General features: G+C 41.9%; 3 protein-coding genes and 1 non-coding gene across 4 annotated transcripts; 3 read left to right on the top strand and 1 right to left on the bottom strand.

Annotated features, from left to right (window-relative positions):
- Nucleotides 1-9,960: 9,960 nt before the first annotated feature.
- LOC139310224 (CCN family member 1-like) lies at nt 9,961-20,811 on the bottom strand. Its single transcript, XM_070934385.1, has 5 exons — nt 20,578-20,811; nt 19,321-19,534; nt 15,882-16,208; nt 12,676-12,881; nt 9,961-11,730 (listed from the first exon to the last, which is right to left on the bottom strand). The coding sequence occupies exons 1-5, from the start codon at nt 20,626-20,628 to the stop codon at nt 11,422-11,424; spliced, it is 1,107 nt and encodes a 368-aa protein (XP_070790486.1). The 5' UTR covers nt 20,629-20,811; the 3' UTR covers nt 9,961-11,421.
- Nucleotides 20,812-42,935: 22,124 nt separating this feature from the next.
- On the top strand, nt 42,936-54,249 carry LOC139310223 (volume-regulated anion channel subunit LRRC8E-like). The gene is made up of 4 exons (XM_070934384.1): nt 42,936-43,138; nt 43,691-43,697; nt 50,234-50,377; nt 52,003-54,249. Exons 1-4 carry the CDS (start codon nt 42,936-42,938, stop codon nt 54,247-54,249), a joined length of 2,601 nt encoding a protein of 866 aa, XP_070790485.1.
- A 16,946-nt stretch (nt 54,250-71,195) lies between these two features.
- MAP2K7 (mitogen-activated protein kinase kinase 7) lies at nt 71,196-116,487 on the top strand. The gene is made up of 12 exons (XM_070937404.1): nt 71,196-71,319; nt 77,786-77,833; nt 107,027-107,174; nt 110,557-110,623; nt 111,082-111,195; nt 111,515-111,634; nt 111,734-111,841; nt 112,580-112,759; nt 113,160-113,240; nt 113,834-113,976; nt 114,806-114,851; nt 115,519-116,487. The coding sequence occupies exons 1-12, from the start codon at nt 71,196-71,198 to the stop codon at nt 115,654-115,656; spliced, it is 1,317 nt and encodes a 438-aa protein (XP_070793505.1). The 3' UTR covers nt 115,657-116,487.
- LOC139313534 (U6 spliceosomal RNA) lies at nt 94,776-94,883 on the top strand. The gene has a single exon (XR_011600136.1). It is a non-coding gene; the product is annotated as a U6 spliceosomal RNA (small nuclear RNA).
- Nucleotides 116,488-120,458: the final 3,971 nt, after the last annotated feature.

Here is a 120,458-nt window from a genome sequence, read left to right as displayed (position 1 = left end):
AAAACTGGCCATCTTCAAAGTCCATTCTTCAATAGTGGGCATAGCTTCACTTTTCCAATATTGACCTATCAATAATCTCGCTGCTGTCACCGTATACAATATCAGCTTTGTTTCACCCAATGTAAAACCCTTAGCTATACCCAATAAAAACAGTTGTAGAGAAAACTGAAGTTTTATCTTCAAAACATTTTGCATAACCCACCAAATTTTTATCCAAAAAGCCTTCACTTTCTTACAAGTCCACCACATATGATAATATGTGGCATCTAAGCAATCACATCTCCAGCATTTTGGTTGAACATTAGGATACATACACGATAATTTCTTAGGATCTAAATGCCACCTATAAAACATTTTATAAAAATTTTCCCTCAGATTCTGCGACTGTGTAAATTTTAACATTCTGGACCCATATTTTTTCCCATGTTTCCAACATCTAGTCTCTGTGTTAATTGGCTTTGCAAACTAACACAGCTACTCAATGCCATGAAGGACCAAGGGCAACAGAGCCTGCATTTGCTTTTCTTCAGCTGCCTCTACTAAAAGGAGTCAGCTGAATCATCTCATCCATTTGTTTGGTTCTTGCAGTGGAAACAACTCCCAAGCATTAGCTCTTGTCTTTTTTGGGGGGTGGGGAGGGGGAGCTGCTGCAAAACAGAGCCAGTAAAAGGATTGTTCAGTGCGAACAGAGTGCATTTAATAGATCTCTTTCTCTGCAGCACCATTTCCTTACACTTAAGTCACAATCCATTGCAATATCTGTGTTTCTTCACATGACCTTCTTGAACTAAGTTTTATAACCTTTCCCATCATCTGCTGTCAATAGTTCCAGTTGGAAACCATTTTCTCTTTCCTACCACTATCTAAAATCAATTGTTTGAACACTGCCTCTTTTCCATTGCCCACCATTCTTGGCCTCATCAATGCTTTTTTAAATCCTTCAATCTGTTTCTTTGGCAACAAAGTTAGGGCACCTTTTCCCAACCCAGTGCCCTCTAGAAGTGCCAGCTGGAAAATATGAGGTTAAAGAAGCATCCATTTATTTTAACCATCCAAGTGTTTTTTTTCTTCTTCAGAACAGCTCACATCATTTTAAGAACTGCTAATTCATTAAGAGCCCCATTTTGCTTCAATTCTACTCAGCATGTCATTATCATTACTATAGTTTAGCTACTATAGCCCTTACTCCAACTCAGAAGAGCAGGGACTCTTCTTTTTAATACAAAATGTTCACATATCCCCAGTTTAAGGGCAATTTTAAGACTAGAAGAGTCTTTATATATTTCTCTCCCAGAAGAGCACAACTCCTTTGTTTCACGGAAGCTGCAAGAGCCTGTGTGAAGATTTTTTTTTTTTTTAAATCAATTGGATGCTGGTGAATGAGCAAATAACAATTTCGCTCAGCTTGTTTTTTTTAACTATGGGAATACATACTCATTTTTTTTTTAAAAAAAAGAGATTTACTCAAAAAGGAGGGGAACAAAAAATAACTATTCTTTCCAACAAAGCAGCATAGGGCGAGGCTGCCGCCCATTACCACCGTAGACCCCTCCCTTAACAAAGAAAACGGACCGGCGACCGCGCCTCTGACCGACAACCCCCCCCCCCCATACTCTCAATGGAGATTTCGAGGGATGGGGACTGTTCCGGCGGCCCATTTTTTTATTTTTTTTTTATTTCTCCGCCAAGAGTCTTCTCCCCGACCCCCATCCCCTTTTTCAGCACTTATCGTCTGAATTCCGTTTCTCAAAATTACCCTGGATCAATCCATCCAACAAACCAGCCACAAACCCAGATGCCAAACAGACAACCATCCTTTTGTTTTTTGTTTTTTTAAGTTTAGCAGGGCAGCAACCAAGGCAGGCAAAGGCGCGATGGAAGCTGACGGGGTTAAAAAAAACGCGAATCTTCCCACCCACCCCCAACGGGGTAGCCATAAAGGCAAGCGGGGTTCGTGGCCAGAAATGACTCCGGATCCATTGCAAGACTTTCCTTTCGGCCGGAAGGCAAAGAAGCCGTGCAAAAACTGCCCAGTTTAACAAAGCCAACAGTCCCAGCCCAGCCCAGCCCACCCACCCAAAACAAGGCGCGGCTCGGTCTCTCGCTGCACCTGCAGGCGAGCTGCCTCTAGACGCGCGGCGGCCGCCGCCTAGTTCTCTCCGCCACGCCACGCCACCCGCCCGTCCCCCGCTTCCCACAAGCCAAGCCAGGGGGAAGACACAGAGAGTCATCCAGCGTCCCTCCGTTCCCCCCTCCTCCTCCTGCTTGCAGTTACTCCGGCCCCGGCCGGGAACCGCCTCGCCAGCCCCGGAGCTTCGGCTTCGGCATCCTCCCCCACCCCCACCCCCAGCCCAGTGCATGTGGACGGCTGTTTACCTCGCTTTGCCTTGCGGCGGGAAGCAACGCTAACCGTTCGTGCAGCGTCGATGTGAGAGAACTCTAATAATAGAGGCCGGTCGGTGCCGCTTGCTGGTGCCGGCGGCCACTCGCACTGGGCGTGTGTAGAAGACGAGCAACAGCGCCGCCGCCGCCGCAAAGTAGGCACTGGGCGGGGGGAAAAGCAGAAATGCCCAGCTCGGTTACCTGGCCAGCCAATAGCAGTGCCGGTTGGTATTTGGAAAGGGATGATGTCACTCCCGCGAAGAGGCCGGGGCTGAGCTGATCGATTGTCTCCGGCTGCAAGAAGCAGCTATTGTACCCCCTTTGCCCCACCCCCCCACCCCACCCCAGCTAATGTGGCAGCTGGTTAATAGATCAATTCAGCCGGAGGGGGGAAAAAGGGGGAAGGGGAGAAGCGAGGGAGTGCATTAACCCTTCCGCTGCCGCAGTTCGAGGAGGCGACCTCTCAAGACCTCTTAACCTACTCGCGTAGAAAATAGGTCTGGTTCACGCACCCGGGAACAGCGCGGCGGTCTGTGGCTGGGAGTGCGAACAGGATTCCTTGCAAAGGAACGGAGGAGGCGAGGGGGGTTTTCGCAAATCCCAAGAATAAACTGGCCTTCAGTGGTTAAACTGGATCCCCACCTCCCTGCAGGGGCAGAGCTCCGTGAGGAGGCTCTACTTGTCCGGAGAAGGGAGTTGAGGCTCGGCCAAAGAGCTCATCTGATAGGCCAGACGGGATCCTAGGTGAATCAGTATCCACGCCCTCAGGATATTGCGGGCGCCTTCACGCGTAAACTTTGCTCTCTTTTTTTTTCCCCTTAATATATATTCATCTAAATTAATTCTCTAATTTAAAATTCCGCAATAAGGAAAATGACGTGTCCAAAATAACTCCCGCCCCAAAGGCATTCCATGTAAACTGCAAATGATTTTAGATACACCTTTATGGGCTTTACTACAATCCTGTTGTGCATGTATAATTCTGGGAAAAAGTAGTGACTTGCGTGGTTACTCTTTGATTGGTTATTTGCCATCAAGTCGTTGTTGACTCTTAGCAACCACAGAGATATTGTCTGGGAGGATTTGTCTCTAACCTGGTCTTTTAAGTCTTCCAACAGTAGTGAGTATGAAATATTGCAGAAATTTAATTGGTAAAACACAAAGCATTCCCTCCAGCTGAAAGGCAGCTTTAGCTTTCAACAGCTTTTAGTCTTTGATAGTTCTATGAAAGAATCTGGGAAGAACAGCTGTACTTGATTATTTTCATAAGTCAATAGCTTCCTGTACAAAGACTAAACTAAACCACTGTCATTTAGAAAGAGAGGTGTGCTGTCTTCCATTTCCCTCCTCCTGTATTTCTTTTTTTTATTATTATTATTCACACGTTACAAACCCATGATGAAGCAAATGTAATCACTTAAAATTAACCATTTTTAATTAGCGTAGAAGTTTTGTCTGTTTTTGTTGTAACTAAAAAGTCTCCTTTGACTGAAACTCAAATCTTGGTGACTTTGTGAACATGAATGACCATATTGTGTTCTTGGCAACAGGAGACAGAAATGGTTTAGCAGTACCTTCTTCCGAATATTTTATTCTCAGCTTCCAAGTCTAGTCTCTGACCAAGATTCCTGATAGCCTCTCGTTGAAGAACTAGCCCTGCTATTCCGAGCTAGTCAAATTTGGCTAAGGGCTGCCACCTGTTGTTACCTTTTTAAAGGCAAAGGTAAACTGGTAAATAACTTGCTACTGCTATTCTAAAATGTCAAGTCTACATTTACTTACTCACATATAGAATTTTTCACTTCTGAACTGGCTCATGTTCTCTGTGAGCTTTCCAGGGCATTTTCACTGATTTCAGGTGTGCTTTCAAAGCAGAACTTGAATTTTATCAGATTTAATACTATTTCTCAAGAATTACACATAAGGTTTAATTATATCAACAATGCCAAAGGAACTGAGATTCAACTGTTTTGCAAATGTTCCAAGTTTATTTTTACTTACATTACGTATGTTTCATTTTTCACAGATCTTTTTAATGTAGTTTTCCCCCCACTGCAAATATTTACATAAGAGAGAATATGAATGAGCAGAAAAAGAGGCAGACATGAAACCAGAAGATAACAGAAAACATGTTAACTATTGACAGTATATGAGCGAAATTAGGCATCTTTGTAACCCAGAAGCTAAAATGTTAGCAGAAAGGAAGACATGCTAAACCAGGGTGTCAAACTCACATCATGGCAGCGTGATGCAGCATGACTTTTTCCCCCTTTGCTAAACCAGGCATGGGCGTGGCCAGTGTGTGACACATCTAGCCCGTGGGCCGGGAATTTGACAGTCCTGTGCTAAACTGAACTTTTCCCCATCACTGTTTCCTCCAGCCCAGCCTAAACATTACAATAGCCGCCCAATTGCTTATTTATCTTAGAAAATATCCTGATCTTCTTTTATAAATAATATATATTTATATATATCAATATTTAATAATATTTATTAATATTTATATGTAATATATAAATAGTAAAAAATAAATACATTTATTTTTTGTTGACATGGCAAAATAGAAGAGTTAATGAAAATAGTTTTCAAAATTGCTTCTTAAAATTATCTCATTGTTTGGAAGAAGGTCCAAAGCATGATATTCATTATATATGTTATTATACATATAATGTTATATATCAATATAACATTATTATATCTGACTGTCCTTCAACCTTACCTAAAAATCTGTCAACTCTTGCTGCCTATTGGAAGAAGAAAATGATTTGAGATATTTATTATTTATTTATTTATTTATTTATTTATTTATTTATTTATTTATTATTCAAATTTCTATACTGCCCTTCTCCTTTCGGACTCAGGGCGGTGAACAGCCAAAATAAAACATTTATACATAAAGTACGATTAAAAATAGATTTAAAATAATTAAATTTGGCCCATAGTTTAAAATTTATCAATTTAAAATCCATATCAAAATTTAAAATCAACCATAAAATCATAAAATCAAGAGAGACCGGCTAACTGAAAGAGATGAGTTTTTAGGGCCCGACGAAAAGTCCGGAGGTCGGAGATCACTCGTATCTCTGGGGGTAGATTGTTCCAAAGGGTAGGTGCCACCACAGAGAAGGCTCTCCTCCTGGGGGTCGTCAGCCGGCATTGTCTAGCCGACGGCACCCTGAGGAGGCCCTCTCTGTGGGAGCGAACTGGCCGGTGGGAGGCTATTGGTGGCAGAAGGCAGTCCCGTAAGTACCCTGGCCCTAAGCCATGGAGCGCTTTAAAGGTGATCACCAACACCTTGAAGCGCACCCGGAAGTCCACCGGAAGCCAATGCAGCTCACGCAGGAGAGGAGTCACATGGGAGCGCCCCGTCGCTCCCATAATCCCCCGCGCAGCCGCATTCTGCACCAGCTGGAGCCTCCGGGTGTACCCCAAGGGGAGCCCCATGTAGAGAGCGTTACAATAGTCCACACGAGAGGTGATGAGGTAACGAGTGCCTGAGTGACTCTGCGTAGGGAGTCCCGATCCAGAAAGGGGCGCAACTGTATTGCCTCTACAAGGACAGGGAGCAATATCGCAGGAAGTGAAGCCCCAGGATATGTATTACTGTAACAGGGTATAATAAATACTATAATTACTATAATATAACAGATATGTTTTATGCTATAATTCCTGTTATAATTGGAGAAGGGAGGACAGTTATGAGAAGAAACTAAATGGTCTACATGCAAAGTCAGTACAAAGAAAGTTGGGGCCTCTGTGTTATGATAGGTGAAGCTGCCTACTAAAACACAGGCAAAACTTTGCTGAAAGCCTTTCATTTGTTTTATTCCCTCTTTATGATTCTTGAGATAGTTTTGATAGCAAAGAATAGTTTTCACAAGTTCTATTAGCACTCTTAACCAGATCTCAGTCCTAGAGTGAATACTTAAAAGTTGTCTTTCCTGATTGATCATGGAGATCAACACACAATATCATAAATATAGTGTCAGGCCTGGAAGCCATCTTTTCCGTTGGATCTTCAGGCCTGCCACTTTTACAACTGTGGGAAACTGGGAGGGGGGATTGTATGGAGCAGGGGTGATATATAGTCATAATAACATTCCTTTCTCAGAAAGTCAAGGATATCTTGCCCTGCATCTGGAAGCTGGAAGTGGGAGGCATCTCCAGTTGGCACGGTGTTTGGATTGGGCCCTGTGACGGACATGTGGGTGTTGGGCAGGAACTTGAACTTTCCTTTGGGTGGGGAAAACCTGGAAACTTTCGGATTCGGGTTTTCCCATATGTGCCAATATGACATCTCTAATAAAATGGAACTTTGAGGAAACTCAAGCCTCAGAGTGTTCTTTCTTTAGGGGTGTTACTTGGAACCCTGACGTATAGTTTAAGTAAAGAACTCAGCAAAGAACAGTATTTGGGTACCTGGATCATAGACTGAAAATCCTTGGTAATCTGCTGTTCAATTGAAACCAGAACTTTTCGTATTGGAACTAATGGATAGATAATTAGAATTTTTTTTAAAAAAAGTTGCTTTTACATACAATCAGTGGTGGGTTGCCCCTGGTTCGGACCGGTTCTATAGAACTGGTACTAAAACTGGCGGGAGGCTCTGCCCACCAACCCTGACATCATCAGAACGCTTCTATACATGCACAGAAGTTTCTGCGCATACGCAGAAGAGCACATGGCCCCGTTGCGAACCGGTAGTAAAGGTAAGTAGAACCCACCCCTGCATACAATCACTGCTAGAAGATGATTATATGCACAAAAATGGAAAGACTCTGAAATATGCACAATTCAGGAATGGCTGGTGAGGATAACAGACTTATGAGATCAAGAAATTTAGTTGCCTGACTAGGGAAAGGACAATAACTATATTGATTTGTGACTGGAAACCACTTATGGACTTTTTGCTGCTTTATGGATTTGATGATTGGAAAAGATAGAAGCAAATTCTGCTGTAATCATAGAGAGAGGGTATAAAGGTATTTGCAATGGCTGTTAAAATCAGAAATATCTTCTTTATAACTTTCCTTTATCTTCTCTCTTTCTTTCTTTCTTTCTTTGCACATTTTCAGTTATTATTTTTCCTTACTTTCCTTACTTTTTTCTCTCAAAATTTATATTGTTTTTATTATTTTAAAATTCCTTTACTAAAAATTATATATATTATATAATATAATCATTTATGCCATCTTTCCCAATCTCTTCCTAACCCAAGAAGAAAGTAAAAGAAAAATTTAAAATTAAAATTACAATTCATAAATGATCTATCCATGTAAACATTATCTATTTACACATTGGTTTCTATGCTGCATTTAGTACGTAGGATTGCTCTGAAATTATCTTCATAACATCTCTTTGAGGTGAAGATAATGTTATTCACCCAACTTCTATCTTCATCCAACAGTTTAATCATTATACTAAATGAACAAAGAGGGACAAAAGAAACATTGATCTCTGTAGATTTTAGCACAAAATAATCCTGCTGTGATTTTTTTAAAAAAATAGATGTCGGGTTATAACCTCAACTCATTCCTATGTTTTTATCATGTTGACTAGAATTGACAGGATCTTGATTCAACAACATTTGGTGGACGACATCTTCCCCAGCCTAGTATTTTCCAATTATTTTTCCACAATTGAAAAAAGATTAAAGAATTCTGGTAATTGTAACACAGTAGGGACTGTATACAGGTGGTATTAATAGTGTTGGTTGGGGGGGGGTACTCCATTACTATTGATCCTTCTAATCTCTGGCTAACTATGTCAGGACATACTGGTAACTATGTTTCCTTAGAAATAGGGTCTGTGGGCCTAATTTAGTAGCACATGCGTATATGTGCAAGTCTGCATTCTGCTAAGTACACAGCGGAACCTACCTACAGAAATGCAGCACAATGAGTCCCACAAATTGAGGGCTGATCTAAAAAAAAACTGTTGAACCTGCGTCTCTGATGCAAACACATTTAAATCTGACTTCCAAAACTCCACACAGGGTTTGGCTGAATAGTATGCAAAATTGCCTTTGAATATTCCAACTCATGAGGACTGCTTTACTTGGCAATACTCATCAGCAGGTTGGGTGGTTTGTCTTTCCAAACGGGCATTGTTTCAACAATTATGCCTCTGCCTTCTGCTGCTGTGCTCCCAAATGCTGAGGGATTGCTCAGTTAATTAGTCAATACCTGTTGATGTTTTCTGCAAAATGAGGAGTGTTTGAGAGGTTTATCTGGAAGGAATCAGGAATTCCTTGCTCTGCTCCAGATATTCAGAAGTATTTTACTTCTCTCAATTTTCTTCTTTAAGGGGTTGTATATCTTCCACCAAAGGGCAGGGAGAGGGACATGACAATGGATGGGCTCCAGCAGGAGTCCGAAAGCTTGGAAAACTAACACTCTGGTCCTGGTGACCGACTCAGATTGGATCTTACAACAATATCCTGGGACACTTAGATTTGCCTTCATTCGTGGACATGACAATGTACAGAATTATAGCCATATTATCTTCATTGAAACAAAGAATCAGCATAGCTTTGAATAAAATATATTTTAAAATAGCAGAAGCATTCCAAATAAGGCCAGGTCCCGCCTGTTCCCTTACAGATTTGGGGGAAAAGTCCAAAGTACAATTCCAATGCAAGTAGCATAGCAATGCTCAAATCTCCACAGCCCAAGAATAGTCAGCTACTTGTACTATAACCATCTCTAAAGTCCTTTTGAGAGAGTTGCAGATTCAGAGTTGATGGTTCCAAGAATCAAAAACATGCTGGTGCCTTCCAAGTGACTCTCATTTTTTCCTTAATTTGAAGCCCTACAATGGAAGGTTTTTTTGAGGACTGCCACACAAGCCACAGATCAGCCATGTAGTGCCTGCACTCACCATGGTATGTGACCCCTGCTCCAAACATACATGGTACATGGGATCCCTAAACCAAATAAAAATTAGTTTTAATCTTAAAATAAAAAGCCAAAATAAAGAATGTCAAAATCTCATGTGGTTGTCAGCAGTAACACCCTTTCACAAGGTTTTGTAATCTCACTAGATTTGGGCTGTGTGTATATGTTCATGTGTATACCTTACAACCCATCCTGGAGGACCTTTGTCCTCCACAGATTGGGAACCATTGGTGGTTCCACAATCCTTTGCCACCATTCATTTTGACTTCGGTTGATGTTAATTATGGCAGAATAGATTTAGTGGGCATCAAATGCCTACAAATGATAAAGTCAAATCAACGTCCATTAGATATATCTATTCCATCGTCTATCTCTGGCATAAGATTGTTTTGGAAGCATTACATCAAGCCCATTTGGAATATCATTTTGAAAGGGCAGTATCCTGTTTTTCTGCTACAGAGCCTTCTATCAAGCAGGAAGGGTCATAAAACAGAGACTAAAATGATAAACATTGATCTATCACTGTAGCAACCCTAAGATTAAATAGGAATAAAAGCTTTGCATACAAAAGGTAATGCACAGAAGGCTTCATTATGAAGCTAAATAGCCATCACTCCAATCTATTGTTGAAGTTTTTTCTTTATGCAAAACAAACAAAATAAAAAAAAATCCATAAAATAATCTTCAGAGCAGAAAGAACTTTGCTGCCCGTATAAATATAGGTTTTCCTAACTGCCCCAAAATGTCTCAAGTCCCTTCTAATACTGTGCCCTGAATTTTTTTTCAGCCTTACTGTACTTTTGCTGTTCACCAGGAACAGAATTGGAATAGGATGTTTGTTTTTTAAAAAGTGCTTTTGTAAAGGGTGCTTTTCGGTTTAATCGTTGATTGGAGAATGGACAGTATCTCAAATGCTGCTTTTTATATGTCTCTGCTGCTGCAGCCCAACACATAATTCTTTGTGCAACTATCATCTTTGTACAAACTTTTTAAAGCAGAGATTAAAGTGGCTGCACATATGGAACAAACCTCTTTCAACTCTACTTTAACTCATTTTAAAACGTGCCCATAAAGTAATTTCATTTTTCCTCTCTTTGAGATTCATGAATGTGAAGCTTAAAATCTAGACTGGCAGCAGCAGTCTGGTAGCCTAACAGAGTGCAAACTAGAGAAGATTGAAAGTAGACCATGGATGAGAGCAGCGGATTTATACGGATTTCCCTTCCTGCTGGGTCATTGAATGTGACTCCTTCCTGAAAACATCTTGCCATTAGGGGGCACTGTGGGCAGTTGGGAGGGCAGCCTTTGGATGTAAAGATGGGCAAACTAGCAAGCAAATTTCAAACTGAAGGACGAGGAGGAAGCAAACTAAGGAGCAGAAGTAAACAATGGTGAGATAAGGGAGAGGAAGACTCGATCAGCTTCTCTTTCTGGCCAGTTGGTCAGAAAAATCACAGGAGCCTGGGGGGAGGGGGAGGGCAGGGAATACATACTTTGTTATCTGAGTTTTGTTTCACATCTCCTTTTCATTCCTCATCCATTAGGTTGCTTTAAGGTTTTATTGCCAGATCCCAAACTCATCAGAATTATGGCTCTTTTGAAAGACAGCTTATTCAACCATAGCTGACTCTTATTTAACTTAAAATGTAGTATTTTCCTCCAAATTCTGGGATCTTGAAACTGTCAAAACTGCCCAGTTTGGGATTTAGCAACCTGAACCACACACCCCTCCCCCAGCTAACAATACTGCATAATACTGTGCTTCCTCAACCTTTCCAGCACGAGGGCCATGAAATTTAAAAAATAATAATAATCAGAAGTCTTTGATCTTCTACTACCATAGTAGCATGAGACTCAGTTCCAGCCTGAGCCTGGCTGGACTGAATAGAGAGACTGAAATCAGTGCCATTCGATCCGTTCCCAGTCACTGGAAAGCCATACTTCCAACATGGCTCAATGCATTTTCCAAATACCGAAGGGTTAGGCCATTTCCAAATGCCATTTTGTCTTCCGGATTTAGCATTCAGGGAAGCAGAGCAACTACAGCATGTTTTAGCTTCATGGATCAAGCAGGGGGCCTGGACGATCCAAAGTAATTTGGGAACTCCGTCAGAGCCACCAGCAAAGAGGTCGGCATGCCCCATCATTCCAGGAATTTGTGAATGTCCCCATTCAGCTGATACTGGGGGCCCATGGCAGCTTCACTCAGCAGCGGGCAGTGAGCTGCCCCACACTGGCAAGTATGGATCATCATGACCTTCTTGGTAAAAGTGCTCCCATCAGGACAATGGAAGGGTACATTTAGCGTACGAGTGCGCAGGGGTACACAGCAGCGGCCATCCAGGCAGGCCCCACAGAAACTTGGCTGGTAACGACGTGGGCTCTTGCAACCGGCATGACTTAATCTCACTGGCTCTTGAACTTTGTGCGTCCTCAGACATTTCTTGCCTTTCTAAAAAAAAGGGGGGGGAAGAGAAAGCATTTAATGCTACCCATCTAGTCCTGTCTCGGGCCCAGACTGCTATGAATTAGTACATCTTTCCTTAGGGTAGTGCACTGCAGCAACCCATCCAAAACTCCCTACAAACATGGCCAGTAAAACTCTGGAGATATTCTCCCAAATATCCCTGGAGAAAATCAAACATTTAATTAGGGTGCCTGAAGTGAGAACCACAAATCAGCATTGGTTAGGGAATGCTGACTTCTATTATTAGATATCCCATTCCAGGGGTGAAATGCTACCAGTTTAGGCCGATTCACCCGAACCGGTAGTAAAAAAATGCTTTAAAAAGTAAAAAAAAAAAAAAGGTTCCCACAATCAGCTGTGACAATTAGGTGTGTTGCGCGATCGTGGGAACTTTTTTTTTTACTTTTTAAAACATTTTTTTTACTACCTATTGCCCGAACCAGTATTTTTGTGTAAAGTGTGATAGTTTGTTTTTGAACTCTCTGTGAGGTTCCTGCTTGTTGCAGGGGCCATTTTGTGTGAAGTCCAGCTGCTTTTTCATTGTGTGTGAGTCAGTTGTGTAGCTTTTGGGTTATTTTTGTGTAAAGTGTGATAGTTGGTTTCCCCGGTCACATGACCACCACACCACGCCCACCAAGCCACGCCCATAAAACCAGTGGGGAAAATTTATGAATTTCACCACTGCCCCATTCCTTACCCAGAACCTCTTCAATACCTGGCTTCAGGAAACTCATATTTTAAAATTTATACTTAATATATTAATATATACATTCTGATTTCCAGAAACTGGATTATAATTTTAAGGTTTCTTCCCCATTTGGACTGCAACTCTTGTCAACTCCACACAGATGTGATATATGGCTAAGATCAATAGGGAAGGCTGCTGTAACCAACACTAGCCCTCCTTTTCTTTTGGTTCTGCCATCTCACCTTTAGCTTTGAAAAATCAGGCTGCTCACAGGGCCTGACCTGACACAATCGGGTTTCTTTGATCAGCTTGCATTGGGGATTATTGCTGTTGATGCGAGTAGAGATGCCAAAACCACAACTTTTAGAGCACGGCGACCAGTGTGTGGTCTGAGCCAAGCATTTGCGCTCTTGCTTGGTATTCTGATCCTGGAAGAATGGTCTCCATGCTGAGGAGAGAGATAAAAAATCTCATTACTTCACCATCATAGGGATCCCAAGGGAGCAAAACAACATCTCAGCAACTGGAATGACTACAAACAACAAGATGCTGTTGATGGACCAGTAGTGGGCAGCCATTAGTGCACTGATAGTGAGTAGCTCAGGGCTAGCACTTTCGGAAACTGAGCAATTAATCATTTAGATGTTCAGATTTGTCCAGTGAAAATCTTCTTATGCCAAGAAGAGCTTCTGTGGCAGTTCTGCTACTCCACTGGGCATTTCATGAAAAGGTCAAAGCAAACCATGCATCAGATGGTTATAGCATAGAAAACAGAAGAAAGAAGACGAAAGAAACTGAATTTGAGTTCTAGGGTTCAGGTACCAACTTTTCTGTGTTTAAAACTTTGGGGCCCACCTCATATCTGCCTTCCTCTTCCACACTCCTATAATGTTAAGACTGTCTGGGAACATTTCTTATTTCTATTTTGCATGGAAAATTAAGCAAGAGTCAGGGCTGACTCTTAACAGCCATGTTTTTTTTTTCCTGCTCCCGTCTTCTGGGAAGAAGTTATATTGAGATAAATTGTGTTGCTCCCACCAATTATGGTATCTTCACCATGACTCAGCAACATGAATGGAGAGTGATGCTCCCTTATGCAACTTTCAACACAAAGTAGTTTCAGGACAGTGACTGGTGGATTTCTTGCTAGTTTTTCCAGAAGAAGAATCAGCCACCTATCACTCTCCTGAACATGTGCAGAGTGCACTTATAAATCAGCATCTAATTTTTATCTTTTACTACATGCTTCTGACAAACATCAAATTCCCAGGAAATCCACAATCCTCTATAAAGCCTGCAATGATCCAATTAACCACTATATGGCAGCATCTATGAAAGCATTATAGAGTGGTAATTAAAAATACATTCTAGCCTACATCAAAGAATTTGTGCCTCCCCACCCAAAAAGTCTGTCTGAGAGATCAGAAGAGCTCATTGGAAATGCAGAAATATCTGAACCAGAAATAACTCAATGTTATTGTGCCTTTACACCATTTGCCTCTAGATTTTTTTTATTTTCCCTCTCTGAAGCCAATTTCCTCTGCAAATCATTTTTGATCTTTTCTTCCTCCCATTCCCCTTTCCCTGAGGGTATGTGTGCCTCTTAGGCTTTTTCTAATTTATATATTTATTTACAATCTTCTCAACACACACACATATCCACACTGTACACTCATACCAGATAGCAAGATTCCTGGTTGAAGATCTATCGGTGTCCTGGGAGTCCGATATTGTAAAGATAAAAAGACCAGGTTGCAGCCAAAACCAAAATACTCAGGGAGGCCCAGTGCCCAACAATTGATGGGGAGAGGTGTTCCTATAGCTGACCTGAGCCAATTGGATTTGAGCAGACAATGTCCCTAACCATGCCACTCCAAGACATGCCTGCATATTACATAAGAAGTTTTCCACTGGGAAAGAAAAAAATTCTTCCAACTAAGAATGGGTCTGGGTTGCCTCAGTTATGGGCTGGAGATGAGAAGGAAGTAATGCCGTTAGGATATGCCCCACCAAAACAATTAGCCATCTTTGTGCTGCAGCAAGCAGGATGTGAGAATGAACCCACAGAATTATCTTTCAATCCACTGAGATCTTGAGAAAGTTATGCTCTGGACATCACGTGGAAAAAAAAACCTCATATGGATGCAGTGCTTTCTGACCCCACCCTCACCAGTTATGTTTAATACAAATAGCAGCTGGAAACCAAAGCAAAATGCAAATAAAGTATCACATTTCATGACCCTGAGGAGCATCAGATTTAGATCCCAAAAGGGCAACAAGCTACTGCCATTCTTACCCCTATTTTTGTTTAATGTTCCCATCCTACTTAGGATCACCTCCCAACACAAGGTTAGCTTTTTAATCTCTTGTTGTTGAAACAAAACTATTTTTAAGGTCAGCTCGTTATATCCTATGCACATCTTTTGCTTGTATCTACACGGAGAGCTTCTGTACCCGAGGCAAATTTGTTGTGTGTCCAATCACACTTGGCCAATAAAGAATTCTATTCTATGCTATCGTCTCAAAGCACGAACTTTCGAGAGTGCAAACAAATTTAGGAGCCTGCCTTGGTTATTGACTTCATATCTGGTCACATTTAGATTATATTGCTGCGGTTTTCCATGTACTGCCCGTTAACCTAATCTGAATAATACCTACTGTAGGCCTACAAAGTCTTATTTCCATTATATAATCGTAAAAGAAAGTATTCCTACAAACTACTTCAAAAACAATAAATTTGTCCTGAAACAGTAGCACCGTGCAGAGAGCCTAGTGTTGTGGCCCGCCCGCAGCCAGCGGAGCTGGCAGCAGAGTTGGACCATGAGGAGGTTGGGGAGGAATTTGGGCCAGTCCTGGGGGCTGGGGAAAGCTCAGATAAGGGCTCTGCATCGGAGGCAGAGAGGGGGCCAAGGCCATCTGATAGTTATGTGCAGCCTCCGAAGTCTGACAGCAGCGAGGCAGAAGAATAGCGGGAGTCTGTTCCCAGTGGGCACATGCGCAGAGCTGCCAGACGACAAGAACAATTAAGGAAACAGGGTCGACTTGGGAGTAAGGCTTAGAGATGATTGGCCCCTCCCATAAAACATAAAAGAAGAGTGATTGGGACGTGAGCTTTTGCAGGAAGCAATTAGTTCATCTGGCCAATTCAAGATTGGAAAAGTCTGTTTATGACTCTGTGCCAAATTTGGCCTTGCCCTGCGTCTGGAAATTAGCTCTCTGGCAGCGTTCCACGTGAGATAGGTGGGTATTAGTCTTAGGTGGTTTGTGCTCTTATAGTTACCCCATCTAGATCTTTGAAGCAATTATAAATTGCAAAATCCTCTTTCCCTATGATTTCTTCTCAATTTTACCAATATAAATATTAAAGCTCCTAACTGAACATACCCACTAACCCTGGTAGGGCTTGAGTAACTCAATTTTGCTGAGTTTCTGTCTTCTGCCCACTCACCTGGCAGGTTTTTCCAGTGTCCACCTTTGCCCACATAGATGATTTCATTGCTTCTGGCCTCTCCATTTGAGTTGTACTCAAAGGTAACACCTTTGTACTTCTTGGGTCCTTTGCTGCACACAAATTTCTTGCAGCATTGACCAGGTACTTTAAGGAGCCGGGGACTGGGACAGCCTAGTGAAGCCAGAGGTAATTCCAATGGGCAAAGAGGCTGGCAACCCACCGCTCCATCAATGCAAGTGCATTGATGTTTGCAACTAGGCTGGAAGTTCTCTCCATTTTGGTAGATACGGCCGTTGTATTCACAGGTCCGACCTTCTTGCTTTGCTGAGGAAGGGAAGAAAAAAGACATTCCCATTTAGTAATTGTGTGTTTAAAGGTGTAATCATATATGACGTACACATTTATAAGAGAGGGTCCTGTTAGAAGTTGCAAATTGGATGAACTACCAAGGTATTGTGTTGGAGCAAGTTATCACTAATCATCCTTTTTCCTCCCCCAGGCCAGGTAATTTCTTATTAATCTGTTTTCAAACATACATACATGTGACCCTTTGAAATAGCTGCAGAAAGAAGTCTTAAATCATCCTGAACTTCAGCACAAAGATTTCCCAAGCTATATTTAATTAGGATTTCACCTTCATAGTCACCAGGGAGCACTGTTCACACAAACAGACCAGAAAAATAACCAAGAGGTACTGTGAAGACTTCAAGGTCACATCCCATTGGTCTGCACTAACATACAACCTCAGTTGAAGCTGGGAGTGGTACCCGAAACCTCAAGAGTTAGATGATGCAGAAGTGAAAAACACAGCAAGTCCCTGGCTATCACCATTAGAAGTCAGAGGAAAATATTTATCTGCAGAACTGGGTTTTTAGGGGCCACGTCAACAAGAGGCGAGTGTTCTGAGCTTTAAATAGACATGTGAAAACAGGATGTGAAAAGCACACACAGCCTGGGATCAGGTTGCAGTGGCTTGGGAGAGGGCTGGAGGCCTTCTGCTGGAGGGTCTGCTGAGAAGAATTCTAGCCTAAAAGGATGTGGTCTTCATCTCCTTGTTCTGCAACATTGTCTTCTTTTTTTCACTTGTTCTATATGCGCTTATAGGGTTTCTTTTATTTCCTGCATATTTTTCCACTGGGTGTATGCAGCTATGGCTAGATCAGGAGTATCAAACTCAAGGCCTGCAGGCCGGATCTGGCCCATGGGGTGTTTAGATCTGGCCCGCGGCCCACTCTAGAAACAGCAAAGGACCGACCCGTGGTGCTTCTGCCAGCTAAAAGGAGCTTGGGAGGGCTGCATGTGGCCCTCCCAAGCTCCGTTTTCAGTCACAATGGCCTCCTGCAACCCTGTGTCAGCGAAAACGAAGCCCAGGCAGGCCACACATAGCCTCCTTGAGCTCTGTTTTGACTGGCAGAGAGCTGCAGGAGGCCATCGCGACCGAAAACGGAGCCCTGGCCAGCTGTTGCGGCCAAAAACAGAGCCTCGATGAGTGACGTTGAGCTGGCCATGCCCACCCTGGCCATGCCCCCCCCCAAGGTGAAACACAACCCTATGCGGCTCTCAATGAAATTGAGTTTGACACCTCTGAGCTAGATCATCTGGAAGTCACAGTTTTTAAAGCAAGTCTGCAAGTCCAGCAAGTATGTAGATCCTGGAAGTCTTACCTATGGAAATAAAAATTTTCATCGGCTCTGCTTGCTAAGAATCAAACCTGGCAATCTGGTTTTCTATGTGCATTTTTTCTACTTTCACTTCTGCATAGTTATTAAAAATATCTCTTTTCTCAAATTTCTGGATTTTTATCACTGCCCTGATCTCTTACTCTCCTATTGAGCACAGAAGTTACTAAGTGCTACATAGTGATCTTATTTGCCAGTAATCTAGAGGAAGCTGGGATAAGACACACAGTATTTTGGAAACTTACTGTAAGGTCCAAGCCCAGAGACAAGACACTGAGACCCAATCAAGTCCAATGTTTTATTTGCTTGCACCTAATGGACAGACTCTTGCCAAACTAAAGCTGTAACTTTCTAACCTAACAGATGTATCCTGAGAGATGCTAGGGTGTGATTATCCTGAACCACTTTCCCCTTTCTGCATCCAGCTCAGGACTTACAGTCTCTTAATCTGGGCCTCTTTCTGGAAAAGCTCTTTGTTGCCAAAACTCTCCCACTACTCCTCCAGGTGCACATTCCATCACACTTAGACAAGTTATCTTCATTAGCTATGAATGATCTCCCTATTTCCAATAACTCACTTAACATCTCTCAAAAAATATCACTGGGCATGGAGATCAATCCAGCTCAGATTTATATGCTAAATAGCCTGAACAAACAGACTTGCCTTTTGTTAAACCATTGGTCCATCTAGCCAAATCTGTCTACACACATTGATGAGCAGTGGTGCTATAAGCCTTCCACCTGTCATCTAGCATATTGTGACCTTTGGCTTGCAAAGATTGTGCTCTATCAAATCAACCACAAAGCAATGAATGAAGGCATCTTTCTAAGACAGATGGATTTTGGACCCATTCCCTGCTACCCAAATAAAATGCTGCATCTTGTGAAACTGAGGGTAACTAATCTGTTTTTCACTAGGTCAAGCATTTTACAGTGCTTAATCACTTACAAACGTCACTGAGGTGAACACTATATTATGAGCCAGAATCATTTAAAACTTCACTGCAAATTCTTAATTATTAACATAGGACCATGATGGCGAACCTATGGCACACGTGCCACAGGTAGCACATGGAGCCATATCTGTGGGCATGCGAGCGTTGCCCTAGCTCAATTCCAGCATGCATGCACAGGCCGGCCAGCTGGTTTCCAGGCCTTCTGGGCCCATTGGAAGTTGGGAAACAGCCTCCGTGGGGGTGGGGAAGACTGTTTTCACCCTCCCCAAGCTCCTAGAAAGCATCTGGAGCCTGGGGAGGGCGAAAAATAGGCCTACCGGGACCACCGTGCCATCGTGTGCCAAAAGCGCGGGGAGCACAGGGGATGGGGCGCAATTAATTATGGGTGTGGGCACGCACGCGTGTGAGCCCCCCCGCGCTCCCCCTGGCTTTTGGCATGTGACGGCAAAAAGGTTAGCCATCACTGACATAGGATATTCTAATAGGAAAAACATGCAGAAATCCCAGTATAAAAGCTTACACAATTGTTTTATAGGACTTTTTTAAAAAAAATTGCTAAAAATAACCCACTGATACTTCTCTCCCAACAGTAGATTTTTAGACATACAACTCCAGTCTGGAGCTCCAACCTTCTGTCATTCAGAGGGCCTCTTCCAGACCCCTCTTCCAGCACGGCACCGTCCATGATCGCTGGGAAGGGAGGAAGCGGTCACCCACACACCTCATCTAGAAGCACCAAATTTTGAACGGCTCCTCCAGCTTCAGGTCACATGCGTGCTAAGGCTATAACGCGCCTCTTACCCCAACAGATGCCCCGCTTCGCTAAGGGGTCGGCCCCAAAATTGCACTCCAGGCCTTTATGAGGATCGCAGGGCGACAGCTTATCGCAGTCCTCCTTGAGCTGGCGGGCGCACACTTGGCAGCAGCCACAGTCGTCGAAAACCGAGCTGACCCCCGGAGGGCAGCGAAGGGGACGCGGTGCGCAGCGGCATGGGACAGGGCAGCGGCCCGCGACCTGCAAAAAGAGCGAGAGCGGCCGGGAAAGGCAGTTCTTTCGGCAGCCCTGAGAGGAAAACCGTCCAGCTAATCAACTCCCAACGGCCTCCAAATTCAGAAGAAACCCACGAAGCCCCTTCCTGCGTTTTGGCTCTTCGGGAGCGAAGGCTTTCGCTTTTTCACCCGTGGCTTCCCACCCCCACCCAACCCCCCTTTTTAAAGGCGACACCGAAGTCGTTTCCTAGAGGGCGCTACGTGCCGCGCAGTCCCGGCATTCTCTCCTCCCCACCCTCCATCAAGCGCGCCGAGGTCTCCCTTCCGTCAACCTCGCGGGGATCCAGTTCTGGAAACAAATCAAAGCGTGAGGCAGCGGAGGCCGTGCGACCTGCAGCTCTGGGAATCGACGGAGGAGGAAAACGTAACCGCTGCGCACCCCCGACGGGTTGCTGCTATTCCCCATCTCGACCGGCGTGGAGCTGCCGGCTTTAGGCAGGCGGTGAAGTTTGGCCCCGGATCCCCTCCTGGGGTATTACGGAACACCTCTAGCAAGTGCTCGGACGTCAAATGATATATAGAGCTTCCTGACCGAGCAGGGGGTTGGACTAGACGACCTCCAAAGTGCCTTCTGTCATTCTGTTACTCTTTTGTCAAGCCGAATTCGGTGGCCAGATGAAGCCGGAACACGAATGGAAGTACACCCAATCCGTCACCTGGTATGATCCGATTCAGCCAAATTCCCCCGCAGAGAAGCCTTGGGGGCTAAGCAAGCTAGAATCTGCTACTGGGGATTTAATGAGAATTTCCATCCTTTCGAGGTCGGTAAAATGAGGACCCAGATTGTTTGGCGGGGGGGGCGGGGGGGATATGCTGACTCTGTAAACCCTCCGTACACAGGGCTGTAAAGCACTGTGAAGCGGTATGTAAGTCTAAGTGCTATTGCTATTTGATCCAACCCCATTATGATTTCAGCTGTTTTGACAGCATTGTTTACTGTCATATTGACAATAATGTTGCACCCCCAGTTCAGTTTATCGAAGGGCTAGTCTAGCTAAGACTACTCACCGGAGAGAAACACAGCAGGAAAGCCACGAGGGTCAGGGCAGCCACTCTCATTCCTGTTCGATGAGAAAAGACGGCCAGGAAGAGGGCGACTATTGCTGAAGGAGAGAAGCAAACGCACCAGGGAAGCAACCTCCTGAAGGATGAAGGATCGGGATGAGACAGAATTGAGAGCTGATGCAAAATAGTCTCCCAGATCCCTTGCCTCTATAAGGTCTCAGGACCCTGGCACACACCCCCTTTTATGCTACTTTCAGTACCTACAGTGCTATTCCGTTCTTTCTGTATTTATATTTTCCCCAGGCCCTCCCACCTACCGGGCTGAGGGCCAATAGGAACCTCCTGTCAGCCAATAGCAACGGTGGCGCACTTCCAAACATTCCAGGGGTGGGACTTGGGAAAGGTAGGAGGGGCCGCATGAATAGAGTCATTCATAAAATTAGAAAGCCAGTGCATTCCGAGGCGATGTGCGTTTAGTCATGCGCGGGCCAAGATGTTCCGCTAAGCAGAGAGGCACTTTTTATGCAAACTGTTGAATTAAGGTTCTTACTCCCATGGGGCACATCGCCGCATAGGCAATCCAGTGTGAGGAGTAGCCACAAACATTCCTGACCTGCCAAAAAACAAATTAGGCAGAAGGAAAACATCATGGAAGAAGAAAAAATAAACGGAAGGAGGCCAACGCTGCAGCGAATCTCTGATCTGACTCTAAGGTAGATTCAAAGGCTATAGGAACCAGGAACATCAGATGCCTGAAATTACTATGGATAATCTGAATGCAATTATGCCTGTGAGGTGTTCTGTGCAGTTTTGGGGAGTATGCACAAGTGTCAGGTCAGGCTGAATTTATACCAATGAATCTGGTTTAATCTTAAGTGGACATAGACAACACCAGAAAAAATGAGGGCTAGTACTGCAAAACACAATTATGAAGAGGAGAAGACCGGCATCTGTTCTGCTCTCAACTCCTCGGAGGGAGAAATACAATTCCTAGAGTTATCTGCACACTGTGGTTTAATTTATCAACTTTCATTTTTTATTAAGCCATATGACAATCTTTGCGGCCCTGTTTCATGCAAATGCACCTCATATGCTGAGGGATGAAGGGCCTTTCAATAGTTTCCCTCTCTCTGCCCACCTTTGAAATTATGAAATATGGTCTGTTGTTCTTTGCTGTTTTAACCACAAGCAGGATGGCTTTGTTCTTCATTATATTGGAGTGTGTGTGTGTGTGTGTGTGTGTGTGTGTGTGTGTGTGTGTGTGTGTATATATATATATATATAATATATCTTTTATTGCCTAGCATGTTTGATTGTAAGATGACTAATAAATCTCTAAACTAAGGAAATAAAATCATAAACTAATTTAAAAACAACCTTTGCCACTTCCATAAAATGTAGAATGATTTCACGACAACAATTTCTCAGAAGAAAATAAAACACAGGATATTCCGTTATCTGCAAATGTTTAAAAAACTTTAAGAAAACAAACTTAGATTTTATTGGCTATACAGAGTAGTTGCCTGGGTGAACAATTGGCACAGTCCTGGGGGTTATTCCTAGCTTCGATCATCTCAAAATACAATTTTCCCCATGCATCCACGCATGTTGACCTATTTTTCCACATACCCAGAAATGGGTATCCATTAATATCTTTGTAAAGGGCAGACTAGAATTAGAATGACAAAAGTGCCTGCCCTCAGGACCTCAACTGAGCCCAGTAGAGGCCTGGGTGGAGTGGATGTTAATTTGTTCTTTTGTGAGCTAGGTTTAGTCTTTTCTCAACCAAAGACTCATCTGGCTTCCAATAATCATGACAGCACAAGGACTGTGCCAGCTCTTAGCTTCTATGTTAACCGAATGTTAGACAGGGGGTGCATATGATAGCATTCTTTGAATATCTGAAATAGTGTCACACAGAAGGTCAAGACCTCTGATCCATCATTCCATAACATAAGACATGGAATAACGGCTTTAAGTTAAGTTACAGGAAGAGAGAATTCAACTGGATGTTAGAAAAAGCTTCCTAATTTAAGAGCAGTTTAACAGGGGAGGCAATTAGCCAGAGAAGTAAAAGAAATCTTCTTCCTCCCACCACCACAAGTAGGGGCTGCACAGCCATTGAGTGGCTTTAATTTAGATCCTTGCTTTGAGCAAGGGACTTGCTCGATGACCCGTTCCAACTGATGTACCCTTCCCATTCTATGATTCTGTGAAGTGAGTCCAATCTGTCACTTTTTACTGAAGCTTTGGGACAGGTTTAAACATGGATTTAGAATTACTTAACACTTGAGGACTCGATGTTTGCTGATGCATAAGGCAATGTATTAGTTTACTTACACTAAGGGGCATATTTTTGTCAACTTGTAATCAGTGTTTGGTGACTTATGAGTATTGTGTCCTTCTCTTATAATCTTACTTCTTATAATCTATGCTCAGCTCAGCCGCTGTTGCCTAGTCTTCTGAAACATGCCAAATCAACATCTCACAACACTTGCAAGTTGCTTGCACAACACTGCAAACAAAATGTTACACAATGTTAGAATCTTTCAGCTTGGCTCATACTGCTTTATAGCTTTCAAAGGAAAACAAGAGGCTGTTATAACATGCACCTGAGAAGATAAGAAGAGCCCATCAGAAATCCAGCACCGACTAGTTTGGACAGCTCCTCCCAGCTGCCATGCCTGGGTACTGAGAGTTAATGGAAGTGGATAGACTCTGGGCTTGTACCATGTCTATGGCAACAAAATGGTTTCTAAATTCTGAAGAGATTCTGTTTAATAATCTCCCCCCCCCCCCACTGCAAAAGGCATTTCAAGCTAAAATAAACGTATACCTTCCTTTTTTGTCTATAGTTCTAAGCAGTGGTGAATTTCAAATGTTTTTTACTACCGGTTCTGTGGGCATGGCTTGGTGGGCGTGGTGTAGCTTGGTGGGCATGGCTTGGTGTGTGTGGCAGGGGAAGGATACTACAAAATCCCCATTCCCTCCCCACTCCGGGGGGAAGGATATTGCAAAATCTCCATTCCTACCCCACTCTGGGACCAGCCAGAGGAGGTATTTGCTGGTTCTCCAAACTACTCAAAATTTCCACTACCAGTTCTCCAGAACCTGTCAGAATCTGCTGGATTTCACCCCTGGTTCTAAGGGTTATACCATTTTTTGTTTTCAGATATTTCTTTTTGGCTATTCTGATTTCATGGAATTACTCCACATCCACTCAAAGAGCATCCTCCAAAGCAATTCTCTGAAGCACATGCCTAGGCATAGCCAGAGATCCAGGGAGGCATTCCTGAGCTTTCACAAGTAGTACTCTTTTGCCTCCAATTTATCCTATCAAATACTCTTCCTTTCCCAACAACTTTGATTTCACCCCAGAATACTCTGGTTTGTTTCTGCTTTTCTCAAATCTCCCAGCCTTTGAAGATTGGACCTTCTTTTATCAAACATATGCCTTCTTCCTACATTTCTGGAATAAAAAAGATCTATATTTTAAACTTTTTAATTTTATAATATGTCTCTAAGAGATAAAAGAGTCTTCTGCTAATATAATTGTAATTCTATTGCATCTTAGCTCTCAATTCTATACATTAGCCTACACTCTGAGTTTAGTAAGAGTGGGGGTGAAAAGGAAGGTTCCATGTCTAAAACTTTGTATTTGTTAAAACTCATCTGAGAGACATAGAGTTGATGTTCATTTCTAAGAATATTTGATCTGTATGGGAAACTGGCCAAAAGGTGTGGACAGTTGCTAAGAACTTCTTGCTTGAAGTTTTTTAGATTTGTCTTCAGCTTTCTTAGATTTGTCTTAAGCTTTCCAGTTTAAAAAGCATCTCCTGAATTTAGTAGTGGAAAGAAAGTTAAACAGTAATACCAAATGGATATTTCTGAAGGACTTTAAAAAATAAGTTTCAGAAAAAAATTAATAAAATTTCCTGTGGCGTCATGAAAAATGAAGACTCCTGGGCAGATTATATTGTAAGGCTTTCATAATTCACTCCCATACAGTATCTACATTTGCTTTTCCATCTGCACATACATACATACATACATACATACATATGTACGTATGTACGTGCGTGCATGTATATTTAATGTTTCACTAGATGGTCCAATATTGCTCTGGGAGAAAGAAAAATGTCTACCCCCTATTGCACTTTGTTAAAATGACTTCTCCAGTATTTTGATTGGAAAAGAATTACATTTATAAAACATAACATGCAGTACCTTTGGAACATAGCAATAGCACTTAAACTTATAAATTGCTTCACATTGCTTTATAGCCCTCTCTAAGTTTACAGAGTCAGCATATTGACCCCAACAATATGAGTCCACATTTAACCCACCTTGGAAGGATGGAAGGCTGAATCAACCTTGAGCCTGGTGAGATTCAAACTGCTGAACTGCAGACAGTCAGCAGTCAGCAGAAGTAGCCTGCAGTACTGCATTCTAATCACTGTGCTCCAACAGCTCATTAGAGAAAATAATAATTTAAGGAACAGGTGAGAAGGCATGTTATAGCCAGATGATGCATTCTTCAGCTGAATAGAATAGAATAGAATAGAACAGAACAGAACAGAACAGAACAGAACAGAACAGAACAGAACAGAATAGAATAACAGGGTTGGAAGGGACCCTGGAGGTCTTTTAGTCCAACCCCCTGCTTAGGCAGGAAACCCTACACCACTTCAGACAAATGGTTATCTAACCTCTTCTTTAAAACTTCCAGTGTTGGAGCATTTACAACTTCTGGAGGCAAGTTGTTCCACTGATTAATTGTGCTAACTGTCAGGAAATTTCTCCTTAGTTCTAAGTTGCTTCTGTCCTTGATTAGTTTCCACCCATTACTTCTTGTCCTACTCTCAGGTGCTTTGGAGAATAGCTTGACTCCCTCTTCTTTGTGGCAGCCCCTGAGATATTGGAACACTGCTATCATGTCACCCCATGTCCTTCTTTTCATTAAACTAGACATATCCAGTTCCAGCAACCATTTTTTATATTTTTAGTAAACTTTGAAGTAATGATCTGGAGACCTTTATCAAAACCAGAAGTCAGAATCTTTACAAGGGGAACTCTTCCTCCACTTTCGATGCCCTACCAGGGAATGCCATTCCCATTGCTACTTACCAAACAAAAGTGCTTTTAAAAATTAGGCATTTTGATTCATTTTTACAGGTCAGAATATTTTGAATTCTCTGTATTTAATTACTTTTTTATCTGATTATTGATTCTTGAATATTAATTATTTCATGAATACAATAGATGCTCATCTATGACTGATTTTTAATATACTAGGAAATATTCACAATGGCACTTAGCTCAGATTTGCGATTACACTTTTGATTAATATTTATCTTTAAGAAGGTAAACATTTGTAGCTTATTTGAACACAGCAATACCTAAAAATACCAAAATGGTAATCTATTCCATTTTTATTTAACATAGACTTAGACTTCCAATATGACTGACTGTAATTCTAAAGATTATCTACATTGTGCAAGTGATCTACAAAGCTTTGGGGTAAAGTTTCTGAAAACATTAAGGAAAGAAAATAAATAATACCAATATGTAATTCAGGCACATAAGAAAGCTAAAGGACAAGAAAAGTACTATTTTTTCAACATATGCAAACCTTAAGCCTAGGGCAGGGTTGAGCATCTTGAACCTCTTCAACTATAGGTGGGAATCTGTTCTTTTCTCTTTTCTTGATGCTGAAAGCTGCAAGTATAAATTTTCTTCAGTCTCAGACAGTGGTGAAATCTAAAATTTGTTACTACTGGTTCTGTGGACATGGCTTGGTGGGGGAGTAATGTGACTGGGTGGGCATGGCCAACTTTTTTTTTTTTACTTTTAAAACCATTTTAAAAGGCTCTGACGATTAGACAACTCAGCTGGGATCGTCAGAGGCTTTTAAAAGCATTTTTTACAACCACTTCGGCTGAAGAGGTTGTAAAAAATGCTTTTAAAAGCCTCTGATGGTCCTAGCTGAGTTGCCTGATCGGCAGAGGCTTTTTTTCTTTTAAAAGCCTCTGACAATCTCCCAGCTGAGTTGCCTGATAGGCAGAGGCTTTTAAAAGAAAAAAAGCCTCTGCCGATCAGGCAACTCAGCTAGGATTGTCAGAGGCTTTGAAAGGCATTTTTTTTTTCAAACAATCTCTTTGGCCAAAGTGGTTGTAGAAAAAATGCTTTTAAAAGCCTCTGACGATCCCAGATGAGCCCTGCGAACGTCAGAGGATTTTTTTTTACTTTTAAAAGCATTTTTTCAGCCGAAGAGATTGTAGAAAAAATGCTTTTTTTAAAAAAAAAAGCCTCTGATGATCGTGCAGTTCAGCTGGGCATGGGGGGAGGGCAGGGATTTTTGCTACCGGTTCTCCGAACCACCTGCCTCCATCGCTACCGGATCAGATGATCCGGTCCGAACCGGGAGCATTTCACCCCTGGTCTCAGATGAGAAATGCATTCAATAATGGGAGCCTCCAAATAAGTCTTCACACCAATTTTTTTAAAGCAAAAAATCCCAAATTCCTTCCCAGCCCAAGAACAAAACAATATCTCATCCCATTCAAGTTATGATCTGCCTTTTCCTACTTTCTCATTGCCATTCCAAACACATTGGACTTTCACAGACCATTCCAAACGTCAGTTTTCCTTCTTATACAGCACAATATTTGCCTTGGAATTGGGCACACACCAGTCGGTTATGATGAAATATTCCATCCCCGAGCATAGAACTTCCTGGATATGCCCAAAACATTATACTACAAATATATCTTGTGATTTACCTGTGTACAGTTCCTTAACTTCTTTAAGATCTTACTCTACCCATGATCACCCAAACTCAAAGAATGTATGCTCTGCAACTTGACATTCACACATTTTAAAGTTGCAAAGGTTCAAAAAGCACTGGGCTAGACAATTCTTCTGTTTACTGTTTCCAGTAGGATGTTGGCTGTTGCTATGGTATGCTGAACTTTAGGGAACAAGGAAATGTTGGGTGATCTATCTCTACAAAGTGAGCAAGTCAAAAAATATTGTAGGGGGCGGAGCAGGGAGAGACTGGGAAATGGGGAGAGAGGTTTGGAACTCTGAGAGAATCCTGCTTACTGCTGAGAGCAGATGAAGCCAGAATTGTCTTGCCAATGTATACCTATGTGCAAATAGAAGCTCTCAGGGAAACGCCCCTGACCCACAAGTCCCTCCACCCCACTGTGGGTTTCAAAAATTTTTACTACCGGTTCTGTAGGCGTGGCTTGATGGGCGTGGCATGGCATGGCTTGCTGGGCATAGCAGGGGAAGGATACTATAAAATCTCCATTCCTACCTCACTCCAGGGGAAGGATACTGTAAAATCTCCATTCCCTCCTGATCAGCTGGGACTTGGGAGGTAGAGAATAGATGCGGGCGGGGCCAGTCAGAATTTTCACTACCGGTTCTCTGAACTACTCAAAATTTCCGCTACCGGTTCTCCAGAACTGGTCAGAACCTGCTGAACCCACTTCTGCTCCACCCCCATGCCAAAGAGTTCTACATCTAGGCTGCATGTTTCTAACCTGGAGAACAGACACCTATACCTAACCTGGAGTATCTGAATTCTGTGGAGTAGTGTGATCCTTTTTGCTGCCTGTCTGAAAGATGACCATATATACACTAGGAGGCCACCCCAAGCTTCCTTCTTGCTGCTCACCTATCCATATATCCATCAGCTTGTGTGCGCTGTAGATTCCTGGGATGCTTGTGGAACCTTCAGGCAGTTTCCTTTTGGCAAACCTCCTTGTAGGACAAAGGAGCCTGTGTGCAAGCAGCTCTCTTTGCATCAGCCCTGCAGTTCCTTCACACACACACACACACACACACACACACACACACACACACACAGCACTGTGGAGGAGTCTAGGTGCATGTACCATGCATGTGCACATCCAAATTCTGAAGAATGGAAAGGTTGTGTGTCGCCACTCAGAGTGCTGGATTGTCACTCAGGAAACCATAGCAAAAGCAGTGGATGTTAGCTTTGGGGGAGTGCAAAGCAGCATAGATACCTAAGAGACAAATTGTGTATTCCTAGATGCAGATCTTGGACTGGTGGTTTGTGTACCGCAACAGGAGGCTGCAACAGGGCAAGAGCTATTACACAGCCAGAGCTAGAAACTCTATGAAATGGGATGGCACTATTTTTCCCTTTCCAGTTCTCCATCTTTTAGTCTGAGCTCTCATTCCAGCTACCGAAACAGTTTAAGGACCAGGAACTGGGTGAGGTTTGGAGCTGTGGATCAGTCATAGGCAACAATCCAGAAATATGGCAATCATACAGATGGCTGTTCTAAAAGAAGATCCGCTTAGGTCAGGGGGCTTGCTTCAGATAAATAGGAATAGGATTGCTCCCTTAGCGACATTCTTAACAGAGCTTGTAAACATGGCCCTTTGCCAACTTCTATTTTTCCCTCCTCTGACTTGGGTTTCAATAACTATTGTAAACAAAGGGTTTGTGTGTGTGGAGGTTTCCTACAAACAGGATAAAAATGGAGCATATGGAAAGTTTAGGCTAATGCTCCCATTACAAGCCCCTTGGGATTAAGTGGCCCATCGGCAGAGCCAGGTCACCAGATCCCTATACCTGCGAAAGCGACTCTGATAAACACGCTGCCTATTAATAACAGCATGGCAAACACTTTTAATAGTGTTGGTCCCCAACACTTTACTCTCTTTTTTTGATTTTTTTTTTTAATTTTTAAACAAAACATAAAACATCCATCATCCATTACAATTGCAAGCAGTGTCGGTTGGTTACAAATCTTTTGTGCTTCATCCCATGTTCATAATTTACTAATTTTCTAATTTCTCATATTATCAATCTAATATATATCTTTATATTAATATTCTCATTTGTCATTTATTTATCAGTGGCATTTTCATCCCATAAAAATTATTTTCATATATTATATTATTACATTCATTTCATATTTCATATTTCATTTCCATGTTTTATTATCGAGCCATTGATAAAATAAATCCCATATCTTATAATATTGTTTGTCTTCCTGTTCTCTAATTTCAAATGTCAATTTACTCACTTTTCTCTTATCGAAATCCTGTATCACAATCCATCTGATTTTCAATCTTTATTATTTTGTTATCTGTTCAGATTTGGGGATCTGTCTCTCCATCAGGGACTTGCAAGAGACATCGCTCTTCTGTAAAAAAAAAAAAAATGGGACACTGTAATCAGCCACTGTGATTTGCAGCCACTGTGATTGTGTGCTATCTATGCAGCCTTTGGTGAGGAAGAGGATTCACTTCTCTACATGCTAAGTAGGATCAGAAAAAGCTAAGAATATTTTTTTTAGCCTGGGGGAAAGAACTTCCCTAAACACACACAAACACACACACACAAGAGAGAGTGGGGGGAGAGAGGTGTGTGGGGGAAGCACTCAGCTGGATCACGTCTCCTGGTCTCCACCTTGTGGCTATTTTTATTTAGCAATAAAAATGCAACTGAAGGCAAAATAGAAGCCAAAAAAAAAAAAAAGGTTAAAAGAAAGATGACATTTGCTGTTTAAAAGTTCTACTAGGAGAAGATTCTAGAGCATAGTATAGGCCTTTAGTGCAAATATTCATGGGATTAACTTCTATTTAGAAGCTATTATTTCTGTATTTATAAATAAATAAATATAAACTGGTCTGTTAGACGTTACAGGAGTTTTAATTCAACACACGAGACAACCAACTTGGGAAAGTTACTAGGCATACTTACTCAAAATTAAATCAATTTAATTTAATTAATAGACTTCACTTATGAATTCTCTGACAGATGTGCACACTGCACTGTATGAAATAAAATTTGAATGCAGAATTACATCTGATGGTAAGTATTATAGATTCTCAGGATTGATCAGACCATCATAGCACACAAGGTCTTCCTTGTGAATCCTTATGTGTAGCATATCAGGGATAGAAAGACACTGGTTTCTCTACGATTCTGCCAGCCACATAATTGAATGCAGGTGGATTCAGTTAAACCATACCAGACATCAGCTCCCTCTCCCTCTTTTGGCATCTGCTTTCCAAGGAGAATGGAATGCAGTGAATTACTTAATGGCTTAATTGCTCTACTACTTCAAGGTTAACTATCTCCCTGCTTGCGTCTGCCAATATGGCAGTGTGCCTATCCTAAGCTGTAGCTAAAATATATGGATATTACTAAATTCTCCAGTCAAATATTTTGGCCATCTAATGAGAAGGAAGGACTCACTGGAGAAGAGCCTAATGTTGGGAGAGATTGAGGGCAAAAGAAGAAGGGGACGACAAAGAACAACGTGGCTGGATGGGGCCACTGAAGCAGTAGGTGTGAGTTTAAATGGACTCCGGAGGATGGTAGGAAGGCCTGGAGGAATGTTGTCCATGGGGTCGCGTTGGGTGGGACACAACTTCGCAACTAACAACATAAATCTCCAGAAAATCAGTCAGGGGTTTTCAATTAAACTTAAATCCTCTATCACATCTATGACACATTGATCTTTTTTTTTTCTCATGCCTTTGGATTCTTGCCTCTCTCTGGGTATCAGTGCTAGGTAGACAGAACCCCTGCTGATTCCTTCTCTCTCTAACATAGGAGTTCCACTTCAGTGGTCTTGAATCATCCTGGACCCTGCATCTTTTGGCAATCCGAGATTGCCTAATTCAGTGTATGCCTACTAGCTGTTCTCCCTCTTCTGCATTGTCCCGTTTCAAGATTAATAACTTCCTTTCAGTTTCTTGGCCCATTACAACCTCCCCTCCTTATTGAAGACCTTGGGTGCAAATCCCTTCTCTGAGTCTTTTCCAGCCTCAGGTTATTACCACAGGTACAGTTTCTCTCCCTGTGGGATTATCTGCAGGTTAGCAGACAGTGTTTGTCATCTCCATTCTGTAACAGAAGGCATAGCTAGCCTGCAATAATAGGATATTTTTAAATCCAGGCATCCTACACATTTGAAAGAGGCGGTGGTGAGGCCCCTCCTTAAGAAGCCTTCTCTGGACCTGGCTGTTCTGGCAAATTACCGTCCTGTCTCCAACCTTCGCTTTATTGCGAAGGTTGTTGAGAGTGTGGTTGCGCGACAGCTCCCGCAGTACCTGATGAAACCGTCTATCTAGATCCGTGCCAGTCCGGCTTCAGGCCTGGGTACAGCACGGAGACGGCATTGGTCGCATTGGTGGATGATCTCTGGAGGGCTCAGGACAGAGGTTGCTCCTCTGTCCTGGTCCTGTTCGATCTCTCAGCAGCTTTTGATACCATCGACCATGGTATCATGCTGCGTCGGTTGGAGGGCTTGGGGGTGGGAGGCACCATGCTGCGGTGGTTCTCCTCCTATCTCTCCGACCGGTCACAGTCTGTGTTGGCAGGGGGACAGAGGTTGACCTCGAGGCGCCTCGTTTGCGGGGTGCCGCAAGGGTCATTCCTCTCGCCACTCCTGTTCAACATTTATGTGAAGCCGCTGGGTGAGATCATCTGTGGTTTTGGGGTGCGTTGCCAACTGTACGCTGATGATACTCAGCTGTACATCTCCACCCCTGACCACCCCAATGATGCCTCAAAGTAATGTCCCAGTGCCTTGAAGCCATGCAGGTCTGGATGGGGAGGAACAGGCTTCGATTCAACCCTTCCAAGACCGAGTGGCTGTGGATGCCGGCGTCCTGGTATAGCCAGCTGGTGCCATCACTAGCTATTGGGGGTGAGTTGCTGGCCCCCACAGAGGGGGCTCACAACTTGGGTGTCCTCTTGGATTCACGGCTATCTTTGGAAGGGCATATGTCGGCCGTGGCCAGGGGGGCCTTCTATCAGGTCCACCTGATGCGCCAGTTGCGCCCTTTTCTGGATCGGGACTCCTTATGCACAGTCACCCATGCCCTCGTCATGTCTCGCCTGGACTATTGTAATGCTCTCTACATGGGGCTCCCCTTGAGGTGCACCCGGAGGCTCCAACTGGTCCAGAATGCAGCCGCGCGGGTGATTATGGGAGCCACAGGGCGCTCCCACGTAACACCTCTCTTGTGCGAGCTGCACTGGCTCCCAGTGGTCTTCCGGGTGCGCTTCAAGGTGTTGGTTCTCACCTTTAAAGCGCTCCATGGCATAGGGCTGGGATACCTGCGAGACCGCCTGCTGCTACCGATAACCTCCCACTGGCCAGTACGCTCGCACAGAGAGGGCCTCCTCAGGGTGGCGTCGGCCAAGCAATGTCGGCTCGCGGCCCCCAGGGGAGAGCCTTCTCTGTGGGGGCACCCAACCTGTGGAATGAGCTACCTCCTGGAATACGACTGATCCCGGACCTCTGCGCTTTCCGAAAGGCCCTGAAGACTTATTTATTCCAACAAGCTGGCCTAGCTTAAATGGTTTTAATGGGGTTTTTAAATTTTCGATTTTATTGATTCTGGGTTTTAAATTGGGAACTTTTCGATTTTGCAGACTTGGGATTTTAAATTGGAAATGCTGATGATTTAATTTATTTTAGTTTTTTCTTAACTTTTGTACTATATGTGTTTTAAGTTTGGCTGTCCACCGCCCTGAGTCCCCCTGGGGAGAAGGGCGGTATATAAGTTGAATTAAATAAATAAATAAACTTACTTGACAAGAGTAAATCTTCTTGAACTCAGGCATCCTTCTGGACCGACATGTATTCTTTATAGATTGTGGTACACTTTACAGATAGTCCTTGATTTGCGACCACAATTAACTGAGACATTTATTAAGTGAGTTTTGCTCCATTTTATGACCTTTCTTGCCAAAGTTGTTAAGTGAATCACTACAATGGATAACTTAGTAACCCAGTTGTTAAGTGAATTTGGCTTCCCCATTGACTTTGTTTGCCAGAAGGTCGCAAAAGGTGATCGCATGACCTTGGGATACAGCAATGGTTATAAATATGAACCAGTTGCCAAGCATCTGAACTTTGTTCAGACAATCATGGGGATGCTGCAAAGGTTGTAACTGTGAAAAATGGTCATAAGACACATTTTTCAGGGAGCCTTCGTTGACAAAACCATGTTCCTTTGTCTCTCTATACTAGTAGAAGGACAGGAATGGCAACAGAGAAGTGGCCAGATTGACAGATTCATCCCTGGGTTTCCTGTGAGAGAATGTGCGTTTCTTGTAAAAATGCAGCTTCGGGTTTTAAATGACTTAGTTTACTAAAAATGTGTTTACTCTTGGAAAGACACCCATGGCTTTTAGTAGTCCAGGAAACCACTAAAAATGACATAATATAAAACTGAGTCAAGACTGAAGTAAAAAAGTAATGTTTATATGACTGAGGCCACATTAGACATGAACACCTATACCCACGCAATTAAAACTCCCAAATAGAATAAAAAGAAAAAACAGAGTTTTAGAAAGTATTTTAGAGCAAATTTGAAAAATATATTTTTAAAAAATAACCAGAAAAAAAGGAAAACAATAAAAATAAGAGAGGAGAAAGTAAAGCAACTAGAAAAACATAGATTTCCAGAATGGAAATGCCAAAATTACAGTATAACCCTCCCCACCCCCATTTCCAACAAAAACAAATACAAAAATAGTAAATACTAGACAGCTCATGCCCCATTGAATCATCGTTTCAGAAATATTTTTCTGTCTAAACAAAGAAACAGAAAGACCAAGAGCAAACAAAAAACAGTGGGAGCAGGAACAACTTCTGACTTCCTGCCAGTTTCCCCATTGAGTTTCCTTGTGAGAATTTGGCAGGGTGTATTGGAACTTTCCTTTCCTTCTTTCCTTTCCTTTCCTTTCCTTTCCTTTCCTTTCCTTTCCTTTCCTTTCCTTTCCTTTCCTTTCCTTTCCTTTCCCTTCCCTTCCCTTCCCTTCCCTTCCCTTCCCTTCCCAACAGGCAGGTAAGCAGCTGCTGATGGTTGGGAGAGGGAGCAAGGGATTGCAAGACTGGCTGGGAAACTGTCACACAACATTGAAAATGAAGATCATGTGACTGCAGCAGCAGCTCAGCACAACCAATAGGTGAGGTGGCCAAAAGTTCCCCAAATTTCATTTCCTAAGGAGTTGTGTCCCAGATTTTGGCCATATTCTGTAAGTTAGCCCAATGTAAGTTAGTACCTTGGTTCAAAAATTGTTGCTGTGTTGCCTAGTTAAAACTTAAAAGGTATTGACAGCAAGAGTTTTAGAAATATATAATGGAAAAAACCTTCAAAACAAATCATTTTTTTTCTTTTTCTCTTTTCATCTGAACTAAACAAATCTGTCTGAAGTTTCCATTCAAACAATTTCCTCTTTCAAAATCCCAGACCAAGAAAATTAGATATTTAAAAGGGAGAAAAAAATCATCCTCTTTTATCTTGCAGCTAAATGGGCTCCATTAGAGTTGGAGAACATGCCTCACAATATAAGTATAATGTAAAGAAACATCCCATATTTCAAAGAAGAAAAGATGTAGGTTGCTTTCAGAACAAACTGTCATAATAATTAGGAAAACATGGAGGATGGAAGACTTTAAGTAACAAAAGTATGTATGTATGTATGTAAGAACTTTGTATGAATGCAAACTTCTTATATTAAGCAAAAAGAGACAAGGATAAATATCTTAGTCAATAATGTCAACAATATTCTAGAAAAATATAAAAAGGAAGGAGAAAAGGGAAACTTTTTAAGACCAAAGAAATTACAGAGAAACTTACAAGTTCTATTTATTTGTATCCCTCCTTTATTATTTTTACAAACAAGCCAAGGTGCCAAACATATCCAACACATCTTCCTCCTATTTCCCCCACAATAAAAAAAATCCATGAGTTGAGCTGAGAAGGACTGGCCCAAGGTCTCCCAGCTGGCTTTCATGGCTAAGGTGGGACCTGAATTCCACCTTCACCACTAGATCAAATGAGCAAATGAACAAATTAACATTTTCACAGAAAATATCTGAAATAGGTAAATGAATATTAAGGAATTTACCTGCATAGTGGATCAGCTGTCAAATAAAAAAGCACCAGAGACCAATTAAATGCTCATTAAATAGGATAAAGCTGCAGGAGAAGTGCTAGCACGGGGTTCCCAATTTTGCAACTTTAAGACGCATGGACTTCAACAAATAAATAACATCTGGAATAATTAATTTCCATATATGTTTCTATGTATATTAGCCATACATTTTCATAAAAACCTGGCACCATCAAACTTCCAATGTACAATTATCTAATCTTGTCCCAGCATTTGAGGGAAAAGTCAGGTCTTAAAAGCTTTATGGAAGGCTGGGAGAGTACAGGGCTGGGGGCAGAGTGTTCCATAGGGAAGAGGCTGCCACAGAAAAAGCACACTTTATTTTATTTTATTTTTTATTTTATTTTGAATTTGTATACCGCCCTTCTCCCTGAGGACTCAGGGCGGTGAACAGCCAAGTAAAAACATCAAGTACAAATATTAAAATACAGTTAAAATATACATATATAAATTTGGCCCCATTAATTAAAAACAATAAACAAAACACTTAAAAACACTTAAAAAATTAGGCCAGCCCGGCTTGCTGAAAAAGGAAGGTTTTAAGGGCACGGCGGAAGGCACCGAGGTCTTGGATTCTCCTTATCTCTGGAGGCAATTGATTCCAGAGGGTAGGTGCCCCCACAGAGAAGGCCCTCCCCCTGGGGGTCACCAGCCTGCACTGTTTGGCTGATGGCACCCCGAGGAGGCCCTCTCTGTGGGAGCGCACGGGTCGATGGGAGATTGTCGGTGGCAGCAGGCGGTCTCGAAGATAGCTAGGCCCTATGCCATGGAGCGCTTTAAAGGTGATAACCAACACCTTGAAGCGCACCCGGAAGACCACCGGGAGCCAGTGCAGCTCGCGCAGGAGCGGTGTTACATGGGAGCGCCAGGCTGCTCCCGTCACTACCCGCGCTGCTGCATTCTGGACCAGTTGGAGCCTCCGGGTGCTCCTCAAGGGGAGCCCCATGTAGAGAGCGTTGCAGTAGTCAAGGCGAGAGGTGACGAGGGCATGAGTGACTGTGCACAGGGAATCCCGATCAAGAAAGGGCCGCAACTGGCGGATCAGGCGAACCTGACAAAAGGTCCCCCTGGTTACAGCCGTCAGATGTTCCTCCAAGGACAGCTGCCTATCCAGGAGGACTCCCAGATTGCGAGCCCTCTCTGTGGGGGCCAACGACTCGCCCCCAATAGTCAGTGATGGAGTCAACTGACTATATCGGGATGCCGGGAGCCACAGCCACTCAGTCTTGGAAGGGTTGAGCCTGAGCCTGTTCCTCCCTGATGGGAGCTTAGAAGTTCCTTCCACTTCTAAGCTCCCATCAGATGGCAAGAGGGGAAGGGACTTGGACTGCACCCATCCTATCTGATTTTGTAGGATCAATAGATGTCCTTAGGGAAAGGGAGTCCCTATCTAGCTCTGTGCCATAATGGGCTTTTCTGAGCAGAAAAATGGAGGACACAGGTCCATTAAAATTTGCTGTAGCTTTCATGAATTTCATTAAAATTCATGTAGCTTTCCACACAGTTTAGTTGTATAATCATTATCTTCCCATATGCTCAGAGATAGAAGAACATAAGAGCATGGGTAGTGACCTGCTAGATCAGACCTCTGGCCCATCTGGTCCAGCACTATGTTCTCACGGTGACCAACTAACTGCCCAAGGAAGTCTACTAGTCTCACAACAGATGGACTTTCCTTTGCCCATAAGATCCAAGGAAGAGACATTAGTATATAACAGCCCTAGTTTCTACCCAGAATATTAGCCTATATTTAGCTTAGTATTACTGACGACCGCAACTGGTTAAGACAGGGGTGTGGTCTTTCTCCACCAAAATCCTAAAACCTTTTGTATGTATGGAAAGTGCTTTACCACTGTGTTTTATTATGGCTCATCCATAGATTGAAAACAAGGGATAGTGAGAGGTGATGATGGACTCTCAAAGTGTCCAGTATCTCTCTTAGGGGACTACAGATTGGGTCTTCTGTCTCCTAAAAATATTTTGATTGCTTTTCTCTAATCTTCAAAAGAACACTGACAACATCCCCCCCCTCTCTCTGTTTGCCCTTCTCTATGCCTTCTTTCTTTTTCTTCTCGCTTTGCTATTCCATATTTATGTAACTTTTTTTTGTTATCTGTTATTACCTTATTATTTTCAAGAAAATAAGATGTAGTAATTATGGCCAACAGTGAAAATCCACACATAATTAGGTACATAAACCTAGCAGATTACTTTGCTCTTCTACCAGCTCTAACAAAATAATTACTGGTGATATATCTTGCCAAGTTCTTGTTCTTCTGGTTCAAGAATGTACTCCAAAACATCACATCTGGGTAACGATGTGCCTGCTTGATGCACCTATCCTTTTTCATCAATATTGTTTTGGCAGTATGGCAACAAGGTTGGTTGCTATTAAACCTTCATTAGTTATGTGACTAATTATGATGCTGTTAACACTTATAACTTCTCTCATTGGTTTCCATGACACTCACAATGCACTTGAGGAGTGTGAAAGTATAAAGTAAAAACGCCTTGGCTTTAGGCCATGGCAAGAGGGGAGGAGGGCAATCAAAAAAGGAGGAATAAACATCAGAAGGATGAAACATGACAATTGAAAACAGAGGTGGGGAAATGCACCTGGCTGGAGGGAATGGGTAGTGCCAGGAGATGGGAAACACCTTCCATGAAGACTCTCCCTGAGAGCCCACCTTCTGACGTCAACCTTTCTTTAGGAAATTGCTCTCCAGCTCTTGGAGTACGTTCAACACCCTCCCTAATAACACACGAGAAAGTAATGATTCCAGGATATCCTTGATTGAGTCTCCCAGGAGCAGGCTGCATCCACCTCTTAGGGAAAGTGGGAAGCAGGCAAATGCTGCTGCTGCTTCAAGATCCTCCCAAAAGCACTCCTTTTAGGGGTTTCCTTCTCTTTCATCTTTCCTTTCAGAATGGTGGAGGAAATGGACCTCCGTAGAAGAAGAGGAGGAAGAGGAGCAGATATAAAACCTGATGGTCCAGATATAACTTGCAAGCTGAAATTACTTTTCTCTGCTTTAAATGTCTGTGGAGATTCTCAGTCATACACAGAACTGAAGAAGCTTCTTGGATGAGAAGCGAAGCGTCTTCAAGCAAAAACAAAGGAAGTCCAGTTGCCTTTTGAAAAAGCACCTTGGCGACAGCTCTGCTTTGAATCTTAATCCTGGTCAGAAGGGGGCCTCCAAGGCTGCCCTTTAAACCCTGCCCTGTATAGAGAGGATGTTTTCAGCTGTACTTGGATTTTACCCTGGAATAGGATGGGGCAGCAGTGGGGACAATTGCCCTAGAAACTTTATGTGGAGATGCCACCATTGCTCATTATTCAATGTGACTAGGTGGAGCAATACTTTTCATTCAGGGCAGCTAAAACATAGCTTCAGGAGTTATTTCAATATTCTGCATTTGCAATCTTTGCATTTGCAATCTTTAGTACTTCTGTTTGCACTAACTTCAATTGATTTTTAAAAAATGGCAACAGAAGTATGTTGACAGTCTGAAGAAACTTGGGCGGGTCTCAGATTAACATTCTGCCCCAGGCCTCTTAGGAGGGCTGGTCTGAGGAATACCACTGTTTTCTACCTGTTACATTTTCTGTTGAAGGAATGCCAGTTTCACTTGAAATTAAGGCAAAGGCTCCAAATCAAAATCTACTTTCTAAACGAAGAAACATCACTGAACACACCGATTATATGTATTTTTGAGTAAGTTGCTACTATGAACCAGGAAGAATGTTTGAGATGCACCTTGGAGAAGAAAAGCTTACATGCAACCAGTTTGTCAATATTGGGGCGGGGGGGGGGGTGTTTCTCATCAACCAAATTGAAATACAGGGGCAACTTATGCTTGCACAGAACTGCATTCTTAAACCTCTAATCTGGTTTCCTTCATTTGCTGTTGATTGAGTGGATGATAAACAAACATTGAGTTCAGGCTGCAATACTATGAACATTTACACAGGAGTAAACTCCACTTAAACTAATGAGACCTACTTCTGAGTAAATGTGCAGGGACAGAATCGGCACTTGAATTTAAATAAACATAGGAGTATCAGGTTGTGTATTTCAGCTCCACAGTATAAATTTATATCAGTCAATTTGCCAAATGCTGGATAGTTTCCCTTGGGAAAATTGTCAGCATGAAACGCCAGGTAAAGTAATACTTAAGCCACACAATGGTTATAAAAGAAACAAAGAATCGGTAGTAACTTTTCACATTTATCAACCATCTAGAGTTTGGATATCAGGTCAGCTTATTTTCATTCCTTGGTTGCTTCCAGATTCTGGGTCATGGGCCCCAACACACAGCTGTACTGTTTCAATCCTTGGGGGGGGGTGGAGAAAATTGGCAACATCACCAAGCCCTGGTCCCAGGCCCACACACATATTGCTGACAAGAAGAAATGGTCTGTTTCGACCGGAAAACTGCAAAAAACACCATGGACAACCTGAGCATGTTTGTTTAGAGAAGTAAGTCTGGGTCGGTTGAATTTCACCAAGTCAATGAAAGGCTTTGAGTCCATTCAGAGAACTAACGATCAGTTTTCCTGAGAACATAATAAGGGCTTTTTATAGGTCACTTGCCTTCAGTCACCCAGTGCAGAGTTTAGCCCAGGATTCGCCTATGCAAGCATGCAACAAACATTTTGTATAATGGCTGTAGAAGGGATCATTTTAACTTGCCTTTGCCCCAAGTCTGCAAGGAGGTTGCGCAATACCTCATCCCAGAGGCACCTGCGTTTCAGCAGCACTAAATGGTATCTGGGTAGCCAGAGCCACAAGCAGCCTCAAAAAGTAGTCTCAGTTCTGATGAATGCTGTTTAGTGCCTTTGTACAGTGACACTGAAAGACTGTGAGCCTAGAACACAGCTGGTCATGGGGGGAAATGGGATTTGTCTTGAAACAGAAATGTCTGTAAGACCTCCAGCTGGAAATCAAAACTCTAGAAGCATTTCAGGAGGTTGGCTTTAAAAGGCGAACAATCTTGACAAGCTTACAGATGTGGCACCAGTGATGGCTGTCTGTTCTATGTACTGAAAAATGTACCACACTCCAACAGAAATGGCCCTTGATCTCCTGCTCCCAAGTCTTAGTTGCATGCCAGCAACCTGCGAATCGCCCGGGAGAAGGAGCTGAGAGCCTGTTTGGTTACACCCAAATCACTGAGATAAGCAAAGCTTGTCTTAGCCTGGCACCAGAATGCACAGCAGCACTTTTGCTGGATAATGTCCACATCTGCATGGTAAAGGTGTTCTCTGTAGCATAATCTCCTAATTAAAAAAAAGTCTTTGTGTCACACTCATGATGCATATCACCTAATCTGAAAGCATGCGTGCTTCCGTAACATTCTGGTTGGCAAGTTATAAAAGCAGTAACAACTTTGCATTTGGGTTTTTTTTTCTTATAGAAACATAGAAAACTGACAGCAGAAAAAGACCTAATGGTCCATTGAGTTTGCCCTTTGTGTTTATTTGTTTTTTGTTTTCTTTTAATTTATTGTTTTTAGTTATTATTTTTATATTTTATTTTGATGTAAAATGTATCTGTGCACGAAGGAAAGATCATATATTTATTCATCTACCAGCTTGTTGCATTTATAACAGACTTAATATGGAAACTGCCAGAAGTGCCTCATTCGGCACAGTTGATCTTTATTCCTGTGACAGATCCATATTAAAATTTGTGAAAGCTTAATGAAGGTAGGACATATATAAACACATATTATTTATTAACTTTTTTCTGCCCATCACGCCATAAGGAGACACATGCACAATGCAAACATTACTATAGATATTTTATCCATCATCCCTATGGTGCTTAAGTTTGGGGACTATCCTGGATGACAGGGACTATAAAGGGATTTCCCTGCCATGAATATTTCAGCTAACTGGGCTTTATCAGCTCTGAGTAATGTGAGTCCAATCATACATATTTGAAAGGGAAAACCTTTGAGTCAATGGGCTTAACTTCCAATTTAAACAGGTTTATTTCTCAAAAGCACTCATGTTAATATTTCACATTAAGCACTACATGAAATGAAACATGTTAGAAAAAGTCCAGTAAATTCTGTTTTTTTTAAAAAAAATCATTATTGCAGGTTACATAAGTTAGTGATTGTAGCTGGTAAAGCTAAGTATGCACCTATTTAATTTTCTACTGCCAACGCAGGAGACCAAGGCTGCATTTAAGAAAGGGAGGAGGTTGAGGGTGCAAAAAGGAGCCAATTAGAAATGCAAACATGACTAAGTATGAGCTAGTTTCTTTTTCTTTTTAGCGATGATAAGTTTTCCTGTGTTTCCCAGCTGAAAGGGAGTTTTGAGAGCTGCATAAGAACCTCAACCTCCTGTTTGATTGGATTCAGCCCATATAAAGACACTGCTAGAAAATTATAAATCTAGTTCCAATAGTCAGAGAAGAATCCAGGGGAAGTTTATTGTCTGGTATCTAAGCACCAAGTCATGGATCACCTCTATACAATATGTCCAATCATTTCCCACAGGCCAAATGTCAAGAGAGGCAAGTTTAAAATAATTCCAGACATAATACTTTTTGTGGCAATTGTAAACTTGCACTTTACATAACCCAGAACTAGTGACCCAGTAACACCTTACATGCTTGTGTGAGCAGAGGAATTCTGCATATTTACTTCACTGTGTTACTACATTTGGAAAAGCCTAACACAGTGTGCGCTTGGGTTTACAGCTTTCAGGTGATTTTGTACCGACCACAAAGGTGTCCCGAGAACAATGCACAGGAACCAACTGCAGAGATTCCAGCTAACTCACCCCACCTTCTTAGGATGCTACTGAGGTTTTAAGAAGCGGCATGCAATGTTTTGACACCTGTGCATCATTAGTGCCCCCAAAAAATCCTGAGGAGAGTGGCAGCCTTGTTTCTGATGACTATAAATGTATACACCTTTTCACCAGCTATGACTATTAGATGGATTCAACTATCTTAATTTATTAGTCGGAAAAGATGGTGCTACCAGACTCCTTAGGATCTGGGGCCACCATAGGCAAACAGGGCTCTGCTCCTACAACAGCCTGGTCCCATGGGTGGGGATGCTGCTTCTGTTTAGATGGTAAAAGAGATGGAAGGCTACTACCTCATGTTCAGATTTACTGGGGCGGCTTGGTGCACAAGGGGGAGGACGCCACTACCCTCCTTCAGCTGCTCCTCTGCCACCAAGTGCCCAAGAAAAGAGTTCCAGACTGGGCCGGGCTGGAGAGGCCCTTCCCTAGGGTGGTTCCCGGCTGGCAACCCGTCTCAGGTTGTTCCTCGTTACTTGCGTGGGTTGTCGGGCGGCTTCCTCCCAGTTGCTCCTCGGCGGCAGCGCCCTACAGGAGGTCGCCTCCCTCCCTAAAGTCACTTGAGCAATGGGGAGAGAGGCGGGATCGCCAAGCGCCTGGGGAGGAAGAGGCGCTCGACTGGAGGCGGGCGTAGAGGCGGCGGCTTGCACAGGGCGACTCTGCAGCCGGGGAAAGCAGCGAAGGGTGGCGGGGCAGGGCCGCCCAGAGCAGGTGGCCATAGCGGGAGAGCCGGATCAGGATTCCCCGTCCTACCAGGACCAGAGACCACCGCACCGACCTCAGGCAAGTGGCTGGGATACCGCGTGCCATAATCCCCCCAGCAGGGTGCCCTCTACCCAGCTCTCACGTCTGTGGCCGCGCCGGCTGGGAGCGATGTTAAGTGTTAGCCCCACGCGGCCGAAGGGCAGCAGCGACTAAGAGAAGGCAGGCTGGCGTCGAGGGAGGGAGAGAATACAAGGGATGGCACGAATATGGAAAAAGGCATCGGGGAGGAATAGAGGCGCTGAGAGGGGGGAAAAAAAGCGTAACCCGGCGCGTCCGTTTCCCTCGTCTGAGTGAGTGAGGCGGGAAAAGGGAGGGTTGACCCAGGAGAGTTGGCTAAGTTGGACCAAAGTCGTCCCGCGCCAAGTTGGCTTCCTGCTTCTTTGCCAGTTCGGTCCCCCCTCAAACAAACATCCCACCGCCGCGGTGGGAAGAATGAACGAAGCAGGAAGGTATTTTTTTCCCCCTTTCCAAAGCGGGATGGATTTATTTCAGCCTTGGAGACTCCTGAAGTGTCCTTGAATCCCCAGGGTCAGAGACCACCTCTCCCCACAGCAGAGCACGTCTGTCTTGTCGGAGGAGGGCTGGAGGGGAACGCGGGAAACGAAACCGCTGCAGACGTCTCCTGTGCTCCCTTTCCGTAAAGCAAAAACAGGAGCCGCTCCTGATCAGTTTCGGGCACCTCGGGGTTTGGAGGCAGTGGCCCCGCCCCGGTGAGGGCGAGTGAGGCCAACAAGAGCTTTCAGTCTTCCCACAGTATGAAAAGTTCTTTGGGGGCCCAAAACTCCCGAGTTCTGCTGGGAGGGCTCTCAACATGCTCGTGCTTGGAAAGGTATGGTAAGGAGTTGCGCTGACCTCTGGCTATGGATAAAATAGGCCTAGTGGACTTTAGTAGAGAAATGGTGCCAAAACCGACCCAGGCCAAGCGATCCTGTTCAATTAAGTTGGGGGGGGGGGGGGCAGGCGGAGGAAGGCAGAGAATCCAATTAAAGGGAACTTGAGACTGCTGATTTCAATCAGTTGTAAACCAGGTGGCTGAGTTGCTATCCCAGTATTTATTTATTTAATTATTTATTTAATTATTTATTTATTTAATTAATTAATTAATTAATTTATATGCTGCCCCTCTCCGAAGACCCATAATATGTCTTCTCTTCAGTTTAATCAGGCTGGAATTGGTGTACCCTAAGCCAGTGTTTTTCAATGATGGTAACTTTTAAGTTGTATGGACTTCATCTCCCAGAATTCCCTGGCCAACATGTACTTCTGCTACTCTCTGTCCATCCAGGAAGTTTCAGAACTATTACAACCCCTGAGATTCTCCAATCAGGAGAAAAGGGAATTTATTTAGCTATGCTGGAGCTACAACAGCTACCAGTTATCTGGAAAGTATCTCTTAGGCCAGTGTTTCTCAAGGTGGATAACTTTAAAATGTGTGGATTTCAATTTGCAAATTCCCCAGCCACCATGCTGACTGAGGAATTCTGAGACTTGAAGGCCACACAACTTAAAAGTTGCCAATGTTGAGAAACACTGTTTTAGGAATATGCTAATTCCAGCCTGAGTAAACTAAAGAGAATAGGATTGACCGGCATAGGGACACTTGCCCATAGTGGGCATCTAGACGCATAGAGGAAATTCATAAGTCTGGACTGAAGAGTAATAGAGCTCTTCTGTTGGTGTATCTCAGCAGCCAATATTTAAGAGCTGCTGCCTATGATTCAGGGGGTGGTAAAAACTAGAAGTTATTGTTAGCTTGATTCTCCATAAACCTGTCAAGTCCTTTTGAAAACCACCCAAGTTGGCTGCCATGACCACACCTGTTAGCTGCAAATTCCACAGATTTCTTAAGCCAGGTGAAGAAATTTCCTTCTATTGACCCTGAACTGCACTGCAAAATAACAAAGTTTTTTTTAAAATAGAAGTTGAAGACTACAAAGCAGAATATCTAGGGATCTGATTTGCTGGCCTGTTTGGGTAAGTTAGGCAGGTCTTTGTCAGTTTACTTGGGATTAGTTCCATTTTTAGGCAGAATGGGCCTTTCAGGGGGGGCAACCTGAGCTGAGAAAGTCCATTGTTTAAAGGAGGTGGAATGTTGATGTAATCAGACTGATTGAGGGTGGAAGACTGGGGTTTGTCTCTGTTGCAATTTCCTTGTAAAGGCTGCCCTTGGGCCAATCTGGTTTTGATAGGATTAGGGCCAGACAAAGAAAGGAACTTAGTTTGACCCTGATTCCATCTAAAAGACAGAGAGAAAAAGGGTGCAATGTCCATTTTGTTTGTTAGGTTTATTTCCTCTACTACAGTATCTTTCCTTTGTAAGGAGCCGGACTGCTATAGTGTTTCTTGAAAGGATGCTGTTCCAGACTTTGAACCATGTTAGTAGCTCTTTTCTGCATTCTCTGTAGCTCTCTAATATCCTTTTTTAAGATGTGAGCAGAACTGTGCACAATATTCCAAGTACAGTCTTGCAATGGGTTATATAAAGACATTGTTCTATTGCTCTTTCTGATGACTCCGAATAGGGAATAGGCTTTTTATTGAACCTGCACCCTTAATTATCTTTGTTTATATAAAGTCCCATGCCTGGTTAGTCATTTGCCCATTGAAATCCCATTAAAATACAGATAGCGTTTGGGCTTTTTTAAAAAAATATTTATGCATCGTTTTACACTGAACTGCAGTTGCATTTCCCTTTATGAACTGTGTTTCCCATTTTCAAACCTATTCGCTCAATATTGACAATCTTCCCAATTTTTGTTTGATTTTAACACCTTGTTTGGCATCAATAATTCATGGCTCACTTCTAAGTCCAGGGTCACTGTGCAAAACCAACTTTTGTGTTACTTTATGGCTATGTAGTTACTCTCACCTCACCATGCCTGCAGATTGCTGTAAAATGTCTTTAGCAGGTTGTTGTATAATCTCTAGTTAGGTAATGATGCATTCTTAAATGTAAGGTAAAATTGTAGAACCTGTCCCCATGGAACATAATTAGCCATGTGCTACAGGATGTCACACCTTAGAAACAATGATTTTTTAGGGCGTTTTATTTTTAAATACATTGTTTTCCTTCAGGAACAATTCTCTGATTTTAATATCTCTCCAAGGACCATTGCTGTTCAAGCTTTTTCCACATGCCAGGAGGGTGCTGAATAAAATGCAAAATGTTTTTAGGTTCCAACTTCAAAATATACTTTCTACCAGAGAATCTATGGGACTTTGCATGACCTGGTCTCTTATTAAGGTTTTACCTGAATTGTGGTAGAATCTTTGTACTTTTGCAGACCTACCCATTCTGCCAAAAATGGAGATTTAGGAAAAGAGGGCAGGGCTTTCCTCTTTTCTTTTTTCTTTTTACCTTTCATAAATAAGAAACTGAGCTTGCTTATTCGACCTAGGTTATCAGCAGTTGAATGCACCAGAAGTCCAGTTCTGTTTGATATAAGAAACTTGACTTTCAGGTATCAACAGGAACCTCTCTACAGAAAGGAGAAACTGGAGGTCACAACACTTTTGATTTATAAAGCTGCTTTATAAATCATTTATGGCTTGTGTTTTCAAGAGTCAACTGGAGCAAGAGATCTCTCCCCCACACCCTCCACCCCATCCCCTCTTCCACCCCCACCCCCCAAACCTCACTAAATTCTTCTGAATCTCAGAATACACGTTTGGCTTTAATGGGCAAAACCTGCTTGGGAGAAAATTTTGTGGTAGCTAATGATTTATTTTTTAATACATTTATTATATTTCTAATCAGTCCAATACTGTTGTAATCCACCTAGAGTCACTATGAGCAAGTAAGTGGCCATATAAATTTCCTAAATAAATAAATACATACATACATACATACTGTACAGTAATTGAAGTTCTCTGGGCAAATTACAGTGCAGCAAACACTATTAAGTGTTTCTTTAAAAATAATCCACCCACTGTTCAAAAGAACAAAAACAATGTGCTTTAGTGAAGAAGGAACAGAAAGATGCCATTTTGTTTGCTTATATTTTCATTTATCGTCTTGTTACCTCCCAAAGTCAGATGTGCTTTTATATCAAAGAGGTTACAATAAAAAAAAGTGAAAAGGAAATAAAGCCTTTCTGGGTACTAACTGGATGTCATTCAGAAGTATGAAATGGGAGATAGGATTCTTGGTTTCCATATCTTTAAGGGAAAGCAAAGCAAATTAGAATAGAAAAATCTTTATATTCATTTACGAATTTATTTGCTCACTTGCAATAGAATGGAATGGAATGGAAAAACAGAGTTGGAAGGGACCTTGGAGGTCTTCTAGTCCAACTCCCTGCTTAGGCAGGAAACTCTGCATTACTTCAGACAAGGTGTTGAAGCATTTACAGCTTATGGAGGCAAGTTGTTCCACTGATTAATTGTTCTAACTATCAGGAAATTTCTCCTTTGTTCTAAGTTGCTTCTCTCTTAGGTTGCTCCAGTAAGAAGATTCTGATAGTGTTAATATTTTAAATTTCTTTCTCTGTGTATTAGGAGATCTAGAGGAGAAAAATTGACAGCTAAACTTTCTGGAAGTCTTCTGAAATGGAAAGGTGCCATTTCAACACAATGGAAAGGAAATTTTCCAGGCGAATAATACAAGTAATCTACACTCTCTATAGTGGGCAATACATTTAGGTAACCCTCACTTACTGTAGCTAGTAACTAACCAAGAAGCAAATTCTATGATTCTTGAAAAACAGAAGAGGCTAATGGAAAAACCTATATAATAAGAGAAAAGGCTAAAGGGATTTTAAAGAATCTATCACAATCAATCTATTTTTGTGTGTTTTTCCATCACTTTTGATCAGACTAAGCCCCTCTTTGTCATAAGTAAAAAAAAATACTAGTCCATAGGATGAAGCCACAGCGTTTGAGTTTATATCAGTATCACTCTTCTCTCTTACACATTGGAATGTGCTTTTCTATTTGGTCCTATCTCATCTGTGTGGGAATTGTCTCAGTACTTCAGCATTTTGGGTGTCAGCTAATGCACATGAGCATGACCCCATGATGATATTAAGTCTCATATTCCTGGGTAATCTGTTGCATACTTATTGTTTGGGACATCTCTTACCAGGCCAGTGTAATGGGAACATAGTTACTATAGCAACCGGAATCTGAAAAAAACACCCCATTCTATATTGACAGAAGATACCCTATAGCTATGATGGCGAACCTATGGCACACGTGCCCGAGGTGGCATGCAGAGCCATCTTTCTGGGCACGCGAGCTGTTGCCCAACTCACCTGCAGCTGCGCACGTATGCGTGCCCCAGCTGGTATTGGGGCGTCTGGTGCACATGCGCACAATTCAGGGGACCCAGCTGGTCTTCAGAGCTCTCCTGTGCATGTGTTCCTGTTTGCGCATGTGTGCGACAGTACTTGTGTGCAGCGTTCACCCACGTGCATTGTGCATGTGAAAACCGTGAGCATGTGCAGATGGTGCGATTGGGTGTGCAGCGCATGGGGGAGCCACACGAAAGCCACGTGCATGCACAGATGGTGTGGTTGCATGAGCAGTGCATGGGGCCACTCACGAAAGCCCTGCGCATGCACAGATGGTGCAGTTGTGTGCACAGCACACGGAGGAGCCACGCATTAGTGAGGATAGCATGCAAGCGTGCAAAGCACACAAAGCGCATACCTGTTTGGTACTCGGTGAGTAAAAGGTTCGCCACCACTGCCCTATAGGCAAGAATGTAGCTGAAAGGTTACAAGTATAATTCTTTTGGGCTGTTGTTGTCCAGATATCCCTATAACTTGGTCTTATTGCCTTTCCATTTTAAGCTAAAGAGAAAGACGATGACAGAATTTGCCATAGGTTATAAGAAACAAAATCATTTCTGCAATAATCTATCCAAGCACTAGATTTTCAGCTGATGACTAGAAATTGACTCCATTTTCACAATGACTACTATCATAATTGGGTGAGTAGAGAGACAGGTTCAAATCCTTCCTTAATTGTGGAAAACTCCTTGGGTGATTGTGGGGAAAAGGAAGAGGAGGAGGAAACACTATACTACCTCAAGCTCCTGAGTAAAAAGTAGGGTATTAAACAGAACAACAACAGTAGTATCTTCTAAGGTTTGTACTTCATGGGTTGACAATTCCACCCCTGAGATGTGATCCTGGATGTACAGACATATCCTCAAACCCGACAAAACATTTGAACATTGCCTGGCAAAGAGAATTTTCTGAAATGTAATTACCATTCTGAGATTTTTAGGGTTGACAGGAAATGCTGAATTTTTAAAAATGATGTATTTATATCTTGCCTTTTTTCCACTATGGAACTCGAGGCTATGTATACAAGGTCCCAAAGCAGCTCACCAAGGTATTAACCAAACCTAGATGTGATTAGCTGTAGCATCACTCAAGGAGTTTTTTCATTTAGTGTTAACTTCAGAATTAGGAATAAAAATAAGTAATATTTGGTTTCTTGTATTTGATCATTCAACGTATTTTAAAAAGTTAAAATATAATGCATTTTAAAACATTAAAATATACCGGGAAAAAAAATTAAAATTTATTATATAAAATACATTGAAATATGTTAAAATATAAAATCAATTAAAACTGGCAAATATCTATAAGGAACTGCGCTCTAATGGTAGTTGAAAGCTAGGGCTTTCCTGCTCTTCTGAAGCTTTGGATCATATTCTGCCACTATCTTCAAACATGGCTTCCAAAAGTGCTGAACTTCAGCTCAGTCAGAATGGCCTAACAGAGCAGATTGGTGAAGGCTGTACTACTCATTCCTAGATGTGAGGATCATGTGTATTGAAACTTTTATTAGGGCTTTTAATAAAATAAATGCTTGTAGGAATAACGGGTGTCAAATGAGAGACCAAAAACATTGGCTTGTTTTTATATCCAGATTAACAGATAGGAAAAAGATTTAGAGCAGCTTCCTTTTTGTGTAGGCTTGAGTAACAACTTTAAATCCGCAGATAATTTATATGTTCCAGACATGCCTCGGGTGTACAAGAAGAGATGATTACAGCTCCTGCATCGAGCCTTGAATTAACTTCGGATTCAACTAAACATTCCTGAAATGGAATGTTAGAATAAACTTCTTGTCTTTTTTTATGGCAGGGCAATATGATTCCGGTGGCTGAATTCAAGCATTTCACAGACCAGCAGCCTGCTTTCAAAGTTCTCAAGCCTTGGTGGGATGTGTTAGCTGAGTACATCACCATAGTCATGCTGATGATAGGCGTTTTCAGCTGCACTCTGCAAGTGAGTGAGTATGGAACAGTGATGGGATTCAAAAAAATTTACTGCTGGTTCTGTTGGCATGGCTTGGTGAGTGTGGCTTGGTGGGTGTGGCAGGGGAAGGATACTGTAAAATCTCCATTCCCTCCCCACTCCAGGGAAAGGATACTGCAAAATCCCCATTCCCTCCCGATCAGCTGGGACTCGGGAGGCAGAGAATAGATGGGGGCGGGGTCAGTCAGGTGGTTTTTACCAGTTCTTTGAACTACTCAAAATTTCTGCTACCAGTTCTCCAGAACTGGCCAGAACCTGCTGAATACCACCTCCGGTATGGAAGCAGACTATACAATTCCAGAACAAGATTATGGAGTCACTGACTGAAATTGCAGAACAGGATACTTATGACAGAAAGGGCTTTGGAAGTTGATTACATATACTGGGATGGGTTTATAATTTGATCCTGAGAAAGGGTGATTTTTTTTCAGCCTAGGGTGATTAGAAATCATATAGAAACGTGTTGGGCAATCTTTTCTTCCCCAGTGACTTCTTATATTGCAACAGGATTAGAAGCCTACATGCATAGGCATACACACTCTCATGAATTATTTACATATAACAAATGAGTCAAAGATATCTGATTCCTCTCCCTTCCCCTCATGATCTTGATCAAAACAAACAAATAGCTTAAAGAACAAATGAATCCAAAGTTCTCACTCAAAACTTAAAACATCCAGGCTGAAATTATAGTTTTGGGCACATTATGAAAAGACTTAATTCTCTTTGAGAAGTCTTTACAATAATGGTGAGGAAGGCAAAAGAAAAGAGAAAAAGTACCACTGGCAGTAACAGGAATGGATTCAGTTACAGTGGCATTTGGGTACATTGTGGAGCTGGTCTATCAATATGGTTAAGAGTTAACCCCAATGTTAACCCAAAGAGTTAATGGCACGCAATCAGTCAATACCTTACTGACAAATGTGTCACATGTATGAAAATCAGATATGGTGTAAGTTGGATATACTGAACTAATTCAGCACTATAGAAAACGTGAGAGCTGGTATAGTAAAAAGGCAGATAGAAAAACAGTATTGTATATTGGGTGATGCAACAGACACAGTGAAGGGACTTCTGTATGCCTCTATCACATATCTATTCAACTTGCATAGTTGACATTCTACTAAGAAGTCCATTGGAAAGAAGCCCCATAAAGGATTAAGGCGTCTAGTAGTTTGTTTCTAGAATTCATCACAATTGGTTATTAAAACACTGCTAGCATAAATTAACAAATGCTGACCAAAGAGTTATGGATGCTCATTTGCTGCACAGGGAATTCCAGTCCCAGATTACTGCAGGATTCATCCTATCCCGGGAGATAAAAAAATAGAAAATCTGAGAATACATTTGGGCTACATGTCCAGAAGGATAGAATAATTACTGTTGACAGTGTTTCAGAGCAAATAACATTTGGGGAAATGCCCATCATTAAAGATCTAGGCTAGCTTATTCTCTGTTGTGATATTTTTCTCTTTGTTATATATTTATATAACTCCTCTGGGAATCTACCAGATCATTATTATGTGATGTAAACTGTTGTATTATATGGACTCTGATATATCATGTTTCTTTTCCTCACTTATATGTTGTGGCAGGTGATACATGACAAAATCATCTGCCTTCCCAATCATGTTCCCAGTGGTACAGCTTTTACTGATTTAACTTGTGAAGATTTCACCAAGAAGACAATCAATAACTCTGAACCAATCAAGTCTTCTGTCCGCCAGGAAATGAATGGATTACGGAACAACCTAGATCTTCAACAGTACAGCTACATCAATCAGATGTGCTATGAGACAGCCCTTCATTGGTATGCTAAGTACTTTCCTTATCTTGTTATTATCCATACACTGATGTTCATGGTGTGTGCCTCTTTCTGGTTCAAATTTCCTGGTACCAGTTCCAAGATTGAACATTTTATCTCCATTATGAGCAAATGTTTTGACTCACCTTGGACTACTCGAACCATCTCAGAAGTTTCTGAAGAGGAGAATACAAGCTCAGGAAAGGTGAATCGGATCAGAAAAAGTAATGTTCCCAGTGAACTGATTGAACTTTCTCCTACAGGAGGCTCTGTTACAGGAAAGAAAGTTGCAGAGTCCCCTTCCAGTAGCATGTTGGGCAAAAAGGAAGGCGAGGAAGCCAAGGCTTTGTTTGAAAAGGTGAAAAAATTCCGACTCCATGTCGAAAAAGGAGACATTCTTTACACAATGTACATCCGCCAAACTGTTCTCAAAGTTTGCAAATTTCTAGTTATTATTGTCTACAATGCAGTCCTGGTTCACAATATTAAATTCATAGTGCCCTGTAGTGTTAAAATGGAGGATATGACAGGTTATGACCATTTCTGTTGCAATCATACCAAAGCCTGTCTCTTCTTTAAGCTGGCTATGTGCTACCTCTGTTTCCTTGGTGTGTATGGTATGACATGCCTCTATACTCTTTATTGGCTTTTTCACCGGCCACTTAAAGAGTACTCATTTCGCTTTGCTCGTGAGGATACCGGCATTAAGGACATCCCTGATGTGAAAAATGATTTTGCTTTCATGCTCCATCTCATAGACCAGTATGATTCCCTTTACTCCAAGCGCTTTGCTGTATTCCTCTCTGAGGACAGTGAGTTCAAACTTAAGCAGCTCAACCTCAATCATGAGTGGACACATGATAAATTGCAGCAGAAACTGCAGACAAACCCTAGTGGGCGCCTAGAACTCCATCTCTTCATGTTGCCTGGGTTGCCTGACACTACTTTTGAGATGATTGAGTTGGAAGCTCTAAAACTGGAATTGCTCCAAGATGTCACTTTCCCGGTCTCAGTAACTCAACTGATTAATCTCCAAGAGCTAGTGCTGATCAACTGTCCTGCTAAGCTGTCCTTTACCTCCCTTAAGTTCTTCCGTGAACAGCTGAAGGTGATGATGGTAAATTTTGATGACATAAAAGATATACCTGTGTGGATCTACAACTTGAGAGGTTTGGAAGAGTTGTACATCTCAGGATTTTTCAACCAGGAGATGGGCCGGACAGGAACTCTAGAAAGCTTACGTGAGCTAAAGAACCTAAAGGTTTTGACACTGCACAGCAACATCTCAAAACTGCCACCCAGTGTGGCTGATCTGGCCACTCACCTGCAAAAACTCAGGATACATAATGATGGGACTAAGTTGGTAGCCCTCAACAATCTCAAGAAGCTCTTCTCGGTGCAGGAGCTAAAACTAATAAACTGTAACCTGGAACGGATCCCCCATGCTATCTTTAGCCTTGTGAACTTGCAAGAGTTGGACTTGAAGAATAATAAGTTGATTTCCATTGAAGAAGTCATTAGTTTCCAGCATTGCCGAAAGTTGATATGTCTCAAACTTTGGCACAACCAGATTTTTACCATCCCTGAACATATCCGCAAACTCAAGACCTTGGAGCAACTTGACCTTAGCCATAATTATATTGAAGCTCTCCCTTCACAACTCTTCATGTGCACTAGACTACATTATTTGGATCTTTCCTACAATAAAATTCAGATCATCCCTTCTGGGATGGGAGTTTTACAAAGCCTTCAATATTTCGCTGTTTCGCACAATTGCTTGGAGACGTTGCCTAATGAAATTTACTTCTGCAAGAAACTCAAAGTTCTCAAAGCAGAACACAACAAACTCCGGCGCATCTCAGATCGCATAAGCTGGCTTCCTTTGCTGTCCAGGATAGAGCTGAAAGGGAACCAGCTTGAATCCCTACCCTTGGAGATTGGTCAGTGCAAATTCCTCAAGCGTAGCGGTCTGGTGGTGGAGAGCAATCTTTATGAGACATTGCCTTTAGAAGTAAGGGTAAAAATGGAGGACGAATGACCGATGTGAACAGTAGTAAGGACAGAGTAATTTCTCAAGTGCCGACTGTGTAGGGATAGAACCAGAACACGTAAGAGTTTGGCTCTATTCATCCCAGATGCTCTCTCAGTAAGTCCCAACTTTTTTCCATGTCACCATGGAATGGATGTGATAAGACTTAGTCTAGCAAATCTGTATCTCAGGATGAAATCAGGAAGGAACTGACTGCTTCGGCCCTACAAAGAGGGGAAGAAAAAAGAAAGTGACATTTTGTTTTTGTTTTGTTTTTGTTTTTCTGAAAAACACCAATTTTCAGAACAGTTAAATAGGATAAATAATTTATAAGGAAAAAGGCTGTACCAGACCAAAGAATCATTGTATTTAATTTTTTGTGTCTATTTATGTACATATTTTTGAACTGCTCTGAAGCTTTGCTAGATACTCTTCTTCAAGTGGATTCGTTTGTCCACTCTTAAGCTGAAGCTTCTTGTTACCATGTTTGGAGACATGGCCTAATTTTATCGAAAGTGATTCTGGGTGATGTTTTGCCTATTTATTGCAATAGGTGAGAATTAGTCAGGGACTAGGAATCTTGCATAATTATCAAAATAACCTAGTTCTCTTTATTCTGTTCTTTGTTAGAAGAAGAATTGTGTTCTGAAATGTTGAAGAGCCAAACCACAAAGCATTTGCTTTGATCAATAAGGATTCATCATATGATGTAACTTCTAATTTTTGTATGTCAGATTGGCCTAAATCCTATCCAGCATTCTGCCAATGTGAGCATCTCTGCAGTGCAGTTTCTGTCATGGAGGTTGTCCATGTACTTGGCAGAGTGGAAGTATCTCCCATGCATAGCAAGTGCTGGGAAATATTGGGGCGATTCTCCTAATTTTTTCCTCCTTATCAGATGACAAATATAGGAAATATACAGTGTAACTCTTACATCTTATTAATGTGATTGACTGCCAATTCCAGGAGTCTTAAAGGACAATTTAATTTTTAATCTACTATCTTCTGCCTATAGAATGGAAATCATAATTGTTGTCATGCAGTTTTAAAGACTTTTGACAAAGGCCTTCAAAGAAGACTTGAACAAGTTGCTGCAGTCATAAGATAAAAAACAAGTTATCTAGTAATTAGTAAGTAATAAATCAGTAAGGGAACATGAAGTATTAATATATCCCATTCAAATAGAAAACGTATGTTGATATAAACTATCACTTCTTGAAATGCAAAGTTTTCAGGAATCTACAATTGAAAGTTTTCTGTTGATTTATTTGAAGAAAGCATTAGATCCTTGCCTTAAGTTCCTGCCCTGATGGTACAAGCTGACAAGCTGTCCGGGAAGTGCTTTGCTTCTAATCGGAGCAAATGGCATTCCATTGAAGTAGCATCAAGCAAATGCTTTGGTGGGAATATCAGGTTATGGCTGGGAAGGCTTCAAAAGACTCTTACACGAGGAAACAATCCAGTTTTTCTAGGTCATGGATATCAGTGCCACTCATCTCCGATGGGATTTTCATTATTTTGTAATAATGTGTTAAAACAGTGCCAAAACAGTTAAAGACAACAGTGCAAAAGGAGAAACGTACAGCTTTAAAGAGATTTCAAAAATAACTATAAAAGAGCTGTGAAGACCCAATCATTATTATTTATTTATCTTCATTTAGTATGAATGATCAACATTTACCAGTAGTTTAACTGGTTAGTTGATTGATAAGGCGATTTATTTAATGGTAAACCACTAGCATTCTATACATGGTGTATCAGGTTCACCTCCAGTTTAAAGAATAAATAGCTGGTGATAGAAGCTATTTGGTGTAAAGGTCTAATTCCTGAGGGACTCTAAGCCTAATGTTGTCTTGTATTTTTGGATTTGACACCAGCCCTACGTACCAACACTGTGTATGTATGTATGTATGTATGTTGTTTGCAATTACAACCAGTGTCAAGAGTTATATTTTTGCCAATAAAATAGAGTCAAGAGGCATTTAGAAACATTCATAAACTAGTACCCTGAATTATTATGTACTTCCATGAAGGAAAGATTGAAAACCATAAATATATAGTTATGTCATTTACGGTAGCTATCCTCTAAATAATCATTGTTAATGACCCAGACCTGTAGGACAAACAATGGAAGAATTAAATTTACTTGGTAATTGCCCAAAGAAACCTTATTCAAGTGTCAGTGAAATATTATATCACACTGAGCAACTTTTCTCAATCTTTTAACCTTGGAGAAACTGTGAAATAATGTTCAGGTCTTGTCTAAAAATGGCAAAAAATACAGACACATCATAAAACAATCCACTCAGCAAGAGGTTGACTGACTCATGTCGTATAAGCCCAAAATTAAGCAAATCATACTATGATTTAGTACAGTATACAAAACTATCCAAATTAAGGTCATTCACTGAATAATGTGGCTGAATGGAAATTTAATCCTAGCTCTTCTTAATCTAATTCCAAGTCAGATCCACACAGCTGCATTTTCGTGCTCCCTTCCTGCCACACCACCCTAAATCTGGCTACCCAGATTATAGATCCAGTCTGTGCTTCATACAGCTGTCCATACAGCTTTAATGTACAGCATTCAAAGAGCCATGACTTTTAGTCCCTGGACTGAATTTCCAGCCCCATCCAATGTCATTTAGCAGATTAAGGGGCTCCTGCATAAATGCACACATGATGGCTTGGTTACTCCGTGCTTTTCTTTTTCTTTCTTTCTTGTCTATGGAGATTCTCAGTCATCCAGGTCATGGTTGTCCCAAAGGTGCTTTTTTCAAGAGGCAACTGGACTATCAGAAACTGGACTTTCTGAAAGTCCAGTTGCCTCTTGAAAAATGCACCTTTGGGACATTCTTTCTTTCTTGTTGTACTGATGGTCATTTTTCTAAAATCCTGTTGTGGTCTGCCAGCAGCCTGCGGAGCTGGCAGCAGAGTTGGGCAGTGAGGAGGCTGGGGAGGAACATGGGCCAGTCCTGGAGTCTGGGGAAGGCTCGGACGAGGACTCTGCATCGGAGGCAGAGATGGAGCCAGGGCCATTTGGGAGTTATGTGCAGACTCCGGACCTCCAGAGTCAGACATCAGAGAGGCAGAGGAACAGGAGGAGCCTGTTCCTAGTGTGTGCATGCGCAGAGCTGCCAGAAGGCAAGAACAGTTAAAACAAAAGGGACGACTCAGGAGTAAGGCCTGGAGATGATTGGCCCCTCCCATAAGACTTAAAAGAGAAGCAAAGGCATGTGGGCCCTTTGCTGGAAAGCAATGTTGTTAATTCTGTTCCCAGTCAACATCTCTCTTTGATTCTGGACTCCGTGTGGCTTTGCCAAGTATGTCTTTGGCAGCGTGTCAAGGGAGATAAAGGTTGGTGATTATCTCGAAGGACTTCTCCCGAAGGACTTTTTGCAACTAATTGGGACTCAGCTGTGAATGGGACTCAGCTGTGAATGAATATAATTCATGGCTGTTGCAATAAAAGAGGGTTTTGGGACTACTCGTGTGTTTTAATGACTCAGAAAGCCTAGATCACAACAAATCCTTGAAACTGCAGGTTGACCAATTTACTTTACAACCACCAGGTGGCTGCAACGGGTTAGCTTTTGTAAGTCTTAGCTGCCACCTACTGATTGTCTGAACATGTACAATTGAAATATAGCCAGTGAATAACTGGACAGCTGGAAGTTGAGAGAGGATTGAGAATTGACATTGTAAACTACCCTAAGAAGGTAGCATGAGAAAAAACAAGAAAACAGAATTTCTCTGGGAGCAATACAGGTGGTCCTCAATAGTGACTGGCAACTCCATTACTAAGCCATAAAGTTGTTATGTCATTTGATTACACCAACTTATGAGATCAATTCACGTTGCAGTCATTAAGCAAATCACTATGAGTCTTTAAGCATGATGTCATGTGACTTTAATTTGCAAATTCTTGCCAGCTTCCCCATTGATTTTGCTTCTTGGGATCTGGCTATGAAGGTAGCAAATGATGATCACATCATCTTGGGACATTGTGACAGCTGCATGTTTGTGACTATTGTCTCATTTTTCAGCACCCTCATAACTCTGAACAGTTGCTGAACAAGTGGTCAGTAAGGAAGGTCTATCTTGGCTGTTGGGAAGAGAATTCCCAATCAGACAGGCTGAAGAATTACAAGAGTAGAGGCCTTTCAGTTACATTTTGAATTACATGTGTTAAGTCAGGAAGGGCTATTCAATTTTAAGGGTTCACATTCTAGGTGAGTTTGCCAACCACTTTAAGGCATAAAAAGTGGCTGTGGTAGCTGGAATTCTGATCTCCCTGGTAGCCGTACAAGGATTTGAAGGGAGGTAAAGAGTACAGGAACCAGACTTGAAGGGAGTGGTCTCGCAGGAAACTGGACAGATCTAATTGAAATGATAAGGCTTCCAAAAGAAAGCATGTCCTTTCAGGTTGCTTCCTCGATGTACATCAGTGATCCCTACATTGACTATACACGATGTCTTGGGATTGGACATGATGTCTTCGAGGCAGGATATTAAGAGAAATACCAACCGCTTTCAGAATGCAGCCCTTGGACTGTCTCAGTTGTATCTTAGCTGAATACAGAGGAGGCATCTGGATAAGTGGATTGATATGGGCCATCCATAAGTTGTGGTGAAGGAGGCTGGGCGGAACCCCAAAACTAATCATGACATTACCTTGACTTTCAGAGGAAAAGTAGAATGAGGCAGTGGCAAAACACTTCCTTATCACAGCAGGAAAATTGCCTAGACCAGATGATGAAAATCACCGGGAGCCAAACTTGATTCAAAAGCATTTTACCATACATTTCTTACAGATTTCAAGAATCAGATGTCATTATAGATTGGAAACACCATGAAAGACCTGCATATGCTTTTACCTTCTATCAGAGCCACTTAATCCACTTTTTCTCTTCCTAAAAGATCTCTAACGTTTCATCATTACTAATTATGTTTTCTGTTACATCTTGTTGCCACCTAGCGGTTGATGTTAATTAAGAAACGCCAGGGGGAAAAAAACCTAATTTGCCTCCTTTATCTAAGATAAAATGTGAAGGTTCATAATATCCTAACCATGATTTTTTTAAAGGTAAGGCAGATAACTAATTAGTTAGACCTCACTGGAAATTATGCACAGATGAAGCTTAATTCTGCTCACAATTTGTTGTGAGCTATCTTTGGAAAAGAAATGCAGCATATTATATCTTGAAAACCCAGTCAAGAAACAGACTGCCTTTGTATGAAAAGTCAACCTTCCCGGAATTTTTTTCATAGCTTTCCAATGACAAGCAACCTCGTCTATTGGTATGTGCTAGGTGCATAGAGCTGTGTGTTTGAAGTGATTTGTTCTTGTATTGCATAGAGAAAAAAAAGGTAAAGGTTCCCCTCACACATATGGGCTAGTCGTTCCCGACTCTAAAATGGACTCATCTCCATTTTAAAGCCGGAGAGCCAACGCTGTCTGAAGACGTCTCCATGGTCATGTGGCCAGCATAACTAAATGCCAAAGGTGCACGGAACGCTTACCTTCCCACCAAACGTGGTCCCTATTTTTCTACTTGTATTTTTAATGTATTAATTGTATGCTAAGCAAATCAATAAATGAGGTTTTCTCTTAATATGGTTGCAGGTCTGAAAGAATAGACGGATGTGGTGATGTGAATTGTCAGAGCTAGAAAAGTTGAAAAAAATTCCAAAAAGCGAATAGCATGCCATTTCTGTATTGTTGCCAAGAAAGGTCCATATATGTGTCCCTGAAGTCATCAGAAATTGAGCTTTATTGTAAGAAATCTTTATCTTTTAAGATGCTGTCAATCAGCACATCAGCACATTGGAACAGAAATTGAAGGCCTCACTTAGCAGAATGAACAGGAGACTTTTAGCCTGTTGTACTCTTATGACAAAACAAGGAAAATGTGCATATTTCCATGAACTAAATCTCCCTCTTACGAATATTAAAACAGAGTACAAAATATCTCAAATAAATTCATTACACTACATTTAAGCATGCTGTTCATTCGAGTGTTGTGGAAGAATGAGATGGAGTTGTTATTAATGGTAGCCTAGATGGAGATTATAGCCACTCATTTTCAACAGAACCTAATTGAGAGGAGAGGCTCTTTGCTGCTATCTAGTAGACATCAGGAGTACTAGCAAGACCCTAACTCAAACTCAACCTGTCTTCCTGGAATTATACTATAGGTATCATCTACTACAGCTGCACAATGTTAGGAACGGACACATCTGTTTTGGAGAAATTGCATAATTGCTAAATGGGAGTTTATAAACAAAGACTACCTGTATGTGTAACTTATGCTTTCTTCCCCAACATTTTTTTGCCTTTGAAGCCAAAATGTTACAGAGTCCTAGTGTTAAATAATTTAGAATGGGTTTTTGGTAAGCCTGCAGAAAGCCTAAAAATGTAAAGTACATTTATCTCATCTTTTTAGGACAAAGTGAAATTAAGTCAGCAGACAAAATTGGGAACTAGTCTATACACCCACCCCTAGCTACAAGCCTGGGAGTAAAATATTTGAGCTGTGGCTGCCCATGTTTTTTTAAGAGCATGTTATAGGCTTTGTCATAAAATGGCCTCCTTGGGAAGGTGTTGCCTGTTTGCAAACAGATGCCAGAACGAGCCATAAAACATGCACTAAGAGACAAGGTGATAAAATGGTTCCCCAAATCTTCATTCCCTCTAATTATTTCTATTATTATCAACTTTATCTTTTGAGTGATTGTTTTTCCTAATTAGTTGGGCACATTTCTAACAAAAGCACAGGGCTCTAAGCACTCATCACTTTAAAACTGGCTAGGAGGCAATTGCTTTATAGACAGCCTTCTGTGCTGCACAAATCAAAAGAATAGAGGATGTGCAAGCAAACCAAGATGGTTGTGGGTATTGCACGTTTTTTATGGATAGCCATCTAGTTTTTCCAGACAGATTACCCAGGGAGATGTGCAACACAGGAGAAAAAGCATTAGTTGCTACCTTTTCTTGCTTGCATTCCAGATTGCTTGCATTATATATATTAAACAGAAGAGACACTCTTCTTTAAAGCTCCTTGGGCAATTTCCAGATATTTTTAGCAGCCTCCCAGATCGTTCCCCACTATCCTGTCATAGCTGAAGAAGCTTCTTAGATGAGAAGCAAAATGTCTTCAAAAGAAAAAAAAAACAAGAAAGTCCAGTTGCCTCCTGAAAAAGCACCTTTGGGACAACCATAACCTGGATGACTGAAAATCTCTACAGACCTCCCAGATCAAGCTAATTATTGCCCCTGCAGGTGGCAGCAGTGAGCTGCCCTTGGAGCTCTGACTCTAAGACCCCTTAGCTAATATTTAGATGGGAAACCTGAAACTTCCAGGGCAAATGGCTAGAGTCTAGACCAGCAACCAAGAACACTTTGTGGATGCTTCCTTCAAAACCTAAGCACAATTCCAGTATGTTTCTACCCAACATTGTCATGAGAATCAAAATATGGAAGAGCGACCTATGCTTCCTTAAATTTCTGAGTAGGCACCAGCTTAAGGCACTGAGGGAAGAGGACACCATAGAGTCCTCCCCACACATACACACCTATCATTTTATCTCTTTCACTGCCATACAGGGTGTCTTCGACTTATAAATGTTTGTTTAGTCACCGAAGTTACAACAGCACTGAAAAAAGGGACTTATGACCATTTTTCACACTTAGGACTGTTGCAGCACCGCCCCTCCCCCATGGTCACGTGATTTACATTCGGCTGCTTGACAGCTGACTCACATTTATGATGGTTGCAGTGTCCCGGACTCATGCGATTTCCTTTTGCAACCTTCTGATAAGCAAAGTCAGTGGGGAAACCAGATTCACTTTAACAACTGTTAGTAATTTAACAACCGCAGCAATTCGCTTAACAAATGCGGCAAAAAAAGACGTAAAATGAGGCAAAATTCACTTAATAAATTTCTCACTTAACATAAATTTTGGGCTCAATTGTGGTTGTAAGTTGAGGACTACCTGTATTCAACTTTAGTCCATGTTTTTCCCTTTGGCAATTGTCCTTATCCACTTTAATCCGCATTGTTAAAAACAAGTTTTCTTTGGCAGGGTGAAGTTTAAAAGTTTGGATTAAAGATGTCAGATATCCCGCTTGTTTCCATCTCCTGGTGTGAGAGTTTTGCCTCTGTAATTTTAATAGTGGGACACCACTATTAAACTGTGTGTAGGCGCCAGCTGGCCTTATTAGGCGTTGTTGGAAGAATACATATTTTTTTAAAAAAAAAAATAAGTTCTCTTAATAGTTCTGTGATTTAATATGTTTAGTGATTTCTGCTAGCTTTTTTTCTTTTCTTCCTTCGTGTTTTGCTGTTTGCATTTCAAGAGAGGGCAATCATGCTGAAAGCGAATGAGTCCTCCTGGCTAGGTCACACTAGCTTTGTTCTTCCCCCTCTTCCAGTCCTTTCCTCCTGCATTCAGCTGCCATGGAGATGAAATAAAGCCTCTTGTGCTGCTGAGGGTTGCCCTGAGAATTCGTAGGCAATCACAGATAAAGGAGAGAAGATTTGGGAACGGGTACCCTTCTGGATAGAAAAAAAGGAAGAGAAGATTGCCTGCAGAAAGGATCGGCTTCCTGCAGGTGAGGAGCTGATGCTAGACACAGGAAGCGAAAGAATAAGAGAGGGAAGGAAGAGTCAATGGGCTTGTGGTCCGTGGTAGATAATGTGGGCAAACAGTAAGGTGGGAGGTATTTGTTTTGCCACATGGCACACTGAACTATAAACTATGGTTTACAAATCACATCAATCAGGCTTTGTGGTTGTTGTTAGTTGCGAAGTCGTGTCCAACCCATCGCGACCCCATGGACAACGTTCCTCCAGGCCTTCCTATCCTCTACCATCCTCTGGAGTCCATTTAAGCTCACGCCGACTGCTTCAGTGACTCCATCCAGCCACCTCATTCCAGGTCGTCCCCTTTTTCTTTTGCCCTCAATCTTTCCCAGCATTAGGCTCTTCTCCAGTGAATCAGGCTGTATAACACTCTAAAACAAAGACCAACTCAGCTAGTGAATTACACACTTTGTCTAAATAGACTAGCAGCTGTCATTGGTCTTAAGGCTATTTATAAAACATAACGGTAATAAAATGACCCAAACTGTAAGAAACTTCCCACTTGAGTTAATACTGTAAGGTTTTTTCCCCCAAGGCTTACTTGGGAAAAACAGCAAACAGTGTCATCTGCTCAGGAGACCTGCAACAGTATTTTTATTGTATTTATTTATTTATTAATACTTTACATTCAGTAAAAGACAAGCATTTGAAATATATTTGATCTTTTGCTTCTCTGCTAATATAGGTTGATTATTGTACTACAGGTATTTCTCAATTTACAATTAGCCATTTAACTGCCATTCAGAGTTACAGAAGCCTTGGAAAGGATGCTTTACAGCCCATAAAACATTTCTGGTTGTTGTAAAATTTCATGTTGCTCACCTTCCCCATGGTAACATGACAGTATTTCGGATGTTTGGCAAACAGTTCACATTTATGACTGGCCACAGTGTCCTGCAGTCCTGTGACTGTGATTTGAAATGTTTTTTTGCTGGTTTCAAGCAAAAAAACCCCATTCAATTAGGCTTTAGGAGAATGGGTTCACCCTTATGACCATTTGATTTGTTCAGTGATTTGTGATTCAGAGTTATGATCATACGATTTGCTTCATGACTGCCATAAAATTAAGTCTGAGCATGTGGGTGCCTCAATTTACAACTGTTACGACTTATGACCAAAATTATGATCCTAATTGTAGTCGTAAGTGGAGGATTACCTATAATTCTCTCTACAGCAGATGGGACAATGTATTTCAATTAAATTTTTTTGTAGCCTAATTTGCATTTCTACTAAACCATTAGTAGAAGTTCAACCATTTTTCAGTAAATAAACCACATCTGCACAATGTAATTGGCAAAAGTCAAAATACCATAGTGGGCATAATGTGTAAGCTCAGTCAGTGAGACTTATTCCTAGGGAGATAGATGGATGGATGGATGGATGGATGGATGGATGGATGGATGGATGGATGGATGAATAGGTGGGTGGGGGGTGGATGGATGGATGGATGGATAGATAGATAGATAGATAGATAGATAGATAGATAGATGATAGACACATAGATGCAGACACATATATAAACTGAAGTTAGGACAACAAATGCTCTAAAATCTTCGTTTGTTTTAGTGCACCGGTGTCAAACTCGCGGCGTCATGTTGATAGACATGACGCCGCGAGTTTGACACCGGTGCACTAAAACAAACGAAGATTTTAGAGCATTTGTTGTCCTAACTTCAGTTTATATATGTGTCTGCATCTATGTGTCTATCATCTATCTATCTATCTATCTATCTATCTATCTATCTATCCATCCATCCATCCATCCATCCATCCACCCCCCACCCACCTATTCATCCATCCATCCATCCATCCATCCATCCATCCATCCATCTATGTTTTCCCCCTTCGCGGAGCTGGGGTGGGCATGGCCTGCGTGTGATACATCCAGCTCATGGGCCACCAGTTTGACACCCGTTTTAGTGCAAAAGCCAAACAAATTACTCATATTCCTAATAATTATTTTTTTTCTAGTGATGTTTACCCTGTCAGAAGTTACTTTCTTCAATGACAGCCTTGCCCAGTTCCAGTCTTTAAAGCCTTGGTGGGATGTTCTGATGGACTATTTGGGACTAGCAATGCTGATGATTTCTCTTCTCTCAGGGACTCTATTAATCTCTGTTGATAACATGACTTGCCTTCCTCTGAATAATAAGCTAAATGAGACTTCAGCAGTTGTACCCAAGCCTCAAGCTGTGGATAAAACCATCAGTGAAGAGCTTCCTGTGGCAAACAGTCCTCGCTCAATCAATCTGGACTACCAACAGTATCTATACATCAGCTATGTCTGTTATCAGAAAGTTCTGCCCTGGTTCTTGAAGTATTTCCCTTACTTCGCACTTGTCAATTCACTGTTCTTAATGGCAAGCAACAACTTCTGGCTCCGATATCCTAAGACTTCATCAAAGATTGAACACTTCTTGTCCATTCTGTTGAAATGTTTTGAGTCACCTTGGACCACCAAGGCTCTCTCTGAAATAGGTTGCCCGCACTTCCTAGGTGTGCGCACTGTTAATATGGGGTATCTAGGACGACTCAAGTCTCCTTTCCCTTCTCCCATCCTAGATTCAAAGGATCGGGAACTTGGCAAGGCCCTTTTTGAGAAGATCCGTAGATTCAGGGCACACACTGAAGGTGGTAGGATGATTTATAGAATCTATTTGGGACAAACCATCTTCAAAACTGCAAAGGTTCTAACTGTGCTAGGTTATACCTTCAACTGTGTAGGATCTATCTCCTTCAAGCATCTTTGCCTGGCAAACATACAAAACGTCATTGGCTACTCTACATTCACCTGTACCCATAGCATGGCTTTCATTCTACAGAAATTGATAGCTACTTATATTTTTTTAGTATTCCTGTATGGAATTGTGGGGGTTTATTCATTCTTTTGGCTTTTGTGGCAACCACTGCAGAAATATTCTTTTAAGCAAGCACATGAAGACTGTCGTGTCTTTGATATCCCAGATGGACAGAATGATTTTGCTTTTTTGCTACACATGGCTGACCAATGTAATCAACTTTATTCATGGCGGCTTGCTAATTTCTTATCAGCCATGCACAAGAATGACATGCTAGATGTAGTCCCCAGTGGTAAATTGGGAACTAATGATAAGGCTGGTTCCCATTATCTTTCCCTATCATCAAAATAAAACAGATATTCTTGTAAGTAAGTGAATAACCATTCTAGCAAATCCTTAACAAATTATTTTATTGATTAAAAAGACCAGAAGCTGAGTGTTTCTGTTTTAGGTGCCATAAAAATTCAGGTGTGATCCACTTATCCAAACAGAAGAAAATCTTTGAAAATTGCATATAATAAACAAGAAATGCCCTTTGAAAATAGCCCAGATTAATTTAGGGCTAATGCAATTCTATTTTACTCCTTGCTAAAAGTTATGCCTTACAAGAAGAGAAAGTTATATTGGAAGCAAGTCACATGATAATATGCCTAGAATGAATCATTTATCCTAAGGGAAAATAAGTTTAGGAATTGATAAGTAGATAAAACAACCAGGTCATAATTTGACTGTAGTGGGCTTTGAGTATAAAATGAAAGACCTGGTCTGACTGTTGTTATCTTATTGCCAAGTCCCCCAGCTTAAAAAAAAAGAAAATATATTTTACTTCTTATTTTACAAACATAAAAGGAAGCATCCTCTATAAATTGAAAACAGAGGAAATGGAAGAAGAGGAAGTAGAGGAATGCCAATCCTGCTCCTCCATAGGCAATAAGTGAGCAGAAACACACTGAACAAAATCTAGAGCACACTTCATTGCAACTAATACTGTTATGGAAATTGGATAGACTACAACAAAAGGTCAATTTCTCTGACTAAAAAAACCAATATTGGAAAAGCATTTTTTCCCTTTCCTTTTAAGCATTAGAGATTTGTCGGTAAAATGAAGAAAAAGTGATAAATATATGTCAGAGGAATTTAAATGAATAACACTTACCATAGGAGCTGGTTTTATTTTTCATTACATGATTACTATGAGAGATTATGGGAAGTGGGAAAGTCATGGAAGGAACATTGGATATAAAGCATCAAGAGATAAGAAAGAATTTGGTAATAAACAGCAGCTCAGCCCAGGCTGCAAAAAGCCTAGGAAGAAGAAATTGATGGTTCAAAGAGAAACAAATCTTAATCAACCACTAATGCAAGAAGACAGGGAATTTGATGCTGTTTCCAAGATTCTCCAATTTACCTTCAATCCTAACATTAAACACACTTTATAGAAGTCTGTGTAATTCTTGCTTCCTTGTCTGTGCCTTGTTGGGAAGGGCTATATATCACTTGCTGAAAAGACTTTAAGGTTTGTAGAAACTGTGTGTTTCTACAGTTATGAATGTGTTTGTTTCACCACAATGCTTATTGAGAGATAATTAATATATACCAAAAGTAGGAAATTTGTGTTGCTGACAGTATTTGGGAGGGAGGGCAGAGGAAGGCACATGATCAGTTATCCTTGGCCTCATCCTAAGTAATAAGAAGTTTAGTCAAGATACATCTTGGACTTTAAAAAGGTTGATTTTAATACTGTAGATGGGATGTCATGGCAGGGAAAAGGCGCTCAAAACAGATGCAATGCATTTTTAAAAATGAGTTTCGCTCTACTCAAAAGTTGAAAATAATGGAAGATAGCTGCAGAAACTAAGATAATGCTACAAAAGTTTTAGTGCAAACTGAGCAGGACATGGAGGAGGTGGAAGACTGCCAGTTCCTAAAAGTAATAGCTCAAAGCTCATCATCCAGAGAATCCAGATGGATTCTCCTTTTCCTTCACCTTCCCTGGATGTATTTGAGCAAAACACAAGGAAGCAGCAATCTCAGAGCATTGTAAGGTCCACAACCCTGAAGTCTTTTTGTGCACTGATAGAAAAGTATGTTATCAGTCAAAAGGGAAGGAGGAAAAAAAAAAGGATCATTGCGTGCCATTTTACATACATTTATTCAATTTTAAAAAGTTCCTGCAAAGCTGCAACTTTTTGGTTATTTCTCTTTGGCTACTTAGGCTCTAGGGATGGTTGCACAGTACTGGTTGAGGCTGCCATGAATGTTGGAGCTGGGCATGGGGTGGTGGCTCTTATGTGCAGAGTAGCTAGGAGTAATGTAGCCACTGGCTCAGTGGAGGAGCCCTGTTGCAAGAGGAGCCTTGGTAGTACAGTGGTTTAAAGCACCCTGTTATTAAGACCAGCTGCCTGCAATTACTGCAGGTTCGAATCTCGCCAGGCTCAAGGTTGACTCAGCCTTCCATCCTTTCTAAGGTAGGTAAATTGAGGACCCAGTTGTGGGGGCAATAAGCTGACTGTATGAATATACAAAAGGATGAAGGCTATTGCTTAGCACATTGTAAGCCGCCCTGAGTCTCCGGAGAAGGGCGGCATATAAATAAATAAATAAAAAATGTGGCATGCCGCGTACCTCACTCCTACCTTAGCCCCAGGCCGTTGCTCTCAAACCTGGCCCCCTTTGTGGGGCTTTCCTTCCAGTGCAGTCAAAACCTGGGCAAGGCTCTGTCCAGTGGAGTCACACTCTGGGCAAAGGCTAGAATCTGCTCCTCCTGCCGCCACCATTTCAGCAGCCCTTTCTTGTTAGTTTTGGAAACAGAAATATTGCTCCCTGTCTGGTTTGGGATCGGCCAGTATGTATATCCTCTTTTAATTGTCCCAAAGGTGCTTTTGCAAGAGGCAGTTGGGCTTTCTTTTATTTTTCTTTGAAGAGGTTTTGCTTCTCATCCAAGAAGCTTCTTCAGTTCCGACAGTTCTCTGTTTAATTATTACAAAGATGTATAAAGGAGAATATTTGTAGCTCAGGTTTGACAGGAGAGGTCCTTGGTGTTCTTTGAGTTTGGTTGTTTACTTTCAGACGTTTCATTACCTGAACTAAATGGCATCATCAGTATATTATAAAGATCATAGTTGAAGCCATTTGAAATCAGAAGCCATATGCCAGGAATGGAAAAGCCCATGGGCAGCTTATGGTTTTGGTCCTACTTTGCACCCCCTCCTGAATACTTTCTGATGAGCTAATTGCAGTCTCCCACAGTAAATACTGAGTTGAAAGCACTCCCCCCTTCCCCCAAAGTAGCTGGCAGGTGCTGAATCTAAATACTGGTCATAATTAAGCAATATCTCTTTAGTCTGCATTACTGTAAACATGTCCTTTTCCAGTTCTTGTATTGTTATGGTTTTTTCCAGTCTCCTGATTGTTAGCAGTTATGAGTTCCTAAAATGGGCCAATCCAAGTTTCTGCCAAAATTTCATTACAGTAAATCTGTGGCCCTATTTGCTGCATCATAACTGTTTTCGTGCACTTCCACTTTAGACCTTCCCTTAAGGCCAGATGATGGTGCTGGCCAGTTCATGAGAAAACATGCACCTTTTTCAGTTCCTGTAAATGGGGCAAGAGGTGGAGAAAATATGTTCAGATAGGTCAGTAGTTCTGATAGGCTTGAAGCAATTTGCTCCAGGTTTGTCCAACTAAGTAGTCCTTTGTTATTTCAAATAAAGCGTTCCTTTCCATCATAACCATCTGAGGAATTGGAAGAAAGGTGCTTCAGGATTTCCAGACCCAGAATGGAATTTGGAAATCAAGAAATTCTCCAAGTAGGAGAACATAGCAAATATGTGATGTCTGGATGCCCTAATTTGGTGCCATTTGCATTCATGTAATGGGGTATTCTCCAAAGAGAATCCTAGCTCCCTTAAGCAGCTATATTTCTAATTGCTTTCTGTCTACAGTGGTCCTGCAAATTCTTGTTAATGGATTAAAGGAGACAGAATAGCATGCTGTAGAATAATAGAATATAAAAGTTGACAAGGACCATTAAGATAATTTGATCCAATCTCCTGCTCAGTGCAAGAATCTATCACTATACCTTCCCCACGTAGTCATCCAGTTAGATACTAAAACAAAATTGATTCTTTAAAAGTCACAAGGGTATCCTTAAGTAAACTTCCAGAGCTGTTGAATGAACATTAGTATTCAGGGTGAATCTTTGGTGTTTATCGTTCTTGCCAATTTAAGAGTAACAATTTCTTCCAAACTACTTTCTTCCAGATTTAGTATACTATGGTTTCCATAAATATGCTTTCCCAAACATCCAGCTATTATCACTCGAAACAGGTTTTTTTGTGCCTGCCATCTCTAATTTTTAAATAAAAAAGATTGTAGATTGGCTATTTTGCAGAAGTCTGGCTAGAACACGTGGAAGACTTCACCGAAAGCAGCACCCAAGTCAACTATGGTCAGGGATCATTAAATATCTAATGGTCTCTTACATCTCTATAATGCAACTCATGGATGCTTTTCATTAGCAGATTACAAGTACATAAATCAGCTCAATTTCTGTTTGGAATGATCGATGCATAGTTACACTAAGCTCTTTGATTTATCCCTTCCTTTACATCCTGCCTATACGGTCAGAAATAGTGACTATTCTGAGTTATTTTTTAGCACTAAAGGGATCAAGGTTTGGGAGATGATTTTCTTAGGTACAATTGCTAATCCAACGAGGAAAATCTTTAAATATGCAACAGGATCTTAAGGTGTTAGAGCGATATATGACACGCATATGATGCATTTTGGCTTGACTTTTAAATTTAATTTAAATATATTTATAATTATTCTCTACTCCTGTGTTTAATAACCTTTCCTTGTCATATTAACTTTAAGACATCCCTGGACATAACAAGCCCCATAATTATAGCAAACCCCACTAACTAGTTAATAAGTGAGCCACAACCTACAACTTGATAAGCAAGCCACAATTTTATTTTATTTATTTGTCAAGAACATATTAGGTAATATATATAAGTATAAGCATGAATTGAATACATAAAATAGATACAAACAGAGGAAACATTAGGACAGGGACGGAAGGCACGCTGGTGCTCTTATGCACGCCCCTTAGGAATGGGGTGAGGTCAACAGTAGACGGTCTTAGGTTAAAATTTCGGATGGCCGCGATAAGAAACCCGAAGACAGATGGGCGCTTCGATCAACCTCTCGGCAGGATATCTCGGCAGTCTCACCAAACGTTAACCGACTTCACCACCCGCCAGACGCCTTTCTAGACTCCCCGCAGGTGCCGGGACCGGCACAGGGAAAAGGAAGCCGGTTTCAGCCTTGCGCATGCGCGCGAGTCCATCCTCCGAGGCAAGATAAGCGTAGGGCAAACCGGGGCCGGAGGAGGAAGGAGGATGGAGTTACGGTGGCCTGGTTGGTTCACACCGCGCCTGCGCGTTGCGGTGTTTGTGCATTCTGGCTGCGCGGCGGCGGCGGCGGCTCCGGGGGAGGGGGGGGAAGATGGCAGCGTCCTCGTTGGAGCAGAAGCTGTCCCGCTTGGAGGCCAAGCTGAAACAGGAGAACCGGGAAGCCCGCCGGCGCATCGACCTCAACCTGGAGATCAGTCCGGCCCGGGCTCGGCCTAGTAAGGGAGGGGAAGGGGCCCTGCTTGGCTATGGCAGGCCCAGCTTGGAAGGCGCTCGGAAACCGAACGGGTTGCAGTGGGAATGGGTGGGTGGGGGGAAGGGAGATGCCTCCAAGGGGGGCGGGAGGGACGGGGCAGAAGGGAAAGAGCTGAAGCCGAGGCCTGTTTCCCTGAGCCTGGAGGGGGGAAGGAAGGAAGGAAGGAGGGAAAAGGGAAGCCCAGGAACTGCGCCTCGAGTTGGGAAGGAAAATAAGGGAAAGAGTGGGAAGGAGGAGTTTGGTAGAAAGAGAGGTGTACAGTGAGTGGAAGCCCCTAAAATGGGCGTGTCCTGGATTAGGGGGTCCCTGAAGCCCAATGTCAGCCCAATGTTCACAGTTAACCCAAACTACGAGGTAAAGGTAAAGGACTGGCTGAAGGGGACCTGTCAGCATGGACAGGTCCGCCAAGTTGTTTAGTGGGTGTTGCACCGCCGTATTTGCAATAAAGGAGCTAAATGGGCTGAATTCACAGAACACATTAGGGTGGTTTATGGTTGTCTATACTTGGTGAACACACGAATACGGGCCGCGTTCGCATCTGTGAAACATCAGTTGGGGCAAAGGGAGAACCTAGAGATGTGCAGATGAATGATGATGATTTTAAAAGGACTTTGAAGGACTCACACTAAGGCCGAACGGTCTTTTGATGGAGAGGAATGAAAGCACTGCTCTGAGAATGCTTTCAAAGCTCAGTTGTGTGCTTAAAAATATTTAGAGTCTTCTCTGCAAGATTGGTGCCTGTGTATGTCTGAAAACAGTAAGATCCAAGTTCCAGGCTAAATATAGGATGCTTTGTATATTTTGCTTGCAAGTTTCCCAACTCGGTTCTCAACAAGTCACTTAAAGTGTTAGCTCTTATATTGCATACTCACAAACCTTGGATATTTTTTTTCAAAATTTCATGTTGGTTTGGTTCTGAATTGAAATGGTGATTCGTTGCATCACAGAAAATGGATGAGTTTGTTAAGTAGGATAAACATTTTGTTTGACTCCAGACAGTAATCAGATTAAGTATGGTATCCAGGGCTTGTTCTTTTAAGTTAAAACCGAAAGCTTGTTTCATCTACATTCAGATTTATCTGTATTTTTATTCATTTCCAATGTCTGGACGTTCTCCATTTCTTTTTGACATATTGTCCTTTCCTTGCTTAATTCTTTGTGGGCAATGCTGTTAAATATAGTATCCACACACCTGCTAATGATAGAACAGACTCAGAATATTAGAAGAATTATACTCAATTACATGACTGCTCTACAGTATTTGTGTCTGGCCAGCCAGCCCAGATGCCTATAGACCTATAAACCCTACTTTTTCTCATTTAAACATGTCCATCATGTTCTAACTGTTTCTGACTTGAAAAGCTTCAGATCTTATAAGATATGGATTTGTTGCAAATCCCTAATACGTTTGAAGTGGGCCAAAATGGCAAATAATGGCAAATTATACAGTGCTGGGCTCAGTTTTGAGGCTCATTTGAGGTAAATCCACCTAAACTCTGTTCAGAGAGAACAGGAGAATTGAGTATCCAGAGAACAGAGATGGAATTGAGTATCCTGAGAGCAGAAGTGGTGAAACTGATTCATCCAAAGTACATAAACTAAAATCTCAGATCTTTCTTTATTAGCCATACTAATTGAGGATCCTATGAGAAAGATGATGGTTGGATCATTCTTGTGTGGAAGGATACTATGTTCATACAGTTTGCTATGTAAATAAAATCTATCTATCTATGTGACTGCCATGGCTATCCCACATACCTATGCAAATCCCATAGGAATCTTGGAATAGGAATTTTGCTCTTGGATATCAGTTTTAGATCCAGATTGACTTAATGTTTAATTTATTCCTGTTTAGGTTTGCTTGTGACATTCTAGAATCTTGTATGGTTATCATTTGTGATAGCTTGTGTTGATAGGTGTCTTCAACAATGCTTATTTTCAAAATCTGAACAGAGAAACAAATTATGTCGCCTCCTCTACTGTGAGTTTTATTGTAACTGTATTGTAATATAATGTAATATAGCTAATGGTATTATGAATAGTTTGGTCTACTAGGCCAAAATATTAGATGATCTTCCTTCTTGACCATTGCCGCACTAGTATTTAGCAAGTTTCCCTGGGATGGAGCTGCAAAATCACTCTCCTGATCAGCAGGAGGTCTGTGGGTTGTTATTGGAATGATGGCAAATACAGTGCATTCAAAAAGTATTCAGACCCCTTTCACTTTTGTCAGTTTTGTTATGCTGCAGTCTGATTCTACATTTGTTGAATTTATTTTTTTCCCTCATTAATCTACACTCAATGCCCCATAATGACAAAATAAAAACATAATTTTAGAAATGTTTGTAAATTTATTAAAAACAAACAAAAATATCATATTGGTATATGTAAGTATTCAGACCCTTTGCAACAACACATGATATTTAGCTTTGGTGCCTCCCATTTCTCTTGATCATTGCTCATATGTTCCTACACCTTGATTGGAGTCAGTCTGTGGTAAATTGATTGGACATGATTTGGAAAGGCACACACCTCTCTATAGAAAGTTTCACAATGCATACTTTAGCAGAGTTAAAGCCATGAGGTCAAAGGAACTGCCTGCAGAACTCAGAGACAGGATTATTGCAAGGCACAGCTCTGGGGAAGACTACAATAAAATTTTGGCTGCATTGAAGGTTCGTAAGAGCACAATGGCTTCCATAATTCTCAAATGGATGAAGTTTGGCACAACCAAGACTCTTCCAAGAACAGGTCGCCCAGTCAAACTGCGCAATTGAGAGAAGGGCCTTATTAAGAGAGGTGACCAAGAACCCAATGGTCACTCTGACTGAGCTCCAGAGATCCTGTGTGGAGATGGGACAGAGTTCCAGAAGGACAGCCATCACTGCAGCATTCCACTGATCTGGGCTTTATGGCAGAGTGGCTAGACCAAAGCCTCTCCTCAGTGCAAAACACATGAAAGGCTGCTTGGTATTTGCAAAAAAGCACTTGAAGGATTCTCAGACTGTGAGGAACAAGCTTCTCTGGTATGATGAAATCAAAACTGTTTGGCCTCAATTCTAAACATTATGTCTGGAGGAAACCAGGCATCATTCATCACCTACCCAATACCATCCCAACAGTGAAACATGATGATGGTGGTAGCATCATGCTATGGGATGTTTTTCAGTAGCAGGGACTGGGAGACGGTCAGGGTTGAGAAAAAGCTGAATAGAACAAAGTACAGGGATATTTTCAATGAAAACCTGTTCCACAACACTCAGGACCTGAAAGTGAGCCAAAGGTTCACTTTCCAACATGACAACGATCCTAAGCACACAGCCAAGACAATACAGGAGTGGCTTAGAGACAACTCTGAATGTCCTAGAGTGGCCCATCCAGAGCCCTGACTTGAACCTTACTGAATATCTATGGAGGGACCTGAAAATGGCTGTCCATCAACAGTCGCTATCCAACCTGACTGAGCTTGAGAGGATTTGCAAGGAAGAACAGCAGAAAATCCCTCAATCTAGGTGTGCAAAGCTTTCGTGTCATACCCAAAAAGTCTTGAGGCTGTAATTGCTACCAACGGTACTTCAAGAGTACTGAGTGAAGGGTCTGAATACTTATGCCAATGTGATATTTCAAGTTTTTTTTTCTTTTTAATAAATTTACAGACATTTCTAAAATTCTGTTTTCACTCAGTCATTATGGGGTACTGAGTGTAGATTAATGAGAAAAAAATGAAATTCAACAGGTGTAGAATCAGGCTGCAGCATAACAAAATTGACAAAAGTGAAGGGGGTCTGAATACTTTCTGAATGCACTGTATATAGAAAAGGATGGGACAAAGTTTTGGCTTGGGTTGGGAGGCTTAAGGGTGGGTATAGGAGCAGGAAACATCTGGGAACAACTCACATTTCTACTTTTAAAGTCCAAAGTTCAAATTTCCAAAATGATTGAAAATGGAGCCACTGAGATTCAAGGACAAAATTTTAGGTTATTTATTTAAGACCAGCAGCTCAGATATTTCTTATTTTTGACAAGAGACCCCCCCCCCCAATAACATAGAAAAGTGAAGTTTCTGAACAAAATTCTAGTGGCCCAGTCCCTGGATGCAGAGGATTACATGTGGATCATCCAGCCATGTAATAGTTTATTCACTGAAAACCTAGAGATGGAAGAAGCCTTGTAGAATATAAGCAATAATAGGTGCACCTAGGTTTTCTGAAATAAAATAAGACAAGAAGTATCTTAAACAGCTTTGTTTGTTTGTTTATTAGATTTATAATCTGAATTATTTCCATAAGGTTGCATTGATTTATACAGGGATTTTATTTCATTTTATCCCAACAAACCTGTGAGGGAATTATTTATGAGAGTATGATTGGCTGAAAGTCACCCAAGGAATTTTTATTATTACAATTGGTCTGGAATCTGGGTTTTTTTAGCCCTACTCCAATATCTTTTAAAGTGAGAACAGACACTATTGACTAATATTTATGAGGTATTTCATACTGAAGATACTAACTAGAACTGTGTATGCATCTCTGCCACATCTTTTTTTTTTAAATCGTATGGCGTCTACTTCACATGCTTTGAAGCACATTTTCAATTTGTGTCTGAAGTAATTCATTTCCCTAATAACTACAGATAGTAAAAAATATGAACATCTTAGTTTGAAATTTCTTTGGAGTAATGGTTCTCAGTATGTAGAATAAACTGGGTTCGTCGGGAGTTTTCTTTCTTCTGTTTTTAGGTCTGTCAGACTTGTTTGTTTAGATCTGCCAAAGCAAAATTAAGCCATTATTTACTTGGTGAATTTCCCTTGATTCTTTAGTTTTCAATAGAGAATGTTGGATTACGAATTTTGTTTCTTATTAGTTGTCAGTCACACACTGTATTTGTAAATGTGGATGATACTGCTACTCCTTTTAGAACCAGATAATAAATTGCTTGTATTGTGTTTTCCCGAAAATACTACCTACCCTGAAAATAAGCCCCAGCCTGTTTTATATGCACGTGTCTAATAAAAGCCCTCCCACAAAAGTAAGCCCTAGTGAAGGGGGTGGCCGTGGCCAGTATAGAAGGCGGCGAGTGCATGCGCGCCAACGGTGTCTTTGCAGCCTGCGCAGCACAGGTGAGTTGAGTACCTGTGCAGGCAGAAGCAGAGGTGCGGCGGGGGGGGCAGGCAGTCTGAACGTGCTGCGCAGGCCGCAGGAAAGCCAAGTGGCAGTGGGCTGGAGAAGTGGCCAGCTGTGGGAGGCTCGTCTTTGCATGGTGATAACAGCAGCAGACAGAGACAGAGGTGTGGGGGGAGGCAGGTGATCCGGATGCGCCGTGGGAAAACCAAATGGCGTTGGGCTGGAGCATCAGCCGGCCACGGAAGGCTCACCTTCACGTAGTGACACCGGCAGCAGGCAGAGACAGAGGTGCGGGTGGGAGACAGGCAATCTGGCTGCGCAGGCCTTAGGAAAGCCAAGGGGTGGGCCGGAGCAGCAGCCAGCTGTGGGAGGATCGTCTTTGTGTGGTGACACTGGTAGCAGGCAGAGGTGTGGGGGGGAGGCACGCGATCTGGACATGTAGGCTATGGGAAAGCCAAGTGGTGGTGGGATGGAGTGGCAGGTGGCCACAGGAAGCTCGTCTTCACGTCTCTTGGCTTGCCTGGAGCCCGTGTGGCGTGCCAGGATTGCTTGACTTCCACTCCGTGCATCGGGATCACATTCTGCTTTGTGCCTTCCGTTTTGTACGCCGACTAAGGGACTGGCGGGCTGCAGCTGCTGCCGGATACTGGCAGTCCTCATGCACTTTTGAACCAGCAATGTGAGAGTCTGATCACTAATTACAGGAAGCATTTCATTGAATCCAAGGGAGTGATTACTTTTTCATGCTGGCATATCATTGTTTGATTCATGCTTATGAAATTTATGAAACAAGAACAAAATGTTAGTGTTATTTGTAGATGACTCGGTCTTCCTTTACATAGCAGTAGGACCATAAGAACCCCAGGTAATATTTTGAAGAAAAGAGGTGCAAAAATCCAGAAAATCTAGAAGGGGATAAGTATTTTTTTCATATCATAGTGAAGTGGTAGAACATGTTGTTGATGAAGTTCTAATAGATAGGTTCTGTCTGGGAAGGAAATAAGAGACCATTAAAGGAATGTTACAGTGTAGGGAGCTGAAATCCACAGAGCTTAATGGAACAGTGCTTATAAATACAATGAAGAAATTGATCCTGCACGTGTTTGATTAAATTGTAGAGCAGATTCTTCACTTGTTTGATACATCTCATTTTCATCTTTCTGTCCCCTTTGTTGATTTCTCCCTACCTGAATTTCTTGAATTCCTTGTCCTGAAATTGATTTGAACATGAATTATTTTCATTTTGATGATTTGACTGTTTCTGTTGTGATTTATCGTGTTTTTTTCTTCCTTTTCCCAATCCAGTTATTGTGATCACTCTAAGCCCTGCTCCCGCTCCATCCCAACGTGCAGGTACCAGAACTTTTTATCATCGCAGCTTGGATTTCTTGCATCATTTATCTAATGCTTCTTTCAACTGCATAGAATTGCCACTTTTCTGCTTCTGTTCCAAATGTGTGTCTGACCCTGCTTCTTTCCCACTGTGGTATTTTTCCTTTACTACCTTTTATCTAGCCCTAACTCATCCTGACTGGCTAGACAAAGTGATGCATCAAAAGCCATGCATGAAAACGTGTTTGATTGTCCACAGCTGCATTTAGTTGCTTAGCACCTTCCTTTACTGATTATGTCAAAGCACTTTATGAAAACAGGTAATATTTAAATTATGTGCATTTTGGATCATGTCTTACCAACCTTCTTTCCTAATCCTTGCCAAATGTCTCTGATGGAAAACAGCAGAAATACAGATACAGTGCATGTTAATATTTGGGGTAGAAAAAGCCACTACCTATAGGAAAACTAAGTAAGACTTTTCTAGTGCAAGTGCAGTTGTCTCAAAGGGAGAACCTAGTAGCAAACTATCGTTGCTGTTGAGTTTGCTTAAGGGCAGAAAATCAAGATTGTGTTTTTAATTAACCACAACTTCTAACCAAGATTTAAAATCGGAGCAGAGTATGCCAACCTCGGAACTTGGCAGAATGTAAATTGCTTTAAGATTTCTAGGACAAGTTGAAGAAATCGGAGCTGAACAGTAGGCAGCATCTATAGCAATATATGAATGAGTTGTGCTTTTGGTATTGCCATTTGCATTATCTTTGAAGGACTGTCTTTCTCAGAACCTGTGGCAGCAACTACAGATAGTTTCCCAGATTGATTCCTGTCCAGATATTCCTTGATCCCAAACATAGTTCTGTGAGAGACCCAAGAATTTTGAGATCTCTCTTTGGACCTGCCTTGCCCAGTCCAATGCTTTCCAGGTGGTTCTGAATTCAAGTGCCAGGCTAAGAATTCTGAAATTTGCAGTCTAATACATCTGTATAAAGATGGAAGTTGTGATGGGAGGTGTTAGGTGGAAATGATCCTCGCTTAACAAAAACAACACCTTTAGAAATCAAGCATGCGTGTGCTACCTGCACAAATGAAATATCAGAATTTCAAAAGATGAAATTGAAACTATTTTATTGGTAAAGAACTTTTTAATAGAGTTAATGAAACTGAAGATTTCATGCCATACTTGCATAACTACAGCAGAAATCAGTAGTTGTTCTGAAGCAGAAATTAAAATCCAGTTTTTATTCATAGGCTTTCTATGGTTTTGTATGTTGGTGGAATGTGCTACACCAGGGGTGTTAAACTCGCGGCCTGCGGGCTAGATGCACTGGTCATGCTCACCTCTGGTTTAGCGAAGAGAAAGTCGTGATACGTCACTTGACGACAACGTCACACCACGAGTTTGACACCCCTGTTCTATATTAAGAACTACTCTTATTTGTTTTGCTTTCAGATTGACATTGTACTTTTAACAATATTACAGTTGTGGTATCTTTTATTGAAAGTTTTAAGTTTACTTGTTCCTGCATTCCCTTATGTCTAAAGGACATACTTTGGGATGGGGCAGTTATATTGTAAATGTTCAGCTATTCATCTTGATTCAACTTGTCTTGCCAAATATTCTCTTTGGTATATATAAAAGAATTTCTTCATTGTCTGCCTTTAGCTACTGTAGCTGTGAATTGTGAATTAATTACTGTGGTTTTTCCTACCTGAGATATAGCAGTCTTGCAGCGCTGAAAATACAGAAAGACTAGCATGTTTTGTCTTGGGAAAGCTTGCTTACTAATGCTTTGAAGCCCATCAGGCTGGGAATGTATTTAAATAGATTATCATCCAGGCCTTCTCAATCTTGCCTTTCAGAAGCTCTTACCTATGCTTTTTTTTTGCTTTGCCAGCTGCTCTTTGCAGATATAATCCAGCAAATTTTAAAAACCTTTTTATTGTGAAATAGATAATATATTAACTATTTTTCTGTAGGAGTATATTTTTAAAAAAAGTGTTAACGCAGAAAAAGAGAAAGAAAGGTAATATTTCTTAAACGCAATACAAAGCTAGCCTTACATATTGATGTCATGGTATACAATTAATTTTTTAACATTTAAATAATATTACTTAACAGTGGGAAAAAAAGGAACATTAAGCATATAAATTAGTTTGCATAGTTCAAATTTCTTAGTTCAGATTACATAGTTTCCAAACAGGATTCCTGGTTATAAAATTCTTGCCCAAATGCAGAAAGAGAGGTTCTCCATTGTGGCGGGGAAGATCGTCCAGGAATGGGTGGTGCTCTGCTTCTCTGCTTGGAGACTGAGTAAATTTTTCTTGGCCACGCCTCCCCTGCCTGGGTCCTCCCCAGTTCAACTCGGTCTTCCATGAGATGAGACTGAGAAAATGAGGCTCACCCATTCCTAATTACCTGAAATATGACAGGAATTGAAACCAAACCATGGTCGTTGGCCAGCGGTCCGCTGGAAATCCTCCCTAGCAGCCTGACGTTCGGCCGAGGCCCCTGCCAATCCCGTGCCAGCAGAGGGGGCTTTGCCTTTGGTCGGGCTGCCCCTGGCAATCGTCTGCGAATGCAGAGTGGGACTCAGTCCCTGCCTGGTTTCGTCCAGGCATACTGACAGCGGCAAGTGCGTTTGACGCCTCAAGAGCCATGGCAGGAGTGCTCAAGACGAGCCAGTCTGCCTGATTTGTGAGTGGAAAGTGGCTGATGTCTTTGCCGCCACAATGGCCACAGCAGGAGTACTCTTTGCGAGGCAGTCTGCCCGTTTCCACCCAAAGACGCAACCCAACGCTACATTGAGATGGGAGGTCTCCCTCACAGCTCATTGAGCGGGAAGCGACCAGCGCAGTTCAGGCCGCGACAGGAGTGCTCATACTGAGCCTTTCCCGCCTCAGTAAGGTGGTATCTGTGCTCCACACTATAGCGGCCACGGCAGGAGAGCTCTGGCGAGCCAGTCTGCCCATCGGACAAGGTAACATGGCGGCCGCTCCTAGCAGCGTCGTGTCAGAGGCAAGAGTGCTCTCTTCGAGCCAGTCTGCCTTATGCCATGAGGTTATTCTAATAGTGGAGCACTATAATAGCGGCGACAGGAGCACTCCCAGCGACACAGGCAGCCTTCTGCCACAAAATGACTCTGATAGCACCGAGTGCCATGATAGCTGTGACAGGAGCGCTCCCGGCGAGCCAGTCGGCCTTATGCCACAAAGTGACGCTGATAGCCGAGCTCCATACTGGCGGTGACAGGAGCGCTTCCTTCGACCAGTTTGCCCCTGCCATACTGTAACTCTGATAGCGCCAGGTGCCTTATAGCGGGACAGAAGCGCTCTCTTTGAGCATGTCGGCCCTCTGACATACATTAACTCTGATAGCGCCAAGCGCATAATTGAGACGGCAGGAGTGCTTTCTTTCGAGCCAGTCTGCCTAATCCACAAGTCTGTGTAGAGTTTAATCGGCAGGAGCGCCAGGCGCTTGGGCAACCGCCGCGGGAAGTCTCATTTGTATTTTCAGTTAACTCGGTAGTAACACCAGGCGCTTCTGAAGCGAGACAGGGGAGCTCCATCAGAGCCAGTCTGCCTCATGTAATGACATTCCTCAGTGGTTAAGTCAGCCGCTTCGGCTGCCGAGGCAAGGGGCGCTCCTTTCGAGATGATCGATCTCTTTTCCCCCGTAGTCAAAGTGATGACAGAGCCAACCACCTGATAGCCAAGGCAGGAGAGCCCATTCGGGTCAGTCTGCCTCATAGCCTGGAGGTTCGACCGCACAAGGCTAACATGTAGCTCTCGCAGTTGCGGAAGCTCCTTCTGAGGTGACCTGCTGGATGGCACACGGGCTACGGAGAGAAACAAATTACGCTGTTAGCGGTGGCGAGACCGCTCAGGCGCCCGACCAAACATTGGGGGGGTGAATTTGGCGCCTTTATTGCCCTTTAGCCGACTGCACCTTGTCAGTGTGCCTGCCCCAAGTTAACATGGTGGGCGGACTTACAAGGGTCACTCTGGCCCACCACAAAGTCTCCCTGCACAGGTGGTCCAATCAGAGGGACACCTGCTATAGCACTCCATGTCCCCACATTATTTAACATGGTCCTGGCCATGGCCTGCCTGCATTGATACCAGCATCTTTGACACCTCTCCTGAGGTCCTTAACCCTCCATGTGGGGTGTCGGAACCGCCTATACACGGGAGGGTTCCTTGGTCACCTAGCTCTTCCTCAGCTTACTACTTACCCGGGAGTGATCCTTACACCCTCTCGTACAGGGGAAGGGTTAGATATTATACCACAGACCCCACTTGCCACTAAGCTTAATCAGTACACTACATAGAGTGGCGGAACTGGCACACTGAAGCGATATGTAAGTCTACACCGGCAGCAGCCACCACAGTGGCCATTTTTGGCTCGCCCTCTGCCTTGGAGAAGGACAGGAGGGACAGTGATATCATGGAGGACAGTGTAGAGACCCCTTTCCAGGGCACACCGTATGGGCCTGGGGTTGGCAGCAATTGCGAGTTTTGCACATGGAGCAGTCCTCCTACCGGACATTAAGTTACGAGAGCGTTCAGGATAGCACCAACCTTCCCTTCTACCAGGGTCAGTCAACCGAGGACCCAAGCATGGTTGGGAGCAATATGCTAACTCTGTACAATGTTTCCATGCCTGTACTGCTTAGGTTATACCAGTTGCTGAGCTTCAGCCGAGGCCGCTTACGATATGCCATGCCTGCCAGCCCTTCTGAGTGTTTCCACAGCGACGACCAATCTTCTGACCTGGCCGCGACATGGGCTGCCGTTGGTAAGGGTAAGTGACAGTTGGCCTGTGCACCCACCCCGGCAAGGGCTCCACTTGCCTCAGGGAGATGCTTGACCCAGCTTTCATTGGCAGGTACTGGAGAGACACGCCTGTCTGGTACAAACAACGCTGTTACTATTTCCTTCCCTATTCTCGACGGGGCCCTTTGGACTTGGAGGTAGCGCCGAGTGCAGATGCCTCTGGCTGCTCTTTGGCTGGGGATGACAGTCACAGGCTCACTTAAGGATCAGGCTCACTACCTACTGCAGGGTAGAACATCAGTTCAGGACAAGGGGGCGCTCAGCCTTTGTTGAGCACCCTCCTGGACCATCTATCTGCCGCATTGGCTCAAATTTGACACCCTAGCCCACACGGCGACGCAGCCACGGACCTTAATGGTCGACAGTGAGCATTTGCCATTCTATCCCAGCTTCCAGAGATTTCGAGGGGCGCTGACGGGAATGTTGACCCAGGGTACACGTTGTTCGCCTCTCTTGCCCTCCTGCAGATACAAGGCCTCTGGGCTTTCACTTTATCACGACTGGCACTTTCAGTCGGCGATAGGGTTTGACCTCTCGTTGATCCCTGGGGGGAGCTGCTACTAGGATGCCTGGGCTAACTAGGTGTCAGTTCCTTCCAGTCATTTCCTGACTCCCTGGCTGGATTGGCACTTACCAGTTCCGGTTCTGGGGTTTATTTCGCCGGGCTTTTCACTGAACGGGATCTATGATCAATAGTCTAACGTATGATTACTCCCTTGGGGGTGGGTATTGGGGAACCCTTATATATCCTTCTGGTACCTACCTTCCAGACTCTTGCCTTGCAGCCGCCCTAACACTTAATTCCAGTCAGGTTTGCAGCAGGGGGCCTCCTGACCTGCCTTATTCGGTGGGGCGGGGCCATCTCTCCATCGTGAGCTACCTCCACTGGGTGGGGGGCCATAACCGAAGAATACTGACTCCCTACTGTGTGTACCACCATTCGCTGAAGTGGCGGACAGCTCCGTCCTACTGGCTCAGGAATTGTGGTCCTATTGCATCGGACCACCTCTCCATGGTGGTCGGAGTAGCTACGTGCCGGACACTTGCAGCTGCTTGAGCCTGGAATTTTGTAGTCAATAGCCCTGCTTATCTCTGGTTGCCTGTCTGCACCGCCTTTATGACCCACTTCGTAGTTCCTTTCTGGGACCATCAGGGCAGGAGGTTCCTGGGCATGGGGTGGTAGACCCTCTTTGGTCCTTTCGGATGGCCGGATGGCATCAGGGGCCAGGGAACCCTGCAGGGCTATCACCACCTCAGGGCACTTCTGTTCATCATAGGCTCTAGACGGCCTTATCACCGACTGGTTATGATGGCTGCCCGGATGACGTTCACCAACGTATGCAGCATAGACGTTCATCTTCTCTCTGGCTCTACCCTTTCATGTCCACGGGTTTTTCCACGTTCCACTGGACATAGACTAGGCAACTAGCAGACAGTAACCCACCAATGCTATCAGGTAACCAGAGCCCCGCTCAAGTATAACCGTAGCCATCGAATGATGGGAACGGTAAGTCTGGGCCACCTGACCACTCTGAAGATGGCTACGGTTGTACTCGAGCGGGGCTCTGGTTACCTGATAGCATTGGTGGGTTACTCACCATTGAGTCATTTGCCGGATTCCCTTCCTGGTGTCCTTCCCAACAGGACCGGACCTGATAGACATACCAACCCACCGCAATTGGGTTCAGGCTGACCCTCACTTTATCTTCCAGGGGTATTCTGGGGACCACGACCTGGAATGGCTTCCAAGGCCGTAGCCCGCAACCCAGCGGATTTGATAACCGGCTGGACCTTTTGGCCAGCTTGGGTCTTCCTCCCTTGGGGAAGATGGAGTTCTTTGTTGGGTTCCAGGTTCCTTTCCGCGACATCTTGGTCGCTTCATTACTTCCAGGAGATTGCATTCGGTCTGGCGTGACCTCGCAGATGGCTTCAGGTCCATCCATGGCCTTGAGCATCGCTGTGCTTCTTGGTCTTCGCATTCGGCTGGCATAGCTGGAACCGGGTGAATCCTCCTGGGACTCCACAGAGCGGGGGACTTCGGACCAGACTGCTTTCCACCCTTACGACTGACTGGCTTTGGAAGATCCTGGATGATCTTCCCGCCAGAATGGGAAGGGGTGTTGGTCCTACCTGATACGCTCCTTGTCAGAGTGCAGGAAAGATTATCCAGCCCCACCCTGGTGACTGTCTGGTCCATAGTCCGGGAGGGATTGATCTTTTCACAGGTTGTGAGCCTCATCATCATCATTGCTACGCCATCGTCGAACTGGGGAGGACCCAGGTAGGGGAGGCGTGGCCAAGAAAAATTTATTATTTTATTTATTTATTTATTTATTTCAATTTGTATACTGCCCTTCTCCTAGTGGACTCAGGGCGGTGAACAGCCAGAACTAAAACACATGCCGATACAAAATTTAAAATTGTTAAAAAGAATTACATAACTGGCCCAATTTAAAACAATTCAATTAAAACCCCATGACAATTTAAAACTAAAAAACTAAAAAGACTAAAAAAGGGGGAGGGGGTTCACGCCAGCCCTGCTTGATAGAAAAGAAAAGTTTTCAGGGCACGGCGAAAGACCCGGAGATCCGATATCCTTCGTATCTCCAGGGGAAATCGTTCCAGAGGGCAGGAGCTGCCACAGAGAAGGCCCTCCCTCTGGGGGTCGCCAGCTGACATTGCCTGGCTGACGGCACCCTGAGGAGTCCCTCTCTGTGGGCGCATATTGGTCAGTGAGAGGCTATCGGCGGCAGAAGGCGGTCCTGCAAATACCCAGGTCCTACGCCATGGAGCGCTTTAAAGGTGGTAACCAACACCTTGAAGTGCACCCGGAAGACAACTGGAAGCCAATGCAGCTCACGCAGGAGAGGTGTCACATGGGAGCGCCCCCTCGCTTCCATAATCTTCCACGTGGCCGCATTCTGCACCAGTTGGAGCCTCCGGGTGCTCCTCAAGGGGAGCCCCATGTAGAGAGCATTGCAGTAGTCCAGGCGGGAAATGAGTGCCTGAGTGACTGTGCGTAAGGAGTCCCGATCCAGAAAGGGACGCAACTGGCGAATCAGGCGGACCTGATAAAAAGCCCCCCTGGCCACGGCCGTCATATGCTCTTCTAAAGACAGCCGTGCATCCAGGAGGACGCCCAAGTTGCGAGCCCTATCCGTGGGGGCCAATAACTCGCCCCCAATAGCCAGCGATGGCACCAGCTGGCTATATCAGGACGCCAGAAGCCACAGCCACTCGGTCTTGGAAGGGTTGAGTCGAAGCCTGTTACTCCCCATCCAGATCCGCACGGCCTCCAGGCACCGGGACATCACTTCAAGGGCATCGTTGGGATGCCCTGGGGTGGAGATGTACGGCTGAGTGTCATCAGCGTACTGATGGAACTCCACCCCAAAGCCACGGATGATCTCACCCAGCGGCTTCACATAAATTTACTTGGTCTCCAAGCAGAGCAGCAGAGCACCACCCATTCCTGGATGATCTTCCCCGCACTCTGAGAAGGAACGTATCAGGTAGGACCAACTCCCCTTCTACAGTTCTCTACACCATTGAAAGAGAATGAATGGCCTTCAAACTTTGTAATTTCAACTTTTGCATGAACCCAACATTTTCACCCTTTGACCCTATACCTATATAAGTTTACATATGCACTTGATTGGCTTAGAGACATTGTAGTTATCTAAAATAGATGTACTCAGACAATTAAGGCCTAATTGTGCTAGTTGAGCAGCTTGTAGCAAGGTAGGTTCTTCTAACTTGAAGCTTCACCCCAGGTCAGATAAAACTCAAATTCCTTTTTAGTTTCAGGTTTTAAATTCCTTTTATTTTAACCATTTATTATTTTATTTATTGAAATACTTGATTTCCATTTTTCCCTAAATATGGGTGGGTGGCGAGACTTCAATTTAAAAAACAACAACAACAACTTGTGATTGCAGAAAAACATTGAAAATGTAATATGCTGTTCTATACCTCCAAAGTAAAGGCAAAGAGTATATTGTCAGTGAATTAGTTTACAAGCAGATTGGTAGGGAACGAAATCTTGCTTATACCACTAGGTGGAACTGGCAGAATCACATTCATTATATCCCAAGTATATTGCTAGTCATCTTTACATTCGAACCTGGATTATCATATATAGGAAATCATACTTGAAATAGCATAGTTCTAAAAATTAGCCTTCCTTAATAGAGAATTGAATGAAGCAAACTGTATATTATAAATAATATAAAGGTATTAGCTCTTTGAGGCTTGATTGGATTACTTCTGCTTTGGATAAATAAATCTTAATGAAACAGGTACAAGAAAACATTTCTTTGGCTCCTTTTATTATACCGTTCTATCCCTACTTTTATAGAAATTCATTTGGGGCAAATTTGGCCAACTATGAAAAGTTAAACAGGATTACACCTAGTTAACACTCAGACGGAAGATCATTGGGAAATGGCAGTAAGCTAGCCTGGAAAGATGAAAGAGGACAAGGTTTAACTGCTGCACTTTATTGCCGAAAAAACTATATTGTGAGAAATGTGTAGTCTCACCAAGAGCTGAGTTTGATTCAAAGGAGGTTTTAACTTTGTTTATGCAGAGTATTGTTGCTTGAATCCCAAAGGAATCAATAAGTACAGTGATGAATAGCAATTTTTTGTGGATTAAAAATGTGCATTTTCTCTATTTCTGATATACCTTATCAGTTGATGTTAGGAATTTTTCCTCAGTATTCATTCTTTTAAACACCAGTTCGTAAAATTTACAGTCCAAGATAAGATCTTGGGTCCAAGCTGTTCTGGTGAAATTGCCAATGTTCTGGTGGTGCTGTCAATGCTGTAAATTAGTGATGCAATACAGATAGTTCTTAACTTTTGACCACAATTGGGATTGGTAAATTTGTTGTTAAACAGTGTGGTTGTTAAGTGAAGTATCATGTGACTGCATCCAATTTTACAATCTTTTTTGCCATGGTTCTTAAGCAAATCACCATGCTTGTTAAGTGAGACACCACCTACAATTGCAAACAGTTTGCGACCTTCTCTGCTGACTTCTCCAATGACTTTGCTTGTTGGAAGGCAATGATCACCTGATTATGGGACATTGCAACTGCTGTAAATGCAACCTGGTTACCAGCCACCTGTATTAGGATTAAGTGACCATGGAGATGCTGTGATGATCATAAATGTGAGGACTGATTGTAACTCACTTTTTCAGTGCTGTTGTAACTTCAAACAGTTGCTAAATGAATGGTTGTAAGTTGAGGATTACCTGTATGGATTTTAGTTATGTGCAGACAAACATAACATTTTGATTTAGAGTTATTGTTCTTTGAACTACAAAATGATATATTAAAATATTAATAGTCATACATCTTTTTATCTGGGACTACTTTCATTTATTGTATCAAATAGCAGTTGCTGATTGTTAATTGCATTCCATACATTCCAAAAAAGAATAGGGCAGGAAAACTGAACGGTTTGAATTTTTGATATTAGCGTAAAGTAAGGAAAGCTACTTTTGCTTAGCAAAATTGCTTTTTAGAAATGTAAAGAGGCATAAATAGGAGGTTTTGTTAGAACTCTGTCTAATGTTCTTCAGAAAGATCATACATGTAGTCCTAGACTTGTGTCCACAATTGGGACAGAACTTTTGTTGTTAAGTGATGTGTTCATTAAGTGACTTGTTCCGATTTTAGGAGATTTTTGCCATGGTTGCTAAGTGAATTGCCATGGTTGCTAAGTGAATTATGTGGTCGTTAAGCAAATTGACTTTGCTTGTTGGAAATTCCCGGGAAGGTAAAAAAATAACAATCATGTGACCCAATGACACTGCAGTTGTCTTAAGCACTTACTGGTTGGCAAGCACCCAAACTTTGATCATGTGACTGTGGGATGCTGTGATAGTCGTAAGTGTAAGGATCGGTCATAAGACACTTTTTCAGTGTTTTGTAAATTTGAACACTTGTTAAATAAATGGTTGTAAGTCAAGGACTACCTGTACACTTTTTTGTTATCTGCAGTAAGTAATTTGTTCCCATCTTTTAGGAAAACAGGCATAATCTGCATATAATGAAGTAACAGCAGGAGAATCCAAGCATGGGTTGACTTGTATCTATTTGCCAGACTAAGTGTAGTTTTTTTTCATTCTTTCTTGACCACGCCCTCTCTGCTCGACTGAGCTCCAGTTTTTCGATGAAGGCGCAGTCATCTAGTGTAATCAATATGGTGCTGAAGAGAACCTCACCTGGGCTCCCAGAGCAGGATGCTGACAGGATGGGTTGGATTCTCCCGCAGTGCACTGAGAAGAGATGTTCATGTAAGACCAACGTCCGTTCTCCAGTGCTCTGCTTAGAGAATCCAAGTGTGGGACATACCCAAGCTTAAAGGTCTATGAGCAGGGAGCTGATTGATCTCGGGGCCCTGGGTTATACCCAGGTGTGGTATTTATGTATTTATCCTGGACTTTCTGCAACGGGGGTTGGACAAAGGGTTGGCTCCCAACACCCTCCGTCGACAGGTCACGGCCTTGTCTACAGTATTGACAGATGGCACCTGACGTCCCCTCACTCAACATCTGAGGGTACGTAGTTTTCTCAAGGGAGCCGCTAACCTGAAACCTCTGGTGGTTTCAGGTTAGCGGGACCTTACCTTAGTCCTACAAGCACTAATGCCCCACCTGGGACCTTACCTTAGTCCTACAAGCACTAATGTCTTCATCATTTGAACCGTTAAGTACTATCAGCCTCTGACCCTTAAGGTTGCCTTCCTCGTGGCCATAACCTCAGCCAGGAGGATATCTGAACTAGCGGCCCTATCTGTGCGAGGGGACCTTTGTATCTTCCATTCGGACAGAGTTGTTCTGTGGTTGGACCCCTCCTTTCTGCCCAAGGTGAACTCCTGGTTCCACTGGGCCTAGGAGGTCATTTTGCCTGATTTCTGTCCGGAACCCAATCATCCACTGGAAGAAATGATACACCGTGGATGTCAGGAGGGCCCTCCGTAGATACATTAAAGATACATTAAAAGAACTGCGCCCTTCAGGAGAACGGAATCTCTCTTCTTATCGTTCCACCCCTCTTCAATGGGCAGGAAGATATCCCCTCCACGGTGGGCTGTTGGTTGAAGGCGTGTATTGCAAAGGCCTATGAGCTCAACGCCAGGCCTTTGCCGGGACGGATTCTAGCTCACTCCACTAGAAGTGTGGCAACGTGCACTTCTGCGGCTGTATGGGCCACACAAGCATCCGTCATAGACATTTGCAGGGTGGCCACTTAGTCATCCTTGTCACCATTCATCCATCACTACAAACTGGACAGTTATACCTCAGGTGAGGCGTCCTTTGGACAGAGGGTGCTTCAGAGAGTACACTCCACTCCGGGGCCCGAGATCAGTCAGCTCCCCACCCATAGACCTTTAAGCTTGGGTATGTTCCACGCTTGGATTCTCCAAGCAGCGCACTGGAGAACGGACTTGGTCTTACCTGAACGTCTCTTCTCAGTGCACTGCGGGAGAATCCAACCCACCCTGTCAGCATCCTGCTCTGGGAGCCCAGGTGTGGTTCTTTTCAGGACTGTATTGATTACACTGGATGACTGCGCCTTCATCGAAAAACTGGAGCTCAGCCGAGCAGAGAGGGCGTGGTCAAGAAAGAATGAAAAAAACCTACATTCAGTCTCTGGCAAATAGATACAAGTCAACCCACTCTTGGATTCTCCCGCAGCGCATGAGAAGAGACATTTAGGTAAGAACAACATCCGTTTTTGTAATTTTGGCTTTTACAGTTTCATTATCATTTAAATATGGGGCTACTTTTCATATTGCACCTTTATTCAGATGCTACTTGATTTTTGTCTGCTTAGAGAGTCATTTAGATCATGACACTGAATAGTTCTATAATTTCAAATAATCTATAACATTAGAGTCATAAACTGCTTCCAAAATTATCTTTGAAAAAAGTTGTGCTAGCTATTAACATATAATATCTATATAAATCAGCTCATATAAATCCATACAAAAGTAATTGCAGAGTAAATTCCAAGTTCAACATCGTTCTAAGATACTGGATGCTTTCCATTTCTGGTTTTGTTTTGTTTTTTTGTTTGTGTGTAAGTGATTTCTTAAAATTTTTCATGTTTTACCAAGATTTTCAATAATAAAATGGTATTAGAAAGTGTGTCACCTGAAAGCATGACTCGGGTCACAAGAGCAAATTCAGTGCAGTCATAAGTTATTGACCAATTTGCTTAAGGAATTCAATATTATACACTTCAGAGCATATTTTTCATGGAAGGACCTGGCTTTGTCTTGTTTTCTACTAGTAACCTATTTTCTCTGTAATACTCAGTGAACAATAAAATGTTTCATTTTTGCAGAAACCAACAAGGAAACAGAAATTATACAGCAATAATGAATTTATATTGTCCTGATTTCCATAATTTCTTCATTTTTCTCACTAAATTCATAGTTCACTGTTCCCACAAAGGACAACAGCTGGTCCTTATAAAAATTATTCCAGTACAGTGTTCTTGAAATGCAAATGTTGAGGGAAGTAACAGATCACAATATGCAGAACTCCACAATTGGCTAGAGGTGAGAATATAAATCTGTAGCTTTTCAAAATGAGATGAAAGCTGCGGAATTATTTGCCTTCCTATAAACAGAGTTTGTAGGCATTTCTATGTATAGATAATTATTCTTAACATAAGTTGAAAAATTCCTCTCCCTCTTGCCAGTTTGTTGCATAGTCCATTATCCCACCATCAATATTTATTTAAAATAAATATAAGGCTACAGGAAATATTAAGCATAGGCTTAATTTTATTCTCTATGTAAGTGATTAGTCTTCTCTCTTCATCAGATATGCATGTTAATTTTGCAGTCAGAGCTTGGTATCGCAGTGAAACATTGTGATTGTAAGACGCCCAGAATTATCTTAAGGTAAGATGGCTAGCCAATACATTTTATAAACCAACCAACCAACCAACCAGCAAACAAACCTTAAGTACCAGGAAAAATCAGGTGAAAATCTTTTGCCTCTAAATGTAGCAATAGACAGTTTGTGGAGCTTATTTTTATTTAACTCTAAATGTAAGTGCCATGTATGCCAAGTATGCCAATGGTAGTTGAAATGTCATTGCAAGTTCATTTCGGTAATCTGATGGCGATCAGTCTCAGGCATCAGTATCATTTGAGACAATGTCTTAAATAGGACTGTCAAGCTTGCGGCCCATGGACTGGATGCATCATACGCTGGCCACGCCCACGCCCAATTTAGTGAAGGGGGAAAAAGTCCCGATATGACATGTGATGCTGCCGTGATGACACGAATGTGACATCCCTGTCTTAAAGCATCATCTTTAGAAATATAAAAAAACTTCAAGAGCATTCATCCCATGAGTGATGAATAATAGTTTTAATGATGATGATGATATGGGAACTGTGTTGCAGTATTGCAAAACATTGAAAACACATAGTTTTCTCACTCAAATTTATTTTAACTAGTCTCAACGTTAATATTGATTTTTTTCCCCCTTTGGATGCATACATGCCACTCAGGATAGCTTTAATGTGACCTTACTGGTATTTCAGAAATATCTATTTCCATGTGACTCAAAACCTTTATATTTTGCCATGTTTTTATATTAAGTTAACTTATTTAAAGTAGCTATATCCCATTATCCTAATGGATGTCTTTTAATTTCTGATGTTTTTATATGTTTTTTTTTTTTAAAAGAAATCTATTCAGCACAGGGATGCGCAATTGTTGTTTGTTACCCTTCGGCAGTTCCATGAAGAATGGCAAATTAGGGCAAATTAACATGAATAGAAAAAAATCTACACATACGGAATAGGCATGTTGAGACTTAGATTCTTTGTGGCAATCAGTTATCAATGGCTTTGGGTTTCTGTTACTTGTAACGCTGCAATCCTAAACATACTTACTTAAATGTGTATCTTATTGAATTTATCAGGATTATCTTTGGATAGATATATAGAGAATTACATTTGTAAGACGTTGAGCCTTAAGGTTTCTTATTTTATTGCCTGTTTCTGTTCACTTTTGAGAGACATTTTATTCTAACAATGTGATTATTTTTGTGACCTATGTCACAAAAATGTTTTATCAGAAGGATGTCAGAAAAACTGGCTTTTAATCTGTCATCTGGGAATGGTGTGGATTTAATTTTCCTTTTCTGCCTAGTTTTAGCACTGTCATTTTTTTGACCTAGCAGTTATTTAAAATCTCAGTAGCTGCTTCTTTGTTTACAGAAAGTAAACTATGAAGACGACAATCTTAACTGATTTGTGAAAAATACGAAATGTGCAGTACATCTGCTTTTGTTTTACATGATCTGACCATGATAATTCGAAGTAGAGCAGGTCTAAAAAGGCCATTGGAATTCTGTCACATAACTAGCTATGCCAATTAAAATGTTTTTGATGCATGTCCTATATCGGAGTCCCCAGTGCTTGCTTGAATGCTTGCTTTGCTGTGCTTCTACTTTCCGTGTTATCTGTTTATGCCCATCAGTGTAACTTTCCTTCTCTTTTTTTGCATGTATTGTCTGTCTGTCCCTCTGTCTGTCTGTCTGTCTGTCTGTCTGTCTGTCTGTATATTGTGTTCTATCCTCCCTCTCCACTGGTAATCTTTTATTGAAATATACTGCAGTGAATGACCTTTTCTTCAGCATGTTTTTCTCCTTTGCTGTGGATTTTGTTTTGACAGATCTGTTTGCATGATCAAACTTTGAGCAGCATGCTTCTCGGATTGAGACTGTGAGTGTAGTGTGGTATAAGAAAGGATTTGTAGTTTTCGGATCTTTATAATATTTATCTGAATGCAAAGGGAAGTGAATAATAATAGAACGACATGGAAAATACCAATTAGATTTGTTTGGTTACTTTTTTTTTCTTTTCGCAACATATGTCAAAGAATAAAATCAAGAGTATTTATATATGCAGATGGAGAGGGTAGAATTTTAATGATAGAGTTAGAAAAGGAACAAAAACAAATATTACTCACGATAATATATGCACCAAATAACAATCATTATGAATTTTACAAAAAGATACATAATAATATAACGGAAATGGAATACGAAAATATATGCATAATTGGAGACTTTAACGCAATTGTGGACATTAAAAAAGACTACAAAAGCAAGAAGAAAAAAAACAAGAAGAAAAACACTACCAAAATCATTCTTTGAAATGACATTAGAACTAAATTTGCAGGATGCATGGAGAGAAGTACATGGGACAAACAGTCAATATACATTTTACTCAAATCCACGCCAATCTTGGACAAGGATCGACATGGCATGGGTGACACCGGGACTGCGAAAAGAGATAGAATAGAAATAGAGACCAATAATTGGGAGATCATAACCCAATAAAAATAATATGGAAAGGGCAGAAAAAGAAAAAGAGATGGACAATGAACCAAAATTTATTAAAAGACAAAGAATACAGACAAAAGTTAGAAAAAGAACTGAGATGATTTTTTACGGTAAACAAAAAAGAAGATACATCGCTACAAAACCTGTAGGATACCACAAAAGCCTATATACATGGACTAACAATAGTGTATACGGCAAGAAAAAATAAAAGAAAATATCAACAAGAGATGCTACAGGAAGAACTTTAAAAAGTGGAATTTGAATTACAGAAAGAGGCCCAAAATAATAAGATAAAAGAAAAAAGAGATTATATAAAACACAAACTCAACTTGACCATGCAAGAAGAAATGGCACAGAAAATTAAAATGGCAAAACAATTTATTTTTGAGCATGCGAATAAACCAGGATGCTGGTTAGCATACAAATTTAAAAAAGAAAAGGAGAAAAGAATAATATACCAACTACAGGATGAGAAAGGAGTGATTCAGCACAGAAGGGAAGAAAAAAAGAATATAATACAAGAATTTTTTACAAAGTTATATCCCCAAGATAATATTGCAGAGGACAAGATCAAACAATATCTAGACACACTGAACATAAGCCAAATTACAGAAGACTAAAGAGAGATGTTAAATGGCGCAATAACTACAACGAAATTAGGGTTTGCATTGAAAAAGCAAAAAAATAATAAAGCCCAGATGGAATTCCTGTCGAGTTATACAAAAATACACAAGAAACGTGCTCGCTTCGGCAGCACATATAACTAAAATTGGAACGATACAGAGAAGATTAGCATGGCCCCTGCGCAAGGATGACACGCAAATTTGTGAAGCATTCCATATTTAAAAAAAAAATACACAAGAAACGTTACAATGGCTAATATTAGAAATATTTAATGAAGCACTTGAAGAGGCCAAATTACCAATAACATGGACAGAAGCATTTATTTACACTCATTCCAAAGGAAGATACAGATCGTCAACAAATTAAAAATTACAGACCCATCTCATTATTAAACACGGACTACAAAATATTCACCTTGATAATATCAGAAAGAGTTAAAAGAGTTTAAAATGAACGCATCCATTCAGATCAAAATGGTTTCTTACCAAGACGACAGATAAAAAATAACATGAGAAGTATCATAAATACATTAGAGTATTACAAGGCACACCTGGAAAAACAAACTGCACTGGTTTTCCTAGATGCCCAAAAAGCATTTGATAATTTAAATTGGAAATTTATTGTTACACAACTAAAAAATATGAAATTTGGGGGGAAATTTGTAAAGATGGTGGAAAAAATTTATATAATTCAAACAGCAAAAGTGATAATGAACTATGATACCACAGAAAAATTTGATATAACAAAAAGGGTAAAACAAGGATGTCTGCTTTCTCCTCTTCTATTTATCCTAACTTTAGAGACACTCTTAATAAAAATTAGACAGGATCAGGACATAAAAGGCTTAAAAAGAGTACAAAGTCCAAGCATTTGCGGATGATTTAGTATTTATATTAGAAGAACCGTTAGAATCTGAGCCTAAATTAATTCAAAAAGTAGAAGAATTTGGCGAGGTAGTGGGGCTCAAAATTAATAAAAGTAAAACAAAAATAATAATAAAAAATCTTACAAAAAAAACAAGAGAGAGAATTGGAAGAAAAAACAAATATGCAAGTAGCTAAGAAAGTAAAATATTTAGGAATTTGGCTATCGGCTAAATGCTCTTCAATTAAGGAAGATAATTACAACAAAATAATACAACAAATAAAAAAAGACTTAGAAAATTGGAAAAATCTTCAATTGTCACTTACCGGAAGGATAGCCTCTAGTAAAATGAACATACTACCCAATAGTATTATTTCTATTCCAAGTCACACCAATAAAACCAGGAAAAACTTTTTTTTGAAGATTTAAATAAATTAACCACAAAATACATTTGGCAAGGGAAAAAAACAATTACTGCAGGATAGCAAAGAGAAAGGAGGCTTTGCACTCCCAGATTGGGAATTATATTATCAGGCAACAACGTTAACATGGATTAAAGATTGGATTGAACTAAAAATAAGAGGATCTTGACACTAGAAGGGCATGACCTACAATTAGGATGGCATGCATTCATATGGGATGGGAAAAATAAATCCCACAGTTACTTCCAAAGACACTTAATCAGTAATGCCTTACTACAGGTCTGGCAAAAAATTAAAAAAAAACAAACCATTACATCAAAATACCAAACTGGTTATCCACAATAAAAGCCTTTAAATGCCTGAATTTAACAGACATAGATAAATTAATCAGGTATAAGGATCTGATAAATGAACAAGGGAATTTGAAAACCAAACAAGAATTAAAAGATCAGGGTATAGACACAGATTGGTGGACATATACACAAATCCAGACCGGATATAGAAAATATACGAATTCCAAAAAGAACAGCAGGAATTAGACAGGATTTTACAAGGTACGGAAGAAAAGTTGATTAGGAAAATATACAAATATTTACTGAGATATAAAATGGAAGAGGAAGTGGTTAAAGGAACAATTAGCTGGGCAAAAAAAATTGGATACAGCATAGATTTAGAGAAATGGGAAAAACTTAGGGAAATAAATTTAAAATTGACTATGTCAGTGGTTTATAAGGAAAACCAGTACAAGATGTTTTATAGATGGCATCTTCCACCAGCGAGACTTGCTAAGATGTTCCCTAACACATCACCGATTTGTTGGAAATGTAAGAAATCATAAGGGACATATTACCATTTATGGTGGACTTGTGCAATAGCAAAAGAATACTGGAATAAAATTAAAAAGTGGCTTGGTGAGATAACTAAACATCATATAGACTGGAAACTGGAATTATTTTTATTGGCATACCCACAAGAAATTATAATAAAGAAATATAATATCTAATTCTACATATTATAACTACAGCTTGGATAACCTATGTACAAAATTGGAAAAATAGTCATACCAAAAGACGAAGAGGTGATAAGGAAAATTTTGGACTGTGTGGAGATGGATAAATTGACAAAAGAAATAAAAGAAAAAGATGAAACGGAATATTACTTAATATGGAATAAATGGTACAAATGGTTAGAGGACAGGAATAAAAAGTAAGAAAATATATAATAGAGATGATCTAGAAATTAGGAAGTATTCGGAAAATGGTATTAAATATACAATGTATGTAAAGTAATATATCAATATAATATATATAATAACTAAGGAGTAGTATATACAATATGTAAGGAATAAGGGATCCGCAAATATGAATATGTAGGGGGTGGGAATATAAATTGTGGATATACATCGATACGGAATTGTTATAAAATGGAAACTGTTTTTTGTTCTTGTTTTTAAAGAAAAAAAATAATAAAAAAATATTTTTTAAAAAAGTTTTGTTTGGTTACATTTCCACAGACATTAAAAATTTCTGGATTTTCTGAATTATGTTTTAATATCTGCGGTGAGGGTCTAGATTTATATTTTCCTCCCCACAATCTGTACATTATGCTTAACAGCCTTTTGCTTTTATTATGAGCATGCAATCTGATAAATAGGCAAAAGAGGCAAACCTTCTGTTGCTTCCCGCAGGGCCTCAGTCAAGATAATTCATCCTCATATGGGTTGTATTTGCTAGATAGGCTTAGATTAACTCAGTCTTATTCAGCATAGTTTTCTGGATTGATATTGTACATTGAACAATAAACTAACTTCATGAACTGGATTCACATTATATGCTGGGCTAAGATTGTGACTTATTGTGCTATGTGAACCTAAAAGTAATGTTTCAAAAATAAGACTTGGAAGAAAACACACTTTAACCCAAGAAAACCCACGCTTTATCACATATATCTTGAATTTGTAGAAACATTTACCAGTAATTGTCTTTTGAATGGAAGGGTTAAATTACAAATTGCTACCTATATTATATTCTTTTCCATTTCAATCTTGGTTCTGTTAACCATTTTTTCATGTTAAAAAGATAGAATGGGCGTTGGTCCTACCTGATACGCCCGTTCTCTCCCGCGGGAGGGAACGGCAGGCAGCGCTGGGTAGACTCCGTCAGTTGACCAATCAGGACCGGGTCTGCAAGGAGTTTAAGCCCCGCCCTTCCTGTCGTTCTCCAGTTTATCGGCGAGGATTTCACTGCAGACTGGCGTGTCTCCTGCTGAGAGTAAGGAAAAGATAAGTAGAACCCGCCCCACCCCGGCACAACGGCTCATCCCCCAAAACGGTGGGGGCTGCCTGCCGTTCCCTCCCGCGGGAGAGAACGGGCGTATCAGGTAGGACCAACGCCCATTCTCCTCCCTGACAGGGAACGGCAGGCAGCGCTGGGACATACCAAAGCTTGATGTCCAAGGGCGGGCCAAATAGGGTGAGCCGAAGATCAAGACTCATGCACTCGTTGAAGGACCCGTCTGCCGAAGGCCGCATCCGCTGACGCGTAGACATCCAGACGGTAGTGTCTGATGAACGGCGTCGGAGTAGACCAGGTTGCCGCCCTGCAGACTTCTTCTAGAGAGGCCTGGGTAGCCCAAGCGGCAGAGGTGGCAGCACTCCTGGTGGAGTGTGCAGACACACGGGCAGGAACCGGCAAGGACTGGGACTCGTATGCGAAGGCAATTGTGGCTCGGATCCAGCGACCCAGAGTTGGAGCGGAAACCTTGGATCCCATTGCGGTAGGTTGAAACGAGACGAATAGGGCCTCGGTCTTACGAAATGAAGCAGAACGGGAGATGTAGACCTTCAAGGCTCTGCGTACGTCGAGAGTGTGCCACGCCCTTTCTAAACGGTGAGACGGATTAGGACAAAAATTGGGCAAGGAGATTTCCTGTGAACGATGGTACAAGGAGTTAACTTTGGGGATAAAGGTGGGGTCCAAACGGAGGACAACTTTGTCGCGATGAAAAACACATAGGTCCTTGCGGACTGACAAGGCGGCCATCTCGGAAATGCGACGAGCTGAAGTTACTGCGACCAAAAAGGCCACCTTAAAGGAGATAAATTTCAAAGACGTCGTCCGGAGAGGCTCGTAAGGAGGCCGAGTCAGGGAGTCCAAAACTTTTGAGAGATCCCAAGTAGGGAAGCGGTGGACAACTGGAGGGCTCAAGTTGGATGCCCCACGTAGAAATTGACGGATCAAAGGATCCTTAGTAATAGCTGCCAAGGATGCGCAAGCAGAGACAGAAGCCAAGGCAGCGGTTTGTCGTTTTAATGTAGACGGGGTCAGGCCCGCTTCAAACCCATCTTGGAGGAAACCGATGATGTGAGCCACCGAAGGTGAAGTAGGACTGATCCCTCGGGTTGAGCACCAAGACGAGAAGGAGCGCCAGGTAGACTCGTAAATACGAGTAGTGGACGGTCGCCGCGCAGCCTGCATGGTGGTAATAGCGGCGGGAGGAATATTGACCTGGGTCAGGAACTGCCGCTCAGTCTCCAGGCGGTTAGCTGCAGCCATTGGGGCTCCGGGTGTACGAGAGCCCCCTGCAGAAGGCAAATTTGATCGTCCGGAATCCGCCAGGGCCGGGCAGTGGACAAGGCGATCAGGTCCGAAAACCATGGCCGACGGGGCCAGTGTGGAGCTATGAGGATCAGTTCCGATCTCTCTGCTAGAAGCTTCCGGAGGACCTTGGCGATGAGAGGTAGAGGGGGGAACGCATAGAGCAGAATGCCCTGAGGCCAGGGGGACCGAAGGGCATCCACCGCCTCCGCTCCCGGAGACGGGAACCTGGAAAAGAAACGTGGTACCTGATGATTGATATGGGAAGCGAATAAATCAACTCCAGGTCGGCCAAAGCGATTGGACAGGTCCTGGAAAAGATCGGGGTGTAGCTTCCATTCGGAATGGTCCACCAAGTTACGGCTAAGGGAATCTGCCTGAATATTGGACTTGCCAGAAATATGAGAAGCCCGTAAGGAAGCTAAATGAGATTCGGCCCAGGAATCAAGTAGTAGAGATTCTCGAAGAAGAGACCGAGAATGTGTACCTCCCTGTTTGTTAATATGGGCCTTAGCAGCAACATTGTCAGTTAAGACAAGCACGTGCTGGCCCTGGAGCAGGTGTCGAAAATGTCGTAAGGCGAGGAAAATTGCCCGTAACTCAAGAAAATTAATGGAAGAACCCAGTTCCTTCTCAGTCCAGAGACCCTGAACCATAAGAGAGTTAAGGTGAGCCCCCCAGCCGGAGAGGCTCGCATCAGTAGTAAGAACCATCCTATGAGGCTCCTTAAACAAGGAACCCTTGGCAATGGCCTCTGAGCCCCACCAACGCAAGGAATCCAAAACAGCAGGAGGAAGAGAGACCTTGCGCAAGGAAGAAACAGAAAGAGAACGTTGAAAGGGGAGCAGGTACCATTGAAGGTGCCTGCAATGTAAGCGGGACCAGGGAACAATGTCAAAGGAGGACACCATTTTGCCCAGAAACCTGGAAAGAGAAAGAATAGATATAGGTCTGCCTGACAAACATTGGGAGGCCATATCAGAAAGGCTGGACTGGCGAGCTGGAGAAAGAGAAACTGTGGATGAGAGAGTGTCAATGACAGCACCTAAATGTAGGATGCGATTTGAAGGACCCAGGGAGCTCTTGGACCAATTAATCAAGAATCCATGAGCCTGAAGAAGGCGGAGTGTGGTGGAAACATCTTGTTGAGCCCCCTGAAGGGAGGAGGAAAGGATAAGAATATCATCCAGGTAGAATAGAATACGGATGGGTAGGGACCGGAGGTGGGCCACAAGGGCGGCCATCAACTTGGTGAATACCCTGGGAGCAGAAGAAAGTCCGAAAGGAAGTGCCCTATATTGGTAATGGGAGCCCCTATAGTAAAAGCGGAGGAAAAGCGGTGGGGTGGAAAGATGGGAACATGCAAATATGCTTCAGTTAAATCAACTGAAGCAAGGAAATCGCCCTCCCGGATGCATTCCAAGATTGTAGAAAGGGAATGCATCTTGAACCGGCGGTATGTTATATACCGGTTCAATGCTTTCAGGTCTAAAATGGCACGCCAGCCCCCCGAAGCTTTAGGAACAAGAAAAAGCCTGGAATAAAAACCTGATCTACGCTCAGCTGGGGGAACAGGTTCAATAGCCTCGATCTGGAGGAGGTGGGCAACCGCTGAAGCCATACGGGCGCGGGAGGGAGGATCCTGAGAAAGAGAGCAAGGAACAAAAATACGGGGAGGGGAAGCTCTAAACTCCAAACGAAGACCGTCTGTGACAGTAGAGTGAACCCAAAGATCGGAAGTAGAAATAAGCCAGGCATCAGAGAAGAAGGAAAGGCGGCCTCCAACCAAGGAATCTGGAGGAGGGTTAACGAGCCTTGTGGAAGGGACGGCCCCTGCCGCCGCGGAAGGACCTTCTAGGGGGAAACCTGGAGTTGGACCTGACCTGGAATTCCTGGCCTTGCGTTCCTCTGGAGGAATAGTTGCGAAAGGAGCGGTTAAAGGAAGATCCGCTGTCAGGTGGACGAAAGGACTGGGCTCGCTGAAAGGATTGTTGACGAAAGTCTGACCTACGGGAGACCACTGGAAAAACCTTCTTGTGGTCCCTGGTCTCAACCAATATTGAATCAAGGGAGGAGCCAAAGAGGTTAGTCCCTTCATATGGAGAGGCAGCCAGGCGCCATTTGTTCCTGGCATCAGCCTGCCAATGGCGAAGCCAGAGGAGCCTGCGGGAGGTGACAGAGGATCCAATGGCCTTGGCTGCAAAACGGGCCGAATTAAGGGAGGCATCGGCCGAAAATTCAACAGCTGCCAATATTTTATTGATGTCCTGATGAGAACGTGAGTCGGAGGCTGGGAGGCGATCCTGCAGCTGCTTCAACCACAAAATAGAGGCCCTGTTGAAAAAAGAAGCCGCCGAAGCGGTTCTTACCGCCCAGGCAGAGGCTTGGTGACCCTTGACAAGAGTCCGCTCGGCTCGTTTGTCCTCCGGACGCAAGGACTCCTCAGGAGGACCGGCAAGATGAGTGGTAGAAGACAAAGAGACAACTGGAGCGTCCACCTTTGGAACCTGCAACAAGTCAGAAAAGTCATTGGGCATTGCATAAAACTTTTTATCCTGAGAGTTGGGCAGGGGCCCAGAACCTGGAGATGACCACTGTCTCTTCACCACATCTGAGAACAGCTTCGGTGCAGGTAAGGTATCCACTGGAACTGGTCTTTCCGCGAAAAGGGAAGCCGAAGGATCTTCAGAGGAAGAAGTTGCTGCAGAAACAGGTGGAACTGGCAACATTTTGGTTACAGACAACGCCTTGAACAACAAAGAACGAAAGAGGTGAGGTTTGAAGAGACCCACAAACGCCGGCTGGTCAGGAGCCAGGCCTTCATCATCAGACCATTCCTGGTCCAAGGCCAGGTCCTCCGCAGAAAGGGAGATCTGGCTGGCAGACGTAGGAGAAGGAGGTCTCCCCAGATTGGGTGAAACCTCCCCCCCCCGGGAGAAATGACTGACTTGGCTGGAGCAGTCTAAAATATCTGATTCTGCACGCTGTTGCAGGCCCTCAGAAATCCCCTGACGAATGGCAGTTGCAATAAGGGAGGCCAGAGCAGGGGAAATAGTGGAAGGTAGAGAGTCATTGGAAGGAGGATGGGGTGGAAGAGGGGAGGGGGAAGGTGGAGGCGGAGAAGATTTCTCCTGGTCTTGGGTGCCAGGATCAGGAAAATGTCCCTCAGGAGGCAGAGTTGCAAACAAAATGGCGGCCCCATCTGGAGAAGGAGAAGCCCCTGCAGTCAACCGATCTGGAGAAAGCTCAGATCTATGGCAGATCTGGGGCTGGGCCTGAATAGAAGAAGCCCCAGCTGGAGGGGGCTGAGGAGTATTTGAGGCGGGAGAAGGCACAGGACGCTTAGAGGCTTGGATTTGGGCCTTTTGAACCGCCCTTTCCAGGGCCCTATGTCGGCGCTGTTCGTCTTTCCTGGTCTGAGCCGACTTGTCAGGAGGGGCAGATGATACTTTAGGCCTCTTAAGGCCTCGATGATGGCCTGAGGTCCCTTCCCCCGGATCGCTGTTATGGCGCTTCCTCTCCTGATGGGAGCCCGCCCCACGACCAGCTCTCGAAGAACGGGTGTCCGCCATCTTGGATTCTCCCCCGTTGGCGCCAAAACCGAATTTAAAATGGCCCCTTTTTTACTCACTGCGCCCCAAGCGCCGACAGCGAAGGAAGGAGGCAGGCGGCTTCAAGCAGGAGCTGGCCTTCGGTGCGGTGGAAAAAGCTGCAGAGCGAAGGCTCTGAAGTGCAGCAAGGCGCCTGCGATGGTGGTCTAGATGAGGGCGGTGCAGGACAGGGCTACGGAGCGAACTCGTGGGCCCAGCCTGAAACTGCCAGCCGGCAGTGAGGAGCGGCGATCGATCGTCCGGAGGCCAAGAAAGAGCCGTTCCAAGCAGGAAAGGTTCGATCGCAGCAAAGGCTCCCTTAAAACAGCGCCGTTCTCCTCCTTCTCTAATATTTATTTTTATTTTTATTTTTTTTGTGAGGATCTGTGATCAGACAGTGCAGGAGACACAACTGTCCAAGTCGACCGAGTCGATAAACTGGAGAACGACAGGAAGGGCGGGGCTTAAACTCCTTGCAGACCCGGTCCTGATTGGTCAACTGACGGAGTCTACCCAGCGCTGCCTGCCGTTCCCTGTCAGGGAGGAGAAGTCGTGAAAGTCAGTTACATTTCTACCATAATATCATTTTTAGTGTAGTTACACCATCTAATTGGTCAGTGGTTTTACCTCCATGTTAGACATTCATGGACAACAAATAACTGCTCAAGAAGCAAATTGTTGCTTCTTAATTATAGGCACCAGTTAAGTTCCCAATTCCTCATGTTATTGAAAGTATGTGACAGAGAATCAAGGAAGAGATGACTTTCCAAAGCATTGATCTTCTTGAGTGGGCAGAGTGGAGAATAGTGTCTCCACCACATTTTTTTTAGGTTTTCAACAGGATTTTTCAATTTATTTCAATAAAACCCACAAGATGTAGATTGCAAAAAAGAAAACAAATATAATCTCTAAAATTTTATGTGCTGTGGTTTATAGTCCAGTAATATAGGCTATAGGTACTGTTAAATAAAATAAAAAGTTGTGTCTTGAATCTTAGTAGCATTGACATTATTTTAATGTTAAAATAAAAGTTGTGAATGAATCTTTGTAACATTCTGTTCCATTCATTTATTTCCTTTATACTGGCTTTAGATGTCAGGTTGTATCAATTCCTCTTCTTTATTGATAGATATACATTTAGGTCTATTAAGAGTTTTTATATGTACATATTGAATCAGTGGACAAGTTCCTGCAGTTTTCTTGACAAGATTGCTTTCTTCCTAGGGCTAAGAGGGAGTGACTCCCAAGTAGCTTTGTGCCTCAATCAGGACTAGAACTCAGTCTCCTGGTTTCTAGGACAACATCTTAATTTCTATATCAAACTGGCTGTAATATTGAGAGTAGATGTATTTATTTGTTTTCCAGATATAAGGAACTCTCTCTAAATCAGGGGTGTCAAACTCACGTCACGGTGGCATCACGTGACATATCAGGACTTTCCCCTCTTTGCTAAACTGGGCGTGGGCATGGCCACGCATGATGCATCTGGCCTGTGGACCGGGAGTTTGACAGCCCTGCTCTAAATGTTTTAGCCATTTTAGCCAGGGAAGATTTCTTTCTGGAGTTAATTGAAATTGAATGATAATTCCTCAGTTATTTTGTCCTAATTTATTAGCTTTTTAAAACACTTATGCAACAACTTCTTACATAATAGCCACAGGCATCTATTTCACATTTACTGTTTTTTTTAAAAAAACAAACAAACAAACAAACTCTGGATCATTAAATAGATGGCTTCCCTGAGCATTTGAAATTGTACTCTTAAATTATATCTCTCTTACATTCATTCCAATTTTCTTTTCAGCTTTACTCCATGCATTTTGTGTGTCAATTCATGTGTGATAATGAAAAATTATTTATTCATTTATAATTTAGATTTCTGAGACTACCCCATTCAGCAGTGACTGGGCAGCATTAATCTGAATATGAAGATATCTCAGCCTCAAAATTTATTTCTTAATCTGTAATATAGGAATAATACTTTACAGAACAGTGTAAAGGACATAATATATCTGGAAATATTTTAGTAATACATGTCCTTTTTACTAGAGGCCTAGTGTTCTTACAAAAACTTTTGTAACCTTCAATGGGTTGATAGAATATTTTTATCAAACAGAGATTTTTAAAAAGAGAAAATAAATGGCATTGATTAATGCTATTGGTCAACCTTGTTCTTTTTAATAATTATGTTCTTGTTTGAAAGCCATTTATTTGCCTTCGCTTCTGTGGTTGAGATCTTGTTCAAGGAGCAGTTTGGTCAGCAGAGATTTTATAGTTGTGGTATGTGCTAATTATACCACTCCTGAGACGAGACTCTACTTACAGACACTTATGTCCTAATCACCTTCTGAATGAATACTGCAATGTGCTTTTCATGGTCCTGTCCTGTCCTTGAAGAGCATCTGGAAGCTGCAGCCAGGTGCAAGATACAATGGTCTAGGCCATGGGTGTCAAACTTGCTGTCACATGATGTTTCGCAATGTTTTTTCCCTTTGCGGAGCTGGGGTAGCTGTAGCCTGCGTGTGATGTATCTGGCTCATGGGCCACCAGTTTGATCCCCCTAGTCTAGGCAGTTACTTATTTATTACATTTGTTTGTCCATCTTTCCACAAGGCAAGTCATGTGAGTTCATTATGTCAACTTTTTGATTAATGTGATGAGTTTGGGTAATTTAAGGGATTTTTCTCTCCCTGATTGTATCTATCCATCCCATCAGATCCAGCAAGACATTATTAAAGAATGCCATTTGGTGGAATTCAGAAGAGATCTTTTTCTGTCATTGTACTCGCTCTTCGGAACATCATTTCCTGGGGATTAGATTAGTCCCAAACCTGGTTGCTTTTCATACAGCTTTGAAGACCAGATTATGCCGCTGCACATGGAGTCAGAATTTGTGACAGAATCTGTTGAAGGGGTTATGTGAGTGGTTCAGATGGGTTTTTACCATGGCTGCTGGTTGTTGTATTTTTCTCTCCTCCAAGAATATTGAATGGACGGCTTTATAGACATAAACAAATACTGTGTTTCCCTGAAAATAAGACCCTGTCTTATATTTTTTTGAACCCCGAAATAAGCGCTTGGCCTTATTTTCGGGGAGGTCTTATTATTTTGGGGTGTGTGGAGGAAACCAGAGGAAATGGTGGGGACCGGCACATGTGTTTAAATATTTTCAGGGAGGGCTTATTTTCAGGGGGGCCTTATTTTAGTGCATGCGCTCAAAAGCCCGATTGGGCTTATTATCAGGGGATGTCTTATTTTAGGGGAAACAGGGTACAGTGTGTGTGTGTGTGTGTGTGTGTGTGTGTGTGTGTGTGTGTGTGTGTGTAAAACGATATCATTAAACCTTTACCACATCTATTGTTATTATTAAGGTGCTCAACTCAACCAGTGAGACTTGGTACAGCATATAGTATGGAAAAGAAAATGCCATCCCACCCCTCAACTACTACAAAATCCCAATATGCAGAGACTTAGGCAGAAGTTTTCAGAATTAAATTTTGAACAATCATCCATTTGCTTCAAAGGAAAAACAAAATCTGGAAGCAGATAATATAACAGGAATGCATTAATTTTTTATGATTCCTTGCAATTAATATTTGGTCTGCCTGATTCGTGCAGCAGTATAGAAGAAAACCTTAGTTCTTGACCAAGATAGAGCCATTTTCACGATGAGGTAGTTGAAATCTCCGGCTTGCACACATGGGTTTTGCTGTGCAGAAGGAACAATAGTATTTGATATTTAGAAATGGCAATGTTAACCTGATAAGTGAGAAGTCAAGATAATAAACTTCTAGGAATTCACACCCATTGCATTTTAACATGGCAAAATGATTCAGCCTAGGAATTCCTAGTGAGCTACTAACCCTTTGTCTAACTTTCCTCTTCTTTCTCAGCATTGCAGCTTCCCTTAGCCAACGATGGTAGCAGCCGTTCTTCCTCTTTGGAAAACTCACCCCAACATCACACACATCCAACACGCCCTCGAAATATCCTGGGCCTTCCTCCTCCGCCACCATTCCTCATGCACAGGAGCATGGAGAGGTAAACACAGTTGGAGCAAAGTAACCAAATGGTAGTAGAACGCTCGCTTAATTTTTCCCATGTTTTTAAGAACTTTTGTCACAGTTTCTAGGCTTATATTCAAACTAGAGGTGGGCAATTTACTATGAAGGGGGGGGGGAGATGTTTATAGCACAGCTTTTATATTGCTTTAATGTCTAATGAAATGGAAATGTACAGTTAGGTCCAGAAATATTGGGACATTGACACAATTCTAACATCTTTGGCTCTATACACCACCACAATGGAGTTGGAATGAAACTAACACAATGTGCTTTAACTGCAGACTGTCAGCTTTAATTTGAGGGTATGTACATCCAACTCAGGTGAACGTTGTAGGACTTAACAGCAGTTTGCATATGTGCCTCCCACTTGTTAAGGGACCAAAGGTAATGGGACAATTGGCTTCTCAGCTGTTCCATGGCCAGGTGTGTGATATTCCCTCATTACCCCAATTACAGTGTGCAGATAAAAGGCCCAGAGTTCATTTCAAGTGTGCTATTTGCATTTGGAATCTGTTGCTGTCAACTCTCAAGGTGAGATCCAAAGAGCTGTCACTATCAGTGAAGCAAGCCATCATTAGGCTGAAGAAACAAAACAAACCCATCAGAGAGATAGCAAGAACATTAGGCGTGGCCAAAACAACTGTTTGGAACATTCTTAAAAAGAAGGAACGCACCGGTAAGCTCAGCAACACCAAAAGACCTGGGAGACCACGGAAAACAACTGTGGTGGATGACCAAAGAATTCTTTCCCTGGTGAAGAAAGCACCCTTCACAACAGTTGGCCAGATCAAGAACACTCTCCAGGAGGTAGGTGTATGTGTGTCAAAGTCAACAATCAAGAGAAGAATAGTGAATTCACCAGAGTGAATACAGAGGGTTCACCACAAGATGTAAACCATTGGTGAGCCTCAAAAACAGGAAGGCCAGATTAGAGTTTGCCAAACAACATCTAACAAAGCCTTCACAGTTCTGGAACAAGATCCTATGGACAGATGAGACCAAGATCAACTTGTACCAGAGTGATGGGAAGAGAAGAGTATGGAGAAGGAAAGGAACTGCTCATGATCCTAAGCATACCACCTCATCAGTGAAGCATGGTGGTGGTAGTGTCATGGTGTGGGCATGTATGGCTGCCAATGGAACTGGTTCTCTTGCATTTATTGATGATGTGACTGCTGACAAAAGCAGTAGGATGAATTCTGAAGTGTTTCGGGCAATATTATCTGCTCACATTCAGCCAAATGCTGCAGAACTCATTGGACGGCGCTTCACAGTGCAGATGGACAATGACCCAAAGCATACTGCAAAAGCAACCAAAGAGTTTTTGAAGGGACAGAAGTGGAATGTTATGCAATGGCCAAGTCAATCACCTGACCTGAATCCCATTGAGCATGCATTTCACTTGCTGAAGACAAAACTGAAGGGAAAATGCCTCAAGAACAAGCAGGAACTGAAGACAGTTGCAGTAGAGGCCTGGCAGAGCATCACCAGGGATGAAACCCAGCATCTGGTGATGTCTATGCGTTCCAGATTTCAGGCTGTGATTGACTGCAAAGGATTTGCAACCAAGTATTAAGAAGGGAAAGTTTGATTTATGATTATTATTCTGTCCTATTACCTTTGGTCCCTTAACAAATGGGAGGCACATATGCAAACTGCTGTAAATCCTACACCGTTCACCTGAGTTGGATGAATATACCCTCAAATTAAAGCTGACAGTCTGCAGTTAAAGCACATTGTGTTTGTTTCATTCCAACTCCATTGTGGTGGTGTATAGAGCCAAAGATGTTAGAATTGTGCCGATGTCCCAATATTTCTGGACCTGACTGTATGTAACAAGTATGGCAGTATACAGATGGTCTAATCTCTACCATACAAGAAGAACTTGCAATCATGTGCTATTATGATGTTTGGTGACAGCATCTTGGGGTGGGGGCTGACCATTCATTGTATATTTCACCATTGTTGCTTATTTAATTGCTTGATTGCTGATGATTTGATTTGATTGCCTCTGAGTCACTCTTGACTCCTGGTAACTATTGTATGTGGAGAAATCCATGTTCCTTTGGTAATATTTTTTGGGGGAATGTTTTACCGTTGTCCTCTTCCTAGGGTTGAAAGTAATTTGTTTTATATTTTGCTGCAGTCATTGCTGACTCCCTGTGTCTTACATACTCACCATTCATAAATGAGATTAGAACCAAACAAGTCATTACAAAACATGATTTCTTGCCATAGTCAGAATGCTATCATACCGTGTTTTCCCGAAAATAAGACCCTGATTTATATTTTCTTGAACCCTGAAATAAGCGCTTGGCCTTATTGCCATGCGCTCAAAAGCCCAATTGGGCTTATTATCATGGGATGTCTTATTTTGGGGAAAACAGGGTAGTAGGCAATGTATGTTTGGCAGAATGTAAAAAACAGATCTTTCAAATTCATGTTAAGATATTTTCAGTAAATGTAGTATTTTTCCTACGTATTGGAATGCAGCTTATTTATTTGGTGTAATATTTGTATTAGGCCCCAAGAAGTTTAAAAGCATCTGTCCATGAAAGGGTGTGCCAGTTTATTAACTGGGCCTGCTGCTTATTTTGCATTCACCAGTTGAGTAAACATTCATGACAATCTGCATTCTTCTTTACAGCTGGGAATGATTTAGAGGGCTTGTTGTAGGACTGGCTGATTTTGTCAAGAGGGTTGAATGCAAAACTATGTACTATTCTTTGTAGAATTTTCCTCCTTTACATAATTATTCAGATACTGTTGCAGAGCATGGGAGCTTCATAATAGGACTGTGTATACTCTTAGTATACTCATAGTATCTGTTCCCACAGAGTGTGTGTTGATAAGTCCCATGTCAAGGATACAAGGATACAAGCTGCTGGGGTACTTACGAGACCGCCTTCTGCCACCAATAGCCTCTCACCGCCCAGTACGCTCCCATAGAGAGGGGCTTCTCAGGGTGCCGTCAGCCAAACAATGTCGACTGGCGGCCCCCAGGGGGAGAGCCTTTTCTGTGAGGGCACCCACCATCTGGAACGAGCTCCCCCCAGAGATACAGAGGATTCCGGATCTGCGCACTTTCCGCCGTGCCCTCAAAACATTCCTGTTTCAGCAGGCCGGCCTGGCCTAACTTTCCCTTTATATTGCTTTTGATTTTGTTTTAAACTGGGATGTCTTGAATTATCTAGGACCAGAGTATTTAGTATATTTTAATTGGTTTTTTTTAACGTTTGTATTACATGTATTTTTATCGTTCGCTGTTCACTGCCCTGAGTCCCTCAGGAATAGGGCGGTATATAAATTTAATAAATAAATAAATAAGCTCTTTAGCTTTTCTTTCTTTCCCTTCCTAGCATAGAAATTGATCAAAAACTGCAGGAGATCATGAAGCAAACCGGTTATTTGACCATTGGAGGCCAGGTAGGTTGACTTCATTTACCCTGCTCTAGACAAAGTATTCCAGCCCAGTATCTGATTAAAGCTGAATCACATTTGAGGTCGGAAAATCGTGATAAGGAACTTCATAATCTGATCTAATGTGGCATAACCTGCATTCTTGGATATAGGATTTGTGGGTTGTCCATCTTATTATTTTTGTTGCACTTCATACAGTATATGTTTCAAATTAATCTTTAACTTTCAGACAGGCATTTCAAAGTTCTGCTGTGAATTTCCACTTTAGATTGGCAAGTTAATGTGGCTTTATAAAGGATATTTTATAGGAAGAGATAAGAGATATAGTAGGTTAAAATACTTTGCAGCCTGATGACATAACAGTTGACTGCACTAAAAGTTGCCATAAAATAGTCTTTCCTTTTTCAGTCTTCATTATATTAATGCTTGCTTGTGTCTAAGTTATATGTTCTCATTTCCCACAGAGATATCAAGCTGAAATCCATGACCTAGAAAACCTTGGTGAGATTGGTAGTGGGACATGTGGACAAGTGTGGAAAATGCGCTTCAAAAAGACAGGACACATCATAGCTGTGAAGGTGAGGTAGATATACTTGAGTTTGGAAACTCAAAACTCTTGAAACACAAAACTCTTAAAAGAATAAGCAGTCAGGGTTGAAATGGCAGGAATTTACTCACTTTGAATACAGCTTGTATGATTTATTTATTTTTGAGACAGGAGAGATAGGTTGAAGAGATTTACAATAAGTGTCTTTTTTTTGATAGAAAATAGTGATGATCTTTGGACAAATAACGGAAGTGCTCACCATGAGGGAAGGCATGTACAGCACATATTTTTTTAAAAATGTTTTATCTACCCTCCATGCTCAGGTGTGCCCCATCTTTTTTTCTTCTTAGCAAATGCGTCGTTCTGGTAACAAAGAAGAGAACAAAAGGATCCTAATGGATCTGGATGTGGTGCTGAAGAGTCATGACTGTCCCTATATTGTTCAGTGCTTTGGGACTTTCATCACAAATGTAAGCGAACTCAGTGCTTCCATCTACTCTATTTTTAAAATGCAATATGATTAACTTGGTGAATATCTCCCTTCATTTTTACTCCTTTTTTGTCCATAGACGGATGTTTTTATAGCCATGGAGCTAATGGGCACGTGTGCAGAGAAGCTGAAGAAACGCATTCAAGGACCCATCCCTGAGAGAATCTTGGGGAAGATGACTGTGGCGGTGAGTGTTGATAACCTCTGGTAAGGTTGACCCCAAATAAAAATGTATGCTGCTTGCAAACGTAAGTGCAGGAGTTTGGAAAAAAAAATATTTACAGATCTCTCTCTAGATTTTAAATTGTTAAAACTGTTTTGTGCCTCCTAATGTTCCCCATGCATTTTCCTTAAAATATTCCTTGGTGTATGTATGCATGTACGGGTTGCCCACCCACCATGAAGGCTGTATGAGCAGCTTAGAGGAAGTGCCAATTAATGAGTGGCAGTATGGAAGTTGACAACTTAAAAAGTCAACCTAACATTGAGGTGGGGGGGAGGAATTAAGTCTGCTCCAATTTTCAGCTACATATGACAATTTGAATGAGTATTATTTAATAAAAATAAAACTGAATAAAATCAGTGTAGGGAGATTGTTCATCTCTCCTACCAAGGAGAAATACTAACAGTATAGTTTCACATATGTATCCCTCCTCTTTTTAATAATCTTTGACATTTGTTTTGTGATGTATGTGGATAAAAGGTTATGCTATAATAAATGTAAGTATATTAAGTTATGTAACTGAAACTCTGTATTCTACATAATCACATAATCTTCCAAGTGAGTGACTAACCTTTGCTTTTCAAGTAGCAAATGTCTTCGTAGAAATTGAGTTTTGCTAAACCTAAACAAATGCAAACATTACTTTTCTTACATTGAGTCATTTCTTCGGCACTGATTTTTTATTCTTTTTCTTCTCCCTAGATTGTGAAAGCCCTCTATTATTTGAAAGAGAAGCATGGTGTCATTCATAGAGATGTGAAGCCTTCCAATATTTTGTTGGATGAGAGGGGGCAAATCAAGTTGTGTGACTTTGGGATCAGTGGGAGGCTGGTAGATTCAAAAGCCAAAACCCGGAGTGCTGGTTGTGCAGCATATATGGCGGTAAGGATTAGAGAAATGTTTAGGGAATATCTTCAGGGATCTTACTGTAATTTTGTAATCTTATTACAGTGTGCCCAATTTTTTTGCTGTATCAATTCCTTAATAGGCTTTCTTTTCAACAGTATTCTGGGCCAGGCCCATTTAGATTATATCAGTATATCTCTGCTTGAGGATGTCCCCTTGGAATCAGAATCACCCATCTGGTGTGTGATTCACAGCACATCTATACAGAGTTGCCACTAGAATATGGCCTAAGATTTTGATAATGTACTGTACTATTATGCAATCGTAGTTCCATTGTTTATTTTGTTTCTATAATTGAGGGTTGTTTCCTAAGTGCAGGTAAGAAATTAGCAATCAGTTGTTCTTTTAATGGCTTTTTTGTTGTTGTTGTTCTTAGCCTGAAAGAATAGATCCTCCTGATCCCTCGAAACCTGATTATGATATCCGTGCAGATGTGTGGAGCCTGGGCATTTCCCTGGTAAGTTAAACTCTCTTCTTTGTTTTTTGATATGGCAAATGGGCAATCCATAGATTACAGGCTGCCCGCATTCCTCAAAGGTTTTCTCTGTAGCCCATGTAGATGCCAAAGCTCTTTAATTAAGCCTTGCTAGATTCTCAGCACGCTTAAATAATTTTTCATGTCTGCAGTTATTATTATTTAGTAGATGGTAGCAGTTTTTAGAGTGCTTTATTTTCTCTTTCTAAAGTGAAGAATGCAAAAGCGAAGTTTAAAAGTATCTTAAAAGAAAGCTGAACTTAAGAGTAACATTACATAACAGTATTGTGACTTAGGATGGTTGTGACAGTATTATGAGATTCAGTGATATTGTAGGATTTCAGCCAGTTTGATGGAGGAGATGCCTTGGTCATCATGTGAAGAGGCCTGAAAGCAGCCTGCTTGGCATATAAGATATCCCAGTGAAACAGCAAATGATATTTTTTAGTACCTTATGACACAGTGAACTAAAACTGATCCTGTTAAATGATACTGCAAGAGACAGTGATATTTTTTGCTAACTTGTTTTAACTTTTAATACTTGGTATTTCTTCTCACTTCACATTCCAATGTAGGTTGAGTTAGCTACAGGGCAGTTTCCCTATAAGAACTGCAAAACAGATTTTGAGGTCCTCACCAAGGTTTTGCAGGAAGATCCTCCTCTTCTCCCAAATAACATGGGATTTTCCGTGGATTTCCAGTCCTTTGTAAAAGACTGGTGAGTAAATTGTCTCAAAAACAACTTACAGTGAGTAGTCAATAATTTCTAGAATTAATAATATGTAGAAAATGGGCCCACTCCAGCCGTATCAGGACCCAGGAAGTTTACATTCTCTGTCACATATATTGCCCTTTGGAATAGTAACTCCAAGAGATATGAATGATTCCCATCCTGATGATGTTTTAAAAGTCCTTGAAGATCTGGCTGTGCTCCCAGGCCTTGGGGTTGGGTGGTGGTTGAGCCCCTGTAGATTGCTTTTTGTCGGCATGCATGTTTTTCTCTTCTGGACATCTATGTTAATTTTTATTGTTTCTCGCTTGGTGTACGTCACCAAGAATTGTTTCAAATAGGGCAAACTTAATTATATATAATAAATCAAAAGATCAGTGACACAGTTTTATTTGGTGAGTCTGGTGATGTGCTTTTGTGAAAAGGTGAAGTCAAGGATCTTTGTCATTTTTCCATAAAATTAAATCTTATCTCAGCCTTCCAGCTCACTTTGCACAAATTTTGGGCCTTTCCATAAGTTTCTGTTCTCTCTTCTCAATCTGTTCATGGCTCCTGCTTTTTTCCCTTGGCCTGTGTCTTGGCTAATTGCAGAGTAAGGAGGGATTCCTTCATTGAGCTGAAAATGATAACCAGAGGGTAGATGTGGAAATAGGGCTTGGGCTGGGCCAGGATAATGATGGATTTCATTCTATTAACTAGCAAACTTAGAGGGGAATAACTTAACATAAATATGAAATATTGGTGCTAAAGAATTATTGTTAAGCAAAATTCAGTTGGAAAATGTGGTTTTTATGAATGTGTGTTTTTATTCTTCTAGCCTTACTAAAGATCACAGGAAGAGACCAAAGTACAACAAGCTACTTGTGAGTATACACATTCATGAAGTGAAAATGAATGGTTATATAGTAGCTATAGTGGGGTTTCTGTCAACTTTAATCTTAAAACAATTTGCACTTGGTGCAGAATTTTGTGTTTATTATTATCATCCTCATCATCCTCATAATTATGTTATACACACATAAACACACATTCTCAGTTTCCTAAAGCAGAGAAGTTCTATTGAGCTGATTTTTTTTCATGACTGTCCATTTGTTTTTACTTGTATTCAGCATCATTGTGTGTCTATTTGTACATTTTCAAACATAGTTGTTTCTGACAAAGTTGACCTTAGTTAATCTAGGGCAGTGATGGCTAACCTTTTCCAGATCTAGTGCCCAAAGCGTGCATGCCCACCCGCCCGAACCCCCAAAATGCAATGCGTGTGCAGCCCCTGCGCATGTGCCCCATCCCCTGTGCATGCGTGCAAAGTGCTGAACTGGGGCGACGGCTCACGTGCCCACATAGAGAGCGCTGTGTGCCACCTCTGGCACATGTGCCATAGATTCGCGATCACAGATCTAGGCCCAGCAGAATACTTTCCTAGATTTCAGGAGGTTTCTCCCTCCTCCCTCCAAGTCCTACTTAGAGTTGCTCTTTCAGACTTTTAGTAACAGAAGGGAAAAATACTCCATTCCATCTGCTTGTTTTCAGGAACACAACTTCATCAAGCGTTTCGAGACACTGGAAGTGGATGTGGCATCCTGGTTCAAAGATGTCATGGCTAAGACAGAGTCACCCCGCACGAGCAGCATCCTCAGCCAGCATCACCTGCCCTTCTTCACCAGGTAGCCATGTAGTGTGGCTGCTGTATCAGAGAAGGGGTCCTTGGCTGCCAGATCTTAAAAGAGAGAGCACCACAACAAGCACCAGCCTTCACTAGAACAACTCTCCAGTGGCATGCATTATTTGCTTCACCTGCTCAGTCACCCGTGACCATTTTGTCTTCTTCAGTATTGCCAGGAAGAGATGGGTCCTAGGTCTGGTCTTCCTGGAATGTGGTTACGTTTCAGGGCCTTTGACATTCCAGGCACCGCACCAGACAGCCCAGATGTACAACGCTTTGGACGAGAAAGTACTTCTTCAGCCTCTGCTTGTATGTTTCTGGGAATTGAGCATCCGCCATCAGGGTTGCCACCAGTGACAGCGTTGCTCCCTGCTTGTCTCTCTCTACTGTGACCAGAGGCTTGAGGATATGCAACAGTGACGCTTGCTCACGCACTGTGAACAGACACAAAACACACAAAGGAAAATAGAAAAGATATTTTTTTTACAAGTTATTTATTAAGTTTGGACTTCTGGTGCTGTGGGCTGCCTGCTGCCCCTGTTCACCAGTCTCTGCGTTATTACATGTCCTTTATTTGTTTGATTTTTTTTCTCCTGTGTTTTTGGATTTGTATTTGCTAAAGAAAAATGGGGGCTGGGATAGAGGAATTGGCTGCTGCTTTTGATGCTGAGCTTAGCAGTTGCAGTTGTCTTGGTTTTGTTTGTTCTTAGGGCTTGCGGGTGGGGTTTCTTCCCTGGAAAGGAAATGTGTGCTAGATTCTTGCCCAAGAGTTACTCAGTTAAAGTAAAAATTTCCCCCTCTTTGGTTCTTTTTGATCTCAGGGTTCCTCTTTTGAGTGTGAACAAAGTTTTGTCCTTGGTGTTTTATTACCAAAGTGCATGTTTGGTGCTAGGATAAATGCTTCTTCGTTTTCTTCCAGTATTTAAGAAAAGGAAAAGCAGAACTTAAAGATAATCCTGGCATCAATAAAGCCATTAAAAAGAGAGTCATCCCAAATTATCTCTAACGTAAGAGATTCTTTAAAAAAATAATAATAACACAATTTGATAGCCACTAATTTATGGCCTCTGATTTGTTGGGGACTGATTGGTTTAGCGTCTTAACTAGTAGCAATGATGTATTTCCAATTGAGGAGCAATCAGTTTGCTCCGTGAGATCACAGGTTTGGAGCAGCAGCATCTGTATGGATGCTCAATCTGCAAGCATAGATATGGTCCTAAACAAGGAGGTTCAGTAAACGGAGGAAGTACCATTCTCTTTTATTTCAGAATCGAGCTTCTTTTTTTGTAACACTTTCAACAGGATAAAAGAAAGAAGAGACAGGATCCAATTGTTAAAAATCCAAAGGCCAACGCTAACAAGTTGATGGAGACATGCCAGAGGAACCAAGGTGTCTCAATCACTAATGTTGTTTTGTAATTAGCAGGCAGTTGGAGCCATCTGAAACTTTGGAAATGAAAGTTGGCCAGAGTGTTTTGGAAGTGAGTCAGGAGGTTATTTTCAGGCAGTTCCAAATTGTATCTTTTCCAAGGTTCTGGGGCTAATATGCAACTTGAACCTCTAAATGTTGTCCTGAAGATGAGACTTCTTCCTGCTTTCTCCTACTAGCAAAAGCTTGGATATTATGGCAGAGGAGAGGCCAAAAAAGGCCCCACACAGTTTCATCCTCATCAGGAGGCTTTAGTTGTGTAGGGCTGGAAAGGAAGTGCATTGGTAATTATTGCTATTCCAGATACATCCAGCCTGGTATCACCCTGAGATAATATGTTCCACATTCATTACATCCTGACCATTTTGCAAAAGAAGCCATTGCATTTAAAGGACTGAAGAGCCAGGGGCAGAACCAGTGGAGGAAGAAGAAGCTTTAGTAGAGCATATGTTCAAATTTGGCATGTGGAGGACTTGGTTATTAGAGACAGGTTGAAATGAAATCAGATGGGCGTTGCTGAGATTTTCTCAGAAAAGATGAACGTGCAAAGCTTGCTGGAAAATATATGAATAATATGCATGTTATACAAATGCAGTGCTTTTCAAAACAAATCCTAACCATTTGCAAAGTGTCAAAGAAGTTGGAGAAGAAACAGAATTGCAGGATCCAATCTGGACCAGTCACCGGGACCAGAGGTTTTGTCTTCCGAGCTTTCGGACTTGTGCTGGAGCTCCTGGGACACATATATTTGTCTTCATTCAGGAAAGAGAATTGTTTGTACAAGATGTAGATCACCTGTTCAGATGACTGGCTTATGGTTACTGCATCGTATAGCACACTAATATTCCACCAGCTTTAATTATGACTATTAAGGTATTTTTCAGAAATTGAAAAAAAGGCAATTTGTCTTACACACCTTACAAGGCATAGGATTTGTGCAACAAAGAATACTGTTTTGAATGTGTTATATGAAAACATATGAGAGAAGATAGGAAGTGAAGGAAGGAAGGGAGAAGTGAAGAGCTAGCAAGAATAAGGCAGTGAGCTGAAAGAGAATTTATGACTTAAGAAACAAGTTGGCAATAAGGAATGTTTATTAGAAATTTTTATAGAAATTCAGTAGGTGAAACCAGAAGAAGGGAGTGTGAAAAGAAATGAAGACTAGCTCATTAGGGAGAAGATGCTTAGCTTTCAAGATGAATTTCTTTAACAAGTTTATTTAGATTCACTTCAGTGGTGAATTTTTTGTTTTATTCACTAAGGTAACTTCTGAAAACCTCTTTCAATTCAAAAACATTCTCTGAAAGATACTTTGGGCCAATTTGGAAATATATCCTATGTCCAAATTGGGTCATAATAATTTTGGCAAAATATATCCTGCTAAATCATAATCAAGAGATCCAAAAACAAATATTGGCTCCTGATTAGAAAAACAGCATTCTTTTTAAAAAATCCCTCTAGATCAAACGTAATAAGCATAGAAATCTAAGATAAATTAAATTGGCCTACCAATGAAATAAGTGAGGACGTTAGACCCAGTATTTATTCTTGATTTTATGAAATATGGCTTTGATTTCAAGATTTGTTGGTCACAGTTAATTTTGGTTTTCCATGTTTAGGTAATATACATAGGTATGTTCTATATGACCATCAACCAAATATTAACATATCCATTTTCTTTGAGGCCCGATTACTGTGGGAAAACATAAATAAGCTTCATTTGATTCAAATTTTTTAACCGTATGAAGATACAAACATAAACACGAACATTTGTCAGGATATTAGAAAAGGTCATTTTACTGTATTTTTCATTGGGAATTGCCAAGAATTAAACGATAGGGTGGACTATAAACTTAATAAAGAAGGTTAGAGAAGAATAAAGTGTGTTTTCTAAAACCATTTTGGAAAGTAATGACAAAAGTTTGTAATTTTATGGCAAAACTTGAGAATCAAGCAAGCTTAAAAGCAAGAATGAAACAGGTGCAGAACACAAAAAAGCCCCTGTATATCTGTTTCCACCAGGGAGAGGGTCTATTGGCTAAAAGATGTATTGTTAAAATCATGGTAGAGCTTACATTCTTGGTGATTGATTAATGAACCTGCATCAGAACAGTTGCAGTAGAATTCTCATGTCATGTGTATTAGATCAAAGTTAGTTTTATCTTAGTGACAAGCACTGATTTTTCTGCTACTGTTTTGTTCAGTATTTTTGCTCATTTGCTAGAGGAATTGATCTTGAAAAACAAATGGCAGATTGGACAGTTACTGAAGCTTGGGCATATGACACACTGGATTAAGAATGTTGGAGAAGGTTCAGAGCATAGAGATATATAGGAGTGAAAAGTGGGTTTCCAATTCTAGGTTGAAGAACAGCCCTGCAAGTGGACAGTGGCACTGGCTACATAGAAAAAAAGAAGGATGTACAGAACTGTTTGCTGGAATAAAGGAATATATAGAAAGTTAAGCAGAAAGGCTCTGGATGGTTAACAGAAGTATTGTCATATAAGCAGTTGAATAGCCTTGTCCTAACAGCTTCATGTACCCTCATTCTGGCTTTGTTGCTTGTTTTCCATCTTGCTAGATTATTTATACTTAAGCAAAGTAACCATAGTAGTTAGTAGAGCACGAGTGATATATAATATGACATTTTCACCCCTCCGGGGGATCTTTACCCTGAAGCTAACAGTTAATCTGCATTCTGACTGCAGAGAAACTTTCAAAGTTTTTAAAAGTCCAGATCTTTTTAACTGTTTTAAAAGCAGTTCCCAACATGAATTGGTTAAAGCTGAATCAGTCTCCTGGAAGTCTTACTCGAACAATGAATCACAGGGCAATGATGTTGTTAAATAACTGGATCTTCTTCTTTATCAAAAGTAAGATCTAATCATGAATCTGAGTTTGTGATCTTGAAATATTTTTTGTAAAGAAGACTTTTACGTTTCTTTCAAATTCTTTTAAGAATTTGATAGTATTTATTTGCTACTTCTTGGGACAAATGGGGGCCTATTGATTCCTATGAATAAGTGCCTTCTATTCCCTCCCTGCCAAAAATACTGTCAGTTGCATTTTTAAGGTAACAGTATTTAAGTTACTGATGATTGTTTCTTACATCACTTTTTGTGATTGCTAATAGAATAGAATTGCTAAGGGAAAAAAAATCATTTTTTTGCAAAATGCTTAAAAACAATCAGTAGTTTTAAGAGCATTGATTATGTTCAGCTTACCTTTTCTACTGGGAGCTTGTAGTCTCTATCCTTTGGCTTTAAAATCCACATGACCGCTCTGAAAGTTCTTTAGTTTTCCAGATGTTTTTGGGCTACATTTGTTTTCATCTGTAGAATTTGTAGTTCAGAGGGTCACAGATTCCAACTCCTACTG

Source organism: Pituophis catenifer, unplaced genomic scaffold (genome assembly GCF_029215685.1).
Source record: "Pituophis catenifer annectens isolate HBS135680 unplaced genomic scaffold, rPitCat1.0.hap2 SCAF_2, whole genome shotgun sequence".
In the NCBI taxonomy this organism is placed as follows: Eukaryota; Metazoa; Chordata; class Lepidosauria; order Squamata; family Colubridae; genus Pituophis; species Pituophis catenifer.
The sequence above is the reverse complement of the archived record's forward strand: the minus strand, read 5'-3'. Positions and strand labels throughout refer to the sequence as shown.

Coding starts and splice junctions, on each gene's coding strand:
- LOC139310224 (XM_070934385.1), bottom strand. CDS start 20,628: ATGAGAGTGGCTGCCCTGACCCTCGTGGCTTTCCTGCTGTGTTTCTCT. Junction 16,209..19,320: donor GAAGCGGGGCATCTGTTGGG/GTAAGAGGCGCG, acceptor TCCCTTCCTCAG/CAAAGCAAGAAGGTCGGACC. Junction 12,882..15,881: donor ACACTGGAAAAACCTGCCAG/GTGAGTGGGCAG, acceptor CTCTCTCCTCAG/CATGGAGACCATTCTTCCAG.
- LOC139310223 (XM_070934384.1), top strand. CDS start 42,936: ATGGGGAGAGAGGCGGGATCGCCAAGCGCCTGGGGAGGAAGAGGCGCT. Junction 50,378..52,002: donor TTTTCAGCTGCACTCTGCAA/GTGAGTGAGTAT, acceptor ATGTTGTGGCAG/GTGATACATGACAAAATCAT.
- MAP2K7 (XM_070937404.1), top strand. CDS start 71,196: ATGGCAGCGTCCTCGTTGGAGCAGAAGCTGTCCCGCTTGGAGGCCAAG. Junction 110,624..111,081: donor ATTTGACCATTGGAGGCCAG/GTAGGTTGACTT, acceptor CATTTCCCACAG/AGATATCAAGCTGAAATCCA. Junction 113,241..113,833: donor GGAGCCTGGGCATTTCCCTG/GTAAGTTAAACT, acceptor ATTCCAATGTAG/GTTGAGTTAGCTACAGGGCA.